The sequence below is a fragment of the Tasmannia lanceolata genome, unplaced genomic scaffold, assembly GCF_043159265.1.
Source record: "Tasmannia lanceolata isolate RefF3 unplaced genomic scaffold, GAP_Taslan_0.1 ptg000019l, whole genome shotgun sequence".
NCBI lineage: Eukaryota > Viridiplantae > Streptophyta > Magnoliopsida > Canellales > Winteraceae > Tasmannia > Tasmannia lanceolata.
The window spans coordinates 7,732,618-7,875,482 of NW_027518696.1; the positions used below are offsets into that span (position 1 = coordinate 7,732,618).

The following is a 142,865-nucleotide window of genomic DNA, read 5'->3' on the forward strand; positions in this document are numbered from 1 at the left end:
ATATATGTGGTTAAGTGATGTGGGTCCAAGGGGGTGTCCTTGCGGCTGAGTTATAGCAAGTGTGCCCTTCAGTTTAGCATTTCTCTATATATATAACACACCCACAAGAGCACCACATTAGATCCACATCATCCACCCACATTTATCATTCCTTTTAACTTTGCATTTTTCAGTTCCAACATAAATTTCGTTACAATATAGAAGGTTCAAGGTGTCCATGTTTTGTAACAAGTGAACAATTAAAGAGCTCATTTATGTTTGGAGAAAGTTCATACCTAATGGTACAACAGAAGTTAGCCCAACACAACAGAAGCAAAAGAAAACAGCACAAGATAACAGGGTGGCATGCTAGGTAGAGTTTACTTTGTAGCTGCGGGTGAGAGATTTCTCGAGACTCGGGTGCGTCCAGAACTCTGTGCAGAAGCGAGTTCAGCCGAAATGATGAAGGATGACTGGCCTGCTTCGGTGAGATAACGGACGTCTCCATTCATGAGCTGAAGAAGTTTCCTACATACGAGAAGGCTGATCCCTTCCTCTGTGATATCTCCACCTCCATCATTTTCAAACATCTGGGAGAGCAGTTCTTGTGGTATTCCCTTGCCCGAATGCCTGATCCTGTAGTATTTAACAAGGAACATTGGTCAGGAATGACATTTTGAATCGAAAAGAAAAGAATTAAGAACAGTACTCTCTCTCTCACTGAAGAAATTGGGGATTCATAATACTTAATTGAAGTTGCAAGGTAAAGAAAGTGAATCCATTTTTTTTTCTTTTTTCTTTGATGTGTAAGCTTGGATCAAGGTTGCGACTCGAAGTATCATTCAATTTGAGCTATGGTTTCGACCCTAGAAAGGGAATATACTTCATTTAATGGAATATACTAAAATGATTGTCAGCGAACCCAGTCATTTCCTCGATGGACCTAGGCTTAAAGCTCTCTATCATTGGTCACAGAAGATTAGCCATGTAATATTGATAAAGCCTACTTAAAAACAGCTTAAAGGCGGAGGTCCAAATTACAAGTTTCAAGGTCAAGAAACGAAATCCCTACTTATCATGCAGGGATTCCTTAGGATAGCTATTGAAAAGTAGATCCTTCCCTGAAAGCCTTGAGATTTCCTGATGGACCTATATTTAACACTCTGTCCGTGATTAAATGACAAAGAACAAACAGCTCAGAGTTGATTGATTGTATTAGGTGCTTCTTACCAGTAACAAGAGAAAAACAAACGATGGTATAACAGATTTTCGTTACAAAAAAGTCATAGTTTCTCTTTGCTAAAAATTCAAGCAGCGAACATGGTCTATTTTCATTTGCATAAGAAATTGTATGATCTCTCTTTGACTTGTCCTACAGCCCCAACTTCCCAAAACAGTAAGCTAGTGGTTCACTGCTATGAGAAATAGATGCATTTGAAATAAATATTGAAAAGCTCCCCAAATTTTATACCCCATTTAAACTCTAAAAACTCCCGAATAAATAAAAATTTCTTACCATTTAAATATGACGAAAGTGTTCCTGCGCAGGGAGCTTCCCTGCGCTTAAGTGGCTTAAAAAGCCTCCCATTGGTTCGTTTAGCGGGTCCACCTTTGCGGGTCCACAAAAAGTAACCAGAGCTTTATAAACCACTTAAGCGCAGGGAGCTCCCTGCGCAGGAACACTTTTCTCTTCAAATATATATATATATATATATATATATATATATATATATATAGAGAGAGAGAGAGAGAGAGAGAGAGAGGAAACTGTTGGTGAGCTTAAGCGCACCAAACTTATGGTGCGCTTAAGCTCCCCAATCACATGGTTCCCACATGTTCTGTGGTGATCCAAACCATTCATTTGCAAGGCCTTATCATAGATAGGGGGTGTACCAAAAATCAGCTCCATAGGATCATCCTAACCCCTCCATTTGTGGAGGACAAAAATGGGGCAGATTTGTGTCTGTCCATTTTTGTCCTCCACAAATGGAGGGGTTAGGATGATCCTATGGAGCTGATTTTTGGTACACCCCCCATCTATATAAGGGACTTTCAAATGAATGCTTTGGATCATCCTAAAAAAGTGGGCCCCCATGTGATTGGGCGCTTAAGCTCACCATAAGTTTGGTGAGCTTAAGCGCACCAACAGTTTCCTCATATATATATATATATATATATATATATATATATATATATATATATATATATATATATATATATATATATATATATAGAGAGAGAGAGAGAGAGAGAGAAAACGGTTCCTACACATATGTGTAGATAAGTTATCTACACACTAGCTTAAAATACAGTGGGGGCCACATTATTTGGGTGATCCAAACCATTCATTTTTAAGGCCCTCACATAGATAGGGTGTCCACAAAAAATTAGATCCATAGGATCATCCTAACCATTCGAACTGTGGAGGCAAAAAACGGACTAATTTGTAAAGGTTTAAAGACATCCATTTTACCTCCACAAATCGTAGGGTTGGGATGATCCTATGGATCTGATTTTTTGTAGACACCCTATCTATGTGAGGGCTTTAAAATGGATGGCTTGGATCACCCAAACAATGTGGGCCCCCACTGTATATATATATATATATATATATATATATATATATATATATATATATATATATATGAGAAAACGGTTCCTACACACTTGTGTAGATAAGTTATCTACACACTAGCTTAAAATACTGTGGGGGGCCACATTGTTTGAGTGATCCAAACCATTCATTTGAGAGGCCCTCACATAGATAGGGTGTCCATAAAAAATCAGATCCATAGGATCATCCCAACCCTATGATTTGTGGAGATAAAATGGACGTGTATAAACCTTCACAAATTGGTCCATTTTTTGCGTCCACAGTTCAAATGGTTAGGATGATCCTATGGATCTGATTTTTTGTGGATACCCTATCTATGTGAGGGCCTTTCAAATGAATGCTTTGGATCACCCAAACAATGTGGGCCCCACTGTATTTTAAGCTAGTGTGTAGATAACTTATCTACACAAGTGTGTAGGAACCGTTCTCTCTCTCTCTCTCTCTCTCTCTCTCTCTCTCTCTATATATATATATATATATATATATATATATATATATATATATATATATATATATATATATATATATAATTTTCTTGCATTTTTCAAATTAGATACGAGTTTTTTGCATTAAAACGAATGTGACCGATAATTTGTCAATTTCTCATACATTATTTGCAAATTCAGTGCAAAATTCAAAACTACTGAAAATGACAGAGAAAATTGAAGTCACATTTTAACCTAGCAAACAAGTACCGTTAACCATCCCTGCGTGCATTTTATTGCATCTTATTTAGAAAAATAAGTAGATATACGCGTTAAAATAGAAAGACAAATGCATTTTTTCTGAACTTTCATGAACTTCCCCGAAATTTTTGAACATTTGCCTCACAAAAGTAATCCTAAATCCAAACTTTGGAACTACGAATAGACCTAATGTCTTTTCATAGGGGTCATTTGGATACAACGAAAATTTTCTTGGAAGAGTTCTTTGGAAAACAAGGTTTCCACTATTTTCAATGGAAAACTTTTTCCCTTCGATGAAATATTCTTCAAAAAGCCTGGAGAAAGAGAAAACCCTGCTTCACCCAGGAATTGTATGACAGGAAAAGTTTCCAGTTACACTGTTAATCCCCCCCATCCTTTTGGTCCTCAATATGTTCATCTATCTATTGATGCGTTCCCACTTTTAGTTCTTTAACCCATTGCATATGGCTAACATGCACCTGATCCAAACAACCCCATAGGGTGTGAAAGACTCCGAAGAAATTTGATATAGAATGGTAATTACACAGAAACAGCAGAATTCTCTCATAGCCTAATCACATGAAACAACTAGTACAAATGTGTCTAAGAATTCATATGGGTGATGTTAAAAAAGTCATGATCACAAGCATGGTGGGGATCAGAATCATTCACAAGTCAAGCAAACATAGATAGAGCTACTCAAAAAAGAAAAGAAAAAGAAGAGGACAAGCAAAACATATATAGGGAAAAGAGTAACAGGAAGGCAAGTTAAGTTAGTAGTACCTGAGCTCCAAATGCAGAAGATGGACACTTTCACCCAGTCGATCTTTGATTAAGCTACCACTGATCTCAATCTGTCCTCCACTTGGAGTGAACTTCACAGAAATTAACAAGAAATCAGCCAGGATCTGCTGAAGCCTCAGATTGTCTCCATATATACTTTCATTCATGAATTCCTCAGAAGGATCACACACAATTTTGATTCCCTTTCCATTGCTCGAAATCATGACTTGACTTACAGCAGTAATCACCACATCTTTCAGAGTAAAATTGACAACTTCCAAATCCAAATAGCTGCCAGGCATTCAACAGAAAACACATAGTTCAGATTATTATGGCAAAACCCAATTGAATATCGGTTAACATAACACATCCTAAAGGTCATAAGTCGCTATATACTTGACGTATTTGCATAAGATGCTGACATACGAAGTAAACACATAAGAAAATCGTGGTTCCACTGAAAGCAATGAATTAAAGATATGGACATAGACTTGGAACTTAGTCAATTTAACTAGCTAGCCACAGATCATAGAACTCTCCCCAAGATTCAGTGTATTGCTTGGTTTCGATTGCCTAGACTTACTTTTTATAAAATCTATCAATGTTATGGAAGATGGAAACAAAGAGTTTACTTTTTTGCTGGAAGTTTTATTCAATTTCACATTGAATGGGATTGTGGGGGTGTTGGGAGTAATTAATTATTTAATGTTCCTTATCCATCCAAGAAACTTATATAAATTATTTTTACTCCATTTTCTGAACATCCTAGGTCCTCCCTAACACTAAATTTTAACTGACATCTACTGGTCACCCTTCTATAGATCATCTCTCGTAGTTTTTCCAAACCTTTCTTTTACTTTTCTCCCTTTTCTCTTTCCCAGTTTTAGTTTTAAATTTTTTCATTGTTTGATGGTGTCACTCAGCCAATTCACTGGAAAAAAAAAACGATTTAAAGAGATTGGTCAGAAGAGACGTACTGGTGGCAGAAACTGAACTGTCCAAACATAAAGAAATAGATGATAAAAAGGAAAAGAAATCCACATTCTATCACAAAATGCTTTTAGAATCAATATTTCGGCAGTTCCAGAGCATAATATAATAAAGTTAATGCATCACATGTGCAATTTTACTATTTTAGAGTACCCGTTAATGATATTCTCGAGATCAAAGTCCTCGAGAATCTTGTTTATCTGGTGTTGGCACTGTTTGCTGGTGTATAAAAGCCCTCTCTGTTCTTCGCACAAGTCAGTACCCTCTATCACTTTCCGAGAAAATATAATGCCAGATAGAGGATTCTTGATCTCCTGCCTTATGTAAGCCAACGCCTTCAATCTTTTGATTGCAGTTTGCTCCGACAATCGTTGTACGTGAAGTGCTTGTTGCAACTCTTGACTAGCAATATTCAAGAAGCAAAAAATACCTGTGACCATAGCATCTTCATCCACTTTCTTACTCATGGAAAGTAGACAGTCCACATATTTACCATTGCGGACGGAAAACCCAAATGGGATCTTATCAGTTTCCTGACCCATCATTGCATTATTGATTGCAATACCGAGATTTATGAATGCGTCTTGATTCTTCAGACGACAACATGCCATCTGGGTCCCGAAAACCTCACCCAATAGCATTTTATCAATAACGTCATCCCTCTCCCACCCTGTCAATTTCATCATTGCTGTGTTCCACTCAGTGCACCACCCAAATTCATCTGTGCCAAATATGGGAGGGATTAATGGGCTTAGATTCTGTACTATTGTTTTGTAATCTCCCTCAATCCGAGTGAACTTGTCCATCACCTTCTTATGACTCGTCATATCCTGTGCTACGAAGCACACTCCGACAACATTTTCATGAAGGTCCCTACTTGCACAAGCATTAACAATTAAAATCACAGGGCCGCTATCATCCCGAGAACGGTGAGTTTTCATCTCAAATTCAACATTTTGCTCTTCTTGGCCTGATCACAAATCAAAATACAAAAAGAACAAGCATGTCAAGCAGTTTAACAACTAACAGAAACTAAGAATCAGCTTCCTTTATCATGAGAGAGAGGATAGCAAAGTCGAATAAGCCAGTGTTCAGTTGATGCACTATCTATCGGATTCTAGTGGAAAGTAGGGCTTTTAGCCTAAAAAACAGAAATCCGGTCATTTTGTTGAGCCACTTTAGTGGCGTGGGAAAATGATGTGGAGGGAAAGTTGGGTGAATTTTCTCACTTTCAAATTCCTAAGAGAGGATTTTGGACTTGTGAAAAAGAAAATAACTTTCGGGCTTGGATTCCTTCCTTTTCTTGACAACAAAACGACCATCTTTTGTTCATTTTCCATTTGCAACAACTTTTTTGGGCTTGTACGCTTTTCTTTCTTTTTTACAACAAAACTAGCATTTTTTATTCATTTTCCATTTCTTTTTCTTTTTTTTTCTTTTTTGCCCCGCCATTTTCCTTTCCTTTCCCACCGAAGTCAAACAATTGGATGTGGCCTAAAGTAATAGAAAAGGAAGTCAAAACCAAGTTAAAGCAAGCCATACCTTTCAGTGCCAAGTAAAGCATCCTCTTAACAGTGTCAGCAGAGGAGTCTTCCACAAAGTTAAGCAAATGTTTTCCCATGACTTGATCAACTGACAAACCTGTTACTTCAGCAATCTTTTTATTCCACCCATTAATAAGCCCATCTACATCAACGGCCAAAATTGGTACCCTGGCTGTCTCAATCAATCGGACCATCTCGTTTGTCACTGCTTGCAATTCCACCACCCCTTCAAGCTTGAGGTCATTAAGCCGTGAATGAATCATGGTACCTGTGTCGACTTTCTCAGCTTCTTTGAGAGATCCCCTTAGGATAAGTTGCAAAGAATGAATGGCATCCATCTCATAATCAGCCCAAGGAGAACTCCTCGTCTTAACCACATCGAGGAATGCCTTGAATGATGACCTTGGGTGCATTTTCCTCCCATCATCCTTTTGATTTGGATCATGCTTTGCACCACCCCATCTGATTTCCGCAGCAGTATGCGATCTGAACCAGAAAAGTGTGTCCTTAGAATTTATTCTCACAGCTGCCATCCCACAAACTACATCACCAAGAGAGAGAGCCCCCGGATAGCCAGCATCGTGTAAGCTATCCGTACTCAAACCAGTAGAATCCATGTGATACTCAGAGAGCCATAGGGCGATATCAAGTATCTGGGACTCCGTTGGAGCTATACCAAGACGCCAAATCTTATTTTGGTATAGAAGGACAGCACCATCGCATTTTACAAGATCCAATATACTGGGGCTCTGTGTCACAATACCAAGAGGCGCAGCCCTCATAAGCATGTCACAAAGTAGTGTCTGCGTACGCAAAATGTTCTTTTCCTGTATCTGGTTCTCTAATTCCAACTCCTTATTAACATGGATAGCAAAAACTTGCGCCAGAAACTCACAGGCATATCTCAGAGGGAAAGGAACAAACCTCGGAGTCGTGTTATGGCAGACCACGAGCCCCCAGAGCCTCTTTCTCTTAGGCTGCTCCTGTTGTTGTTCAGACCCCGAGTTTTCATCTTTTTCTTCCCGTTCATTGATAACCACCGCCATAACCAACGAAGCAATAGAGCCCATGTTTTCCATATACTGTAAGTGACAGCTATGTGGTGCTCTCAAAGTCGAACCGCATAAGGTCAAATCAAATGTAAGCTTCTCATCTTGATAAACCTTCATGGGTTTTGCATTGCAATCACATATCATTCGAACCTTATTCTTCATAAATAAAAACCTAGCAGCCTGAGGGATATCTGTGGCAGGATAATGTAGACCCAGATAAGGTTCTAGGTCCGGCTTCGTAACCTCCGATATGACCTCCCCGTGATCGTCTTCATGGAACTTATAGGCCATCACCCTGTCATAGCCGGTAAGTTCAAAAACCCCTTGGACGACAGTATCAATCAACCTCTTTAGGCTTCCACCGGGTAACGATTGCAACCGAGAGATCGCCTTTGCCGCGAGCTTATAAGATTGAAGAGCCCCGGCAGCAGCCATTGGGGATTCATAAGGCTTTACTGGTTCAAAGTCGACGATAAGGCTCCCAGTCACCCTATGGATGATTGCATAGAACGGCTTGCCGGAAGTTTTACAGTGGACTAAAATGGGATTCAACAGTGAAACCTCGCCAAAACCTAAGGCCTTTTGCAATGCAGCAGCGCTAGGAGATGTAAAGATAGTCCTCACATCAGTACCAATGCCGAGAACCGGGTGGTCGCCAACACTTGGAACAGCATGGCTAACCATGGTTAGCATTTCAGGGGCATTTTCACTGTAGGCAATGACCGTAAAAGTTTTCTCATCTAGTGCTAACAAGCACCCAAATGGTTGAATCAGTTTTGCTTTCTGTATGTGTTGCAGGTATTCTGTTACTTTCCCTGACCTAGGTTGATCAGCAGAAACTGAGGCGTTTAGGGTTACTGATCGCGAGTAATCAAAGGAACTCCCAGATTCCTCGAATTCGGCATCGAGCTTTGCATCTACAGTGGTTTGAGCTATAATTCTAGCACTCTGTTTGGTTCTGCTAGAACTAGTAGATGATTGTGTGGGTCTTGAAGAAGACATGTTTACTAAAAACAGAAAAACAGTGAAACCCAAATCCTAAATCCTCTGATTGAAGAAGAAGAAGAAGAAGTACTATTCACCAAAAGTCCAGAAAACTCAATTTTCTCTGATAAAATATTCTCTCAGGACTCTAATTCATAAAGCTCTCTCTCTCTCTCTCTCTCTCTCTCTCTCTCGGAGGAACACCAGAAAATAGAAAGGAATAAAAAAAGAACCCAACAGTTAATCTGTATCCCACTACTTGTAGAAAATCATACAAAAATCAGCTTAAAATCCCTGATGTAGTTTTTCTAAGCTGCAAGCTCTAAAGCCCTTTGCCATTTCAGAAAAAAAAGAAAAGAAGCTCTAAAGCCCTAAAGCATGACTAGTCTCTTCAAGAAGCAATAAAGATAAAAATACAGACTTTCAACACTATCTACACTCTACTGGTTGGGAAAGGAAATGTTTCTTTATCTAAACCATACCCTGTAAATCCAAGATTTATAATAAAAAAGAAAGCACCTTTCACAAAGAGAGAATAAAGAAAAACAAACCCAACCCTAAATTCCAGAGCCGAAACCCACTTTTCTCAGGCCAATCCACTTTCACCAAAGCAAAAACAGATCCAAAACCTTCAAAACCAAAAACCCATCTCTATCCACAATTCCCAATTCCATAATCAGTTAAATAAACCCATCTCAAATCTCAAGTTCAGTAAGTTCAATAGATACAAAAGTTACAGGGACAAAGGAAAACAGGTATAATTTCAAAGCACTTTGGGATCATGATTTAAGACATACCTCAGCGAGATTGCAAAGAACATTCTCCAATATGTAAAATCCAGAGACCCAAAACTCTCAACAAGTCGTTAAGAAATTTACCCATCTGGGTTTTGACAATTTTGTCTTCAAATTTTGGGACTTGGCACTTGCTTATTGCGCCATTGACGTGATATAGTTTTTTATTGCCAAAGAAGGAAAAAATCAGCGTGGAGTGACATGGGTTTCCCATCTCAGTTACAAAAAAATAACTAAACAGACCCCATTTCGAGGTACCGGATGACAGCAGTTTGCCGAATACCAACAAAAACTGGCATTAAGAATTTCACGTGTACAGTTAAAGGGATGCCAGCTCCCTGTGTGTCACATTCCGGCAATCAAGGGAAGATTCCGGCGATCAATGAATCTGACCCACATCACCTCTTATTACCAGACTTCATACACTGTAACTCCGTATCTAATCTAATAATCTAATAATAATCTTGGACGAAGTAGGTGCGCAAAGTGACACACCTCAAAAAACGTAAAACTTGGATTGTAGAAAAAATCTCAACATACCCCCAGTTTTTAGCAAAATTGTTCCTATTACTCAATATCTCATGTATATTAGCAAAATTGTTTCTATTTATTGGAAGAAAAAATCTCCACTATATCCCATGATTTTAGCAAAATTGTTTCTATTTCTCAATATCCTAAGTATACTGGCAAAATTTTTGCGAATTATTTGTTTTTTGTCCCGTGCACGGGTTGTCCACTAATATATAAGTAAAACGGAATCTGACAAGCTGGGAGTGCACCATGTGGTAGCCCTATATATCCTGTTTTCAATTTTATTATGTGTTTCTAATTCTAATCAATACCAATAACGTCTAATGTTAGAGGGCAAGCGTTGGTAAGGTTGCTCCATTGTGACCTGGTGGTCACGAAAATAGCCTATCTGCAAAGTAGGCGTAAGGCTATGTACATCTAGCCCTCTCAAGACCCCACAATGGGGAGCCTCGTGCACTGGTCGCTGTTTTTATCAATAACGTCTAATATTCATTTGCCTATAAGCATACGACTTTGTTTTTACAATTCCCATATTCCATAGAACTCTTCTTTCTTTTCCCTTATAAAATTCCTTAGTTTATCTATCCCTAAAATCTCTAATTTCCTTAGTTTATCTATCCCTAAAATCTCTCATTTAAATGCACAAAGCGCATAAAATCTCTTCTTCCCTATAAAACTCCTCTCTTTCTCTCTCTTTTTCCCTTCGGGAACATCACAAGGTGAGCATAGAGTTCTTCTTTCTTATAATCAAGTTTAGTGACTTTTTCTTTTCTTTTTCCCCTTTTTCGCTCTATAACTACTCCCTCTTCAGCGTTTTGCTTTTCTACCCTATAAATTTACCTAGGTACTTAAATACATACCCGATCAAAATACAAATGAAGTAACAGATTAATCCTTTTCTCCCTTTTCATGTCTATGCTTTTGTGTTCTTGTTTACGTTGCTGTGTGGGTAACACCAGATTTAATTTTGTTTTTGTTGTTGTTGTTTTTCTTTGTTTTTTGTTCCCATGCAACGCACGAGTCTGCAACTAGTTGTCCGGTATTTTATTTTTCAAGAAGTATTGTATGGCTTACACCTTTGGATGATCCAAACCATTCATTTGATTGGCCGCAAGGTAAATAGGTTGTGTCCAAAACATCATTTTCACAGGATGATCCTAGCCCTCTGATCTATAAAGAAACTGCATATTTTGGAAACCTCTAGCCCCCTGATCTATAAAGGAACTGCATATTTTGGAAACCTCTATAGATCGGAGGGTTGTGATCATCCTATGGAAATGATTTTTGAGGTACAACATGTTTACATTGAACCCATCAAATGGACAGTTTGGATCATCTTATGGTGTAAGCCGCTATACGTCTATACGGGCATACACCATATAAAACTCATCACGACTTACAATTAGGAAAAATTATATTATGGGTGGCCGTACAATCCTGTATTTTTTTAAAAAAAGTACGGTACGGCACATTACATAGGATGATCCAAACTGTCAATTTGCTAGGCCACAACGCAAATAGGTTGGGCGCCAAAAATCATTTCCATAGGATGATCCTAACCCTCCAATCGATTGAAGTTTTTCATAATGTGCAGTCCCACAGATCTGAGTGTTAATATCATCCTACATAAATGATTTTTGGGGCATCACCTACTCAAGTTGTGGCCCAAAAAATGGATGGTTTGGATCATCCTGTGGAGTGTGCCCTAGCGTACTTTTTTGAAAAATAAGGTTTGGATCTTCCTACAAGTAGTTAGCTTAGGTGTACACCGAACGCTCAGAATATATGCTTTTCACATGGGGGCCTGCATTAGGTATGACCTCCTTAGGGCTCTGTTCACTTGCCTTCTTGAGAAAGGAAAGGAGAAGAAAGTAAGCCAAAATTTCCTGTGATTGGATATGATTTGACATTTTCCGCCGTTCACTTGTTTTCTCGGGAAAGCGGAATTACACAGGTGGAAAATATAAATAATGACGTGGAAAACCAACTTTCTTACACTTTCCCTCTAAATTTTCTCACCAAAAGGATGGGAAAATCACTTTCCTGAGAAAACCACTTTGCCTGCATACTTTCTTTTCCTTTCTCGGCTAAGTGAACAACGAAATTTTCTCATAGTTTCTTTTCCTTTCTTTTATTTTCTTTTCCTGCAGCTAGAAAACAAGTGAACAGAGCCCAGGGGAAGCACGTGGTAATATCTCTCCAAAGTTCATGTACCGAAGGTTCAGTATATTGTCTATGATCTGGAAAGCAGCTATACTTGCAAATCTATACATGTGGGGTCTATGGATGTTATCCGGAAGGGAAGAAATATATTCGGCCCTACTTATTACTTGGGACATCCCCCTCTACTGTATTTATGACTACTCTTTAACACCGGAGGTGGCTGTCCCAAATAAAAAAAAGGGGTGAATATATCATTTTCTTATCCACAACACTCATTTTGTTGGACCCATGTGACTACTTTTACCATAAAATCAACGAGTATTTGATGATCCAATAAAGAAGTAGAATGAATACTTGAATAGGGTCCTTTTTCTTTTTTGGATTTTTTAGGGAAATAGCTTTCCATTTCCAGCTTGGATAAAAGCTGATGATAATGTGTGGCCCACAAATGGGTAAAACAACAACACATGCATGGAAATTCATGGTTTCGTTTTTAATACGATAGTCATATTCAAACATGCACATGGAACACAAATATGTGCTCGTACATGCATATTCAAAAGAAAAACTTGCCCCTAGTCTAGACACCCACCATTTTCCCTTGGCCAGACCAATCGAGAAGGTAATGTACTCAACTCAACTCGACTAAGCGTTTGTCCCAAACTAGTTGGGGTCGGCTAATGAATCCTTTAGAAAATTTTCATGAAGAAAGGGAATATAAGACCCATAAATCCCAGGCTGTACATAATACCAGGATTTTTGGACGGACATCGCTTCAATCAAGGGATCAAACGCTACAATGACTATACCTAAATCATCCAACCCCAAGACAAAAATATCAAAAGAGTCGACCAAGAGAAAGATCAATGGTTGTCAAGAATCCCAACGATCATCAAGGCAATCTCTCTCTCTCTCTCTCTCTCTCTCTCTCTCTCTCTCTCTCTTCAAACACCTCAACACACAAACAACTATATTATGTTCATACAATGTATCCCCAAAAAACGAAAATCAACTCACGAGTTATTAAAGTGCAATGAGATTAATTATTTGAGACACCGATCGATCAAAATCATGAAAGGCATATTAGGAATTAAGCATATTACAATAGCCCCTAATTTAATTGTGTCTACTTTTTTAGGAAAGGGTTCCTACACACTTGTGTAGATAAGTTATCTACACACTATCTTAAAATACAGTGGGGACCCACATTGTTTGGGTGATCCAAACCATTCATTTGAAAAACCCTCACATAGATAGGGTATCCACAAAAAATCAGATCCATAGGATCATCCTAACCATTCGAACTGTGGAGGTACACGTCCATTTTACCTCCACAAATCATAGGGTTAGGATGATCCTATGGATCTGTTTTTTTGTGGACACCCTATCTATGTGAGGGCCTCTCAAATGAATGGTTTGGATGACCCAAACAATATGGGCCCCCACTGTATTTTGTTCACGTTTGAGTTGAATTGTCTTTATCTGGATCGAACCTACGACCTCACCGTGGAGAAACCAAGCCTCCACCATTGAGCTATAGGTCCACTCCGTCTATGCAAAAGGTTTTGAAGTTAAATATGATTATTTGCAGAATAATAATCATAAGCTTTAGAAATGTTGCAGTTAATGGGTTCCAGTGAGGCCTTAGTGCTCCACTTGCAAATAAAATTAATTTAAAATAATTTTAGCTGCAAAAAGAGGGCCGATTGCCGATGGCATCCAAAGAGGCCTCTAATTAAATATTATCTCTTCAATCAAGACAAAGAGATTTCTTAACAGCCTCTTTGACACTGCAAAATCTTTCATTATCTATAAGTATGATTATTTTAAGTTAATATACATTAAAGCCACTTTGGAAGCCATGAAATAATATATAGTTCTCTACACACTAGCTTAAAAAACAGTGGGGGCCCACATTGTTTGGGTGATCCAAGCCATCCATTTAAAAGGCCCTCACATAGATAGGGTGTCCACAACCTAACCATTCGAACTGTGGAGGCAAAAAATGGACTAATTTGTGAAGGTTTAAAGACATCCATTTTACCTCCACAAATCATGGGGTTGGGATATTTTTTGTAGACATCCTATCTATGTGAGGGCCTTTAAAAGGGATGGCTTGGATCACCCAAACAATGTGGGCCCCCACTGTTTTTTAAGCTAGTGTGTAGAGAACTCTCTACACATATGTGTAGGAACCGTTTTCTCTTATAAAAAACTATTTATTATAACCATCATTTGTACATAAAACTTTACGTAGATAAGATTAAATGCACGTAAGATTAGAGGTTGTTTCACCTCCGTTGCGATTAAATGCGTCTCCCAAAATCAGCCCACTCACTTTCTCGTGCATTGCAGAGTTTAGTCTAACTGAAAAATAGTTTTTTTTTTATTTATTTTAAATCTCAGTCATTCATGGTAAAAGTGAATTGGCTGATTTCCAGCGACACACTTAGCTTTGACAGAGGTGAAATCCACTCGTAAGGTTATAAGTAAATAACTTTTAGGGGCATCTCTAAAGATGCCCTGAGGGAATGATGTTGCAACCAACCCATGTCCTGTTATAAGACTCTTTAATTTCTATTAAGATAAATTAGTAGAAATGCGTGGGGCCAGTCATACATGAGTAAATAAAAATGGGAGATGAAAACAAATTAATATCAATTAAATTTACATTTTATTGGGACTAGAAAATAGGTATGCAACCTTCCAAAAAATAAGAAATAAGGTATGCACTCTGACCATGTTTGTTTCGAAGGGGAAAATTTTATGGAATTTTTTCCCATCATTTTTCATGAAACACTTTAAGTAGATAATTAGTGACTTTCTATGAACTATAGGTATTTCATCATTAGATATGGATACTTCAGTTATTTTATGAAATAAGAGGCACTTTGATTATCTTCCATTAGATATGGATGGTTTAGTCATTTTTCTTGAGATATGGATATTTTTGTCATTTTCTGGTTTTTTTTTTTTTCTATCCGATAAGGATATTTTTGTCACTTTTCATGAGATGTGTGTGTTTTTGTCACTTTTCATGAGATGGATAGTTTTATTATTTTTCATGGGAGAGGGGAACTTCGATCAATTTTTATGAGATATGGGTATTTTTGTCATTTTCTGAGAGAGTCTTAATCATTCTCTATGAAATATGGGTATTTTAGTCCCATTTTTATGAGATAGAGTTACACATTAATTTTTGTCGATGTCGTGTGCTAAAGTCAGACGCGTATGGTGGCTGGTCTAAATTTTAGGTCCTAAAAACTTTTACCCAAGAGAAATCTTTATTGCATTGGAAGAAAAACATTTATATGGAAAAAACAATTCGTTAGGCAAATGTCCTCTTTCCATGATTTAAAGGGAATTGATATGGTTATGGTTAAATTGGAATGATGTTATCATAAATTGAAGGTCCCTCCAAATAAAAATTAAATAGGGTTGATTGTTGATAAATATTTATTGGATTGCAAGAAAAAATTGGGGGAATTTCTTTTCCCCATGATTTAGAGGGAAATGATAGGATTAGTAAGGCCGTGTAGTGAAGTATTGTTTTTACATAAACAAGCAGGGGTCCCCGCCAAACCCCAACTTACCTATCAAAAAACAATTTCCATATGATCATTCCCATACCCTACAATCTATAGAGGAATGGTATATTTTGGAAACCTCTATAGATCATTGGGTTCGGATCATCCTATGGAAATGATTTTTCTCACACAATCTATGGTGTAAGTCCGTATAGTCAAGTATTTTTCAACAAGTACTGTACAACCTATACCATAGGATGATCCAAACCATCCATTTGATGGGCCACAATATATATCAATTGTTCCCAAAAAATCATTTCCATATGATGATCCTAGCCCTACAAACCTTGTCTTACAACCTATTTACATTGTGGCCCATCAAATGGATGGATCGGATAATCCTATGGTGTAAGACGTATAGAACTTGTGAGTGCCTACAAACATCTAGGTTTTGTGGCCCACAATATCTTAATTTCTCATTTATCCTCAGAAATTGTATGAAAGGTCGTATAAACACGTAAAGGTGGTACGACAGAGATGCCGCCCTTGATATTTGATCCAACAGTGAGCTTCCGTTGGATCAAATATCAAGGGTGGGATGATGGGTACGTCATACGTGTTCATGTGGCTTTTCATCATATAATTTCTCAAACGGATTTTTTAAGATTTTTTTTTGTATAGGAATTTGCTAGCCACCATCGCCGATGCCACTTGTCGGCTTGTCGCCCCGGGGCTAGCAATAAATCGAGCAAAAAATAATAATCATTACTGCTATGTGCAAAAAGATTGGTAGAATACTAAGTTTTAAATGAAAAATTACGGACAAATGGAAGCAGCGTAGAAAAATTATGGAAAAAATAAAAAAAGGTGGGTTTTTTGGTCGTATTATATAGTAGGGGTAAGAGGGTCACGGAAATGATGAAAAAACCATCGAAACCGAGGAGATTTACGAAAGAATAGCTACCAACAGGCGGGACATGAGGAGATTTTCAACGGGCCGAAAAATATAGAATTCTCCCTTTTACCACAGTACAGGGGTATTTTGGTTATTTTACCAGGTAATACGGTGCCTGAGCGAGAAGTACCCTGCTCGCATGGGACCCTAACGATGTCTACACGATCAACGGTCTCGATTATACAACCATGTCCCCGTGTGGGACCCAACACTTTCTCCTTACGTTGATCCTGACGGTGTCTCAGTCGGACCCATGACTATATAAGGTGTCGAACCTCCTCCAAATTGTCGTGTAGATGATATCTCCAGTGAGGCGATGCGGACAAAAAATTTCAGAAAGAGAACACTCGACGAAGCCAAAAACGCCGAATCCGAAGACGAGGAAGAAAGAAGGTTTGTTTTCTCTCCCTTAAATTCTAGGGTTTTGCAATTTGTTCCGTCCAATATATGGCTTTTTTCCCATCTCTGTAGATGAAATCTAGGATTTCTATTTGCTGGAATGCTTTGCAGACAAAATATAGGGTTTCTGCGTTGCTAGGTTCTTTGTAGATGAAATCTAGGGTTTCTGCGTTGCTAGGTTCTTTGTATATGAAATCTAGGGTTTCTGTTTGTTGGAATGCTTTGCAGACAAAATCTATGGTTTCTTCGTTGCTAGGTTCTTTGTAGATGTAATCTAGGGTTTCTGTTTGCTGGAATGCTTTGCAGACAAAATCTAGGGTTTCTGCGTTGCTAGGTTATTCGTAGATGAAATCTAGGGTTTCTGTTTGCTGGGATGCTTTGCAGACAAAATCTAGGGTTCCTGCGTTGCTTGGTTCTTTTTAGATGAAATCTAGGGTTTCTGTTTGCTTGAATGCTTTGCAGACAAAATCTAGGGTTTCGGTGTTTCTAGGTTCTTTGCACATGAAATCTAGGGTTTCTGTTTGCTGGAATGCTTTGCAGACAAAATTTAGGGTTTCTGCGTTTCTAGGTTCTTTGTTACGTGCCTAACAGGCCGTAACGGAAATAAACAAAATAAAAGAGAAATAGAGGGGGGTAATGGTTGATTCGAGGCAACCGGACCTCCTAGCGGCTCGATTCGAGAGGAGCCATGACTCTCCAAAACAAAGTCTCCTTTGCTGTAAATTATCTTCTCTTCTTTTCGCCTTTCATTAGATTACTACTACATAAATACAAGCAAGAGAGAGTGCCACATCACAAGCACACTTACCCACTAACAAGACGCATCACAAATAACTAACACCCACTACTTAACACATACACCATAACTAACACCCATAACTCTAAAAACACATTCCCACAACTAACATCCACACCATAATTATTATGCACATAACATTCTTTGTAGATGAAATCTAGGGTTTCTGTTTGCTGGAATGATTTGCTGACAAAATCTAGGGTTTCTGCGTTGCTAGGTTCTTTGTAGATGAAATCTAGGGTTTCTGTTTGCTGGAATGCTTTGCAGACAAAATCTAGGGTTTCTGCGTTGCCTGGTTCTTTTTAGATGAAATCTAGGGTTTCTGTTTACTTGAATGCTTTGCAGACAAAATCTAGGGTTTCTGCGTTTCTAGGTTCTTTGTAGATGAAATCTAGGGCTTCTGTTTGCTGGAATGATTTGCTGACAAAATCTAGGGTTTCCGCGTTTCTAGGTTCTTTGTAGATGAAATCTAGGGTTTCTGTTTCCTGGAATGCTTTGCTGACAAAATCTAGAGTTTCTAGTTATGTAAAATGAGATTATGGTCTTTTTAATTCTATAATTCTAGGTTTTATTGAACAATGTGGTTTTTACCTTGTCAGATTGGCATTGGAGGAGGTGAAATTATTACAAAAACAGAGGGAGAGGAAATCAGGAATAGCTGCAGTCCTGACTGTGCAAACTGTTGGCGTTGTTCCAAAACTGAGCGAGAAGAACGAAGGTGATGGAGAAAAGGAGGAGTTGGTCTTGCAAGATACGTTTGCTCAGGAAACTGCGGTTACGGTGGAAGACCCCAACATGTGAATTCTTTACTACTGATTAGCATTTGCTTCTGTTTTTTGGTTTCTGTCATTTCTCTATGCTAAAATGTTTCTGAATTTCTGATGGGTTTCCTTATTATATGATAATTTAATAGTTCGCTGCAATCCCAATTGCATATTTTAAAGTATGGGAATTGTAGGAGAGTGGTCATGGCTCATTTTATGTAAATTCGCAGGATTGTGAATTGTATGAATGTGTAATATTTTTAGCAGTTTTATGGCTAGCCTCCACTTTCTGATTTTTCATAAAAGTTATGCTAGGGACTGCAGAAGGAAATTAAAAAAAAAAGAACCAAGGAAGTTGACCTAACTTTTCCCACATGAATCTCTTATTTTTTGGACAAAAGATTAATCTTTATTCAAAATAAGAAGAAACAGAAAACAAAGATATCCTTGACCAGCAAAAGCCCAGAGAACAGTACATCTCTGGAAACCTCCGATTTAGCCAAGTTATTGGCCAAATCATTTGCGCCCCTAGAAATGAGTGAATATGATATGTCACCCTGTAACCAAATCCGCAATCCCATCAATGTACCTCCCATGCCTCCATGGCTGTATACTACGACCATCTGCGCAAGAAATTGCATTGGGAATAATTAAGGGTGCCATTTAGCAATAGTTTTCTTTTTAGGTATTTGACCTACCAACATATCGTGCCAATTATGAAGAATTTGTCCAATCAAATAACCCCAAAACTATCCCCTGCAATGCCTGTGAATCCACCAAGAACTTTGTCTGCCAAAAAACGAATGCAACGGAAGACCACTTATCCCCCCTCCCCCGTCGTCATGTTCAAAAGCACCGTTAAATGGATAATCTCCCTTAGCCTAATCCCTAAAGAACCCAATTGATCAAATGCCAACTTTCCAAAAGCTCGTGACCAAGACTGGAACAACCCAACTAACATTATTTGGGAAATTTGGAACCATATCGGGATTGTCGCCTTGGAGAAGAGGTGATCCGCTGATTCTTCCTCTTCGCAACACATGATACACATGTTTACCGTATGAAAATGCAACCTATCCACTGTATTGATCTTCTTCAGCAGTACAGTCCAAATGAATGCTTGGATTTTAGTTGATATGGAAGCTGACCAAACCCTGCTTGAAAGGGAAGCCCGCATCACCTACAGAAAATGGGCACAAAAAAAAGAGCTAACGAAGAATGAGTCCCTAGGATCTTGGGTCAAAACTCAACACTCTTCTAAAACAGGGAAATGAAACAATCCTTAAGCAAACAAAGAAGAAGGTGAACTAAAATGGGGTACCGCTTTATTTTAAATCCTCAAGAAGCACATTATGAGAGATCATTTCACAAACTTATGGTAATACTATATTCAATGTTTTAAAATGGGGTACCACTTTTATTTGTCAAATCTGGCTTCTCAAAAGTTATAGATTGTGGTGTAGCTAACTAGTTAGACAAGATAGGTGGCCTTTGGTTAAAGCCTCCAATCTGTCTTTGAGTGCACTATTGTTTAGTTTTCAGCCTCGGCTATTTTCCCAACCTGCTTTTGGTTTTTCTATTCAGTGTCTTCTTTGCTTCTTTTCGCATGCATTCGCTTCATGGTATTTTTAGCAAAATGAATCATTTCAAGAAGTGTTTGTTTCTTTTTGTCGATCTACCGTGTCTTAGTATGGAGCTTGCTTGGGATGAATGTGGGACTGCAGAAAAAGATCTTTGCTCTTTTATTCAATCGGTATAGGTTTACGATTTAGCCGACACTTTGAATTTTCAGCAGATACGCATGTTGGACACATGTCGGCACTCCTTTCGACACTTGTTAATGTTTTGACACTTGTAAATGTACTGCTAAAACTATCAGACTTAATGTGGGCACGTCGAGAAGTTATTGTCTCATGTTGAATGAAATACTATTTATTATCGAATACGGTGTTCTCGCCGTCTTTTATCATTAACTTTTATTTTATTATCAAATCTTCTTTTATGTTTTCTTTAACTAATATTTGTTGTTATCCCTCCTCTCCTTAACTTAAAACACTAAACAAACGCTCTTCCAATATTATATTCATTGTATTTTATTGTTCTATCTTCTTTGATGCATATTGGAGATTGAAGATAAGTAGATTGGATTGATGAATGCACTGTGATTTGATTATCTCAGGTTTCACTGTTATTTGATTATCTCATGTTTCTTTGAGACTTGTAGTTGCTTAATCCTAATACTTATTAGTTTTAGTCAATACTATTTGCAAGCTATGATTAGTCATCAGTAATTTTATATGTAAGTACACGTAAGTGCATAATTTTAAGTGTTGGACACCTTGTTTCCATGTCCACAGATCATAGGTTTAGATGGATTTGTGACCCTTCTCTCACCATCCAGATGATGAGATGGGTGTTGAGTATGATGATGATCTATTATTTGGGAAATACAGATTGTTGACCTAAAGATGGGGCTTTGGCTTGTTGGTTATCGGGTTCAAAAGCTTGGAAAGGGTTCATTTCCAATGATGATGTTGTCATTAAGGGGAATTTTTCTTTTGTACTTCATGAAAAAAGTAGGCCTATAAAGTTGTGAGTGTAGGAGATAACATCAACATCCTGATAAAGCTTGGAATTGGTTCGTGTCCAATGATGGTGTGGAAGTGTCTATATTGTATGTCCATTTTAAATCCCCACATCATGTTCGGATCATCCTATGGAGAAGTTTTTTGGGTCATAGCCTATCTACATTGGGGACAAAATGGTTTAGGTCAATTATGTGGGATCCATTGTTTTTTTTTTTTTTGTGGGGCAGGGGGGGGGGGGGGGGGGCTACACTCCCATGTCATACCAAGGTTTTAAATTTCAGTTTCGGGATGCGTTTCGGTCCTCACCAATATTTCAGCCAAAATTTCGAAATTCCGGCCGAAATCTATCGACATCAGTTGGCGAAATTTTGGCTGAAATTTCGGGATAATATTAAATATTAAACAAAATGCAGATTTTTTCGTGATATTACTAAAATTTCGACCGGGGGAAAACGAAATTTTGAAAATTTCGGTCGAAATTTGTTAACATTTCGACTTTATGCAATTTTGGTTTTGCTCCCGACCGAAACCCGAAATTTCGGATTTCGGTCAAAATTTAAAACCTTGTGTCATACTAAAGACCTTCATTGAAAGAAACAGCAAGAAGCACAACAAACCGAGGAGGTCTAGCCAAGAGCTTATGATGGATCAATATATTTTTTTTGAAGTAGGACATACATTGAGCTTGATTATAAAGGTTCGGTGTGGACTGGGCCCTCCTTGGAAGGTTAGGAAGTTGTTGGAAGAGATTACGCAATGTAATGCTATCGATAAATGAGTTGTGGTATCCATATCCTACATTCACTTGGAGGCTGATCTTATGGTGGGATCTCTCTGCAAATAAAAGGGATATATGATGACTGAGGTTCTTGTCTGTGGAATAGAACCTTCCGAACTTATATGTATAACACTTCATTGTTTCTTTATGTTGAAGACTTCAATGCTTTGATTATTTAAGATGCACTTTGGCATGAAAGTTTAGCTCCTTTTCTAACTTGGCAGGTTGAAGTATGTTGAACAAGAATTGGCAAAGAAAAGGGGCAAGAACATTGATGCTAACAATCAAGTTGAGAATGATTTAAAACGTGCAGAGGATGAATTGTACGCCATTCCTGAACATCTGAAGGTGAGCGCATCATTGTTTATATAAGTTATAACACTTTAAGGCTAGGTTTGATTTGCCATTGCTTTCCTTTGGCATGGATATATTTAGGTTGATTTCACAGGTCCTCAAGTGAGAGTAACAACCCCACAAGTCAATAGTTATCAATTTTATTTGTGATTAACATGCCTTGTCTGTTTTCTTTCTGTGAAACAAATAGATCTTTTTAAAAAAAATATATGTGTCCTGTTACTTTTTATTCACTTAAAACATTTCGGATTCAGCCTCCTTATACTTGTAATTCATTGATCATTATTCTCACTTGTAATCAGAGTGATATTCTCTCTAAAAAACTAAAGTCAGCCATAACCAGGGCTGCGATTGGGCTTGTTGCTTCTCCACCATCTAACTGTTACTGTGGAGCATCTCTAATTTGCTGCGAAGGGTGATTTTTCTTTAGATCCTCCTGCCATTTTTACCTTGGAAGACATCCCACTTTTCTGAGCTGCTTGCGGTGCCCATATATGAAGCTTAAACATGAAGCCACTACTGTTTCGGCGTTCAGAATGCTGGGTTGAATCTGGGATTCGATTATTTTGTTCTTAATATTATGTCTGAATATAATTTGTTGAAAATTGTTGAATTTGATACTATCTTCCAGGCATTGTATTCTTTTTGCTATGCTGCATGTATATATGGGCACCCCCTCGTATAGATAGGGTGTGCCAAAAAAATCAGCTTCATAGGATCATCCTAACCCTTCCATTTGTGGAGGTTAAATTGGATGGGTATAATCCTCCATAAATTTGCCCATTTTAACCTCCACAAATGGAAGGGGTTAGGATGATCCTATGAAGCTGATTTTTTGGGCACACCCTATCTATATGAGGGCTTATCAAATGAATGTTTTGGATCATCCAAAGAATGTGGCCCCCCTATGTTTGTGACCTCTCTCTCTCTCTCTCTCTCTATATATATATATATATATATATATATATATATATATATATGAGGAAAGTGTTGGTGAGCTTAAGCTCACCAAACTTATGGTGAGCTTAAGCGCCCCAATCACATGGGTCCCACATTTTCTGTGGTGATCCAAAGCATTCATTTGCAAGGCCCTATCATAGATGGGGTGTGTACCAAAAATCAGCTCCATAGGATCATCCTAACCCCTCCATTTGTGGAGGATATATATATATATATGAGGAAAGTGTTGGTGAGCTTAAGCGCTCAATCACATTGGGGCTACTTTGTTAGGATGATCCAAAGCATTCATTCGAAAGGCCCTTACATAGATGGGGTGTGTTCCAAAAATCAGCTCCATAGGATCATCCTAACCCATCCATTTGTGGAGGTAAAAATGGACAGACATTATTTGTCCACAAATCTGCCCATTTTTGTCCTCCACAAATTGAGGGGTTAGGATGATCCTATGGAGCTGATTTTTGGTACACACCCTATCTATGATAGGGCCTTGCAAATGAATGGTTTGGATCACCACAGAAAATGTGGGACCCATGTGATTGGGGTGCTTAAGCTCACCATAAGTTTGGTGAGCTTAAGCGCTCACTCACATTGGGGCTACTTTGTTAGGATGATCCAAAGCATTCATTCGAAAGGCCCTTACATAGATGGGGTGTGTACCATATGAGAAAACAGTTTCTACACCCAAGTGTAGATAAGTTATCTACACACGAGCTTAAAATACAGTGGAGGGCATATTGTTTGGGTAATCCAAACCATTCATTTGATTGGCCCTCACATAGATAGGGTGTCCACAAAAAATCAGCTCCATAGGATCATCCCAACCCTACGATTTGTGGAGGAAAATGGACGTGTATAAACCTTCACACATCTGTCCATTTTTTGCCTCCACGGTTCGAAGGGTTAAGATGATCCTATGAAGCTGATTTTTTGGGCACACCCTATCTATGTGAGGGCCCATCAAATGAATGCTTTGGATCACCCAAACAATGTGGGCTCCCACTGTATTTTAAGCTTGTGTGTAGATAACTTATCTACACTTGTGTAGAAACCATTTTCTCTCTCTCTCTCTCTCTCTGTCTCTCTCTCTCTCTCTCTCTCTCTCTATATATATATATATATATATATATATATATATATATATATATATATATATATATATATAGGAAAAGGTTCCTGAGCTCGAGCTCAGAATATATATCTGATACGTAATTTTGCTTTACTGGAGAGGTTGTGGACCTCTAAAGTCCCTTAAACAATTAGTTTTGGATTGTTCATTTTTTATATGAAACATCTATAAAAAACCTCTTCCTAATATTACGTTTGAATATAATTTTTTTGAATGGTTGAATATAATTTGTTGAAAATGAATGACCGAGATATTATCTTCCAGGCATTGTACTCTTTTAGCTATGCTACACGCTTTTTTTATATTGGATCTGATACACAAGCTGCATTATTGGAGAGGTTGGGGACCTCTAAAGTCCCACAAACAACTAGTTTTTTATTGTTCATTTTTTAAATGATGTATGTATATGAGGAATACTAAACTGAAGGGCACCCCTGCAAAAGCCCATCGGATCCATGTCACCAAATTACATTTATCATTCTTTTAATTTTGCATTTTTCTGTGCCTTATGAATGCAGTTGGGTGATGTGGATCCAATGGGGCGCCCGTGTACGGGGGTTTTTGGAATGTCGCCCTTCAGTTTAGGATTCCTCTATATATGTATATATCCAATGCATCTTGGATGAATAGTTACCATGCTTCCTAGCTATATCATGCACATGGACGTTCCATTGATTGATATGAACTACTCACGTGGTGGGGTTCACCTTGGATTGGTCACAGCCCTGTGACCAAAAATCAGTCATTTTAACCATGTCTTCAATGGCTTCATTGATAATTGATTCTGATGGTTGAGTGCTAATATTTTGTACTGATCTCCTCTCTTCTCCCATCTACGATTTTGAGGAAATCCAAGATTCTAAAATCTGCATGTCCAAATTGCCCCTTAAGGATCTTTATATAGCTAGGAACTTAGGATCATGTGATCGTAACAATTTTTGCATGAAACTGTCTAAGGTTATGTCTACCGCATGAATGGTTTAAATTAATCACGGCCAGCCCCATATATATGATTGAATTGACATGATGCATCCGGGCTGTGTGGGATTATTCTCCTATACTGTATTGTGAATTTCCAACTTGTTTTTTTCAGGTTAAGAGGAGGAACTCAGAAGAAAGTTCTACACAGTGGACAACTGGAATAGCAGAAGTTCAGCTCCCCATCGAGTATGTTGTTTCCTTTTCCATCTTTTCTTGTTATACGTGGTGCATTCTGTTGCCAGCTTGTTGGGATCAATTTTATCTGTTTGGTCTTTTGCATTTATGACATTGCAACCCTCCCTCATGAACCAAGAAATCATGAGCTTGGGAGATGGTCTACTGAGACGGAAGTGTGTTTCTCAGCTCATGCAATTTGTCAGTTATCTGTAGACTTCTTAATCGACTGAAACTCACAAAACATGTAGTTATTTTGCTAGAAACTAAGGCATCGGTAAGGTTCAGTTGAAGATTACAAAGTTGGTGATTATATTTCTTTAATGATATAATTTACTTTTTTGTTTTCCATATCTAACAAAAAAGACTTCTATATTAATGGACACTTCAAAGTAGCCACAGGTGGTGATCATTTCTCTTAATATTTTACGAAACTACATGGATTTTCTATAGAAGTCTTGTGCCTTCAATGGAAGAAGGCTTAGTCACTAACAAGTCTTTATGGACACAAATTGCTATGGATTGATGGGTTTGGATTCCAACTACCCATTGACTTTTGGAAGTAGCCATGGGAGTAGCCCTTTGGGAATAGCTGGTGAAACTACCCTATTTTTTATATAGGGATCACATGAGCCTCAATTGATTTAACTAATTTTAGTGCCCATAAACTGCTAATAGAACCATGTTTTTTGTTTAGATTACCAATTTATGTTATTTCATTGCAGATGTGCTTTTCCTATCCACAACCTTGGAAAATACACGTTGTTCCTTTTTCTTTCTTCTCTCTTTTTTTTCCCCCTATTTTGTAGGCAAGCTGTGACCAAACCTATGACCTCAAGGTTGGGGCACAAAGCCTTGACCAATTGTGCTTCAGGATCAACCCTCATGTGTTTTTAGTATTGAAAGTTACAGTCTCATGTCACTTAGTCACTCACCCAATATATTTCCAGAAATTTATTTTCATTCCATGGATGATCAATGTTTGATACATGGTTTTGGAAAGTTAGTATGCATGCTGCCTTTATCTCTTTTTTTTTTAAATTCTGATTACATGCTGTTTCTATGCATTCTAACTAGTGCAGATTTAAGTTAAGAAATATTGAAGAAACAGAGGCTGCCAAGAAGCTTTTGCAAGATAAGAGGCTTGTGGGCCGGACAAGACCAGAGCTGTCCATACCCTCAAGTTACAGTGCAGATTACTTTCAGCGTGGACGGGATTATGCGGAAAAGCTTCGAAGAGGTTGGCTAGGCTGTAGAATATAAGTTGTAATTTTTATGTGAGACACAATGAATCTAAATTTTTGTGGGACTAATACACCTACTTTTTCCCACAAATATTGCATTCCATATTTGGTTTTCTCTAACGTGTATAGAAGTGCCAAAAATTCCTAGACTGGTAGTAAAAAAGTTTTTTTTTTAAATTTTATTATTATTATTATTTTGAAATGGCTTAGTAAAAAAAGTTTTACGGACTTGAAGTGAAATGTTCGGGGCTTACGGTCAGTTTATTTGCCTGTAAAAATGAAATACGCTGCATATGTAGCAAGAAAGATATTTTCCATTTTGGATGTTGAGTATTCTTACTGGTTTAGAACTCTGAATGTTTTTTTTTTTTTTTCCCTCATTTCTAAAAAGCAGAAAGCCATACTAAATGTCCCTTTAACCACTGTGGATGGTTTTTCTACATTGCCTGTTGGCCATTCTTACTGGTACATTAGACTGGATGTTTTTTTCTACTCGCTTGTTCTCAATATCAGTTATTTTGCATGCAGAGCATCCTGAGCTGTACAAGGACAGAGTTGAACAAGATAATGGTGTGGGATCCAAATCAGCAGATACCACTAACACAGATGCAGCAGGAGGACGGAGGCAAGCTGCCACGGACGAGTTCATGCTTGAGCGTTTCCGGAAACGAGAACGCCACCGTGTCATGCGCAGATAACTCCACATGTAAGTCTATAATTGGATGACAGCCGCCGAAATGGAATTGGGTGGCTTTTTAAGTTATTTGTCACCCATTGCATTCCATCCTTTCTATGCGGTACTCGTGTTGCTAATTACCCGTTGGGTGGCACATGTGCAATACACATGTATGGGATACCTGTGGATTCTTGTTCATGTCCTTGTGAGTTTCATGTAAATCACTTTGCTAGGACACGGCAATCTTTACATAACCACATTTTCTATTCAGGATGTGTCCTATCAGGCTAATGCTGCTAATTGCATCATTCCAATATTATCCCTTACGAGTTTCATGCTAATGCAGTTAATGATTTAACTGCATTATTCCTTGATCTGAACCCTTGGTTTCAAGCTTTCACAACCCAATGGATGTGTTCATGGGGGCATGAATCACTTCACCCAGTACATCTTCATATTATCATTAGTGGGAGTGCAACTTGGGTCGTGCTCAATCTGAACCCGTTGAGTTCAACCCAATTTTGTTTCGGGTTGGGATTTGCCACAGTCGGGTCGGGTAGGGTTGGAAAATGGCAACCCAAGACAAAATCGGGTTGGGTTCGGGTTGAGAGGTTGGCCAACCCGAGCTGAAATGAACCCGAATTTTGAATACGTTATTCCGCTAATCCTTTTGTATTAGGTTAAAAAGAAAACCGAAAAACCCTACCATTGAAAAAAAAAAAAAAAAAAAAAACTGAAAAACCTCCCATCCCTAAAGAAAACTATGAACCCCTAATGCATCCTTAAAAAATAAAAAAATAAAAAAAACCTAATGTATTCTAAAGTATGAGGTAAAATGAAAACTTGAAACCCTAAAATCTTTTGCCTTCTCAAATGGTTAATGCTTGTTTTTTTTAGTTGGGATTTGCTAGCGTCCGTTGCAGAAGGCATTTCGCAGATGACCTGTTGCATCTGACTGCAGTAAAACCAGCTCACTTTTCAACAGGTTTTGTCGTCATTTATGATGTGTCTGCTGTCAGATGCAACAGGCCATCTGCGAAATGCCTTCTACGACGGACCCTAACAAATGCCTTTTTAGTTTTAGCTTGTCCTGTTGCCTTTTGATCTCTTATTTTTATGCTCTAACTATCCTCTAGAGATGGTCGGAACTTTGTATCATGCAATGTCAGCAGAGCAATGTAACTATTAAATCTGCAACCTTGGCACAAAACAAAAGATGTAAAAAAAAAGTAGTAATTTAGATTTAGTTGTGAGCTTCATGACCCATTGATATGGAAGGGAGGTGGTCATGCTTTCTATTTTGACTGAAAACAACCAAAATCATGTGATATTGCAGTTGGGATCATGAAAGGGAAAGGCTAAAACCTTACATTGAGAAGGTGAATTCTGATTCAAATTTACTTGCTCAATGAGATGATGACCATACAAATGTGAAATGTGATTACAAGTCTTACACGGAGAAGGTGAACTCTTATTCGGGTAGTTTTTGTTATCAAGGTGAAGACCATTAAATGTTAATATGATTGAAAGCCATAGATGGGTAGTTTTTGTTATCAAGGTGAAGACCATAAAATGTTAATATGATTGAAAGAATTAGATTAGATAGATCAAGCGAATTCTGGTTTGAGTTTCCTTTGTTAGCGAGGTAATGACCATAAAAATGTTAAATATGATTAAAATCCTTGGATGTAGAAGGCAAATTCTGACTCTGGTTTTCTATGTTAGTGATGCAATGGCCATAAAATCTGAAATATGATTAGCAAAGCCAGTGAAATATTATATTTTTTATGGTTGATGTGAATGCCAACTGTCTGAGAGGATACTTGGATAATAAGATTACCTGTTTACGGTACACAAGTTAGTAGTGGGTACACAAGTTTGCCCAAGCTAACAGCTTTGCTTCCTTATCGGAAGAGGTTTCCGATGGGAAGGATGTTTTGGCATGTCTCTCAAAAGAAGACCCTGGTAAGGGCATTGTCTCCTCTCCCTCCACATCTGAGAGAGGAAATTGGCAAACCATTTCAAAGAAGAAAGGAAAAGCTTTCCCCTCCCCGCCTTCTCTGCCGGGCCAAAGAACCCCCTTCAAAGGGCTCATCCCCGGATCTTACAAGTCCTAAGTGGGGTCTGGAACTCTTCTCTTGGGTGATTTTGGGTTCTTGTCCCCATTTGTTTGATGTTGGGCTTTGAATTTTTGTTTCCCTTAGTTGTTGCTTGCTTTTGCTCTTTTGTGGGGTTTTCTATGTTTTTGCTGTTTTCTTTTGTTGTTCTCGTGTTGTTGGTTTTTTTGCCGGTGTTCTTGGTTTGATTTTGTTCGGGCTGCTATGCTCTGGGCTTGTTTTTGTTTCCCGGTCGCTTGTGGCTTGGGTTTGCTCTTGCTCAATCTTTGTAATCTCCTTTTTATCAATATATCTGGTCGGGGTCTGCCTAACCCCAGCTTACCCATCAAAAAAAAAAAGAAGTTAGTAGTGGGTACTGGGACTTTTAGGCGGTATCTTCCTTTTCTTGCTGAAGGGGTTTCAATTTCCTATCAAAATAACCAGGAAGGAGTGAAAGAAAAAACTAGCAAGTATCTTATGCTTTCCTCTGTATAGGACAGATTCTAGTGTTACCTTGGCTGCTCAAAGGTGAAATTTATGTTGTAAAAAGTTAAGGCATCTGCTTATCCCCCTCCTTTGGAGCCCTGCAAGATTCCTTTCTAATCCCTCACAAAGGTTTAAAAGCAATGTGCTTTGGGTTACAACTTACAAGTCAGCTTCCACTATAAAAGAACAGAGCCCAAATCCAATAATTTAAGAATGAGTATAAAGTTACACAGAATAATCTCTTTTTTGGTGTATGAAAACCAGCTTTGTTTGCTAACTTCCTATATTCAAAACTAGAAATGCACACCAATCTTCTTTCCCTGGTGGAAACCATTAAAACCCGCCTGAGGACCATCCTCTTTGGTGGTTCAAGAAAAGCTTGTTCCACTGATGTACCAGAATTTCGCATTGACGTTGATAATTCTGAAGAGTGTGGTTTTCAAATGGAAGAATATTTGAAGAGAGATGTGATGGAGGAAAGATTGGATGGAAATGAAAGTGATTGTGTAGTGGATAAGCTGGGCGTTTTAGCAAGGAAGCTGGAGACAACTAAGTATAATGGTGATAGTGCTGAAGAAGAGATGTCTTTGCTGGCCGAGAGTTTGGCTGAGAGAGTGTGGAATTGCTATTTTGGAAGTTACTCAATGTGGCATTACAGCGTGGATGATTTGCAAGTGTAGTAAGTAGCTTGAAGAATACTACTAGTCGTTGGACATTTTTTGTTTGTTTTTGTTTTATTATATTCTTAAGCAAGGATTGGCTGTGTGTTGAACAATGTTGAACGTTGGGAGATGCTTGACTTGGATTGTATTCTTCAACCATCCACACTAGTGAAAGAACATCAATGCTCGATTATTTTCTTAGTTTTACTAGGTGGGCTAAGTTTGTACCTACCCACAACTCAAAGCAACTATGCCTCCACCATTTTAGAAAAGAAAAGGAGATTTCATTCAAATGGTTACAATTGGAATATAAAGAAGAAGAATAAGAATAAGAATAATAAAAAGGGTACAAGAATAAGAATAATCAAGAGGATAAGAAGAATATAACAGAGTAGTTTGGCAACTCAATAGTTTAAACAAAATTGCCTGGCAACATGAGAGTTTTGCCAAACTTAAATTTTCATGGCTTTTTTTTATCTTAAACAATTGCAATTGAGTTTAATCCTCTGTTTCGTTCAATGTAAAATGGGTGTAAAAGGGAAAAACTGGAAGTAATAATTTCTAAGTTGAAACTCCATTACTGTTGAAGTTTTGTCAAAGCATTTCCAGGAATCATAAGATGGCGAAAAGTCATAACAAATTAAAGAATTCTAGTCCCTTTCTCATTTAGTAATTTCACAGAGAACATCAAAGCAGAAAAATAGATGAAATCTTTAGGTTAAAAAAGGACCCTGAAGCTAAGAGACGCGCGAATCAAATCAAGGAAAGTGTCTTTCATTAATTTGTGGCCATTTCTTGGTAGGTAACCTGGGATGGAACCTCCGACCTCGTGGCAACAAAGCCTTGATCGATTGAGCTAGAGGCTCAATCATGGTTTTAAATTTCGACCGAAATCCGAAATTTCGGTGGGGACCGAAACCGAAATTTACCGAAATTTCGCCATTTACTGAATTTCGGGGGTAATTTAGGTCCGAAATTTCAATTAAATGCCATTATTATTATTATTTTTAAAAGTGTTACAAAATTTCGGCTGAAATTATGGAATTTCGAACCAAATTACCAAATTTCGGACCGGAATTTTGATTTTCGGTGGGGTCCAAAATGGTAACCGAAACCGAAATTTTAAACCATGGGCTCAATCCCATTTTGCCTACTATTAGTTTGCCATTTCTATGGTTCTTTATCTTATATAAGGGATTTTTGTTGGACATAGACCAAAATCTTGTGTCGCCTCAGAATATTTTATAAGATCAATGATGTTGATTGCACTTATATTTCCCTGTGTGGGACCCTGGAATTGATCGTGAGCATTGATTCAAATGAAGATGATACTGCCTCCCTGGTCATTCTCTTTAGTAAATATCAAATATACCGCTGATTTAGTACACTTGGCAATATTATAGTGATTGTTTGGATGTCATACCTCTAATTGATCTGGACCGTCCATTTGATAGGCCTTAACATCCAATTACGTGTAATTTTTTGTTGTTGTTGAAAATGGACGATTAAAACCCATGTATAAGCAATGGTTGACATTAAGCGAGAGATACTACTCATTATTAGATGCTATTAGATCATGGTCACTTTTGGGCCATAGGAGATTTAAAGCTAGTGCTATCAAATGAACGGTTTATATCAACAGGAACAGTTGGTGGGCCCAACAGAAACCGTTGGTGGAATGGTGGGCCCATCTTTGAACAACGTAGGCCCCGCCCATACCACACCATAGGATAATCCAAACCGTCCATTTGATGGGCCATAAACGTAAATAGGTTGCGTCCCAAAATATCATTTCTATAGGTTGATCCTAGCCCTCCGATAAAAACAGAAACTATATCTTATGCAACCTCTAAGATTGTAGGGTTGTGATCATCCTATGGAAATGATTTTTGGGGCACAACCTATTTACATTGTGGCCCATCAAATGAATGGTTTGGATCATCCTATGGAGTTGGTTGTAAAGTAACATTAAGGCGCGTCCACAACATAGGATGATCCAAGCCGTCCATGGTTTGGATAATCCTATGGAGTTGGTCGTACAGTAACATTAAGGCGCAATCGTAGGCCCCACAAATATTTTTCAAATTGAAGCCTACCGTCCCCAACATAGGATGATCCAAGCCGTCCATGGTTTGGATCATCCTATGGTGTGGTTCGTACAGTAACATTAAGGCCCAATTTAGGCCCCACCCATATTTTTTAAAATGAAGCCCGTCCAGACCATAGGATGAGCCGACCCGTCCATCTGATGGGCCATAACGTGAATGGGTTGTGCCCCAAAAATCATTTGCATAGGATGATCACAACCCTCCAATCTATAGAGGTTTCCATAATAAGCAATTTCTCTTTATATATATATATATATATATATGAGGGCTAGGATCATCATATGGAAATGGTTTTTTGGGACACAACCTATTTACGATGTGGCCTATCAAATGGACTGCTTGGATCATCCTATGGTCTGGGCGGTACACTGTCATAGTGGGTTGGATTTGGGCACGAAGGAGGAGAATTTTGGGAGCCCATCAATTGTTCCTGTTGTGGAGAGAGAGAGAGAGAGAGAGAGAGAGAGAGAGAGAGAGGGGTGGGAAACGTGCACTAAATGATTCAAGGGGGTGGGGACACTACGTCATAAAAAAGAAGAAGAAAAGAAACAAAAAGGGAATAGCCGTTGAAGCCTAACGTTTAAAGTTGCCAGCCGTCAAGGCGGGGGAAAATAGCCTACGAGGGGGGGATATCAGCCTCCTGCTACCATTGCAAGAATTTCCTGGATAAGCTTGTAAAAGAAAGACATTTCCATTCTTTTTTTAATTTTTCCATTGTTTAACTACAAATGAAAAATTAACTTGAGTCACAGCGGTTCAAGTTTTATTTAGAGAGACCTTGAATTTATAATGATATCCCTCTAAATAAGCAATAATATATCACTTTTTCTCAAGAAAAAAAAATCCACAAAAAGCATTATCCCTGCAATTCAAACAAGCCTACTAGGGCCTTTAGCTAGGGTTGCAACTCGGGTCGGGTGGGTCTGGTTTTCCAAAACCCTACCCTACGCGAGAAATTGTCTCAAGTCAGGTCGAGTTTAATTTCCTTTGAGAAAACCCTAGATTCCTAAATCTGACCTTTACCCAAGATAGTTTCAGGGGTTGGTTTGGGTTTTTATTACTAAGCATAAGATAACTAATTTCAAAAATTGTAGAAAACAACAATCTTTTTTTTTGTTGAAAATCTCTAAATTTATATCATCAAGTGCATAGATTTAAGAAGGAAACTTTTTTTCCAATTCACAAACATGATCAGTCCAATGAAAACAATTATATCAATATATTAGAATATAAGAGTCAGGTAGGGTTTCAGGTTTCGGTTTTTTTTTTCTTTAAGCCAAACCCGACCCGACCCGGCCCAACCCAAGATTAGGTGGGGTTTTTCAAACTAAAACCAAAAGACCCAAGACCCATGATTTCTAAACCCGGCCCTGTTAACTAACCAACTTCTCCAAAAGCTTTTGGAGAAAGGCGTTATTTAATCTTTTATACTGTAACACTCCCCCGCCGTGTGGCCCACTTGGCAAATACGTGGCACATGTGGTCCCACTTTGGGCTGACCATCGCATGTGGATTTTTCCTATCCGGGAGGTTTGAACTCGAGACCTTTGGCTCTGATACCATGTTAACCAACTTCTCCAAAAAAATCCACATGCTATAGTTAGCCAAAAGTGGGACCACATGTGCCACGTGTTTGCCATGTGGGCCACACGTGCGGGGGAGTGTTAAAGTATAAAAGAAAAATAACGCCTTCCTCTAATAGCTTAGCTTAAGCTATTGGAGAAGTTTGGTTAGTTAACATGGTATCAAAGCCAAAGGTCTCGAGTTCAAACCTCCAAGATAGCAAATATCCACATGCGATGGTCGGCCAAAAGTGGAACCACATGTGCCACGTGTTTGCCAAGTGGGTCACACGTGCAGAGGAGTGTTGAAGTATAAAATATAAATAACGCCTTTCTCCAACAGTTGAAGCTGAGAAGTTGGTAAACAGGCGCAGTTATTTTCGGGTCTTCTATCTGTCTGTCTTTCTCTCTCCAGGGTTCAGACGAGATTTGTTAGCTTTTGGGATTGTTTGAAGGGGAGAGGGGAAAAGAGAATGGCAACATCAACATCATCAGCCTACCCTCCACCACCTCCTTACTACAGACTCTACAAGGACTACCTCCAAAACCCTAATTCTGCTCCCCAACCTCCCCCTCCAATTCAAGGCAGCTACACCCTTTACGGCGCCAATTACACAGTCTCTCCTTCTCCTTACATTCTTTTCCATTCTATTCAGTTTCTAGGGTTTTTATTTTCTCATTTGAGAAAGCTTTTGTTACTGAATTTTGAATCTATTGTTGTTGTAGACTGATGATATACTCCCAAGTTTAGAAGATCAAGGAGTTCGTCAGCTCTATCCCAAAGGCCCAAATGTTGGTATGTGTCTTTATTCTTGTATGTTTTTCTGGCTTCTTTTTTTTCTTCTTTTGCTTCTCTTCATGATTAGGGTAGGTTTTTCTGGGTTTTTTTTTTTCGCTCTGGTTAGGTTTGTTAATTTCAATCTTGAGGTGCCCATATTCGAATTTTTATCAAGTTGGTTTCTAGGGTTACTAGAATCATGGAGTCTGTGACGGAAAAAGAGGCCCAAATGTCAGTATGTGTCTTTGTTCTTCTAGGTTTTTCTGGGTCCTTTTTTTCTTCTTCTTTGGCTTGTAGTTTTCTTTATGGTTAGGGTAGGTTTTTCTGGGTTTTTTTTTCTTCTTCTTTTGGATCTGCCTTTCTTTATAGTTAGGGTAGTTAGTGTCGATCATGAGGAGCCCACATTCGACTTTTTATGAAGTGGGTTTCTAGGGTTACTAGAATCATGGACTCTGAGACGAAAAAAGCGGGAGCAAATGCTCTTTATCTATACGTCTGCAATTTTTAACCTGCCCTTAAGTATAGAGAGCGATTCCATGGAATTTTTTTTTTTTTTTTTTTCAATTCTTTTCTGGATTCCACTTCCAGAGGTTGACATTTGCTATGTTTTGAGTTCTATCAATCCGAAAAAATAAGTTTTTTACTTGGAAATAATACATTCAATTTATGTAAGTGATTATGCTTCCCATTATAGAACCAATTAAAACCCTATTATTATATGAAGGAAAAAAAATTAGATCTCTCAATTAGTTAGAATATATTTTCGAACCCATCAGAAGCATATTATGCGTACCATTTTACTTCGTAAATTGGTCCTTTATGAAGTAACCCAATAACCAGGATAGTTGAGATGGATCAAATTGCACAAAGCTACGTTACCATCTTTACACATTATACAATTGTTGTATTTCTATTCTTGAATGTTTTTTTTTTCTGATAATGGATCACCTTTTTCAATAATGATGGCATTTTAAATAAAATAGGTTTTGTGTGCTTATTAGTGAATAGATAATTTCTGATTATATTCCATTTGGACAGACTATTTTTGTGAAGTTGTTTCTCTTTTTTGTTGAATTCACATCTCATGTGATATTGTTGCTTATTTGGGTATCAGAATTAATCCCCAGTAAATTACTGTTTTATCCAGATTTTAAAAAGGAATTGAGATCACTGAACAAGGAGTTGCAACTACACATATTGGAGCTTGCAGATGTTCTTGTCGAGAGGCCATCTCAGTATGCACGAAGAGTAGAAGACATCTCTCTTATATTTAGGAACTTGCACCATCTCCTCAATTCTTTGCGTCCTCACCAGGTAAATTTTTTCTGTTGATATGTCAAACTTCCATTGTTTTCTACTGCTTTTGTAGTGGCATTGTTTTCAACTGTTTCTCACTATCAAATGGATTATTATGTTCTCTCAGGCCAGAGCTACACTAATTCACATACTAGGACTTCAGATCCAGCGTCGTAAACAAGCAGTGGAGGATATTAAACGGTATGGGAATGACTTGTCTTGATTGCATATGAAATGGTAAAATTGTTTGGATCTGTATCCCTCCAGTCACAATATGGTGATGATTTTAGTGAAAAACATAACATGTTTTTGGCCCTCATCCGTGTGAGTGCGTGTATATTCATTTCATTGCCTCACATCCTTTTTTATTTATTTTAATATTCATTATGTTAATCACAGCTTCTTATTACTATCTTTCTATATTCTCTTGTTAGGGATTTCCATCATTTTCTTACATTGATATGGATGTTTATCTGGTAATTGGTTCTTCAGTAAATGATTCCCTGTGAGTACTGTATTTATTTATTGACAAGAACTGAATCATATGACTTTACATCATTTCCAATTATTCTCAAAGTCATAGGTAGGGGTGCAACTCGGGCGGGTCGGGTTCGCGTTGGCCTCAACCCGACCTGAGCAACCGTGTACTCAACCCAAACCCGACCCGACCCGACCCGAGTTGCAACCCGACGAGGTTCAACCCGACCCGAATAGCCTTTTTTGCCAACCCGAACCCGACCCAACCCGAAATTTTAAGCTTAAAAATTAAAAAAAATTATTAAAAATTTCGGGTTGAACTCGGGTTGCCCAAGCCCTCAACCCCAACCCGACTTGAACTCTACCCAACCCGAGTTTTTCCCGGGTTGAACCCGCCGGGTTCGGGTTGAGCCCGCCCGAGTTGCACCCCTATCATAGGTAGGGTTTCATGCGGTGTTTTTTGCGAATAAATGGTAAGAGGACATCAGGCTGCAAACTTCCTGTGGGACTGAAGTTTTATTGGCAACCAAAGTGAATTTTTTTTACATGTCTAATAGCCTTGACTAAGTGCTATGCTTCCCATGTATCATGTTCTTCTCCCTATATTTATTTACTCTTGTATGAAGGAGTCATCAGTAACCTGTACTTGTCGCAGCTGTCAAACTTGTGTTATTTCCCACATTTTGTTCCCATGTCGTTTTATCGTCAATTCATTTCATCTTTTGAGTGGTCTATAGTTTCACTCTTTTATTCTTCTAAACAGCTGTTATCCTTTTCACCATTTAAAAAAGGGTTTTCCGAACGAGTGCCCTAAGGGCACTTGTTAAGGTGCTTTGGGAACTTAATTTTACACGTTTTCCGATGTCTTTATCAAAACAAGAGTAAAAGTTTGAAATTACTTGTAAAATGATTGCAAAATTAAGTTCCCAAAGCACCTTAACAGGTGCCCTTAGGGCACTCGTTAGCAAAACCCTTTAAAAAAAACAGCTGTTATCCTTTTTCACTGTTTAATTTTTCCTGCTCTGTTTTCTCCGCTGCCTCTCATTGCTATCTCTCCTATCATATCTATTGTAGTACCTATATGTTGTAAAAGAACAAAACAATAAATAAAAAGAATGGTTATCAACATTCCTTATTTCCATTTTTTCTTGATCTGCTAATAATTCACTGGTGATGCTGACAATTTCTTTTCCCCCTTTTCCATTTTATCTCGCTGTTGGTGCTCAATGTTCTCTTCTCCTGCTCCCTCAACTTGTAGTTGTAGCTATCCAGCTTGCAACAATAATTTGATCCTTTGAAAAAGAATATTTGTCCCCATTGTACTAGCCCCGAAATGCCATTATGTTTAGGACTCTAGGCCCTCTCATGTACCTGCGTTTTAGAGCTCTATCAGTGAGGCAGCTTTGATTGGCAAAAGCAGTTTTTGCCTTCTGGCCAGCAGTTGGCCTTACTAATAGGGCTAATCATTTTAGGTTAATAGGCTATTCTTCCTCGCCTTTCTATCCTGGCAACAAAAAGGTCGAAATAGGATCATTTCTTGAAAGAAAAAGATGCTTGCTTTCCATACTCATAGGAGCCTTATTAATAGAGGGAAGCAGGAGAAACTCAAAGAGTGAAGAAAGGCCGGTCGCAGAATGAAGAGAAAGCACTATTCAAAATTTTTATTAGTGGCTAGCCCTTAGCATGATATGGCTTGCCTGACTTTGCTTTAGTAATTGGAATTCTTTTTCATGTTCTTTCAGTGCCTTACTAATAGAGAGGGGCTTGGTCGGGGACGGGGGTGAGGGGATAGCATGATAAATGTTTCGAACCAAGAACAAAGAGCTCCCAAGCCAATCCTTAATATAGAATATTGGAACATTCCATTTCAAAAAAAAAATAAAAAAATATTGGAACATGTTTGTGGTTTATGTCCGTTTAGGTTTAGGTAAGGAAAATTGTTGAGGTTTTGGGTGTAGATGCGGTTAAGGTATTAAGTCTCTTAATCACTCGCCAGCTTATATGATGTCTTGACTACTCTGAACTATGTCCTTGGCTGGGCCAGTGCCATTGGATTCTATCAACATAGTCTATCCTGTTAGAAAAAACAACTCAAGAGATGATGCAGCCAAATAGAGAATAAGTAAAATCGACAGAAAAGGGAAGTAAACAAAATGAGAACAACTAAACTTTGCCGCAGAGGTGCAGACAGTAATAGCTAAAAGAAATTATTGAAATTTCATTCAATAAGTCTCCTAAAATTTGTCTCAATATATCACGTATTTATACTATATAGAATCCGGTCATGTATGACTTCTCAAACTCAAACTTGTTTCCATCTAACTAACTAGGACTCCTGTCTCAATATATCACGTTGTTATACTAATCTGCATCACTGTTTCCTTGCTTGTTTAGGAGGAGAGAGGAAGCACGAAAACTGCTTAAGGAGTCATTGGCAGCCTTAGACGGCCACGGGCTTTGAATTTTATTGCTGTCTGAAGAATTTAGTTTTCAATAGCATGTGAGTTACTGATTTTGTTGTTTGTAACCTCATCACATCTTTTCTATTGCTTAACACACCCAAATGTTCTGTTCTTCCTGTGATATTTGCTCGACAAATGACAAATCTACTAAACTAACATCATATATATAAACCAATGTCATCCATCAAGCATAGTATATTGTTGAACCATCACACTGGTCAGTACTGTTAACTGTAGTTTAAAGTAGCAACTCTGGTCTATGAATTGCTAATTTGTAAAGTATTTCCAATTAGTTATTGAGAATTATGAAATGCCCAAAAGTTCAACTTTTCAGAAATTATTTCTAACGAGTCTTTATTATTATTTGATGAATCACTTCTTTTTCTGCCAAAAAATTTATAGCCGCGTTTCTCATACTAAAACCGATTGAAATTTTTGTTGGGAGTACGAAAAAATTTGGGGCAAAAAAACAAATTGCTATGAGAGCTGCTAAGATGTAATGTTTGCAAAAAAGAGGTTTATCTTCTCATGATAAAAACAGTTGGTTAATGTCAATGTTGCATGCACATGTGGTGTGTGCCAGGGGACAGGGACCTGATGGGGACCTCCTGACATGGGTTTGGGTTTGGGTTTGGGTTCGGTTTGGGTTCGTGGTGGCTAGCTCTCTTTATAATATATCTCTAGCATTTGGGATTCAATTGAAAATATTTTTAAAAATAAAATTTTTGGCCTTTTGAATACTAATTGGAATATTTTATATACATATATCTATTGTCTTTGATGAAGTCTCCTTGGTTGTTCTGTTAAGATGCATTACTAGAGGTTGCGCTGATCTTAGGTGGATGAAGTCTCCTGTCCATTGTTAAATTTTCATGAAACTTTTCTTGATTTTATTGTGGCTACAGTACATACTGTCTGACTCGAGTTTTTTATGAACTTATTGTTTTTGGGTTCCATCATTCACGCTCTGATATCTGCATGGCATTGTTTTGATAATGGGACGAACTCACCTTATTTTTTCTATTTTTTCTATTTTTAACCGCCTGTCAAAAGCTATTTCAATTTTCAAAAGGCCTTTGACCACAGGTTGAAGAAGGGAAAACAAAGTGAATTGTCCCATTATCAAAGCATGGTTGCCTGTCTATCACCCCTCAAAAGCAATGGTCTACATTAACTGCTATATGATCAAACTATTAGAAATTTTAGAAAGGAATGATTTTCTCTTGTGTAGTATCTACATGTTCGGGGCTCTTATAGGGTATGATAAGCTCTCTTGTAGGCGGTCTTCCTTTGAAAGGGAAATGGTGATGTGATAAGCTTTAAATTTTGAGTTCATCCCCATGACATTAGCATGATATGGAACCTTCATTTTCTAGGCCCTATCAAGAGGTTATGCAAATAAAAACTCATATCAAATGACGTCTACTATTTGATCCGAAAAATGGATAGGTATGGAAAAATGAGCAGTAGTGATTTCCACCTTTTGAAAATTTTCTAAAGGATTCATTAGCCGACCCCAACTAGTTTGGGACAAAGGCTTAGTTGAGTTGAGTTGAGTTGAGTTGAGTCCGCCCAACTAGTTTGGGACAAAGGCTTAGTTGAGTTGAGTTGAGTTGAGTTGAGCGATTTCCACTTTATGTCATCCATTAGCTGGGAGCCCTTGGATAAAGGATCTGGATCAATCTAACATCATGTGGGCAAGGTTCATTTCAAGCTTCTCTTTTGCACTTACTATAAGCTTCTCGAGGACTGAGAATTGATACTAAAAGAAGCGCTTTTTTTTTCATAAGTGCATGAGAAGCTTGTCATGGGTTCACACACATGGTGTCATCATGATCCAAATCCTTCATTAGATGTCCCTGAATGCGAAAATCACTTTTCTAATACTTCTAACCAATCTACCATAGAACTTTATATGGAGGCTGTTCTTCCGTTAGTGGTTTAGGCTTTTCAAATGACCTCGACCGTCCAGCAGATTCTTTGGATCCGATTATTAGACATGAACGTGCAACGGGATTCATCGGATTCAAATCAGAGGGTTTGAAATCAAGTTAGATTGGCCCTAGACTAGATGTAAATTCTGTCGGTTTATCCCATGTGATTATAATGTAATAATAGAGTCCAATTAAGATCCTACTGATTAGGGTCCGAAGCAATTGCGATCTAGATATGGGTTGATCTGATCCGAATGGAATCCAATGATGGTTTGATGGGCCTACATAACAGTCCATTTGCAAGCCACTGGCCAAATAAGTAGGGTCGACCAGAAGTACAATTTGCCCTATAGGTAGGGGTGCAACTCGAGTCAGGTTGAGGCCGACCCGACCCGAGGAGCCCTTTTTTCCAACCCGAACGACCCGACTTGAGTTCAACTCGACCCAACCTGAATTTTTAAGCGTACAGAAAAAAAAATTTCATAAAAAATGTTGGGTTGAACTCAGGTCGGGTTGCCCGAACTCTCAACCCGAACTCCCCTGAACCCGCTTTTTTGGTGGCACCCGGCCCACGTTGCACCCTTACCTATAGGCTACCAAATGATGGGTCCATGTCATGGCCTAATGAGCCTATGGCAGAGAGGAATAGATAAGGGCGGATCATGCTAACAGCATGTTTGGGTCCAGTTTGAGCTTAAAAAAATAAAGCCTCTGCTTCTAACAATAAAGCCTCTTAGTTAAAAAGAGAAAAGTACGGAAAGGGGGCTGTTGTTTAGCGAAATTATGGATTGCGGGCACCTTTTAAACAAGAACCAAAAAGGGCTAATCTTCAAAATCGGGTGGGAAAAAGACCCTGATACCCTTCTGACATCAACAAAAATGTCATTCAGCTTCCTTTTCCATTACTGCCTATTAAATTGGCGTGTTACACGAGGCTTCTTTTGGTTCGTTTGAATGTGTATTTGAACCGACAGAACTTTGGGTTCGTTTCTATCTTGGCCGTAGGAAATAACTAGAAATAGATGGATGCTTGACACGTGTTGGAAAACTATTTGGAACGCTGACAACCCAAAGTCAATCATTATCTTTTCTGACTTCTCTTTTAGCTTAGAACGGTAACGTTATTGAATACGTCTCTTTTGGCTTAGAACGGCGACGTTATTAAATATTTTATTATTTCTCATGTCTTTTTGGCTGAGAATGCCATCGGATTTTAGAGTACACCGCCGGAAATAGGGTGTAAGCGAAACTAGGGTGTAAGCCGGCGGAAACAATAGGTACGCCGGCGTAAATAATGAGGACCAAAAGAGAAGGGAAAAGATTCTAAGGCAAAAGTGGGTACGTTGGCGGAAATAATGGGTACGCCGGCAGAGTAAATAATGAGGACCAAAAGAGAAAGGAAAAGATTCTAAGCTAAAAGTGGGTACGCCAGCGGCGTAAATAATGAGGACCAAAAGAGAAGAGAAACGATTCTAAGCCGAAAGTGAGTACGCCGGCATACCCAAGCGTACCCACTTTTGGGTATGCCGGCGGAAATGATTGGTACGCCAGCGTAAATAATGAGGAATAAAAGAGAATGGAAAAGATTCTAAGCCAAAAGTGGGTACGCTGGCGGAAATAATAGGTATGCCCAAAAGTAGATACGCCGGCAGCGTAAATAATGAGGACCAAAAGATAAGGGAAAAGATTCTAAGCCAAGAGAGACGTATTCAATAACGTTACTAAGAGAAGTGAGAAAAGATAACGACAGCGTTCCAAAAAGTATTCAATAACGTCAGCGTTCCAAAAAGTTTTCCAAAACATGTCAAGCATCCATCCGTCTCTAGTTATTTCCGACGGCCAAGATAGAAACAAACCCAAGGTTCTGTCGGTACAAATTCATATTCAAACGAACCAAAAGAAGCCTCGTGAAGCGCGCCAATTTAATAGGTAGTAATGAAAAAGGAGGACTATGTCGATGTCAGAAGGGTATCAGGGTCTTTTTCCAACCCGATTTTGAAGATTAGCCCCGTTTTTATTCTTGTTTTAAAAGGTGCCTGCGTAATTTCGCCAAACATTAGCCCACAGTCCGTACTTTTCTCTAGTAAAAATAGAGGGGTGGAATATCAGGATGCCCAAATATCAGATCCCAAACGTCATAACCAGGGACTAATATAACACAGATTCGATCGTTACCCATATCCAGTTGTGGATAGCATTCCTACTTAAACTACCGACTGTTGCCAGAGTAGCAATTCCGGGCACAGATGGGTGTTAGAATTCCCTGTAACTGGTCTTTCTGCACTTCTATCTGTCACAAACCGCTTGTTTTTCACCAGCCCTTACGGGCTAGAAACCCGGAATCTGTATATAACCCGTCTGTTATCCGTTCTACGAAAGCAGAGGTTCAAACTCCAGCCGGGCCCACGAGCTCCTCTCCTTCAAATGGCCAAGTTCAGACTCACAAAGTCACTGTTCATGACCGAAAGCGAGGGGTCGTTCATCAGTTCTTCGTTCCCGAGGTAACAACAATTCAATCTCTCTTATTAGGGTTTTACAGTCCCTCTTTTATTTTTGTGTTTCCTCTTTGGACATTATTTTTAAATTTTTTTTTTAAGTGTAATTCGATGGTTTTGGTTGCCTTGGAGTTTACTCCCAAATCACAATTTGGGTCCTGTTGGGTCTTTTCTCAATTCATTATATGTGTCTAAACTGTCATCTGAATTCTGAAAATACCCAAGTTGCAATTTGGGTGCGTTTGTAAATTGAAATCTGAATAAGGCCCTTATATGTATCTAAACTGCCATATGAAAATGCCCAAGTTGCATTTTGATTGTGTTTCTAAATTGAAATCTGAATCAGCCTCAAATCTCGGGTTTCATGTACACTCAACATACCTTTTTTACAATAATTTGGTTATAATTTGTTTCTTCAACGTTGTGACTGATTTAAGCACTGATCTTCCTCATAATGTTCTTATATCCAAGCATTAATTTCATTTTTATGTGATACCTTTCACTGATCTTCCTCATAATGTTCTTATATCCATGCATTAATTTCATTTTTATGTGATACCTTTCACTGATCTTCCTCATAATGTTCTTATATCCATGCATTAATTTCATTTTTATGTGATACCTTTTTTATTTGATTGCAGGACCAGTATATCTTACACACAGCAGAATCACAGAACATATCTCTGCCATTTGCTTGCAGGCACGGTATTGTCCTATTCTTCTTAAACTTATAATTTGTAGATAATGTGAATCTGAACTGTTTCCGATGAAACTTATATTACGTGAATTCTCTTTTGATTTTGTCACTTCTTTGAATCCTTTTGCTTCCACAGACTTCCCTTAAAGTTCCATTTCTCTGGAATGATATTAACCTTCTCATTTATTATAAATGGAAGGCACTGATAGCAGAAACATTTCACTGAACAGGTTGCTGTACCAGCTGTGCTGTTCGAGTAAAATCTGGACAACTAAGACAGCCTGAGGCCCTTGGAATATCTGCTGAACTGAAGTCTAAGGTTGTTACAGTTTCAACTTCTATTGGGAGACATTTGAGTATGAATACGTAATTATTTGACATTTTCATTCTTACCATCTGTTGTTGGAATCACTCAAAGCTCAATGAAAATCTCAATGAAAATCATTGATTTTTTTCATTGAGATTTTCTCTTGAATTTGGAATGATTTGAGTGGTTCTCATAGTCGGTGGTCCACTTTCCTTGGCTACATAGAATTTTGTGCATCTCGAGTTGTGTGCTAGTCATTTCACTCTATGCGCTCGAATGCTTATGTAAGGCCTTGGTAGGAAGTGCAAAGACACACCAAACTCATCTGAGTTCAGGCAGTTCTATTAGATTTAAGTGAGTTATGTTAGAGTGAGTGTAAGACAAGTGGGTAAACATGCATGTAAGACCAAGACTAGTGTTTTTAATTAAAACACTTTTCTTTTTTGCCAGAGCACACTTCACTGGTTACATTGTTGAAGTTAATCATTTGAGTAGATCAAAATCCTCACTGCTCAAACTGCCAATTTTCTGCTTTAGACAACCTGACTTTCAATGGAAGGTGTTAGCCATTGGTTGAATCTTTAATGTTTACGGCTTCGATTAAACTAAGTTGATTTGATCTATGACGTATCGTTGCAAGTGCCCTGACGATGATCTTAACCTCCGATCAACTTCCTATTTGTAGGTTTGTCAATATCAGATTGTCTCATACTGATTTAGGATTACCTAATTAGTAAGATAGTGTTAAAGAGATATCACTTTCGGTCTCTACGTTACATGTGAATCTAAAGTGAGACTCGTCAAATTTTAAAGATATTCAGATAAAGGAGACTCAAGTTCACTAATCCCGAGTGGTAGTGTAAACCAAATCGAGGGTGCAAGTTGAGTCTAGCTTGGTTGAATCACAAATATAGTGTTCCCTAAATCTGTTGCACAATTAGGAGACTCCAACTATCTTTAAGTAGCGGCGTTTAGTGGTGCACCTGTAAGTTAAGATCCAAGGGCAGAGTTAGTAGTGTGCAAGCATTATTTAATAGAAAGTTACCAGTTATGCCGTTAACTAATACCATGATTTGAAGCTCCAACACCCAAAACACTTTTTTAGCATTGAATTTGCATAATACTGTTGAAAACATTTTTTTACCGTTGTACTTGCATAATACTGTTGAGCGTGACAACATGACAATGTAATACAATTAGATGTGAACTTGCCAACTTCATTACTTCAAATTTCCATTCATTTTCCATAACCTAAGCACAAAAAGAGTTTCTTTAAAGTATTTATAAACATTTATCAGCAGTAAATTAGCTTACTAGCTCTGCAAGTTGCCATTCTAAGTTGTGGCACTCTTGAGCATTGGGTGGTGCGTAGGGACTCTTTGGATACCTCTAAAATTTATTTGCATTTAACCTTAGGGAAATTAATTTTCACCCTATTTTCAGCTTTTCCACGCTTTCTTTTCCTGAAAATAAAATCATTTCCAAGAAAAGATGAACAAAATGGGCAGAAATATGGTCTCTTTTAGGAATGGGCAAACAAAAGGGGGTGTAAATGCTCAGAAAAGGGATATCATTCAAAAGAAAATGCTGGGAAAGGGGTGGAGATTTCGTTTCCTTTAATCTTTTATGCAAATAGTTTTGAAGTTAGAAATGACTATTTACAAATAATGTTTATAATTGTTTTTACAAACGAAATAATTTATGGCTTTCAAAGAGACCTTAATATCCCATTTGCAATTAAGATTAGATCAAAATATTCTTTATTTGCAAATAAGGACTCATTTTGGTAGCAGCCCCGTTAACTTACCAACTTCTCCAAAAGCTTAAGCTTTTGGAGAAGTTGGTAAGTTAACATGGCATCAGAGCCAAAGGTCTCGAGTTCAAAACCTCCCGGATCCACATGCGATGGTCGTCCCAAAGTGGGACCACATGTGCCACGTGTTTGCCAAGTGGGCTACACGTGCGGGGGAGTGTTAAAGTATAAAAGATAAATAATGCTTTTCTCCAATAGCTTAAGCTTTTGGAGAAGTTGGTAAGTTAACACAACCAAAGAGTCTCTTAGTTATAAAAAGTAGAGCATCTTGAAGTGTAATAGTCGTTTGGCATTCTAATCTTTTTTGGTTCAGGGGTACGCGTTGCTCTGCGTGGGCTTCCCATCTTCTGACATTGAAGTTGAAACTCAAGATGAGGATGAGGTAAATCCAAATTGCAAATCACCCATATTCCTTAAATTAAACATAGAGAAAGTGAAATACAGAAATTCTTCTTTGTCTTAATTGATCTTTCACGTTATTATATTTGGTAACCGGAATGTAAACTCCCTAATGTGCAGGTATATTGGCTTCAATTTGGACGGTATTTTGCCCGAGGGCCTATTGTAAGTTTCACAGGCCTAGTCTTTTGAACGATAGATTTTTCCTTAATCAAAAGAAAATGTTTCTATCTACACAAGTGCACCGGAAAGCAGTGGCCATCTTCTTACTGTGCTATTACTTCGTGGCTTCTTTCTGGTTGTTAATTTTTCGAAGGTTTCTTAGTGCTATCAATTTCGTTTTCCAAGTCTACTTTTGGTGCTTGAAATTGTTTTTCATGTTGTCTACTACTCTGCCACAAAGTTTCTGCCATTGCTGCTACTATGTCCAAAATCAAACAGCAATAAATTTCACAGTTTTTTTTATCTATTTGCTTATAGGAAAGGGACGACTATGCCCTGGAGCTTGCATTGGGTGATGAGTAATACCGGAGTGGCAGATCTCCAGTGCAATTGTAAGAGAAGAAGCTTTGCTTGAGCATTTTTTGTATGATTATAATTCGCAATTATCCTTTTACCTATTATATGTATAATGCTCGTCATTCGAATTGTTTATCATCCAGTGCCTGCGGAATCAATTCTGTTTTGTATGATTTAGTATGCATGGAACCACAAAATATTCAGTAAGTAAACTAAAACAGATGACAGGGAAAGAGCAGCTGATTCCCCTCCAACCATGCTTTTAAATTTCTACCGAAACCGACACGAAACAAGCGAAATAGTTCCATTTATATCCTCACCGAAACTGAAACGTATATCGAAATCAAAATTGTAAGTGCATTAGTGGTATGGTATGTTAGTATATTTTAGATAAATTATAATTGTATGAATTGCATGTAAAATGTGGTGTATGTACTATGCATCCCATGTTTATATGAATTATATATGACATGGTATGCATTGAATTATTAGGCATGCACAACAACGCATGTCATTAGGTGTTTGATGTTATTAAACCATTGTTAGTAGTTGTCTAAGTATGTATTTGTATTTATTCTAGCATTTCTTGAAGCTTTGTCTTAAAAGTATATCATTTCCATATGTTTGCATACGTTTCCGTAATTTACAGGATTTCCACCAAACTTTCCAACCAAAACCAAAGCGTTTCCGTTTCTGCGGTGACCAAAACCGAAATCGAAATTTAAAACCTTGCCTCCAATGATTCTCCAGCTCTGTAATTTCTTCATATCCTTTTGAATGGGCTTCTTTAAGCTCTGATCTGGTTAATAATTCCTTTACCTTGGATCACTTGTAGGTTCTAATCCAGTGTTTGGCTGCATCCATCCCTGAGAATCCCAACAGCCATCTTTCAAATTTGGTGTTTTTTCAATTGAACCAGCTTGATTTCATTCAGCCAGTGATCATTTTCATCTATAGGAGCTGGAACTGAGGACAACATCTTGTAAACTTCATATCTTTCAAAAAGAAACATCTTATATGTGATTTAATTTTACACTTACAAATTATGGTTGCACAAATTTTCTACTCAAGGTGTTACTCTGCTTCAAAATCATGCAATTTCTAGATGCTTGGAAGCATAAAAATAGCTCATCTTTTAGTTTTTTTTCCGTGCTTATTCAGCTTCTCTTCATCTGGTTTCAAGCTTGTAATGAATGATTTGTCTCAAACAGTCACTGCTTTTTCCTCAGACAACTTCAGGGGAGTGACATCTCTGTAATATGTAGATTTGAAATTTGGCAAATCTCAAATTTCAAACCTCTTACAGTGTGGTTACTTTCTGTGTGGTTCCAAATCTCTTACAGTGTGGTTACTTTCGTCCTATGGAAACCCCAGGGATACCCCCCCTTTCACCCACTTTTCCTAGTGTATCGCACTTTCGACCCCGAAGAGAGGTAAATGCAAAATTTTAAGGAGAAATCTCGAGAAGGCCCTCGTATTTTGATAATGACTCTCCTCCCAAACTGTTGTTTTAATTATCACACTCCCTTCGTTTTCCTTGAAGTCTTTAGTCTTTACAACCAAACATGTGTTTTCCTCTGTAGTTCACTTTTCCTCCAAGGAAAGCATCCTTTTTGTTCTAGAAATAGTTACTGTTGTTTCAAATATGAGTGAGAGGACAACCTGTTTTGTCCCTATGATGTGATTTTCATGGGTGAAAGACTTTGCCATTAAGGGATTAGCAAATTTTCTTCAAATATCTATCGACAGAGAGGCAACAGGGTTGAGTAGTTGAGTGTAGTCCAGATATGTACGAGAACCCATAGTTCCATTCTGGGCTCTGCTATCCGCAAAACCATCAGCCTCGTATTGTTTTGGAGTTTAGAATCACGTTTGAGTCCAAAATTGGGCGTTGGGTTCACAGCTGTAGAATCAATTTTGGACTCAAATATTCTGTATCCCAGCAAAAATGCACATATTGCGATGGATGTAAATCAAGGTGAGTCCAAAATCGATTCTGTGCGGTGAACCAATCGCCTCATTTCGCCAAGATTGATTCTCAAAAACAAACATGGCCTAATCAAAATGATCTACATAAGTTGCAACAGAACCATATTCAAAATCGAAGGGGTTCCCTTCCCATTTTTGTTTTAACCCTAAGGGGCCATTTGGATATCAATATTTTAAAATCTTGGATGTCCTCAAAACCCTGGTGGGAGATGGGAGATGAAAGAAGGAGACCGTCCGTCGTTTTTTGATTTCTCTCCGCTCTTTTTGTCGAGTGAGAGAGTAGGAGATCGTCCGTTGTTTTTTTATTTCTCTCCACTCTTTTTGTCTAGCGAGAGAGTAGGAGATCGTCCTGTGTTTCCAGGGTTTAGAAATCTCAGGATTGGGGAGAGATTTCTAAAACCTGGATTTCTTACTTAAAATGTTTATAAGCTATATTAGTTTATAAGCTGTTGGAGGTAGCCCATATATAATTTTTAGGGAATTGCTGGCGTCCCTAGCAAAAGGCATTTCGCGGCTGGTCTGTTGCATGTCAGACCACCCACCTCGTGAATGGACACAAAAGCTGTTGTCTTCATGCTCGACGTGGCTGGTCTGACATGCAACGGACCAGCCGCGAAATGCCTTTTGCAATGGATCCTAGCAGATCCCTAATTTTTATACCTAGGAGAAAGTTTATAAGCTGTTTTTCGGAGGAAGTTACTTGTGATATTGTATGTTTCCTCTTTTGGGTTCCAGGAGCATGCTCCTGGTCTATCATACTATGAGTCATGATCAAGCTTGCTCCTGCGTTGCACTACTTTCAACCCTCTACTGATGAGTCATGATCAAGCTACAATGGTTGTTTTGAATTGCTTTTACTACCACCTCTAAGTCTCCTATATGCAGAATGTTAGTATTAAAATTAGATTTTATATGGTGCCCGAGCGTGAAGTCCAGCGAGAACTTCACGCCCTTGATATTTGATCCAACAGCAATGAGCTGCTGTAGGATCAAATATCAAGGGCGGTACTTTTCTCATACCGTCTACACTGGACTTAATGGGCTGCTGTTGGATCAAATATGTCCCTTTCTCATACTGTCTCCACCTCTAAGTCTCCATAGAAGCATGCCCCTTTGTCACTTGGTCATCTTCTCGTGTCAATGTAAAAATTCTCTTTCTTTCTATGTTAATATGTGTGGAAAATCTAGATAAAAACAAACTTGTCCATTTCCTAAATGGGTCTACTGTTAGCTAAATTGAGCCAGCTGCATTTGGTTCACCTCAGGAGTTGATGTGTGCATTCTGAAGCAGATATTGAGCATTATGCAGACGAGCACTGGCCTCTTCGTTTGATGCATCCAGCGCTCTCAGCTCCTTAATCTCTTCTTCCCATTTCTCAACATGCTCTCGATGTATTCTGCCAAGAAAATAGGGGGAAATCAATCTTGTTCTACTCAACACCGGCCCAAGAAGTTAAAGACCATGGGATGAGAATAGAGCGGTGTGTACTTCCCATATGTAATACAAATTGAAGGAAACAACACAAATAATAGTGTCCATCATGGTGTGATTATAAATAAATTACACTTACCTAAACATGCGCTCTTCAAATTCACCACTCAGATCCCTAAACAGCGTTTTCCCTGTTTCCAGCAGCTCTGATACCTACACGAGACCAATGAAAGGTTGAGTCTCTGCTTGGATTGCAGGAATTTCATGGAAAAGTTTATACAGGAATAATATTCAGAAAGTTCCTACTTTTTTTTTTACATATGAGAAAAGATAACTCCAACCAATCCTATTCAATTTTTACTTAGAGGGAGCTTCAGTTTATGATAAAATCTTTCCGAATTAACGATAATCATATCATTTGCCGTGGAAAGAAAAAATTTAGTCGGATAGTTTTTCTTGCAATCCAAACAGGGTATTAAGGTAAAGGGGAGAGTATGAACCCGGAAATGATTAAAAAATCTATGGTAAACTTCAGAGAAATGTGGTCCTGAAAAAACAAAAATATGGAATTTAGTTTCTACAACTAGAACTCCAAACCCAAAACCTGGTCATTTGTATTAAGCATTTTCTCATGGAAAGTTGGTAATAATAATAGGAGATCGATATCAGCGTGACCATGTTTTGATAACGGGACAAATGCACTTTGTTTTACATGTTTTAATTAGCAGCTAAGAGTTTTTTTTTTTTTTTTTTGAAATTGTAATTGCAATTGACAGTTGGTTAAAACATGTAAAACAAGGTGAGTTCGTTCCATTATCAAAACATGGTTGCGGATCAGTAGCCTACAAATATATAATACAGATAAAAAGGGTGTTTAAAGAAAGGGACCTTTTTAGCTTTGTGCATGATGCTTAATAAAAATGATGATCCAGTTTATACTTACAAATTACACTTGCACATGAGAAGCTCTATCTGGGCTCACACACATGATGTTAAAATTATTCCCTTAGGCCCTCTTCGTTTTGGATTTGGAGCCCAAAACTGTTTTTTGAACTCAAAGTTGTGACTCACTATGAGTCCAATAATCAGTTTTCCAAAACTGATTCCCTCATAGTTTCATAATTGTTCTATGGGTTTTGCTAACGAGTGCCCTTAGGGCATTGTTAAGGAGCATTTAAAGCACCTATTTTCATGTACCCACACTTTTATCCTCAAAACACATTTATTATTAGAGAACCGTTTCCCACAATTTCATTTCTATTACGAGAAAATAACAAGAATACCCCTATGTCATAAAAGATAATAGCCAAAGTAGGTTAACCCATTTTCCATGAGATTGAAATATTTTATTATTTTATATGAGATAAGTTTATTTTTGTCATTTTCATGAGATAGTGTATTTTGTCATTTTTATGAGATAGTGTATTTTGTTCATAGGATCGATGATCCTAACCTTCCAATCTATGCATTTTTTTTTATTGTGGTGCCCATTTTAAACTTCCTCAAATCAAAGGGTTAAGATCATTCTATGGAGAAGATTTTACGGGCCCAGACTATCTACATTAGGGCCCAACAAATGAATGATTGGATCACCCACCCAAACAATGTCGGCACACGTATTTTTTTCATATGTTGGGGGTGTGCCCAGAAAATATTTTTCAATCCTAACCCCGATCTATGTAGTTTTTTTATATTGCGGTGTCCATTTTAAACCTTCTCAAATCAAAGGGTTAAGATCATTCTATGGAGAAGATTTTATTAGAGAATAAAATTAGATCTGAATTAGAGAATAAAATCAGGGCCCAACAAAATGAATGGTTGGATCACCAAAAAAAATGCGGCCACCAGTATTTTTTTCGGGTTGCACGTAAGTGCAGAGCCGTCCACCATGTAAATTGTCTTGCATTAGATAGGTCTTTTTTATTATTTTCTATGAGATATAAGTGTATTGGTCATTTTTTATGAGTGAGTGGTACTTTGATCATTTTTTATGAGATAGGGTCTTTTTATTTTCCATGATATATGAGTTTTTTTTTTTTTTTTTCCCGAAGAGATAGGTGTATTTAACACTTTCTATGAGATATAAGTATTTTTGTCATTTTTCATGAGATTTAAGTAGGGATATTTTCGTTATCTTTTATGAGATAAGGGTATTCTTGTTATTTTGTCATGGTGGGGGTATTTTTGTAAAAACCAAACTCAAGCCTCTTTTGTTGAAATTGTAATTAAGGAAATAAAATCTCGACTCCAATCGTTGCTCCAGTAATAAATGTGTTTTGAGGATATATGCGTGGGGGTGCATGAAAATAGGTGCTTTAAATGCTCCTTAACCCTTGTTCTATTTAGGTGAGAAGCATACCTGTTCAGTGAAGCGATCGATCGTTTGGAGAATGCGACTGATGTTCATTTCCACCTCTTCTGATCCTGCAAAATTTGTTTCCGTCTCTTCTTCCACCACCTCTCCTTGCCCTGCTTTTGCTTCAGTTCCCTCCTTTAACCAAAAAATAAAAATAAAAAGATCAAATGGAAACAGAAGAAGTGCAAAAATGGAGTTGGTAATATCGGTGGAACTAAATTAATGGATCGCAATAGTATGAAAAACTAAGAATAAAAAACAGACCATTACTGTCTTCTTCCGTTTTCTCATGGCTTCAACTCTTTCATCATCCATCTCTTCTGTGCGTCCTTATTTTCCTGCACGATCATGTAACGATTTCCCATTGTGAAACCAGAGATCCATGTAGCAGATTACACTGAGAGTGGAGGAAACATCTACGTCTTTGAATTTAGTTTGAAAACAATGCGAGTCTAGTAAAATCTTAGCAGGTGAGATCTCTCCAATTGCTGTAGAAATAGAAGAGCAAAACATATTACAGAGTAAAAGCATGGAATCAGATAGAATTAGCCATGAATGCAAAGACGGTGATATCTATTGGTTTTCTTAGGGTTTTTCTTCACGAATTCTCTAATCGAAGCTACAGAAAGTAGTTCAATGTCAAATCCCCTTGTAACAATCCATAGAAAATAGGTATCATTTGTAAAACATGATGAAGACCAAAAAAAAAAAAACGTATGATTGTTCCAAATATGTAGATCTATGCAGATCACCCGAAGAAGTTGATTTTTTTATTTTTTTTTATTTTGGATCTTAGAGTTTAGTTTAAAATAGGTTAATGTTCACGGCAGATCAGATCACTGCAGATACTATGAAAATGACATAGGAAAACCTAAAACAAATAAAAACCACAAATTAGCTGCGGCTTCAAATAGATCATAGATAGATGATAGATCTACTGGTTTTATGAGGATTTTTCTCTGCTTTCTACTGTCTGAGCTACAAAATGTAGTGTGATGTCAAATATTTTTGAAGAAACTATGCAGATCAATGTTAGGGTTTTAGATCGGATCTTCTTCGATCCAGCTGATGCAGGGATCTGAAGTGAAATCCTTCAATTATTTCGCAGAAAAAACTTGCAGACGGTTCAAGAAAATGTAATTACGCAAATCTCCGGGATCGATCTATGCAAGAAACGAAAGAAAACATGAGGAGAATGATGGAAGAAAAAGAGTTACCTTCAAATTTAGCGATCTGAATTCGAACGAGTGAAATTTTAGGGTTTCACACCGGAGCTTCTCAGATCGAGCTGATGCAGGGATTTGAAGTGAAATTCTTCAATAATTTCGCAGAAAAAAAGTTGCAGAATGTTCAAGAAAACGTAATTACTAATCTCCAGGAGCAGCTAGGAAAGAAATGAAAAGCAAAAATGCGGAAATTGATGAAAGGAAAAGGAGTTACCGCGAGAAATTTCTTGAAAAAAAGCAGTAGGTTGAGGTGGGGGCAAAGGGAAATTCAAGGTTGATCGTTTTAAATCCACCTCTCAAGCTTCAGGAAAGCTATGAAATGACCAAATTGCCACAACCTACCCTTTAAAAACCAATGAAATTGGTACAAGGATTGGAGTGGGAAACTCTTGGGAATTAAACCGGGTCGAACTCAACTCACCCCCTAAAAGCTAGCCCTAAGAGGGTGGGTGCCCATTCCCATTTAACCCATCCCCATCCATTTCACTTATCGGATGATCCGCCACTTCATTAGCTGACTTCCATATCATAATTTTTCCACACCATAGCTGAACGGAGCATGTATGAGAATTGAGGTCGGATGATCCTTTAACAATCCTAGATTTCCAAAAACGATGTTTGCCAATTTCCACGGTCCGGGTGCCGAATTATTCACCCAAGCAATAACATTAGAGGAGTCACCTTCCACTATCAAGGGGAGTGATAGATGCTCCGAGAACCACTTAAGCCCCCACAACAAGGCTTTGGCTGTTGAGAGTCATCACCGACTCGTCTACACGGTGCCGGAGGGGACGGGCAGATGAGGTGCGGTGCAGCCCGTTACAGGCCAACATGGTTGAGTCCTAGTCGAACTAAGAATTCTAGGTTGCTAGGTAGTTGAATTATAATAGGATTCTTTGTTTGGATTAATTATAGTTAGAGTAGGATAGTGAGAGTAATGTTTTAATGGGAATTTGAGTCCTAGAAGGTTTTTTTTTTTTATTGCTTATAAATATTAGAGAGAGCAAAACGGCAGACATTTGGCAGAGACTGAATAACGTTTTGCACAGAGAGAGTGAGCAGGAGAGACTAGAGAAATACAAAAAAATGAGCAAAGAGATGAATAGGTTGCACGTCAGAGAAGAGAAAAACACAGTATGTTAGACCGAAAATCGGTAACATGTACGATAGTGACGTAAGAGCTGAGCTAGGTGACCAGAGTAAAGTGGAGTGAAGGGACTGAGTCCTGTTGAGAGAGCTAAGTCCTGCACAAAGACAAGCGAGGTCAGAAGACCGACCCGGGTTTTACTCTGGACAGGCCCTTCGACACTCAAGTCAGTATGAGCAGGAGTGCAGAGCTAGTCTTAAGAGTTTTGAGTGGAGAGAAGATTTTTCATTACCCATGGTTTGAGCTTTGAACCCCCTTTTATATAAGGAAACTCGATGACGTGTCCAGGACAGGTGGCAGCCCGTGATAGGCTGGAGTTCACCTACTCCAGGACAGGTGGTGGCCTACTACAAGCTGGAGTTTACCTACTCCAGGACAGGTGTCGGCCTGCTACAGGCTGGAGTTTTTACACCCCATCAGTTGCCCCCCAGTTTTCCAAGTCATTGTAGTGACTTGGGGAAGTGTGGTGAATTACATTCTTGAATTTGCTGGAAATGAGTCCGGAAATGAGTCTGGAAATTCGTTAGTTCGGCTGGAAATGAGTCCGGAAATTCCGTCCAGAAATGAGTCCGGAAATTCGTCAGTTCAGCTGGAAATTAGTCCGAAAATTCGTCAGTCCGGCTGGAAATGAGTCCGGAAATTTGTCAGTTCGGCTGGAAATGAGTCCGGAAATGAATCCGGAAATTCGTCAGTTCGGCTGGAAATGAGTCCGGAAATGAGTCCGAAAATTCGTCAGTTCGACTGGAAATGAGTCCGGAAATTCATCAGTCCGGCTTGGGCCGGACTGACTTTTGTCGTTTAGCGAGACGCGTCATATCCAGTCCGGCTTGGGCTGGACTGACTTTTGTCGTTTAGCGAGACGCGTCATATCCAGTCCGGCTTGGGCCGGACTGACTTTTGTCGTTTAGCGAGACGCGTCATATCCATCCAGCTTGGGCCGGACTGACTTTTGTCGTTTAGCGAGACGCGTCACATCCAGTGCGGCCTGGAAAATCAGTCCGGCCTGGAAAGTCAGTGCGGCCATGCCGTCAGTCCGGCCTGGAAAATCAGTTCGGCCAAGCCGTCAGTCCGGCCTGAAAAGTCAGTGCGGCTCGAGATGACCTGAATTTTGTCCTGTAGCGCTTTGCGCTATATCCAGTTCGGCTTGAGATGAACTGAATTTTGTCCTGTTGCGCTTTGCGCTATATCCAGTTCGGCTTGAGATGGACTGAATTTTGTCCTGTAGCGCTTTGCGCTATATCCAGTTCGGCTTGAGATTGACTGAATTTTGTCCTGTAGCGCTTTGCGCTATATCCAGTTCTGCTTGAGATGGACTGAATTTTGTCCTGTAGCGCTTCGCGCTATATCCAGTTCAGCTTGAGATGGACTGAATTTTGTCCTGTAGCGCTTCGCGCTATATCCAGTTCGGCTTGAGATGGACTGAATATAGCGCAATATGCTAAAAAACGAAATTGAATTTTGTCTTATAGCGAATCACACCGAGTCCTGGTCAGCTTGAGATGAACTGAATTTTGTCCTGTAGCGCTTTGCGCGATATCCAGTTCGGCTTGAGATGGACTGAATTTTGTCCTGTAGCGCTTTGCGCTATATCCAGTTTAGCTTGAGATGGACTGAATTTTGTCTTGTAGCGCTTTGCGCTATATCCAGTTTGGCTTAAGATGGACTGAATATAGCGCAATCTGCTAAAAGACAAAATTGAATTTTGTCTTGTAGCGAATCACACCGAGTCCTAGTCGGCTTGAGATGAACTGAATTTTGTCTTGTAGCGCTTTGCGCTATATCCAGTTCGGCTTGAGATGAGCTGAATTTTGTCCTTTAGCGCTTTGCGCTATATCCAGTTCGAAATTTGTCAGTCCGGAATTTGTCAGTCCGGCCTGGGAATCAGTCCGAAATTTGTCAGTCCGGCCTGAGAATCAGTCTGGAATTTGTCAGTCCGGCTTGAGAATAAGTCTGGCTGGACACAATTTTGAAAATTGTTAAAGAGGGTTGATAACCCCCTTTTGAGAGTTTGATAACCCCGTTTAGAGGGTTGATAACCCCCATTTCGTCCCTCTCTAACAATTTTTCAAAACTTAGTACCCTGTTAGCAATTCTCTTATTTTGATGTCCCCCATTGGCAATTTTTCCAAGAATGTAAAGGGCTGTCAAAAGGTTGTTACAGTTTCCAAAAAGCTCTCGCAGGCCCTTTAAATCCTTATGCTGTATATAAAAGGTGAATCATGGGTTAAATTCTTCCTCACTTTAGCCTAAATCCCAACTATATCCCATTTCTATTCTGCCTCTCCTTTAAGATAAAGCTTTATGAAATTTCGCACTTCCTTTAGGGCATTTTTGCCATTTTGGCAACAAATATTCTTTGCAAGCGTCCAAAAAAAATGCCAGCTGCTACTACTGCTTCTTCGCAGCCCTTCCGTTGTGGCAGACCTTTAATTCTTTTCTGTCATTTGCAAATGCCCTTTTTCAAGGGTGTTTTTCCTTCCACCTTTTTTCCTACTTGGCTCCAACATGGCCTACTTCAAAACTTGGCCGGGTTCATTTCAGGGCTGAAATATGTTTTCTTTGTTGCATTAGAAAGAAAAGAGAGACTCTGTTTTGGTACAAAATTTATTATTTTACACCTGATGATTGAGTAAAATTTAACCAATTTCAAGTTGTTTTGATGCAAAGATACCTACATTCTCTTTAGAGTGAAAACATACTCTGAAAATTTTCAAACTTAACCTCACCTAAATTTGCCTTAAAAAAACTACTAGATTTAGATGACCTTGATGTTTTAAACCATTGTTTAAAAACCCTCCCGAGTCAATCACTGACCCCGCTGAGTCGATTTCCTCTAATCATGCAAAGTATATATTTGAGTTAGTTTTTTTCCCTTATTAAGTCTATTAAAATTGACCTACTTTACTAAATATTAAAAAAAATTAACTTCATCAATCATTATCTCGTCTGAGCAGACCTAGTTTTACCTTAATTGTGTTTCCGTCCTACTAAGAGATTTTAAAGTGTTTTAGACAAAAGGGAAGAAAATAGTGGCTTCTGTGAAAGGTCTGTTTGTTTTCTTGCTTTTTTCTTGCAGAAGATTCATTTTGCCAATTAATACATGTAATCACATTGAGATACGAAACTCCGTAGTTGACATCTATTGAAAGAAAAATTGTTTTTTACTTAATAGTTTTTTCCCTGATTTTCTACCAAAAAGCAAATAAAATTATTTTTGCTATTATATAAAGGGTGATGATAAATTCGCACCTTTTGCAGGATGATTCGCACCCCTTTTAATGTGATTTGACGTCAAAACGCGTTAAAGTTTTCCACAATTCATTATATAAGGGGTGCGAATTATCCTACAAGGGGTGTGAATTTATAATCTCCCTATATAAATAGAGTCCCTAATTTCTATTGAATTTGTATTTTCTGCATCTATTTGTTTAAACTCTATGGTGTGCCATATTGGCTAGATTCTGCATTTTTGGGGAGGGGGGGGGGGGGGAATTCCTTCTCTTCTAGTGAGAATTCCTATGTGTTTCTTCGATATATGGCATTTTTGTTCAATTTGTATGTAATTACATTTATTTGTCATGTGGTTGGATCTCTAGATTTGCATCATCATGGCCAGCAACAAAAGCTTCTATGGTACCATAAGAAGGTATGCATTTAGTTTTCTATGCTCTAAATATTCTGCTTCGTCTAACCTGAACAGTCAAATATGTAGCATCAGTTCAAATAATCATGATTGACAAATATAAAAAAACTGATTTGAAATTAATTTTATCATCCAAGCTTGTAAAAGTACAATCCTTAACCCGACACATGATGAGCTATTGGCTCACCGTCCCGAGTTGCTCATATGATACTTTGACACTAAGAAGCTCAAGTAATCTAGCAATCATGGAGGCTACAAGCATCTTTTAATCTCTCTTGGATCATTTAATATGCTTCACATTGAAGGTCTGCAGTGCCTTAGAACCGATTAACTACAAAATGGAATTTAACCGAAATATTTTTTTGTGCAACGGATACTGGACATGTGGATGATTCAATAATTGATCTGCTCCATCAAACCCGAATCTGAACATGGTTCACGAACCTCGTCGTAGAAATATTTGCTTGCACGGTTTGTCAAAAAAAAAACATACAAACCCAAGTACTTCTTCTATTTTGTTTCTTCATTTATAGAGGAATAAATCTTAACAATCAAGTATTTCATAACGACCTGTTTATTTTTTTTAATTTTTGAATGAATGGTCTGTACTGTATATAAGATTCCAAAATCTTATCTATGTGTAATTCTTAACTCGGTTTGGTCATGCCATTGAAAATGTATATATTTGCTATCCAATCAATAAGTATCAACATGCATTTTTATACAACTTTAATGACTGAAACTGACATATTTATCATTTAATGAAATATGGCTTTTATAGTTTAATGTTCTAAACTATAAAATACTTCACAAACGTCTTGGACACCTCAGCCACAGACGTTTTACCTTTCGTTTCCATCTCAGGTTTCGGTTATGGGGCTAAATTCTTTCGAATGGCGCAGGCCAACCCACAACAGGTGAGGGCTCTAAAAAGACCATAAAAAAACATCTGAAATCTCAAAACTGCCATCAAATTCAAAAATATAGTAGAAGAATATTTTAATAAAAACCTTACTTTATTTTTAAGTTCTCTTTCATTTACAAAATACCAAACCCCAAAAGTAAAAGTACAAGTTTCCTCAAATAGCTCATGCTACTTATTTTTCATATGACTAAGTAAACTTGTAGGATACTTATGCATGGTTTGGGTCCACCACAACATGCGTCTCCCTAACCCCTCCAGGGAGAGTCAGGAGATTGAATGGAATTTGGGCCACTTGGAACAAGCCTTTTGATTTTATAATTTCTCTCGGAGGCAAAATAGAGAGGATCTCTGGGATTATATAAAGGATTCGGGCTATTTAGAGCTTGTCTTTTGATCTCAAAATCTCTTTCGGAAGCGAAATGGAGAGGAGGAATGTCAGAATGATGTAAAGGATTTGGGCCAGTCGGAACAATAGTCTTGATCTCAAAATCTCTTCCGGAAGCAACAGGGAAAGGCGGAACGAAATGATGTAAAGGATTTGGGCCAGTCGGACCATTCTTCTTGATCTCAAAATCTCTTCTGGAAGCAACAGGGAAAGGCGAAACGAAATGATGTAAAGGATTTGGGCCAGTCGGAACATTCTTCTTGATCTCAAAATCTCTTCCGGAAGCAACAGGGAAAGGCGGAACGAAATGATGTAAAGGATTTGGGCCAGTCGGAACATTCTTCTTGATCTCAAAATCTCTTCCGGAAGCATAAGGGAAAGGTGGAACGAAATGATGTAAAGGATTTGGGCCAGTCGGAATATTCTTCTTGATCTCAAAATCTCTTCCGGAAGCAACAGGAAAAGGCGGAACGAAATGATGTAAAGGATTTGGGCCAGTCGGAACATTCTTCTTGATCTCAAAATCTCTTTCGGAAGCAACAGGAAAAGGCGGAACGAAATGATGTAAAGGATTTGGGCCAGTCGGAACATTCTTCTTGATCTCAAAATCTCTTCCAGAAGCAAAAGGGAAAGGCAAAACGAAATGATGTAAAGGATTTGGGCTAGTCGGAACATCAGTCTTGATCTCAAAATCTCTTCTAGAAATGAAATGGAGAGGAGGAAAATCCGAATTATGTATAGGATCTGAGCCAGTCAGAACTTACACCTTGAGACTAGTCTCTTGCTCCATAACCACCTTCAATATAAAACATTGCCAAGAAAACCAGTGCTACCATAGTCATCTTTAATGCCTCCATTACTTCTCGAGAGTAGTGGAAGATAAGTATCAAAAGAAATAAAAAAAACAAGTTGATGAATTATAGTGAGATGGGAGTAGTGGCTCTCTGTTGGGAGGTAAGAAAATGAGACTGGTGTGTGGAAAATAAAGTAGATGAGAGGGTATTTATGGAGAGGAAAACCCACAACAAGGGGGGATTGGTTTGAATGGATTTGCATGGAAATTTATTAAAATGCCATAGAAAGAAGATTTCAAATAGCAGGCTGGTAGAGGCCTAAAATGGAATGAATAGTGGGTTCAAATAGGAAGGTAAGTAATGTCCCGTGGGATTTTCTGAAATGATTTATTTTACAACAAGAGGGGATTGGATTGAATGGATTTGCATGGAAACTTATTAAAATGCCATACAAATCAGATTTCAAATAGAAGGCTGATAGAGGCCTAGCCTGGAAGGGATGGTGGGTTCAAATAGGAAGGTAAGTAATGTCCTGTGAGATTTTCTGAAATGATTTATTTTACAACAACAAGGGGGGATTGGATTGAATGGATTTGCATGGAATTTTTTTAAAATGCCATACAAATCAGATTTCAAATAGAAGGCTGATAGAGGCCTAAACTGGAAGGGATGGTGGGTTCAAATAGGAAGGTAAGTAATGTCCGGCGGGATTTTCTGAAATGACTTATTTTACAACAATAAGAGGGGATTGGATTGAATGAATTTGCATGGAAACTTATTAAAATGCCATACAAATCAGATTTCAAATAGAAGGCTGGTAGAGGCCTAACCTGGAAGGGACGGTGGGTTCAAATAGGAAGGTAAGTAATTGTGGACCCCGATCCAAGAAAATGCTGAGGAACAAGTCCCCAACAGTCTGTGGACCTCTACATGTAGGAGAGCTCTACAAATGAACTCTCGAAACGGTGCCACCCTCATAGCACATCACGAGTGGCGATATAAAAAGAAAGAGATACGTCTTGATCAGGAGCCAAGGCTCAAAACCAAGACGTACCTAAAATAAATTCAGAGTCGTCATCCATGGATAGGCCATGGAACCCCAAAATCAAATCCTTTGTGCAATGGATAACCAGAAATATATATGGCATCGTGCCTGATTACGAATGGAGAAAGTCCGAAGAGCACCCCCAATTCGTCCGAGTGCAAGCACTTGGTCTCTTATGGCATTTATTATTAACTCTAAAGAAGTTTGGACAAAATCATGTGAAATGGGAACAAATATCCCCGAGTGAACGTCTACCTAATCATGCATGACTCGGGGATGAAATAATAAGCACACACAAAATAAAATAAAAGATGTGTCACCTAAGCACAGCTAGGTTATGAGTGTCATGCCTGAGTGTCATGTCTAATGGATGTCTAAGTTTTGGTGGACAAACACATGCATGCTACAGCTAAATGTATAAGGTCTGAACATGAAAGTAAGAAAACACAATAAAACATACAACATGACAGCACAACAAATCCTAAAACTCTAAACAATTTAGCCCGAGTCTTCAGATGGTCTGATGTTCATCCATAGAAGCCTACGTATCCCCGCCTCCACAAAAATCAGAGTCACGTAGTTCTTCGCACCTATTCTAAACTATGATGCCTAAGACATCTAGACCTCTATCCTAGACTCGATCTAAAAGACTGGACTAGTTATTAAAGCTTCTTGTGCGATTATTTAAATTCCAATAGATTGTGGATTTTAGGACACCCTATATGCCCTAACTAAATGCAGATGGTTCCTATAACCTATGTGTAACTAGGCTGTGTTTCCTAAAGAAAACAAAGGGCGGACTAGCACATCCTATTTTAGTCATCAATCGGCGATGTGGATCGCCAACTGACCGGACGGAGGCGTTCCTATAACTCTAAGATAAACCCCTAACTCTAAAATAAGCACAAACAAGCACACAACAAAACAAAGACCAAATCCTAACTCTAAAACTCTCTATCTAGGACAAAGTCCTAACTCTAGAGAAAGATCTTTTCAAAAATAAAGTTCAAAAGATTTTTATGTTTTCAAAAGGTTTGAAAAGCTTTTTTTATTTACAAAGTTTGGCTGGACCTGGGATAATGATCCCAAGCTGCACTACGTACCTCATGGAAGAGGATTAAGCCAACGTAGTTCAAAACGAACTTTCCTAATACGCTCCTAAAACTCAACACTTCAGATATTTTAAGGTTTTTGATGTTTTCAAATGTTTTTGATATTTTTGAGTTTTCAAATATTCCAATGTTTTTTGGATTTTAAAGCTTTTCCAATATTTTTGGATTTTTAAAATGCTTTAGATATTTTTTGGATTTTTAAATATTTTCACCCTTTTGGTCAAAGACCTAAGGGAATACACAAAGTAACACCCTAGGGCTAATAGGGGGAACCCCTAAACCAGATAAATTAATGTCAAAGACAAGGAAATGATCTAAGATCTCGAAAGGTAAAGTTCTAATGAGACTGCTAGTCTCTAAAGAAGAGTGATAACAACACTAAGGAGAAACTCTTAACCGATAATACGAAGGAGATGAGCAAACAAGTCACAGACTATCTAGTAATGCTACAAGAAGGACGAATGTGTTAAGGATTCTCTAATAATACCACCTAAAAAATGAATGAGTCAAAGACTCTCTAATAATACTACCAAAATAGGGGCTAATGAGACTAAGCAAATCTCGTGGACACAAAAGTGGACTCCAAGTATCCTTATCATTGCCCTTACAATGATAAACAGGGATGAGGCAACTAACAGACCAAGTTGGTCTCCAACTAGTAAGGGTACAAGTTAGGATACAACTTGAAGAAGATTTTACAAACAAGGCAAGGTCCTGCCTCCTATGAGTTTACCTTCTACAAAACTAAGATAGGCTCCCTAAGGAATATGTTCTAAACAACAAGGCTTGTCTCCAAAGGAGAAGTGCCTTAATGAGACATAGTGTGTCTCCTAGTGGGGCTCTAGAACATTAGTCTAATAGGGTTTCTAACCAAAACAAAAGGGAAAGGGGTTCGGTCAAAATGGGGTGTCTACAGTAATGTCCTGCGGGATTTTCTGAAATGATTTATTTTACAGCAACAAGGGGGGATTGGATTGAATGGATTTGCATGGAAATTTATTAAAATGCCATACAAATCAGATTTCAAATAGAAGGCTGGTAGAAGCCTAACCTGGAAGGGTGGTGGATTCAAATAGGAAGGTAAGTGATGTCCCGCAGGATTTTCTGAAATGATTTATTTTACAACAACAAGGGGGGATTGGATTGAATAGATTTGCATGAAAATTTATTAAAATGCCATACAAATCAGATTTCAAATCGAAGGCCGGTAGAGGCCTAACCTGGAAGGGATGGTGGGTACAAAGAGGAAGGGAAGTAATGTCCTACAAGATTTTCTGAAATGATTTATTTTACAACAACATGGGGGGATTTGATTGAATGGATTTGCATGGAAATTTATTAAAATGCCATACAAATCAGATTTCAAATAGAAGGCTGGTAGAGGCCTAAACTGGAAGGGATGGTGGGTTCAAATAGGAAGATAAGTAATGTCCCGCGAGATTTTTCGAAATGATTTATTTTACCCACGGGATTATATGAAATGATTTATTTTACCAAAATGCCGCTCATGTTTTAAATCACAAAACCACCATTATAGTAGGTTGAAATTTGAAAAAAAGTAACCCATATATTTTCTCCCTTTAAAAAAAAAAAAAAAAAAAACTTGGAACAGCCCCTTCTAGCACTAAATAGACAAGAAATTGAGCGGAAATATCAAAATATTAGAGCCCTGATATCATTTCCCATCTCGAAATGGGTGATGTATTTGATGTTGCAGTACCTATAGACTTGGAAAAACTTTTCCGCATTTTCATTGTTTGATACTACTCTGATTCACCTTTTGCCTATACACGGAACCGAAAAATTTCCTAATAAAAAATTTTCCACTAAGAAATGTTTTTCCTGCAATCCAAACAAAGGAATATAATAATAAAAAATGTTGATTTTCCGTACCAACGGGTCCATATACACACACTCATCAGACGATTCTAGCCCTTCGATCAAAGGTATTGGAAGATAAATCCCACATAGCATTAGCACCTTTGATTCTTTTACTTCAGCAATGGGATGTGGACCCCAATTGGTAGGCCCTAATCATATCAAAGAAAGAAAAAAAAGGTATGCCACGTGTACGGTCCGATCTCATCTTTGTATGTACGAAACTTTTCCAATTCTCTCTCCTGTTTTTCCTCCTCTCACTTTCCAGACCTCGATTCTTGTAAAAACCAAAGAGAAATCGAATTTCACAGCTCTACATAGATCTCTGCCTCTAGAGAAGAAAAAAAGAAAAAAAAAAGATGAAAATCACAGCTCTTTTGGTTCTGAAATGCGTTTCAGAATCATCAGATCCGATCGTTCTTGCCAATGCCTCAGATGTTAGCCAATTCGGATATTTTCAAAGGACTGGTGCCAAAGAATTCATTCTCTTTGTTGGCCGTACCGTTGCCCAAAGAACACCTCCAGGACAACGTTATTCAGTCCAGCACGAAGGTTAAAGATCTTTCTAGGGTTTCATTTTTCTTATTTAGTCTCTGATCTCTCCTAGGGTTTCATTTTTCTTGTTCTCGTTGTTCAGTTTCTTTGAATTACAATTTGCCAGCAATTTTTAATGGTCTGCAGTTTCTTTTGTTCAGTTTCTCTTAATTACAATTAGCGATCGAAAAAAAAAAAAAATCCTTTTTTGTTGCATTCCGTTAATTTGAGAATTGGGTATTTTATTTGATCATCTGTTGAATTATAGCTGTTTTTTTATTGGTTGTTAGATGGTTTTTGTTTAGGTTAGAATACACAAACGTAATTAGATGAGAGAAATCTGTACAAATATGTACAAATGTTGTCAGGGTTGAACATCTGATGAAATTTAAATTAGGCATTTTTCTTTTAAGTTTATTGGGTTTGGATTTTTTAGTATTTTCAGGTGATGGAGTTGTTTTTTTATTTGATTTAATTGATTCACTCCTTACACATAGTATACCCTACATAAGAAGATCACTGAACAGCTACCTATTCACCTTCACACGTTCTCTTTTTCGTATTTGGTTTTGCTTTTTTTCATTTTCCGTTGATTTCACTTGCTGAATAGAATTCAAGTTGCTATTAGACGTCATCAATTTTATCCTTGATGCATTACTCTGTAATCTATATTTCCTTCCTTGTACAAATGATTGTTGGGTTTGGTTAACTATTTTTTTTTTCTGGGTTTGTTTTAATGTTTTAGTTAAGAGGGTCAAGCAAGGAGGATGGTGTAAAATCTTTTTCTTTCAAATTTTTTTTTTTTCAGAATACAAGGTGCATGCTTACAACAGAAATGGTCTCTGTGCTTTGGCTTTTATGGATGACCATTATCCTGTGCGAAGTGCATTCTCTCTTCTCAACAAGGTAATTCGGGTTCCAGTTGCATTGAATTTTCACTATTTCATATATTATGGAATCTGCAGCTGTATTGCCACTGTGAAGTGTAGGTGGCAGTTGTGTGCTTTTATAAATTGCGGCATTAGATTCCTGTTTTCTTTATCTGCTAGCATTTGCATCTTCAAAAATTGGATTTTTTTTTTTTAGTTTGCACTGATCCAGTGACCCCTACTTTTCGGCTATGGATCTTGTGAGTGCTTCTTTGGAATCCTGCAAATGTTACTGTGCCGTATCTTCTTTTAACTTCCACTAAAGACTAGCATTGTTACCATGCACATCTACTTATGACCTGATTAATGTTTTTATTGTTGTTTTCTTGTTTCTGAAAAGAGGCTGGCTCTAGTATTGTGCCTGTGTTCCTAAGCCAAATCCGAAATTGTAGTGCACCCAGTTATATCTTGTTACAGAAGTCAAATCCAACATTATAGTGCACCCAGCTATACGGTGTTATAGTTGGAACCAGTGCCTGTACAAGGAGGTCAGTTGTTTTTTCATGGAGTCAAATTTGCTCCAATCAATGGGATCAAGCACGCTGTAATTTGTGTTTTATGTTCTTTCTCTCAAACATATTCATTCTTGAGAAATATGATGTCATTTGTGTAATATAAATGAATGCCTGAAATAATTTTTTAATACCCTTCTTAGGACAATCCCATTCTAAACTATCTCAAGAATTGCTACCTCCCTCACTCTTGAACTCAGTCCTACTCCTTCCACTTCATGAAACTATTCACCAATTCACATGCATATTTTGGGCATGCGTCTAATAGAAAAGTAGTTACACAGAGTTTGCATGTTGGTTGGGGCTTTTAAGGAAGATCTTGGGTTGGTTTGAATCTCAAACATACACTTATGAGATAGAGGAACATGTGCACATATTTCTGTTGTATTGGAATATATATTCCTTATGTAGAATCTATTATTCTTTGAGGCAACTCAACTCAACTCAACTCAACTCAACTCAACTCAACTAAGCCTTTGTCCCAAACTAGTTGGGGTCAGCTAATGAATCCTTTAGAAAATTTTCATGAAGAAGGTGAAAGGATCTACCAGGCTCAAATTGACTAAGTCTAATCCTGACACTAGTTGGATTCGTCTACATGGATCATTTTCTTCCATTCTCTCCTATGCAAGGTCATGTTCTTTGTTATAATTGACTAAGTCTAGAATCTATTATTCTTTGAGGCATCATGAGTGAAAATTCCTAGTCGCTGAACTTTGTGTTTGGATGGGTTTGGAAGCGAGACTATCAGGAGTTTGGATCTGAACCGCATCTTGCTCATAAGTTTACCGCAATAAGAGACTCGCCATATCGTATTTTTATTAACATTGGAACCTTTTTATTAGTGTTTATCTACAGAATGTAATCTGGGTTTCATTGCATTGGATTTTCTCTTTTTCTATATAGTATTGAATCTGCAGATGTAATTTTAGTTAGCTGCTGAACTGTGTTTACCTTTATGTATTTGGCATTGGATTCCTGTTTTATTTTTAATGCCAAAATTGGCATCTTTGACAGATTGGCTTTGCTTTACCGGGCACCAAATACTACTAGTTGGAGTCTTGTCCAAGTTGTCTTTCCTTCTCCGAAATCCTTGCTAGAACTCCTTCTTTGGCTCTAATTTTTACCACTTGCTACCCTTGCTATCACTCTACAAGTATTACCTTAAGTTAGTGTTTTGTTAATTGTTGTTTTCAAATGAGTGCTTTTAATAGTGTTCCTCTATTTCAAAGTCAAATATGAAATTATACTGCATCCATTCCATCCCTTGGTGTTATACCTGGAACAAAGCTAAAAGGCGGTCCTTTATTATTCATTTATTTGAAGGGACTACATCTGCTCCAATGAACGGGATCATACTACTGTTTGCATTCTACTTGCTTTTCCCCTCTGGATTGTAATTATTGTTGAGTAATTTGATTTCTTTTGATTAGGACATGGGAGATACGTGGGTCCATTATCCATTTGGTGAGACCCACCTTGGATCTCCGACATGAATGAATGTCTGAAATGAAAGTGGACAGCATTTCTCATTCAACGTCATTGGTTGCAAAGTTGGCATCCTCTAATTGACGAGCTTTTTGTGGGATATCCACAATGGGGCTCATCAATTGGTAAGGTCTTTTAATGTAGGAAAACTCATAGGGGATGAATCAAGAACCTTAGGAGAAGACTGCTAGACTTAGGTAACGAAAAGAAAAGAAATCTCTTTGAAACGAACAACAAACATCTCCTATGAATAAAATTTCAATTCTGTTTATATAGAAATATGACACCAATGACTCACCCAAATGCCTAAAAGCCCTCCCAATTACATTAAAAAATAAAACCTCAAAATGACAAATATAACCCTATTAAATAAAATAACAATTATACCCCTACGAGTAAGGGTGTCAATTTTGGCTCGGGCTCAGAAGCTCGCTCGATCTCGGCTCGAAAAAAGCTCGGCTCAAATCCTTAACGAGCCGAGCCCGATTTAGGCCACGCTCGGCTCGTTAAGAATTTAATATATTTAAATATATATATTATATATTAATATATACACTAAAAGGGTTGTCCATGGAGTGAAAGGGGGAGGCAAAATATGTCACTTCATTTTTGGAACCCCATTTGTTACTTGGACCACCCCCCATAGTGTAAAAAAAGTAGTCAAATTACACTAGATAGGGCTGTCCAGGGAAGATGAGGGGTGTGAACTTAATATAACCCGAGCTCGGTAAGGCTCGCGAGCTTGGCCGAGCCTGACCGAGCCAAGCCGAGCCCGAGCCAAGCTTTTGAGCTTAACGAACCGAGCCGAGCCTGGCCAAGCTCGGCTCGGCTCGGCTCGTTTACACCCCTACCTACGAGTAATTAAAAAAATCCTATAGCATTCCTTTTGGACCCCATCATATCTTAGCCACTCTTCGTTTTCCTTTGATGCCGATACTCATCATCCGGTTGCTTGAACATTTGGCTTGTGGACGGAAGTATGCCTAGAAGTGTGCGGTCTGTAGCCAAAATTATGTTTCTAGCATGGTTTAAAATTTCGGTTTCGGCTAAAATTTCGAAGTTATGCGAAAACGAAATTTCAGCCGAAATCCCGAAATTTCGGGCAAAATTTGGTATTGGCCCACGAAATCCCGGTAATTTCGTTCCAAATCAGTTAACGGAATAAAAATTATTATTTAATAAATTTCCGAAATTTCGAACGAAATTTGGTAAATTTCCGAAATTTCGGTTTCAGTACCATTTCGTTTCGGTCTTCACTGAAATCCGAAATTTCGGATTTCGGTCGAAATTTAAAACCATGGTTCCTAGGACCAATGTTCAACGACTCAAACTTGGTTAAGAACTTGTCAATGGAAAAACGAGTCTACTAGGTTGAGTCAAATGATTTTATAATGTGTCTGTGATTTTTCCATTAACATGATTACATTTTTGATGTATGTGTAAAAAGCTAAAAACTTTAGCTCTCTCCTCTGTTCTCTACATGGCCCATTAATTGTTTCATGATTTTCCTAAATATTAGAAGGCCTTAAACTTTAAGCTAAGAGTTAAGGTATCAAACATGTGATTTTTTTTCCTTGGAAAATCTCTCTCTTTTACCCTTATTCTCTATATTTCGAGAGTCATATTTTGCATTAGTAACCCTTCTTCATATGAGATCTCTATCTTTACCATATTTCCAAAGTCATTTCCCAAGTAGATCCCTATCTGTATGTGTAGATTAGTATTGGTGTATTATTATTTGAAATTTTTAATATTCATCTACTAATGACACTTAATATTTTGTGAAGCTTACATTGTATTGCGTAAATTGTGTTATTTAACACATACTTATACTGTTCTTTATTTTCTTCATATGTTTCTAGACATCTAGATCTAGTTGTAGTTGTGGATTAAGTTAAATATATAGACAAATGGACCACCAGCATTCCCAGAGGCCTGAGAAGCTCGCCAAACATTAAAAATTACATTAAATGACAAAAATAGGTATTATTGGAGAAATATGCAAAAGATTAAAATTAGGCACGTAGGAAACTGTGGTCCAAAAAATAATCATCGCTCTATTGTCTGGGTTCATGTGACTCAACTCAACTCGACTCGACTCGACTCGACTCAACTCAACTCAACTCAACTCAACTCAACTCAACTAAGCCTTTACCCCAAACTAGTTTGGGTCGGCTAATGAATCCTTTAGAAAATTTTCTGGGTTCATGTGACCAAAAATGGGAAAAAATCGACTCAGGTATATGTGGTATGTGTCAGCTAATAGATACCTTGGAGAACGGATCGATATACCGGAACTTTGCTCCTGGAATTCATTTCTTGTATAGTTAGTAGAGCAGTTGTAGTTTCTGTATTGACATCATAACTATCTTAATTGGGCCACCCGACCCCGAGCTTTGTATATTTTTTTATCGATTATATCTTGTCTCTTTTCATTCAGAATAAAATAAAATAATTTAGATCTATACCATTCTGGAGGTCGATATGGACATTCGGAACCTTTGTTAGGAATAGTTTTTAGGTGTGGCTTATGTGATGTTATGTTCTCCAACTTCCTGCATTCATATCAAACACTCATTGGGGTTTTGTGGGAACAAATTTATTAGCTATGACCAAGGTTTTAAATTTCGACACCAAAACCGAAACGTTCTGAAACCAAAATTCCCAAAACGTACCAAATTTTGGTCGAAATTTCTATATAATATTATTATTTTATTCCTGGAATTTCAGCCGAAATTACCGAAATTTCGGGAGAAAAATCCGTAGTTTGGATAACTTCTATTGAATTTCAACCGACTGAAATTTCGGTTTCGGTGAATCCCGAAATTATAGCCGAAACCGAAATTTAAAACCTTGGCTATGACATGTTTTTACCATGCATGTTTACGGTGGTTTTCCTAATAGTAGAAGTGGATCATTTTTTCCATGACCTTGGGCACTATGATTTAGAGAGCGACTACCATTGCTTGGTGTTGACCTTTAACCGGCATATTGTTTCTTGCAATCCACTGATGGTTATCAATAAATTCTGTTTGGCTTGTGTTCTTTTCCCTAGCATGCATAGTTGCAATCTGATCCACTTCCATTGTGTTTTATGCTTTAAATTTATCATGCTCTAGTGGAAATCAGGTGCTGAATAACACCCTATAAATCATCTGGTATAAAATCGTTCATAAGATATCTATCAACTAATTGTATGGACATACACCCTTTAAATCCTCTGATGTAAAATTGCGCACAAGAAATTCATCAACTAATTGCATGGAAGGCTAATTTAGCTAAAATGTTTTGGCAGGTACTTGATGAGTATCAGAAGAATTTTGGGGAATCTTGGAGAACAGTCCAGGAAGATGCCACACAACCATGGCCTTATTTGAATGAAGCTCTCACAAAATTTCAGGTATATTCCTTGTTTTGGTTTCTAGATGCACAGGTTACAGCTGTAGATGGGAGTACAGTTAGAAATCAGTTGTCCATTTTACTTTTACATTTCATCACATTATACTTTTGTTTTGGGTGAAAGCTGTTTCAAATATAACTTACATTTTCAAAAAAAATCAACAAGAAAAACACTTATCTAATTTTTCCTTTCAGGACCCTGCAGAGGCTGATAAGTTGTTGAAAATTCAGAGGGATCTGGATGAAACGAAAATTATTATTGTGAGTGGAATTATAGTTCACTTGAGCTTAACTTTTTTCTTTATTCTTTGCCCTTTCTGTGTGACTTGCTTTCATGTAAACCTATACTTTTATGTAGCTGCATTTAGATTCTCTTCTACTTTTGTCTTGCTGCATTTGTTTTGAACAACCATAACTAAGAAGTTATAGGTCTTGAATATCTCTCCAAGATAGCTATACTACGCAATAATGAAAAATAAATTGTCGTTCACTTCTTTCCAACCATATGAAATGTCTCCTATCATTCTTGAAAAGAAGCCCAAATTTTTAGATTTGATTTACCAATTTTCAAGAAAGGTAATTTCATACTAGATGCTTATAAAGGGGATGTTGATAGAACACCATTCTTGCTACCCAACTCATACTTCTCGATTCATTTCTATATTCTACAACTGACGACAATTTTCTTCCTTCAACTGTAATTTGTCCACTATGTGCCTTGAAGCAATGTTTTCATTAGTGTCTCATCTATTATAAGATTTGGAAGTTTTCCTCCCATGGTACACCTACCTTGTTTGCAGTATTTTTTTTAACCTCCGTTGACATGTCTTCAGCTTGTCCTTGATGCAATTGTTGAAAATCTCACATATTCTTTTTGTTGCTTCAAAGCATGGTCTACTTTGTCTTTTTTAGATGTGAATTGTTTATAAACATTTGTTGAGATTTCCTTTTCTTCGACCATAATTTCCATGACCTCAATTTCATCAAATGAAATAGAAGCAACTCTTGGGATCGATGTTGCTCTTATGCTAGATTTCTTTCATGTTTACTGTAAAACTTACTCAAAGTAAGGACTTTTATACATACCAAAAAAAAAAAAAACTCCCTAAATGTAATCCAGAGTCTAATTTTACTCAAAAATAGAAACTTCATGCATGAAACTAGGCTTATCTTAGCTTGGGACTTCTAAAATCTACCAAAATTCAATGTGAAAGTTCAATGAAAAATTTAAGAAGGGAGATGATTTTTTCACCCCGCCTGTAGGATTATGTGCCCCCTTTTAACGTGATTTGACATCAAAAAGCGTTGAAGTCTGCCACAATTCACTTTAAAAGTGAGGCGCATAATCCTACAGGGAGGGTTGAAAAAATCATCTCCCTTTAAAAATCCCAATAAATATGAGGCAACATTTTTCCCTGAGTTTTTAGTCCATCTGAAGTATTCGAGCCATCCCTTGCTAATGTCGACATGATGATCTTTTGACACCATCTCTACAGAGTACAGCAACGGTCAGTTTCGACCCCGTTTCTGGCTTTCTAAGCTGAAACTTCTGTTTTTGTTCCTGGTTTTGATTGCTTTGGAATGCATCAAACAAAAGCATGAATATGGATGCAAGCAAAGTTCATGAACCCATCCATATTTCAGCTAAAGATGATTCAAGGGAAGAGGGTTGACCAAGATTCAAAAGTAGGTTAGAGGGGAATGAAAACATCTTGCCAACTTGAATACTGTGTTCTACAAAGCTCACTTCATCACACAAATAGACAAACATAGTTATGATAATTTATGAAGATTTATAGTAGTTATGTTAATTTATGAAGATTTATAATGATTTGGGCAAACTTTAAGTAGGTTTTGGTGGACTTGTGTAATGAAAACATGAATAGTGTTTTTAAGACATTACTTAGTACACTTTTTTTTGTTGGTCTGCTCTAAAATAGAAATATGGCTTTATTTATTTGGTCGAAGGGCTGAAATTGATTTATTGTCTATTTTGTGGCCTATATTTATGCGTGTGTGTGAAGTTTTGGTGCACTTAAGATATCACAGAATTATTACGAGTTTTCCCTTTTGGATTTTGAGTTTTTCCCTTTTTTGACCATGTTATACTCAAATCTATTGTCAATTTATCTTTCTCAAGCATTGTTTGTGAAGATCTATTGCTTTTTTTGTGTGATTATTCAATTCTCTAGTAAGTTCTATACTTTTGATGTATTTCTAATAGGTTCACTTGCAATATGAGCCAAAGATTACTTAGGGTCTGTTCAGTTGCAACTAGGAAACGGAAACGGAAACGGAAAAGAAAATAGCCCTCGTTTCCGTGGAAAGTGCCTAAATGTGCCATTTTGTTGCCAAGAAACGGAAAGCGCTGACTCCTATGTGGAATCCCACTTATCCGTCGTGTCATCTTATTTTCTCCAACTCAATCTTTTTGGGTCTGTTCAGTTGCACAGCGGAAACAGAAAAGAAACGGAAATGAAGTGGTAGTAGGAAAAGGAAAGGAAAAGAAACAGCCAAGAAAGCAGCAGGAGTGTGTATTCAGTTGTCAGGAAATGGAAAAGAAACAACTAAGAAAGCAACATGAATGTGCATTCAGTTGCTAGGAAACGGAAAAGAAACAGCACATAATATGTTGTTTATCACATATAAAGTAAGCTACGCCCTCATAGGCCCTACCAGCTAGTCCATTGACACATATAGACACTAAAAAACTTAAGAAGCAAATTTTAAAAGTAGTAAAATGGAACCAACAACGGCCAACGAGACCCATGGTAGCACCGATGCCACCGCCTGTAGCACATCCTCTACCCTTTCCTTTGGCATCTCATCAACCCTTTCCTTTGGCGCTTCCTCAATCCTTTCGCTTCTCCGATATTTGGCTCTCTCCAAATATGCGTCTAACTCTGATTGAGCCTCCGCCAACGTCCCATACGAACGAAAGCATGCTCCGCTAAATCTGTCAATCTGCTCATGGCACTCTCGCCAAGGATAGTAAATCCCTGGTTGTCTACCATTAAAGACGACATAATACTTTTGCTTTTCCATACTTAACTGACAAAACGACAACATATCACATTCAAAGTAATAAGATACGAATATATCACAATAAAAGTGAATTGCTACCATCAAAAGTCAACTACAACCATCAAAAGTGGTTAACTACCATTAACATATCAAAAGTTAACTGCCACCATCAAAAGTAGTTAAGTATCATTACATATTAACTAAGCTATCAAATGTTTACTCATAATATAGCAAGTTACCTACCACCACAAAAAGCTAATTATCATTACATATAAAATAAAGGTACCACCAAAAGTTTATGCCACCATAACACCCATATCAAAAGTGCTATAAAAAAAGTAAAGTTCAGTGCAATGAAAAGATAAAAGAAATGTCCCCCATCACCATCTTCTCTTCATAGGTTCATGCACCAATCTCCTGTCGTATGAAACACGTTATCTTCCTACAGATGTATGACCTTCTTTCGTCATTGTCGTACAAGATGAAAAGATGAGCTTCAGATGAATTTTTGGTAAGATACTCCGTGGTCCTCAGCAAGATCTCCTGGGTAAAACTACCAACCCCTCTAACAGCTTCGCGAAGCTTCACGAGATAACCAAGGGCACTCGTAAGCTCATCGGCAACCTTATCCCTGTAAGCGCATCAACAACCTTGTCCATACTCGCTGAAAGTCGCTACATGCTGTCCGGTACTACCCCAGTCTGGCGACTTCTTTGTCGTCTGCTACCAACCTGCTACATGATGAAACGCAAAATCTTTGAAGATGAGTTCGCAAAAGAGGTGCCCTTAGGACGCATTTGAATCTAAACAGAGAACCTTCATAGCCAGTAAGTCTTGATGATATTGGGGAGAACTTCGTGGATGAGCAAACCCCCACGTCTTAACGCCCACCATCTTCGACAGAAGATCCCATTGTTGGTGGTAGTGAGACATCTCTACTAAGGCGGGGTTAGTAGCAGACGACAGATTGATGAAACACAATCTTTGGAGAGGAGTTCACAAAAATGGCGTCCTCTAGGACTCATTTGAATCCAAACAGAGAAGTTTGCAGCCAGTAAGTTTTGATGAAATTGGGGAGAACTTCGTGGGTGAGCAAACCCCCACCTCTCAACGCCTACCATTTCCGACAGAAGATCCCATTAATGGTGGTAGTGAGACATCTCCACTAAGGCGGGTTGGTAGCAGACAACAGAAAAGTCGCCAGATTGGGGTAATAGTGAACATCATGTCGCGACCTTCAACGAGCAGGGACAAGGTTGCCGATGCACTTACAGGTACGAGTGTCCCTGGTTATCTTGTGTTGCTTCGCGAAGCTGTTAGAGGGGTTAGTGGTTTTACCCATGAGATCTTGCTGAGGACCATGGAGTATCTTATAAAAAATCCGTCTGAAGCGCATCTTTTCATCTTGTACAACAATGACGAGATGTCGTATATCTGTAGGAAGATGGGGCGTTTCATAAGGCAGGAGATAGGTGCATGAGCCTATTGAGAGAAGATGGTGATGAGAGATATTTCTTCTATTTTTTCATTGCACTGAACTTTACTTTTTTTATAGCACTTTTGATATGGGTGTTATGGTGGCATAAACTTTTGGTGGTACCTTTATTTTATATGTAATGATAATTAGCTTTTTGTGGTGGTAGGTAACTGCTTGATGGTGGTAGTTAACTTGTTATGGTAGGAGTAAACATTTGATAGCTTAGTTAATATGTAATGATACTTAACTACTTTGAATGGTAGTAGTTAAGTTTTGATGGTGGCAGTTAACTTTTGATATGTAATGGTAGTTAACTACTTTTGATGGTTGTAGTTAACTTTTGATGGTAGCAGTTAACTTTTATTGTGACTTATTCTTATCTTATCAATTTGGATGTGATATGTTGTCGTTTTGTCAGGTGAGTATGAGAAAGCAAAAGTCTTATGTCGTCTCTAATGATAGATGGCCAGAGATTTACTATCTTTGGCAAAAGTGCCATGAGCTGGTTGACAGATATAACGGAGTATGCTTTCGTTCGTATGGGACGTTGGCGGAGGTTCAATCAGAGCTAGACGCATATTTGGAGAGAGCTAAATATTGGAGAAGCGAAAGGGTTGAGGAAGGGCCAAAGGAAAGGGTAGAAGAGGTGCCAAAGGAAAGGGTAGAGGAGATGCCATAAGCGGCGGCATCGGTGTTATCATGAGTCTCGTTGGCTGTTGTTGGTTCCATTTTACTACTTTTAAAATTTGCTTAAGTTTTTTATTGTCAATATGTGTCAGTGGACTAGTTGGTAGGGCCTATGAGGGCGTAACTTACTTTATATGTGCTAAATAACATATTATGTGCTGTTTCTTTTCCGTTTTCCGGTAACTGAATGCACATTCCTGCTACTTTTTTAGTTGTTTCTTTTTCGTTTCCTGGAAACTTAATGCGCACTCCCGCTGCTTTCTTAGCTGTTTCTTCTCCTTTCCTTTTCCTACTGCCACGTCATTCCGTTTCTTTTCTGTTGCCGATGTGCAACTGAACAGACCCTTAGCTAATTAGAAATACATCATCAAGGAGAAATAAGGAGATTTTACCAGTTTTATAGATTCTTATCCTATCCTCATATTGGATAATCAATCGTCATATTATTGTTTCTATTTTTTTGTCCTTGTCGAGTACCGATTGTCACTGCCTTTTCTATCATTCTTTCTCTTCAATAAATTATCTAATATTTTTCAAAATAAAAAAGACATAATTTTTGTATAATTGTCGATATCCAGCCTTTAGATGGGCTATCTGACCCATCGTTTTAAATTTCGACTGTAATCCAAAATTTCGGGTTTTGGGGGAGACCGGAAGCGAAATCCCTAATACCCAAAACGTTACTTTATTTCGACCGAAATTTTGTTTCCCCTAAATTTCGGTCTGAATTTTCGTTTCCCCTAAATTTTGGTCTGAAATTTAAGGAAGATCACCAAAAAATATGGGATTTATTCATTATTTAATATTTTCCCGAAATTTTGTCCGAGATAAAATATTACTTTATTTGATTTTGTTGGATTTCGTCCGAAATTTTGAAATTTTTGCCGAAATTTCGGTTTCGGTGAGGACCGAAACGCATTCTGAAACCGAAATTTGAAACTATGATTTGACCTAAATCCTTAACATTTTAAAGTTCAAAATGCACCCTGATTGTCTCCATGCGTGGTTTATCTTAGTTGATGAAACCTGTATAATTAAAGGAGAAAGTTCTCTGGTGAGCTTTTACCCTTGTCTTGGGCTGTATGTTCCGTCATTTGCCAATTGCATCCTGGTTACTCTGATGACTAAGTTGCCAGTTTCTTCTTGCACTCAATTTAGCATTTGGCATTTGCTTTAATGTTTGAAAATGTCTGCTTTATATATTGAACAGTTTTTTTTTTTTTTTTTTTTAAATGTGTGTTTGACTCTTATTTTCTAATAACTTTTATGCATTGTTATGAATTTCCGTCAAAACCACCACGAAACGATTGAAATCTTTCCGTTTTTATCCCCAACGAAATGCAGACCGAAAACGCAATGCATACCGAAACCATAACTGTAAGTATATAGTGATATATATCCATGGTTTTAAATTTCAGTTTCGGAATGCATTTCGGTCCTCACCAAAATAGAAATTTAGGCTGAAATGGGGTACACCATTGAAAAATAATATTTTATTTAATATTTCCGAAATTTCGGCCTGGAAAAATGCTATATAATTAAAAAAATTTGAGATTTTGGGTTGAATTTCTCCAAAATTTGGACGAAATATTAAAGAAATTTCGAAATTTTGGCCGAAATTTTGTTCCACCTCGGGTGTTGGTGATTTCGGTTTCGGTGTTGACCGAAATCTGAAATTTCAGGCTGAAATTTCGGATTTCGGTTGAAATTTAAAACCATGACTATATCAACATAATTGTATTTTTATAAATTGCATGCGTAATATGGTTATGTATTATGTATAAATATTTATATGAATTACTTGTGAAATGTGTGTGTACTGAATTATTACATTATGTGCGACAGTACATGTAACTAGGTGTGCGATTTTGCTAAACCATTTTGGAGACTTTCTTGCTTATATGTTGGTTTTTATGTGCGTGTTTATGCTGATTCTAGCATTTCTTGATGCTTTGTATCGACGAGATTGAACTTCTCAGTTCCATTTGGATCCAACTAAATAAAAAAAACAAAGACTAGGACTGCACTAGCCACCTAGCCTCAACCAAAGGCTATAAGAAGGGACCGACCCTTTACCGAAGATCCCATTTTGCTTTTCCTTGGACCCTTCGCACCATACCCTCTCTCTCTTTCGATTGATAAAGGTTGGCTCTGCCTCTGATCTCTTCAGCTTCGACCAAACGACTACTTCATTGATCGCTAAGTCAGTCATTCAGTAGGTACAACACTCACTTTGGTCAGACACAAACGTGAGGCGACCGGAGGAAGGAGGATGGGCATGGCAGCTTATTGCGCTTCTTTCGGCACCCACCCCGCTTGTCGTGCTTATGGCTCATCCTTTTGCTTTCAGGACTAGGAAGCGTAGTAGGTCGGATCTAGAATGGTCGTAGTCTTCCTCTGCTAGATTGCATTCCTACACTTGTTAACGATGAAATTCACCACTTACTATTCTATTATTCCCACAGAGATGGAGATTTGGAAAGCCATTCAGTCTTTGGATCCTGATAGTATTATGTGTATATGTTTCATACATTTATGCGATTTAACGAGTTTTCTACTTAAATTTCAACTGAAACCAAAACATTTCTGTTAACTTACCAACTTCTCCAAAAGCTTAATCTATTGGAGAAAGGCGTTATTTATCTTTTATACTTTAACACTCTCCCGCACGTGTGGCCCACTTGGCAAACACGTGGCACATGTGGTCCCACTTTGGGCTGACCATCGCATGTGGATTTTTGATATCCGGGAGGTTTGAACTCGAGACCTTTGGCTCTTATACCATGTTAACTTGCCAACTTCTCCAAAAGCTTAAGCTGTTGGAGAAAGGAGTTATTTATCTTTTATACTTTAACAGTTTTCGTTTCCATGGCGACCAAAATGAAAATGAAAATCGAAACCCAAATTTAGAACCTTGCTTTTATGAAAACTAATATTTGCAATCTTTGTTTATTTAAAATTTTCTTAGGGCCCGTTTGGATACCTGATGCATTTGTATTTTGATTTGGATTTGAGTTTTGGATACAAAACACATCAATCATCTTCATGATCATGTTTTAAGAGAGAGAAAGAGAGAGAGGGACGGATGTCTCGCTGCTGCTGGAGCAACGTCGAGGAGCAGCGATGGTGACGGAAGTTGCCACAAATATTGATTTCCAAATAATGTCTCGCATAAAAGATTTGAAAATCGAAATTTTTTGCACTGTTGTAGCTGATTTGGAAATCTAAGGATCTGATCCAGTTCAAAATATCAACTAAATCCAAATCTAAATCTTGCTGGTATCAAACGTGGCCTTATTGGATGTTACAATTCTCAACTAGCTGACAGCCAATCAAAGAAGTTTGAAGAGATGGGTACAAATACCAAAACGATGGGTGTGAATATCAGCTCCCATTTTTATTTTTATTTTTATTTTTAATGTGATTTATGTCTTTAAAAGAACTGACCATTTGTAAATATACAGGGAATTGACTGTCAGATATGTTACAATACATGTCAGATAATTATAAAATAGAAGAAAGAAGAAAATGATAGTGTTGTTTGTTTCAGTCCCCTTGGAGGTTTATGTATTCTTATTTACTTATTTCTTGTTGATTGGGTAAAGAAAGTTTAATACTTTTTTTGGTGCAGCATAATACCATTGATAGTGTGCTTGCACGAGGCGAAAAGTTGGATAGCTTAGTTGAGAAGAGTTCTGATCTTAGTGCAGCCTCTCAGGTATTTATATATGCATTTGCACCCATGTCCCCTTCCATCCATTCACCTATCAATCCATGCAGATTCATTTACATGCGTAAGAAGTACATATATGCCTGCATGTACATGTGTTTTCTTTAAATATAGGATTCAAAAGTATTAAATTGATCTAATAGGGGTTATGTTGATACCAGTGCAAATAACTAAAAACACATTACATAGAAGTATGACTAGATTAGCGACTACAAGGGGGGAAAATTATTTCCGATTCAAAGTTCCAATCGGTCTTTGTCTTCCCTTACCGAAGTGTCCTCTACATCAGCTGCGCTTCCTGAGATATGCCTAAAAGAGGGTACCAACTTTCTACTAAGATCAATGATTTATATTACACCATTAAACTTACTTCCATCGGCCCAGGCTTCGAATTAGAAGAGACAACTTCCACCAACAAATGATTTTCTTCTCTTAAATTGCTTTATAGCTTCACGGAGCTCCAATATTGTCCCCTGATTTCCTCATATCCTATGTAAGTTTCACTTAGGCTACCCTGGAAAACTGAAGACTGACACGATCTAGTAAAATAAAAGGATGTTGATGCTGTATGAATAGTATATAAATGACACCAAAGAACAAGGATAAGCGTTATACAAAGTCGTTTTCTTAATTGCCATATTAACTTGCCCTGGTACGCATGTTCTTACATTTGTCCGAAATGAAATTTCATATGTTGCTATTGTATTCTAAATGCATCTCTATTTAATCTTAATGTAAATTTTTTATATGTTAGATGCTTTATGCTTAAGTTTTATATACTATATGTACTTTTAGAATGGCTGTTCGGTATTGACATGTCAGTTTGGAATTTTGGATTGTTCTCATATTTATGACAGATATACACGTGCCCTATGTATAGGTTACATCAATGCAAATTCAAATATAAGCGTTTCACAGACCCTATTTACAGCATTTCCACCCCTTTGTTTGATTTTTCCTGAAAATGACTTTTTCCAGGAAAAGGCAAAAAAAAGGAGTGGAAATGCACCAATTTTCAAGAATGCCCTGTTTCTTTCAACATAAAATGGGTGTAAAAATAATTTTACACCTTTTTTAGTTGAAAAAATCATTTTACGTCAAAAGATGTGGAGCTGAAAAGACAAACAAAATGTCGTGGAAATGCTGGGAAAGGGAGTGTGAATATAATTTTCTTTTACTTATCATGTCATCTTGCATCTACCTGTGCATTTTACAGAGCATACTCTGCTCATACATTTGCAGGCGACCAAACCGATGGTTAGAACAAACAATTGGTGCAATTTTTGGCTATGGCCTGTACACTAGGAGCCACAAATTATTGATATTAATAATCCTATACGTCCTTTTTAGAAGATTAATGATGCTATGCACAATGCCTACTTTTTAATATTGAGTGTGTATTCTTAAAAAAAAACATATATGTTTGATTTTTTTAGTCATGCCAACTCTTACTGATAAAGGGACCTGTTTCTTGAACAGATGTTTTACAAGCAAGCCAAAAAAACCAACCAGTGCTGTACCATATTATAGATTGCTTGGGGGGAGCAATGCTTCTTTGGAGAAATTTCTTGTTAATACTGCTCTGTGTCTTATTATCATATGATGACGACGATGACAACGAAATTGGTTGTAATCTCAAATTCTCAATATCATTTATTTTTAGTGTGGGCTTGCTGGAATTCTTCTGCTTCACTCAGACTCTATCTTCCTTTGGCTCTCTGCCTTCTGTTTCTTTTCCCAAATGGGTACACAGGTAATTGATTACTTCTTCTGTAATGCAAATGCTTATTTGATCTTTCTAACAAAGAGTTGGCACCGACAGTGTGAATTATTCATGTACACATTGATGGGGGCCTTTTTGGATGCCTTCAAAATTTGTCCATATTTGATAATGGGACATTTTCGAGCCACTTGGGAAACAATTAAATACGGTAATCCAATATTTGCATATAAAATTAGTGGAATGCTAAACTGAAGGGCATCATTGCAAAAAACCAGCAAGCAAGGACACACTCATTGGATCCACCTCACCCAACTGCATTTATCATACCTTTAATTTTGCATTTTACAGTGCCCTTATAAATACAATTGGGTGACGTGGATCCAAGGGGGCGCCCTTCGAGGTGGGTTTTTCAAGGGCACCCCTCACTTTAGCTTTCTCATAACCTTCAATGCAAATAAGACTCATTGCATATAAGATTAGATGTATTAGATGGTAATGGCTTTGAACTTGAATATGATTAGACCCACTTCAAGTCGAGTTCCAAGTTTTTAAACTAAGCTTGAGTGAAAGCTTCTCTTGCACTTCTAATACAATCCCCATAACAAATATACTGTTACTTATCTATCAAAGCACATCCGACCTGGTTCTACGTATTTAAGTTCAACTAGCAAGAAACTAACTGTACTTTGTCACTTACTAGCTCAACCATATGTCCCATATATTTTCACTACCATTAATCTCTAGGCGTTAAACCTCACACATGTCGAGGCTTCTGGTTCTACTGGAGATATATGACAGATTGTTTAAAAAAAGAAGAGGTTCTCCTACATCATATACCACCATCTATAGAAACTTCCCACCTTTTACTGATCAGGGCATTCTTACTCCTCCATACTTATTGAGGTCTGATAGTTTGTGAGACTGTTGAGAAATGATGTCGGCTGTTGAAGGGTATTCAGCCATGATAACTTCATACCCATCTCTCATGTTATCCATCTCTTGGTCTAGGAGTTGCCAGAAAAGCCCACCACCACATGGGCCCCCGCTTCTCGCAGAGGTGTAGATCGTGTCGTATATGGCCCCAAAGAAGCTGTCCCTTTGGCTTACGGTGTACCCTGAAACACTAGAGGACTTGCCGAATTCGGTGACAAGGAGTGGCATTCTAAGGATTCCATTTGAGTCTTGGATATGGGCTTGTAGCCAGTTCTGTAGGAATGTATATTGGGCCTGGTCACTGGAGCCCGCTAACCTGTGAGTAAAATAAAATTCAGGCAAAAGAAAATAAAAACATCCACTAATTTGATGGAACAAATGAATACAATTATGTCTGATTTTACAGTAAAATCTACACCCACATAGCTAAAAATAAAGAAGCATTAAGAAACAAGACGATTACAAAATTTTATTTGGATTGAACTAAACCTATATCAATGTGAAAACATTTCTTAGGAATCTTTCTAAACCCTCTTACTCCCACTCTCATTTCCGACGAGAGACACATTCTCACCTCTCAACGTATAATTCCCATTAGATTTACAATAACATTGGCTTGTTTCTCAACCACATTGGAGATCTTATGCTGGCTTCTCCCCTATCTCCTATTACCCAAAACATCTATTAGCCTTTTCGACCATCAACTATTGACACTATCAATTCAACTTAGTCGACCCTTCACCTGACTAGATTGACATAACCAATGCATAAGTAGAGCTTTGGCCTAATTCAAGTTGGAGGGTGACTTTGACCTTTTCCTCAAATTGTAGGATTTAACACGTTACCATTGTCTGTAACTTGCAAATCTAATAATCTATCATTGTTCTGTCCGTTCCAACTGTAGAAGAGACCCTCTTATGATTCCATATACCTTGTTCCATCCGTAGGTTGTGGTCTTAGGAAAACATTTAAACACTATGTTTCCCATTAGACGATACAAACCAAAATTATGCCTATAGAACACATAACTAATCGACGGTTTAGGAGTACCGATCAGTGAATCATCACTGACTTTGAGTGTTGATCACTGACTTTTACCTTAGCTGAGTTCTTGTTCGACTCTGAGTTTTGCCCTACAAGTCAATCAAAACTCTTTCGACTTTGGGGTTGAGCCTCTAGTTCAATTGGTAAAGGCTATGTTCTTCGGCTCTTCGTGTGAGGGCACTCCACTTGAAAAATGGCACAATGTGAATGTCAACTTAAGCATAGGCCATTAGAACATCTCCGACCACTCTAGGATAGAATTTGAATGTGAGCCATTGCTGATTTTTTTATTAACCGTCCATTTGCAGGCTGTTGATTCCAGGGATAAGATCGTTAAATAAGTGTGATTTTTCTAATAGTGCCATCTAACAAATGAAGATTCCTGATTAGGCTAATGAATTTTGTGAGGGCCCTGATAAGGCTTCCCATAGTATAGTAACTATAGTTCCAATTATTTTAAATATTCTTGTTAGTTGTTACAAGTTACAAGTTACAAGTGAGCTATAAGGGCTAATGAAAAGAGCTGAAAATAAAGAGAGAGGCTCATAATTTTTTTGACATTTCAAAAAAAATAATCATAAAGTGGGCCTAAGATAAACATTGGAGATGATATTGGCACTCCCTTGTTTTGATATCCACACTCTGCTCTATGTCCTAAACTTCATTGGTAAAAAGCCAATGAGAAAATAAAAAATAAAAAATAAAAAATAAAAAGTAATAGTACCAGGACATGGGGTTGGCAGACTAATCTCCCATAGATAAGCCTGGGTTATTGAACTTGTTTATTAAATAAATAGGTCATTTTCTTATCAAACATTAAAAAGGATGAAAAACTTCTTAAAGAAAGGGATTTTTACTTTTATTTTTATTTGTTTATTAAATAGCTTGATCATCTTCTTATCAAACTCTACGAAGAATTTAAAAAAACTTATAAAATAAAGAATTTTTTATTTTATTTTTTCATTTCTTTATGGTTGCATGGTCAGAGTTTTGATTTCCTTTCTACTTATAAACATACCATTGATCTGGGTATGCATGGATAGTTGCGAAATCGATCCCGGCTATCTGATTATTGTATATAAAATCCGTTCCAACTTGGTAACCAGGATTAAATTGCTTCTTTTCCGGCAATGATTCCCCGTAAAATCCTTCAAGCCCAACTTCTAGCAAATGGTTATTGTCTATGGATTTAACGTGAGCTGCCATTTCAGTAATCCAATCCTTCAAAAAAAAAAAAAAATATTGCAAATGATGAGTATCAATATAAGTACTGATAAAGTATAAATGATTAAATAACACCAACTCTAACAGCTTAAGTTTTTGGAGTGATTGGTTGTTTCACATGGTATCAGAGCTATTGCCTATGGCAGATCCTGGGTTCAAAACCCAATAATTTCTTGATATTAAAAATTCACGTGTACATCCACCTCAAAAAAGAGGGGCCACACATGAGGAGTTAAGTATTAATGATTAGATAAGACCGAGGAGTAATGAGGTATTATTGATTAGATAAGAACAAGTAATTGGTTGCTTCACATGGTATTAGAGCTATTGCCTATGGCAGGTCCTGGGTTCAAAACCCAACAATTTCTTGATATTAAAAATTCACGTGTACATCCACCTCAAAAAAGAGGGGCCACACATGAGGAGTTAAGTATTAATGATTAGATAAGACCGAGGAGTAATGAAGTATTATTGATTAGATAAGACCAAGTAATTGGTTGTTTCACAAGTACAGATTTAGAATCCCTCTGAACATATAGCGGTTATGTAGAAAAATGAACTGTAAAAGAATGATTATCCTTTTTCTAACCTGTATGGTTTTTCCAGAGAGGTCGCTCTCACAGCGCGGCTCGTTCATGAGCTCCCATGCAAAAATGGTGGGATCATCCTTGTAAACTACTCCTGTAATCGAGTTGGTTCTTGTAAGAACAGTCTGCACAAAATAAAATATAGACATAATTAATTAAATGAATATAAGACTGAGATTTTACTAAAAGGAAATGTTTAGCTGACCCAATTGTTAGAATCTCAAATCTTGTAATTAAAATTATATTTAATCGCCAGACTGCGCTAGGAAAATTTAAATTTTATGCAACTTTTTGCAAGAAAAATTATTAGGGAAATGATATTTCCACCCCTTTCCCAGCATTTCCTCCTCCTTTTGTTTGTCATGGAAATGTTTTGGGTTTTCTCAAAATATTTTGCACTGGGTTAGGCACAGTAACAAAAAGAGGAGAAAAGCAGCGACATTTTTGCCCCCTCTAATGGATATTTCCCCCCTTTAACAGAAATCGGTAGCTTTAAAGCCTTTTGGAGTTAATGGTGGCTCCTTCACCCGACGATATCTGTTAAAGGGGGGGAAAATATCCATCAGAGGGTCTTGGGGGGGGGGGGGGGGGGGGGAGGATATCACTACCCTAAAAAAACAATAATAAAGTTTGAAAATGGAAGAGTGAAATAAGCAACAAAGAGAGAAGAAAGAAAGTAGGGTGACAGAATGATAAGAAGACCTTATTGAAAACTAATGATTATTTTTACACTAAAAGACCAACTAGCCCAAACAATACATAGAATTTGACTCTTGCATTGACAAGGAGAAAAACCCATTTCAGATATCAGTCCTTGGGTGCTGTGGAAAAGGTGTGGTTTACAAAAAAGGGAGAAGAAGCTGATGATGATATATGGTTACACATTGCAAAAGAATACAAATGGATGAAATTATAGAGATAAAAGACTAAAAATTTCTCAAAAAGCGTTTCATTCTTATGTTTTGCTCTTCTTTCTTCACCCATTGCCTTTGTCCAATTTTCATTTTATTGGTTCAAGACTCTTCTGCTTCTGAATCTCCGTTAAAAACTGCTTATGTTCATTTTGATGAATCTCTAGTCTAGTCACAGAAAAGTGACAAAAAGGAATGCTAAACTAAAAAAATATGTTTACCCATTGCAAAGGAAAACGAATGGATGAAATTATTGAGATAAAAGACTTAAAATTCCTCAAAAAGCCAAGCGAGCAGAGGATTAATCTCTAGTCTAGTCACAGAAAAGTGACAAAAAATGGATGCTAAAGTGCTAAACTAAAAATATATGGTTACCCATTGCAAAGGAAAACGAATGGATGAAATTATTGAGATAAAAGACTTAAAATTCCTCAAAAAGCCAAGCAAGTAAAGGATCAATCTTTAGTCTAGTCACAGAAAAGTGACAAAAAGGAATGCTAAACTAAAAAATATGGTTACTCATTGCAAAGGAAAACCAATGGAACTTAAAAAAAATAAAAAAAATAAAAAAAATGGAAAACCAATGTATGAAATTATTGAGATAAAAAACTTAAAATCCCTAAAAAAAACCAAGCAAGTAAAGGCTCAAAATCAAGCAAGTAAAGGATCAATCTCTAGTCTGGTCAGCAAGTAAAGGATCAATCTCTAGTCTAGTCACTGAAAAATGACAAAAAATGAGTGCTAAACTAAAAAAAATATGGTTCCTCATTGCAAAGGAAAACCAATGGATGAAATTATTGAGATAAAAGACTTCAAATCCCTTAAAAAACCAAGCAAGTAAAGGATTAATCTCTAGTCTAGTCACAGAAAAGTGACAAAAATGAAAACTAAAAAAATATATGATTAAGGCTTACTTGCTTAATAGAAAAGAGGAAAAAGGAAAAACCATAATATCTGTAATTCATCAAAGGCATTAAATGTAGGAAAGGAAAGCATGAATTCAATTTTCTAATACCATGATATGGTTCTTGTAGTAGCCTTTGACAACTGGATCCCTATAGAAGTCATCATCAGAGCTCAAGTAGTGGCCCTGATCTCTTGCCCACTGAACATATTGTTTTCTTCCCCCAAAATTCTCATAATAATTCACAAAGCTCAGAATCAGATAAACCCCATACTTTCTAGCCTCAGATATAACAAAGTCCAACCCCTGTAGGAAAGAAACAAAAAAACCATTAAAAATGTTGACCCCTCTTCCTTTCATTTTCCATGGATAGATTTGATTTGTAAGAAGAATATAGATTTGTTTGTATGTCTGATATTTCTATACCTTAAACATATCCTCATTGTAATAACCTGGCTTAATTTGTAAGGGACTGTAATCACCATCACTGAAAGCCCAAGTTCTTGCCACAGTCATTCCATAAGCTGAGGCTTGCTGGAACACAGAGGTCACCTTCCCACTCTCTGAAGAGTCAGATGCCATGTACATCAACCAGTAAGCATTAAAACCATTCAAGTAGAAAGGCCTCCCATTCACGACAAAGTTAATTCCACTGGTCTTCATGAAACCGCCATCGGCTCTTACCTGGGTTTCACTTTGCTGTTGGAATGCCATAAAAGCCAGGAAAACAAAGCTGTAAATTGCCCTCCCCCACAACATTTTTTATCCAAAACCAGATACCCAGATGAAAAACAAAGAACCAGGTATGACTTTTGATAATGTGGTTTACCAAAACCTTATGGAAATGTTTTGGTTGTGTGGCAGGTTTGAGACTTTTGGCTTTACTTGATAAACAGAGATCAGTTGTTCCACAGACTTTTAAAATAACAGTATTCTTTCCTAGAATATTTAATCTTATAGAGGCATGTATTAAGAATAATATTGATAAAGAAAGAGTTTTGATCAAATATTTTCATTTGGGGTGCTTCATGGGAGAAATGCTAGGTATTTTCTTTCTATTATTTTAGTATAATTGTGACTAACTACCAACCAAGCATAAAAGTAAGAGAAAATAAAATGTAGAAGGAAAGAAAGAAGCAAAATGCCAGAATTTTAGCTTTTCTATATTTAAGGTACTTGGTCCCATGAATTTTCAATTGGGTCGTACTTAATTTTGGTTAAAGATCCCCAATCTATGGAGATTTCATAAAGAAATCTTTTTCTGCTATGCTCCTTATTTTATAAAATACTTGTTGCTATCGTTTTCCAATTTTGTACTACGTTATCTATTGAATTGGGGACATTTTCATGGAGATGCGGTTTGTTGAGCTTTTCCTCCAAAGTCTTTTGAGTAGAATACCCAATACTCCCTGTGGCCCCGATGTCACCATCCCAACTCTCTACCCTTTCATAGTATAGCCCTGTTTGTTCTGGATTTTGAGAACCGATTGTGAGTCCAGAACTGATTGTTGGGCCCCAAATAATAAGGCTCTGTTTGTTTTGAATTTTGAGAATGGATTTTGAGTTGAAAACTGATTATTGGACTCAAAATTGTTTTGGATTTTGGGACAAAAATCTAAACCAAGAAAAAGAAAACTATCATAGAATGAGATATCACCTAGGTTTGTCCTCTCGGAACACGTTGTTAAAATTAGGTACCTTACCAAAAGCTCCAGAGCTGATGGAACGCATTAGGCAAGGCCCTTTATACCTGTCACATACCAGGCTGGGTCCCACCCGGTCCCATACCTAGGCGAGCCCCCACTCAGGACCGTAACATATCACCATGCTTTCGCATCCGCCATCTTCGGCGGCCCACTCTGTGACGGTTTTCACTCTGTCCTTTTTTCCAGATAGCCCTTTCCACAGGTCGTCCCTTTCATGACTCGAACACGAGATGCGGTGGCTGCTCTGATAGCAAATGTTAGGTACCTTACCAATACGCCAAAAGCTCCATAGCTAATAGAACGTATTAAGCAAGGCCCTTTAAAAATGTCACATATCAGGCTAGGTCCCACCTAATCCCATACCTAAGCGGGCCTCCACTCACGACCGCAACACTAACACACATTGAATCAATTCGGACTCGAATCGGATCCATTCAGACATGTCCCTTCGGACTTCAGTATATCTGAATGGATACAGTAAGTTCTAGTCAGATCGGGATAGAGTCCGAATTGATTTGAGGTAATTTGTCAAAATCATGTTGTTATTTATTCTGGATCTCATGGTAGATCTATACTTGTTTCTTTCTAAAAAAAACCAAGTTAATTTTTAAGAAAAGGCAAACAATAGGAAGTGGAAATGATGTTACTTTTAGGAAGAGAAGAGACAAACAAGGAGGGGTACTATTGCAAAAGGGGAAGGACATAATATAGTCATCACTCATCATTCTTTTCTCTATTGATTTCCACTTTCATTTCAACCGTAAGAATTTTAAATGGAAGTGCTTAATTAAAATAAGAAGAGAGGGTGGAAGTGACCAAAAAGAAGGGTGATAAGTAAGTATCATAAAAGCTTCTAGCCCGTGAACTTTGATTCGAAAAAAAGAGACCTGAAGAAACCAGAGGCATGCACGTGAATAGGAAACGACAATCGTGGGAAAGGGAGAAGCTTCCTTTTATGAAGAAAGCCAGAAAGGTGTCACAAGATGAAAGTAAATGGGAAACTCGGGAGAAGGCTCAATCCACATAATGTCAAAATAATCAAACCCATATGTAACCTTCCCTATTCTCATGACTTCATCATTGGAAAGGCAGAAACAGTTTTTTGAAGAGTAGCAATTGAAATAATAGATTCATGGTCTTTCACCTAATTAAAAATATTTGTTTTCTCTAACCTGCTACTTACGGGAATTGGTGGGATTATATTTGGAAAGCAAAGTATTTTACCTCTACACACTGTAGAACCACATGAATAGGAGACAACCAGGATCTTCTCTAGTTAGAGTAGCACTATGTGATAGGACATGATAAACAGATGTTGTCCTGATTGGTGAGAACATAGCCTGGGCCCTACTTATGTTCATTAAGGACTAATGCCATGTCGGTTGCCTCGTGATGTTCTACAAAATCAACGATATGATCATGATCTTGAACTGTCAATTTCATTAAACTCAATGTCAACTAAAGTGGGAGCAACCAGTAAAATTTTTGTCCTAGGAAGTTTTAGTAAAATTTTGGTCCCATCCCATGTTTGGTTGCCTTTTAGCACTAGAATTCTTTTAATCCCACTCTTGTAATGATTGCCTTTTCATCCCATCCCAAAATAATCCCAGGAACCAAAAATAAGCTTGAGAAGAATTTTTTTTCTTCCCAACAGTTCAAGCAACCAAATAAAGTTTTTTTTTTTTTTTTTCCCACCATAGTCCGGTCAACCAAACATGGGATTTTTATTTTACCGGGATATTTCTAGGACTTTTTTTCCCACGAATCTCCTTGGATATTTTTTCTCCCACATAAATCCCAGGAACCAAAAAAAACACGGCAACCAAACAGAGTGTTTTGTTTTGTTTTAGAGATAGTGTTTAGGGAGGAGTTATAATTATCTAGGACTTCTAGCTATTGGTTAGTTATTTATTTGATTTATATCAATTTCTAATTGTAGTGTTAGCTAGAGGTATAGTCGGTGAAGGAGTTTATCTCTTCATTATCTTGTATTTCTATTCTGTATATGAAAAGGAGAGAGTAAAACGTGCAGAGTTCTTTTAACGTTTTTGCACATCTCCTGTTGTTTAGTTTTATCTCTCTTGTTTCCAATATTATTTTCTTCTTCTAAAATTATCAAAGGAAGTTTACAAGTGGTATCAAAGCAAGGTGTTCGATCCGAATACCGATTTGTTCTTGGGTTTGCTTCAAGAGATATCAAAGTGGAAATACTAGTTTGTTCTTTGGTTGCTTCGAGGTGATATCGAGGTTGGAAGAAGAGATGGCGGAAAGTGTTGGTATGCTGGTGGGAATCAATAAGCTCAACAATACCAATTACATATATTGGAAGTCGTGCTTGGAGTCGTATCTTCAAGGCCAGGATCTATGGGAGATAGTGAATGGCAACGACACCGAGGCACCAGAAGAGGGAGCGGATACGTTACGGAAGTAGAAGATCCGTGCCGGAAAAGTGTTGTACGTATTGAAGGCATTGATACAGATGGAGATGATTGAGCATATTAGAGATGCAAAAACACCGAAAGAAGCGTGGGAGGCACTCTCATCTCTCTTTTCACGGGCGAACGATGCACAGTTGCAGTTCTTAGAGAACGAGATCGGTTAATTAACACAAGGTAATTTATCCGTTTCTGATTATTTTATGAAAGCTAAAAACTTGTGTAATGAAATATCTCAATTAGATGATGAATCTAAGATTAGTGAAAGCCGGATGCGGAGAATGATTATCCGCGGCTCGAGGCCCGAGTTTAGCGGTTTTATCACTGCTATTCGTGGTTGGCCAACACAACCGTCTCTCCTGGAGTTGGAGAATCTCTTAATTAATCAAGAGATGTTGGCAAGGCAGATGACTGGATTGTTTGTGAAAAAGAGTGAGGAAGCGCTTGCGGTGAATAGCAAGCGGAAGTGGTAGAAAAATAAGAAGCCAAAGGATAGCTATAAGAGAGATGATCGGGCTAATAACAATGAAAAATCACAAGAAAAATGTGACTTTTATTGTTATCGTTGTGGCAAGCTTGGTCATATTAGAAGAAATTGTCGAGCTAGGATTGAGACCGATCATGGGAATATTATCGTCGAATCCAAAGACAAGGATGATGATGATGATGATGGTGAATGAGATATGCAAGCTTTTTTTGCTTGTGATGTGGTAGTGGAAGAGACTGCTACAGAATTTGGCTTTGAGGGGGAGATTTCTTTTGCACTCAATATTGCAGAATCTCCTACTACGAAAAGTCAAGTGTGTGCAACAAGCTCTTGTGGAAAGAAGACTATTGACTATGAGAATGATTGGTTGATTGATTCTAGATGTTCGCATCACATGACTGGAAACCGAAACAAGTTTATGTGGTTGCGGAAATATAACGAAAATCATGCGGTTGTCACGGTGGATAATTCTATCCATGCTGTGAAGGATGTGGGTGATGTTACGGTTACCTCATGGTGTGGTGGGGGAAATAGTGTCCTCAAAGATGTGTATCACGTACCGGATATGGCGAATAATCTAGTATTGATAGCGCATATCACATCAACGGGCACGTTTGTGCTATTTGGACCGGAAGATGTAAAGGTGTTCGAGAAAGTGGAAGTTTCTGGCAATCCGATCATGCGTGGGAAACGGATGGAGACGATGTACGTATTATCAGCAGGAACAACTTATGTTGATAAAGCTCGCCGTAATGAAACTCTAGAGTTGTGGCATGCGCGCCTTGCTCATGTCGCATATGATAAGTTAAAAATTATGGCGAAGCGAAACCTTATCAGAGGTGGAAATCATTATTTTCTTATATTCGTTGATAATTTTTCGAGATATGTTTGAGTGTATTTTCAATAAGAGAAATTTGAAGTCTTTGAAAAGATCAAAGATTTCCGTGCACGTGTAGAAGCTGAAACAAGATTTAAGATCAGTTATTTGAGAACCGATAATGGTGGAGAAATACACTTCCCAATTTCTTTCTAGCTATCTAAGAGATCATAAGATCAAAAGGCAATTCACATGTCCTGAAACTCCACAGCAGAACAGAGTTGTGAAAAGAAAGAACAAACACTCAGTTGAGGCGTGCCGGAGTATATTACATGGGAGGAATGTTCGTCCTCAATATTGGGCGGAGTGTATACGCGCGGCCGTATATGTAACTAATCGTCTTCTCCAACAACGACTTGGTTATAAGTCGCCTTACCAAAAGCTCACCGGAAAAGGCCGTCAGTTAGACACTTTAAAGTGTTTGGTTGTGTTTGCTATGTGCTTGTGCCAAAGCAAATGAGAACAAAGATGGAGAAAGCGGCGGTTCGAGCTAGGCTCGTTGGTTATAATGAACAAAGGAAATGGTGGAGATGCTTGGATCCATGTACGAAAAAGGTCTATGTGTCAAGAGATGTGGTATTCGATGAAGCGTCGTCATGGTGGTTCGTGGAAAACATCGCAATGCCGGATTCAACAGATTTGATTGGCAGTTTGAAAGAGAGATTGGATTCGATTGTGCTACCACATGAAAATTATGGTGTAGCAAATCCGGATTCGATCCAAAGGGTGAAAAGCATGGTTGATCTCTCACAGTTGGATGAAGATGTGTTAGAGTCAGAACGGGAGGCGCCACGTCAAAGTTCGACGGCAACTCCACAAATGGCAGTTCGACGAGCAAGAGCTCTAGTCCATGAAAAACTTGAAAAAAGTCCGTCGTGTGAAAAAGATGTTCTGACTTCACCAGAAGAGTTGCGACTATCGCAACTTGAAGATTTTGAAGAGCGTGAGTTTAGTGCATCTAAGCCACGAAATGGACACGTATTCCAAAGACGAATCCGAAGTGTGCGTATTTGGCTTGTTTTTGTAAGGTGGAGGATGTAACATTTTTTGAAGATACAGAAGGTGTCAAGGAGTGGTGAATTAATAGATCGCAAAAATTTTCTCGAAAGGAACTTAGTGTGGCTTGTGAAGAGTTAACGCTGAAGGGAAGTGCTAGAGTTACTGATGTCTCGTGCATGGCGTCGGAGAGCCCGGGCCGACGGGGTTGAGTCATAGTTGATGAATATGAGTCAGTGTTGAGGGGGAGAATTGTGAACGTGTCAGTCACCACCAACTCTTAGAGTCCATATGATTTGTTTTGTTTTGGAGACAGTTATTAGGGAGGAGTTATAATTATCTAGGACTTCTAGCTATTGGTTAGTTATTTACTGCATTTATATCAATTTTAAATTGCAGTGTATAGTTTGGACTCATAAGTTTAGCTAGAGGTATAGTTGGAGAAGGAGTTTATCTCTTATCTTCATTTTCTTGTACTTCTATGTATGAAAAGGAGAAAGAGTAAAACGTGCAGAGTGCTTTTAACGTTTTTGCACATCTCCAGTTGTTTAGTTTTATCTCTCTTGTTTCCAATATTATTTTCTTCTTCTAAAATTATCAAAGGAAGTTTACAGTTCCCTCGGCAACCCAAGCATAACAAGTATTGGTGGCGTTTTTAGGAATTATTGGAGTGAGATTATCTACTCTTTTTCAGGACCTATCGGAACTGTTGATTCCTTAGAAGGTTTTGTTCAAGCTCTCCATTGAGGATTGTTCATCTTCATAGATGGAAGCGTGGTTGGAAGTGAAAAATGATTCATCCAACATTATGTTATGGGTCAAAGGGATTAGGTGTTATCTCTTTTTCTCTCATCCTTAATTAGAAGGCCTTGCCAAATTGGGAGCTTCTAGCGCTAACTTGTTTCTGCCCTTAAAGTGCACATGTAATAATCTGTTGTACAGTAAAGCTAGAATAACTTGTTTCTGCCCTTAAAGTGCACATGTAATAATCTGTTGTACAGTAAAGCTAGTATTCTGGCCGATGCTATGGATGGGTGTAAAATGATAGGCCCTACACCATCAACAACATTAGGGGAAATGATAAATGCGCCCCTTTTCATTACTTGGGACACCCAGCTACATTGTATCTATGACTGCAAAGGGGCTAATGTACTTCACATTTGAACGATTAGAGTGACCTGACTGCCATGTACAATGCAGCTGGGTGTCCCAAGTGATTAAAAGGGGTGCATTTATCATTTCCCTCACATTAGAGGTAAATTTGTGGGGCCCACCCTATACATAGGTTTGGGTAGAGATGGTGGGCCCCACCCACCAAAATCTGAAGTGTAAAACGTTGGCACCATCCCACCAATAACATGAGATGCAAAATGGTAGGCCCCATCCTATGCATGGGTTTGGTTGGAGATAGTGGGCCCACCACATCAAAACATGAGGTGTAATTAATGGTGGGGTCATAGCCAGAGGTGTAACATAGTGGGTCCACCAGATAAGTATAAAATGGTGGCCCCCATCCATGCTATGCTTGGGTATAAAGTGTTCGGCCTCACCCTAACAAAAACAAAACATGTGGCAAAAAGGTTGTTTTGCCGGGATTGAAGCTCTAACAAATCTTATTTAGCATTAACTTTCTTCTCAAATTTGCAAGTATGAAGCCCCCATTCCCAACTATGTCATTATTTTTCGCACAAATGAGAAGAAACTAAAGCTGTATTTGATAGTCTCCCCAAGTTACACCGGATTCAAAGAGAATGATATTATACCAGTTTTTGTGGCAGCAGAGGTGAACCGGCATTCTGATGTTTAGTTTTAGCTTTCATATTCAACGCCTCTCAGTTTAACATTATGAAAACTGATTGCGAATGCTACGCCGATTATTGGACTCAAATTTAAACATAATTTTCAGTCCAATAACAGGCTTGGCACTAACAACCGGTTGCCATAATCTAAAACGAACAGGGCCTAGATTTTGGCAACCGATTGTGAGTCCAAAACTAAATGCCAGTTGTACGTACATACAGTTGATCTTGTCCGTTGATCTGGTCGGCTACCAAAAGTTTAGTCTAATTACATGCGTCCACCTGATCGGGAGATCAAAGTCTCTTGATCCATCTAGGATTTTGCCAACCAGGGTTTAATCGAGAATTATAAAGCACTGGATCTATCTTTTGAGATCTTCATTTAGCGCGGGATTGTGGATTCACATTGTTTAATGGTGGTGGCCATGAAACAACGATTCCGATCAATAAATGGGAATCCAAATGTTTTGATCAACGAATAATCCCTCCTTCTCAGGTCCTCTCTCACAATTGGGCACATGAATATTCAATAGAATGGCCAAATGGAGGATCCTAAGCCCTTGATTTTTATAGTCTTCATGTCTTGAGCATGAGATGTACCTTTGGGATAAGACCGAGACCATGCATGCTGCCTCAAATGTTCTGAGAGATCAACAGTCATAATTCGTATACATACCCCGTATGCCTGCTTCGTAGAGGAACCAAAAATTTGCCTTTTATCATTGTCGTTCTTTATTGTAAATCTTATGATAATTTAAAATTTATTGAGAAGAACATTGATCAAATAAACATCCACTTCACCATCCTTGATCCTTCTATCATTCTCTGCTTCATGTTGTGTCATTATAGCTGGGTATTCTCAATTGGTAGATTCTCTCCAGCTGCTTTGGTTGGGGCAACTACCAGTATTGGTGCATTAATGCATGTATTCTTACACATTATATATATGGGGCTTTAAAGAAGCCGTAGCTTGCTTCCAGAAATGAAGTGACATATTTTGCCTCCCCCTTTCACTCTCTGGACAACCCTTTTAGTGTATATATTAATATATAATATATATATTAAAATTTTAACGAGCCGAGCCTGGCCTAAATCGGGCTCGGCTCGTTAAGGATTCGAGCCGAGCTCGAGCAGAGCTTTTTTCGAGCCGAGCTCGAGCGAGCCCGAGCCAAAATTGACACCCTTAATTAGTATGACATGGAACTTTAAATATATGTATATACCAATTCCTTACTTTTGCATTAATTTTTCCTAAAAAAATGAAATTATATTTCCACCCCTCTTGTCTGTGTTTTCTTAAAAACATAGATGCGTTCCATCTCCATTTGCTTGTCATTCTCAGGAAGAGAAAAATGAAAGGGGTGGAAATATCATTACTCTATGGCGTATTCGATAATTTAAGACCATAAACGGGTGCATTCTCCTAAAACTCAGGGAGACAGAGAGCCTATAAATACCTCTCCCACTGCATTTCCACCTAGACATAAAAATGAGTCGTTGAGAGTCGAGACGAATTCCCGCTAAATTTAGCAGCGTTTTTGTAGGAGAATTTCGCGTTTGACTTCTTCCCTGTTTCTATTTTAGAGGTAAGAATGTAAGATAACTCTCTCTTTCTTTCTCTCTCTCCTTGGAGGAAAGGGATTCCCACGCCTTTGAGGATCCATATTTCTGTATGATTTGATTGTAAATGGGGGTGGATTTTCTTACATAATCTTCTTTTGGGTTTGATTTATTTGCTCAGAAAATGGCAACAAATGGTACCATAACCAATGTGTGCCCCGCGCCGATGAAGGCGACGTCGAATGGGGCATTTCAAGGGGACAATCCCCTTGATTTCGCGCTTCCTTTGGCGATTTTACAGATTGTTTTGGTCATAATTTTTACGAGATCCCTTGCTTTCCTTCTCAGACCTCTCAGGCAGCCTAGAGTCATTGCGGAGATCATTGTAAGCTCTCTCTCTCTCTCTCTCTATCCATTTGTTCATTTCGCGTTTTGGGTTTCTGTTTTTTTTTATTTTTTTGAATGGCGAAAAGATTTCATTACAATAAAAGAGAGCAAAGGAAAAAAGAAAAAAGAACAAGGAAATCAAAAATTACGGAGGGAGATAATTAAAAAGCTTTACACTCTCTCTTGAAACTCTGTGTCTTGCCAATCGAGGTTTCTGCTTTTTTTGTTCTATTTCTCTAATTCAGGAGGATTTTACTCATACTTTCATGACGGTCATCTTTTCATGATTCTCCATTTTATCAATTTCTCATCATAGGCAAAAATAAAACTTCAAGGAATAACAAACATAATAAACTCTCTTATAATGGCCGGTTCAACTTAGGGTGCAACACATCGTTTCCTAATTATTTGTATTAGACAGACAGAACTACAGAAGGATATGAATCTCCAAAACATGTGTAAGAGACAGGGTCTCAAAGGTTTTCAATGGCTTTTTCCTTACGAATTACCAATAATCTTAGATAGGGAAGTAGGACTTGTTCTTGGAAGATTTGAAATTTGGTGTAGAAAATTCTGTATCAATCCTCTAAAGATATTTCACATAACCTAATGATAATTGCATTTGGATATGTTATAGTTCATCTCATTTCGATTCTTATAGAATTTAATATTAGCTTTAAAAAATGTTACCTGCAATATTTTCTTAAGCGGGTCCTGTCATTCATCCAAGATGAAGAAAATCTTTGAAACATCCATTCTCTTATGTAGTACACTGTTGAGAAAAAAAATATTCCATTTTTTCTAAGAATTAAAATACCTTAAGGGCCCGTTTGGATGCCGATAAGATTTTGATTTGGAATTCTCACATTTGCAATTCAAATCATTGAATTTCCAATTCAGCGATTGACAGTGAAAAAAATCAGATTTCCAAATAAGCTATGGGAATAAGAAATTAGAAATCCACAGATTTGACAGTTGCCTTCACCCTCTTAGCTCCTCAACCTCTCTCCTGCAGCAGGAATTACCCCTTTACCTCTCTTTCTCCCTCAACATGAGCTGGTAGATCTATTCATTTTGTACTGAAAACTCAATTCCAATTCCAAATACAAAATATGAGGTATCCGAACAGGCCCCTTATATTAAACACGGTTTTTTGACCAACTTTACAACTTTACCTTAGCTATATATTTTGCATTTTAACGTGTTTCCATATGTTTGACCATTTTATTTACTACCCTTTATTTTTTTAACCACCGCCATATTAAACTCATTTTCTCCCGTCAATCACGTTTTTCTAGCTATGGTCACACCCATACAAACATCTAAAAAGGAAGGGCCCGTGAATGTCACATGTAAACATCTGTATCCTTTAAACGGGTGGCAATCACAAGTATCGCCCATTAATATTGCATGTGGCCACCGAAATTGGATTGATTATAGATCAAATTAGACTTTTCAGAAACTCTTCAAAAGAAGCTAAGCCGTTGATTCATTGGGATCCATGTAATTAATGTTCTTGATTATACATGCATGCCTCATCAGACCCAAGGTTGATCTTTAAGTTAATTCATATCTTAAAGTGATTGTTTGGATTGTGAAATCATGAATTCATCCTCTCTACTCTTATCATCTCTATCTTTACCTCATTATTACTTTATGAGGCACTGGCACACGCAGTTGTGTAGTTATAAAAATAGTGGGCCCACTCCATTTGATGATCAAAACCATTCATGCCCTGAAAATCATCTCAATATGATGATCCTAACCCTCCAATCGTTGTACAATATGTCGTCCCACTGTATTTTTCCATAAAAATATGTGCATTTATGTGCACAAACTATATAAAAAGGCTACAGATATTTGTGCTTCCATGTTTTGATAAAGAGACAAACTCACCCTGTCTTTTCCTTTGTAATTGGCTTTTAAGAGCATTTTGGGAATTGCAATAGATTATGACAGACAAGGTGAGTTCGTCTCGTTATCAAAACATGGTGGCGAGAATATTAGTTGCCAATAAAAACCCTTTCAACTTAGTCATAAAAGTCAAAAGTGTGCCTCGTTCCACTCGAATCATGTTCTCCAATAACTAATACTCTTGAAACTTAGCCATAAAAACAGACATGGTGAGTTCGTCTCGTTATCAACAATCTGGATTTTAAATACATGACCCCACTAATGCCCTGTCAAAGAAGGGAAGTGATATATTCACCCCATTTTCTTTAGGGCAAGGGTAAATTCGCATCCTTTAAAGGAGGGCATGTGGTAGACTTTAACGTTTTTTTTAACGTAGGTGCGAATTATCCTACTGAGGGGCGAATTTATCCCTTTCTTTATTTGGAACTGCCCACTCTAGTGTATTTATGAATATTAACATGCATGAGTTTATGACCGTGGTCAGGGCGGTATACTGCTAGGCCCATCAGCCCTAGGCAGAAGCGAGCGCTTCCTTCACACGGTCTTCCCTTCCCGGAGCTTAACAGTCCTTGACACTTTAGCCAACATTGGCCTCCTCTTCTTCCTCTTCCTCGTCGGTCTCGAGCTAGACATCAGTGCCATTCGCCGGACCGGCAAGAAAGCCCTCGGCATCGCCCTCGCTGGCATCACCCTCCCCTTCATCCTCGGCATCGGAACTTCCGTTGTCCTCCGAAAAACAATCGCCAAAGGAGTCGCCTCGGGCCCCTTTCTCGTCTTCATGGGCGTCTCTCTCTCCATCACCGCCTTCCCTGTCCTCGCACGAATCCTCGCCGAGCTCAAACTCCTCACCACCGATGTCGGCCGGATCGCTATGTCAGCAGCCGCAGTCAATGACGTGGCCGCATGGATACTCCTTGCCCTCGCCATCGCCCTCTCAGGTAGCAAAACTCCATTTTAAACAGCGTTTCTTTGTTTTAAAAAAAACCACGTTTTATTGGTTTGTGGTTTAATACTCCATTTAAAACTTTTTAAAACTTTTACAGTAAAAAAAACTAAAGTCCTTTTAGGAAAACATTTTAAGAGGAATAATAGAATGAAGGGTGCCCTTGTAAAAATCAACTTCAAGGGCTCCTCCACTGGTTGGTATAAAAAAAAGTGCATTTATGGTGGCGCTGATGGCAAAGAAAAATGTGGAAACAGCTTTGACTTTGTTGATATCAACCAATTAGGGGCGCCCTGTTAGAAGTAATTAGGTCAAGCAAGAGGTTGCTTGATGCATTACACCCAAGGTATCTAGTTTGGAATACCAAGTTTATTGCCTCCAGCCCTTATATATAGAGATACACTAGGGTTAATGATTGGTTAATGGACTCTAGCCCATGTAGGCCTACTATACCGGTCCATTATTTTATTGGGCTTATATTAGAACATACATGAGTTATATCATATACCCAACACGCCCTTCATTCTATCAATCCTGACATTTTAAACTCGTATTAAACACGCTTTTTCTTGCCAAATTTCCAAAAGAAAATGTATTAAACAGGTTTTTTTTACCAATTTCCAGCTTTATCCCCACTATATTTTTTAAATGGCGGAATTTTAAACACATTTTTTTGTGGAGAAATTATATGGTGCCCGCCCCTGAAGTCACATCACATGTGGGGTGGCATGACAAAAGTACCACCCATGATGTTTGATCTAACAACAACCTCTTAAAAGTGGGTTGTTGTTGGATCAAATATCAAGGCCGGTACAGACCATACAGGACTTCATACTTGGCCACCGTATAAAAGATCTTTTTTTGTGTTTCCCATTTTAAACTATTTTTTTTCAACCAATACTGTGTTAAACTCGAATTTTTCCCGTCCTGTTTTCCATTCACATTTTGCTAACTATGACCAGGATCCGGCCACTCCCCTCTCATCTCCATCTGGGTCCTTCTCTCCGGCATCGGCTTTGTCCTATTCGCAATCTTCGTTCTCCGCCCATTTCTCGCTTTAATGTCACGCCGATCTTTCGACGGAGAGCCCGTCAAAGAGCTCTATATTTGTGCCACCCTGGCCACCGTCCTTGCCGCCGGTTTCATCACCGATACCATCGGCATACACGCTCTCTTCGGGGCCTTTATTGTCGGCATTATCATGCCGAAAGACGGGCCCTTTGCCGGTGTGCTAATTGAGAAGATTGAAGATATAGTGTCTGGCCTTTTCTTGCCACTATACTTTGTTTCGAGCGGTCTAAAGACTAATGTTGCCACTATCAGAGGTGGGCAATCGTGGGGTTTGCTTGTCCTTGTTATTACTACTGCGTGTTTGGGAAAGATCGCCGGAACCATCATCGTGGCAGCCATATTCAAGGTGCAATGCCGGGAGGCTTTGGCCCTCGGCTTCCTCATGAACACCAAAGGGTTGGTAGAACTTATCGTCCTCAATATTGGCAAGGACAGAAAGGTATGCCAAATAGTTTAAAAACTCTGATAAATCAACTAGGATAAGTTTAGTGTTGATTAGACGAGTTTTACTACTCTGCAAAATTAGTCTTCTACTTTGCTCTATTTGGAGAAAAGAGTTTTCAAGTTTGACAATTTGCAAATCGAGTCGTCACATTTGGGTGAATTTTACAAATCCGGTCGTACAGTGATTACCCGTAGTAGTTTTGTTTGACTAGTAAAAAGACCAAAATGTAAAAAGACGAAAAATTACCTCGTAAAAAAGGAAAGTCGCTGTGTGACACTCACTCAAACCATGAATAGGTGGGGCCCACCATTTAAACCCCACGTTATGATGGGTTGGGGTCACCATTTTTAGACTTCATGTTTTGATGGGGTTTGACATAGATAGTGGGTCTAACCAACTAAACTGAAACCCATGCATATGGTGGGGCCACCATTTTTCCTCATGTGTTAATGGGGTAGGTCCCACAGTATCCACTCGAGCCAATGCATAGTTGGAGCCTACTATTTTACACCTCATACTTTAATGGGAGTATAGCAGCTATTTTAATCTTTTTACAAGTTAATTTTCATCTTTTCGCAATTAGGTCTTTTTTGCTCCCCAAAGACGAGAGTTCGAATCCCCTGGGCTTACCCGATGCGCGTGGTCTACGGGTATTTGCGCGCATCCAGAGGGAATTAGTCCCACTTTACAAAGTGAGGTGGGACACCCTACGTCATCAAAAAAAAAAAAAAAAAGGGTCTTTTTTGAGTTAAAAAATAAAAAATAAAAAATCCACCATGGGTATTTGGTCACAAACTTATACCTTGCCATCACCTAGTTTGCAAAATTCTCTCAATCACCTATTTTGCAAATAAAGCAAAGTAGAATACTTCTTTTGCCAAACCCCCATATCTGAATTCAAACAACAATTACAGGTATTAAACGATGAGACATTCGCTGTGTTAGTGGTAATGGCATTGTTCACAACCTTCATCACAACCCCACTAGTGACAGCCGTCTACAAACCCGCCCGCAAATCCGCCCCTTACAAGCACCGAACCATCCAACGGAGCAACCCCGACACAGAGCTCCGAATCCTCGCTTGCTTCCATAGCACCCGCAACATCCCCACTATGATCAACCTCATCGAATCCTCCCGTGGGACCCGCCGCCGAGGCATCACAGTCTATGCCATGCACCTAATGGAGCTCTCAGAACGCTCCTCCGCCATCTCCATGGTCCACAAAGCTCGCCGGAATGGCCTCCCGTTCTGGAACAAAAATCGCTCCGAGGGAAACCACATGGTCATCGCCTTTGAAGCCTATGAACAGCTGAGTAGCGTATCCATCCGTCCGATGACTGCAATTTCCCAACTCTCCACTATGCATGAAGATATTGTTACAAGTGCTCACCAAAAACGGACTGCTCTCCTCCTCATCCCATTCCATAAATACCAACGTTTAGATGGTGGGATGGAATCACTCGGAAACGGATTCCGGCATGTTAACGACCGGGTCCTTCAGCATGCGCCGTGCTCTGTCGGAATCCTTGTAGACCGTGGCCTCGGTGGTGCGAAGCAGATCTCTGCTAGTGATGTTTCTTTCTCCGCAGTCACTCTCTTTTTTGGAGGTAGTGTGAAACAACCAATTACTCCAAAAGCTTAAGCTGTTAGAGATGATGTTATTTAATTAAGAGGAGTGCGAGAGAGAGAGGTGGCAGTCTCCATTTATGATCACACAGAAAAGTTATGATCATAACTGTCATAAATGGATATTGACCAACGGGGCGCCCTTTCACCCCAATTTTTGGAAGGGCATATGTGAGTCCAGCATTCCTCTTTCATCATATGGAGGGGTCATATGGCACATGTGGCACCTCTTTTGGGCCGGGCATACACATGTAATTTTAATATCAAAGAGTTATTGGGTTTTAAACCCATGACCTATCTTGAGGCAATAGCTCTGATACCATGTGAAACAACAAATTACTCCAGAAGCTTAAGCTGTTAGAGATGGTGTTATTTAATCATTTATACTTCAACAGGTAGGGACGATCGGGAGGCTCTAGCTTACGGCGCTCGCATTGCGGAACACCCCGGGATCGCATTCACCGTCTTACGTTTTGTCCCAGAGGCAGGTAAGTCACTTGGGAATGAAAGCGTGGGTGTAGGTATCGAAGCCGACGAGAAATCCGCAGACGATGAGTTCATCAAGGGTTTCAGAAAAGACGTCTCTGTAGGAGAAAATTCGTCGATTTCTTATGAGGAAAAGGTGGTGGGGAGCAAAGAGGAAATCATCAGTGTTTTGAGAGGGATGAACCGGTGCAATCTCTTCCTTGTGGGGCGGAAGCCGCTGACCGCTACTTTGTCCACCAATAAGAGCAACGAATGCCCGGAATTAGGTCCAGTTGGGAGCTTCATGGCATCTTCAGAATTCTCAACCACGGCATCAGTGTTAGTGATTCAGCAATACGATTCTAATGCGGTTCACGTTGTGCCGATGCTAGAAGAGGTGGCCGGGATACATGACCTACAGGACACACCAAGACACCCAGACCAAAGCTAGTTGATGAATGACCTTTTGCCAATGTTGGGAAGACTATTTTTTGGCAAATCCATTGACCCCGATCAAATGTAGGAAAATGATATTTCAACTCCTATTGTTTCTTTTTATGAAAATGCCTGTATTTCCCCCCTCTTTTATTTGTCTTTTCCGGAAATATAGGGGAAAGACAAAAAGGGGGGTTGAAATAAAGGGAAAGGGGGTTAAAATGTCAATTTCCTTTATTAAAACATACGTACATGAGTCACGAGTCACGAGTCACGAGTCATCACTCGTCAGTATATAAATATATGTATAATTGTTCCGTTTCTTTGTTGGCACTCCTCCTACGAGTAAGTTTCATGATGTATCTAACCTTGCATATGTACCAAAGAAAATTATTTTGTAGATTGTTATAGTGTTCTTGTGTGGAAAAGAAGTGGGAGTTAGAAATCAAGCACCTAGTGTAAGGGCTACGACCCATCATCAAGCAGTCGATAGAAATCACAAGAGATGCCAAAGCAATCACGACGCCCAATCAGGGCAACAAACTTAAGTCAGAAACACAAATCAGGACAACATACCAATAGATAAAGGGAAATGTTTTCAGCACTACTGTATTTTGATGAGGGAACTCCTCACTTTATTAAAAGTACGGTATGGGCCGCACCATAGGATGATCCAAGCCGTCCATTAGATGGGCCACAGCCTAAATAGGTTGTGCCCCAAAAATTATTTCCGTAGATTGATCCTAACCCTCCGATCTATAGAGGGTTATGATCAACCCTCTAACATTCAGATCGGAGAGTTAGGATCAACCTATGGAAATGATTTTTGGGGCACAACCTATTTAGGTCGTGGCCCATCTAATGGACAGTTCAGATCATCCTATGGTGTGGGCCATACCTTACTTTTAATAAAGTGAAGAGTGCCCTCATCAAAATACAGTAGTGCTGATAACATCTTTCTTTCTTTGTTACTTCTTAGCCTACACAAGTGCCACGCCCAGTTGATGGAAAAGACCCCCGATATTGTTCAACTCCAAATTAGCCGATCCTGGCTTGAAAATAAGTGGGGCTCTACATCATTTAGTATTTCTTCGCAGACCACATGTAAAAACCTGAGAATCCGATCCCACCTCCACTCACCTAAGTAGATGAGATCGATCTTGACTTTCTGCTTCAAATCAATCCAAACCCTATTAATTGTGTGCTCTATTAGAGGATTGCTTCTAAGCCAGAGATCTCACTCAAATTCAATTAATCTTTAATTTTCTTTCTGAAAAGTAGGACTCAGGTGACTCCTTCAATGTCATTAGAGTTCATGGATGAGATTCTTGATCGTGTGGAAGGCCACATAATTCATTTCAGTCATGTGAGGAGGTCAGCAAATCGACAGGCAGACTGACTACCTTGTGCGCAAGTATCTAGATTGGAATTAGAGTTTTTTTTTTACCTTCGCATGTGACCATCTTATATAGTAGTGGCTTTGCATATCTAATAAAATACTTTCGTACAAAAAACGATCGATAAAAGAAGAAAAGGAGAAGAGAACAAATTGAAAAGGGAATTAACCAATAAAAATGTACTAAAATTGTCAAAGAAGGGGAAATTTTCAGCATTTCCAGATGCTTCTTCCAAGGAGATACATGACCTCATCCCACCTGTTGCTCAAGTGCTCTATGAAGAAAACAATGAAATTTGAACAGGTGCTTCAAAGTTTTCAATAAAAAAATAAACTTGTTGTGCGTACATTATGGCATAAAAAATATATGATGATTTTGAAGACCTTAACTGATGCAGATGAAAACTACCAAGAACGTACGATGTATAACAAGTCTAGCCACCAGCTTTTCAGGCATCAAATCTTGTCTGTTTTGTATGATTTTGGTATCTTTAAAAAGGTTTTTCGATCGATCTGGACATAATTTGAAGAAGTTATGATAGATTTAGGTTATTGTAATAAGATTTTAGCTTTTATTTAAGTTACTTTAGGTGGATACCTTAGATTTGTTGCTTAGGTTTTAAGTAAGCTTTTAGGGTTTTTTTTATTGTAAATAAATATTATCAAAGTATTTTAATAAGCTTCTTTGAATTATTAAATGACACTTGGCCTTTAGGCTTTTGACTTTTTTGAGAACTTTCGATTATTTCCTGTTCCATTATGAGAAACTCTACTTTGACAAGATCGACGTAAATTTCTTCCCCTTCGATAATGATCGAAGTATTCTATTCCCTACGACTGTGGTCGAAGGGCCCTTTTTATTTTTTATTTTATCCTTGTGCCTTTGCTGCTGCGCAATGAAGAACCTTCAAGTTTTTGGACTACATAAGTTATGTTTAGATGCAGATAGTTTACGTTGTAAATTAGCGGTATAAGTAGTCAATAGGGAAGAGACATACATTTGATCTACGTAGGACTTTTCTGGTAGAATGATTAGTAGTGTTTGGTTGCCAACCTCGTAATGTAATGGGAGGGGGTTACCAAAAAGGCTTTGTTTGGTTGACACTAATCGAAGTATTCTATTCCCTACGACAGTGATCTACTTAGGACTTTTAGGCATCAACCTGCATGGGTTCTGTTTGGTAGTCTCAGGGATTTGGATGCTAAATTGGCAATCCAACGCCATAAAGTAACCAAAAAGTTCATTTTTTTTAACTTGGGTAATCCTTGAGGATGTTTGATGTGGCAATCCAACGCCATAAAGTTACCAAAAAGTTCATTTTTTTTAACTTGGGTAATCCTTGAGGATGTTTGATGTGGCAACCACACAGTCCCTAACTAATGAACTTGATATATTTTCAAGAATATAAAATTAGAAGGAAAAAAAGAATGTATGTGAGCAGTTCAAGCACACAGCCCCCTCATGATTCACAGCTCTGCCTCTAAGTCCTTATTTAAGGCTCTCTTTGGATTCCAAGAGTTTGCTGGAAAAGTTTTTTCTAAAATTTCATACTTTTTTACGCATTAAAAAACATAACTTGTGCCTATTCCATTTTAATTTGGAAGGGACCTTCAGTTGATGATGATATCCCTTTGTTAGGCCATGTTTAGATCTTCGACGACCCAAAATCACCTCAATATCCAATCTTAACATCCAATAATGTGTGACTTTTGTTTGATATACGCTGCTGCCTATATGTTGTTTCTTAACCATCCATGTTCAAATAAAAAAATTACAAATTCTTAGATATTAGGATTGAAATATTTTGTGAATTTTAATCCAATGCGATCCAAACCAAGGTCTATCAAATGAATGGTTCCGATCAATCAAAGGTAGGACTCACTCTGCTACAAAGGTAGGACTCAAGAAATAAGGTTTTTACCGGTGTACATATACCAGAGGTCAATATAATATTCCCTAATTAGATGCATATGCCGGCGGTCTTAACTGACCCACTAGTGTATGATTTTTGTTAGTTCGCCGCCGAAAAGTACTGGCAAATGATTTCATGGTGGTGCATCAATTTTGTTGGGACAGAGTTGCATTCATGAATAAGGTAAATGATAAATTTGCCACCTTTATTTCACTCAGGACAGCCACTTCTAGTGTACTTATGAGTAGGGTTGCAACTTGGGTCGGGTTTTGCCCGACCTGCGTCGACCCAACCCGAAAATAACATGGATCGGGTTTGGAAATTATGGGTCTTGCGTAGGGTTGGGTTTTAAATTGGAAAACCCTACTCAATCTTGGGTAGGGCCGGGTTTAAAGAAAAAAAAAACCTGAAACCCGACTCGACTCGTATGGGTGCACTGTGACTTTCTTAAATATCTCTCGAAATAACATTGAAAATTATTTTCTAATTTATTGATAGAATTGTTTTGATTGAGGTGATCATGTCGGTTATGTGAAAATATAGTGTCCTTAAAGTTAGACCTGGCAAACGGGTGGGTTGGGTTGGGTCGACCCGCGGGTCATGCGGGTGGGGGTCACGCGGGTTGCTGGTCAAAATGACCCGCATTCCTACGGGTCAGCAACCAGGTGACCCGTACCCAATGCGGGTGGGTCAGGTCGGCCCGCGGGTTACCCCCAAGTTTTTCCAAAACAGAGTTTTTATTGGGCGGTGATAAATTCACCCCCTTCTATGTATGAATTCACCTCCTAATTTTCAAAATGGACGGTACAGCCTACACCATATGATGATCCAAGCCGTCCATTTGATGGGCCACAACGTAAATAGACCGTGCCCCAAAAATCATTGCCATAGGACGATCTCAACCGTTCGATCTATAGAAGTTTCCATATTGTCAGTCCCTCTTTAGATCGGAGGGTTAGAATCATCCTATGCTAATGATTTTTTGGGCCCAACCTATTTACATTATGTCCCATCAAATGCACGGTCTGGATCATCCTATGGTGTGGGCTGTACCTTCCAATCGTCCATTTTGAAAAATAGGGAGTGTATTCATGCATAGTAAATTAGTAATGCCCATGAGCTACCGGAAGTTGGGAGTCCTCAAAAAGTTAGATGTTGTTAGAAGGGCTGATGTCCAAACACAAGTGCACTAATCCAGCTCAAAAAGTGAGATGCTCTTAGCCCTTGATCTCATTTTCTATTTTAAAATAAAAAATGTAAAAAAAAAATCAAAAAAATCACAGGTGCCCATGGTTGACCCGACCCGACCCGTGTTTTTGCGGGTTGGGTCACCCGCGCCCGTACCCGCAAATTTGCGGGTGGGTTGGGTAGACCTGCGGGCACGGGTCGCGTTTTTTTCTACAATCTTTAAAATTAATCACTATCCTTCGCTAAAAAAAATGAAAACTCGACCCAACCCGAGAAACTATCTTGGGTAGGGTCGGGTTTAGGAATCTCGGGTTTTCCTGTAAAAAATTAGACCCGACCCGACCCGAGATAATTCTCGGGTAGGGTAGGGTTTTGGAAAACCCGACCCGAGTTGCACCCATGAATACTCAAGCATAACCCGTACGGGGTATGGCTCTTTGGATTAAAGTCACGGATAATGCTCCTAGTGATGAGAGTTCGAATCCCTTCGGGCTTATCCAATGCACGTGGTTTAGGGGTGATTGCGCGCTTCCGTAGGGAATAGTCCCCGCCCTAAAAATTAGGGTTAGGATAACCTATGTCATTAAAAAAAAAAAAAAAAAAAAAAAAAGCTCTGAAGCATGGTGTGGGACAAGGACATTGTTTATCTTTCTGTTGCTAACTATTTTCGTCAAAGTCAAATATTTCTAGTATCTTGCAAAGAAAATTTGTTTTGGTTCTCATGAACAATTTAGTATAATATTATCTCTTGATTAAACCGTTGTGCCAAATTTCAACTTTTGGGATAGCTCTCCGGAAATTTCGAAAACAATGTTTCCCAAAATCTTGTTGGGAGTGTGAACCAAACAAACACGACCCAACCCGGACGCGTTTTCCTCACCTTATAACAAAATATAAAACAGGTCAGCATCTTCTCTGAGACGTTGTCGAGTTTTCCTGGCGGCTCGGACGAGAAAAACACTGTGGTGAAATGACGAGAACGTCCCTGTTTTTTCTTTTCCTTGACGAAAAAGTATGCACGCCATCTAGAAAGGCGAAAAAAAAAAAAAGGGATTTGCTAGGAACCATAGTAGAGGGCATTTCGAGGTTGGACTGTTGCATGTGAGAGCAGCCATCCACGGCTTAGAATTTTTCTTATTCTTTTACTCACCTGAGGTGGCTTCTCTCGCATGCAACAGCCCAACCGCGAAAATTCCTTCTGCGATGGTCCCTAGCAAACCCCAAAAAATAGAAGAGAAAAGAAGGCTACTGATATTTGGCACTATAATGTTTTAATAATTGCACTAACTTCTCTTGCCTTTTACTGTCTAAACAGTTGTCAGTGGTTATTACAATTTACAAATTCCAAAAAGCTTTCCGTAGCCCATAAAAACAGAAAAGACAAGCTGTATTTGTGCACTTATTAAAACATGGTAGTAACAATGTCCCTAAAAATAAAAAGTACAAAAAGGGTTGTCATTAACTCCATCGGTCCTTCCACAAAGTAGAATATTGATCCCTGAGGCCTGTGAGAGCAGCCATAATAAAGGGCATATTTTAAGAATTTTGAGCATATTTGCTATGGACCGTCGCAGAAGGTATTTCTCAGAGGGGCTGTTGCCTGAGAGTGCAGCCACTTCAGATGAATTAAATGAATAAGACAATATCTGAGCCTATGTGGCTGTCATCTCAGGCAACCGCCCATCCCAAGAAATTCCTTCTGCCATGGTCCCTAGCAAATCCCATTTTAGAATTTGACTTTTAAAGGAGAATCCAGAATCCAGACCCAACCAGATGAGAATTGTTGACATTTTTCAAAATGGAAATGATATCAGCACAACCTTGTTTGTATAATTTCACCAACCCATCTTGTCCTCTATCATTTTTTAAAAGAGCCATCAAGGGTTATTAAAGTTCCCAAACAGAACTTAAAACCAATTAAAAAGGAAAAGACAAGCTACATCTGTGCAATTATTAAAGAATTGGTTGTGCTGATATCATTTCCCTTTTCAAAGGATGCATAGAAAAAGATAAGGGCATTCTAGTCTCTAAAAAACAATAGTTTTTTCTTTTTGCCTTTTCTTTTCTTCTTCTCAATCCCATTATATTGCTTTGAACCGTTCCTTTGCCCAATGTTCTGAGCATTCTTCATCATCTCTCCACCTACAAACCCTAAAATATCCTCTCGATTCCTCTCATCTCCCACTTTTTAATTTCATTTGAAGGGTTATTGATACGTATATCAGTGTGGTTTGACTCTTGTTGAAGATTTCTCAAGCATTTCTACAAAAGGTAACATCTCTTTCTGCCCTAACCTTTTCAAGTTCTTATCCCAAAAATTGTTGGTTTTACTTATTCTGTTTTGTTCTTGATGAATTCCTGCTCAAAATTACTTTGATTCATGTTTTGTACTTAAGTCTGCAGATGGGTTTGATTTATTTCCTTTTATATCTTTTTTCTTCTTCTTCTTTTGTTCTTGGAAATCTAGTACGGTTCGATTTCTTTGTGAATAGAGATCTTTTTGTTATCTGAATTTATCAATCCATGGAATTTTTGAAAATTTATTCGGGTGAAAAGTTAATAGGTTGTTGAATTTGATCTTTCAAGAAACTAGAGAATAAAATGATTAGGTTTTAAGGAGATGGAATTGGGTTTTGTTAGAAGGGATTATTTCATTCCTATGCAGATGGAGTTCTCACAGATAAGTATGGCCATTTTCTTGTTTCTTTGAGTTCTTTTTCCTGGGAAATAGCAACTGATTACAGGGCAGTTTTGGCTTGGTTGTACATAATTCAAGGTCTCAATAAGATTTTTTCATTAGGTTAATAGCCCCAGCTTTGGATCTTGAGTCTAATCATGGGCATAATTTGATTCTTTTTGGTTCGAGCTTGTGGTTATGCGAGAATTCCTTCATATCAAACTCATTGCTTAGCCTGGCCTTCAACTTGTGTATTTCAAATACTTTTATCCTCTATTAGCATGCCATCAACAAGAGTTTGAAGCGCTTCGGTTGCGTTTCTTTGCTAAACACAATCTTTGTCTGCCCAAGTTTGATGTATATAACTCAGAACCTGTGATGTTGAGTGTATGAGGTGGACGTAGAGAATGCGAAAGCAGCCTCGAACTATGTGCAATTTCATGACCGTCTAATGACTTCTCATGATGTTGATGAAGCCAGTGGTTCTTATGGAGGAGTAAATAAAGGCTTATAGAGTTGCAGATTGATACTTGTAGTTGGGTGAATAAATGGAAATTGTCAGCAACCAATGAACCTAGGATCTCTGTGTACATTTTGTTTATTGTAATTTGTTCTAGTTGATGGATGCTTGAAGGGCCTCGTTTAAGTATAGATAATTGATATTATAGAAATGATTAAAAATCAGAGGCGGGCAAAATACGACAGGCTAAATTAGAAGCCTAAATCCCCCAGGTGTGCTAGATGACTGTATCTCAACTGGGTTTGCAATATTAAAGAAGGGTTCCAGACCTCCTTCTTTACATGGGGGTGGAGTGTGTGTGTGTGTGTGTGTGTGTGTGTTGGGGGGGGGGGGGGGGGGGACGGGGGACTATGCGTATCACTATCCCACTTACTAATTACAATATAATAACGATGAGGCATAACCTTAAAATTTTTAATGACAAGGAAAACTGTGTGTTTGCTCTCTCAACCATATACTTCAACTCAAAATAAATGGATCTCAACCTCTCCTCTCCTATTGGTCCTTAATTTTTTTGGTGTCTTTTAAATTCGTAATTGTCTATCTCTAATGTTGCTCTATTAGCTGACCTCTTCTGATTACAGGAAAGATAAAATAACTATTCGTAAGATATACTGGTTCAACTGATTGGGTCCAATAGATTAGATATGGAAGACAGCTTTGATGTTTTGAGTGAATATTACTTTATTGGAACCTTTCTCTCATACCAGGAAACTCCTTTGTGTAACTGAGTATCACCTGTATGGTCTTCTCAATAATGCCAAGAAAACGCTTTATTGCACCAGGGGTTACCTATAAGGACCTCTTGAGATGTTTAAAAATGGAACATCGAGTGATGACAGTGTGTATCCAAACAATTTTTAGACCTTTAATGATAGATTAAAAATGTCCTGATTCCTTTTGTTTTCCCTTCATTCTCTACAATGTTTGTCATGGGATGAACCCTCCAACTGCCATTTAACATGAGTATACAGCTAAGCAATTGTCGGCATGCTTTTTACCACTTGAGGATTGGTTGGAAGCTCTTGCGGGCTCTGATACCAGTAGAATTGTTTACTGTGCTAATACATTTTGTTGAAAGTGATCACGTAAGACTTACCACTTGTTGTAACTTAGTATTACGTAGGTGTCATCCATTGTGTTGCTTGAATCCAAGTTGGTAAAGAGGACTAATCCAGGGGATTGGGTTTATAGGCTAAAAATATTGATTCAGAAAAGGACGGTGCCATTTGCCCCATGGATATGTAGAAGACTAATCTGGGGAAATTGAGCTTTTTGCGAAAAATATTGATTTAGGTTAGAAGTTAGAACGATGCCATTTGCTCCATGGATTTGTAGAAATATGAAGCTAGTCTTCCCAGGCTGTGTATCTTTTTTAATTATGGGAAAAGTGGTTAAAATGCTGATGCTCATAAAATCAACAACCAAATGGAAGAAGAGAGCCCTAAGGGAGTTTGTGACCTCTCCCAATCAGATCTGAAACCCAGTGGAAAGAATGAGCAGTCTGATCAACCATGATTCATCATCCTCTTGAAATGCAAAAGTGACCTCCAATTGTTGAATCCCCTCTATTTGACATAGGACAGCCCAGGCAATGAGTATCAGTCACAGCTAGGTAGGGCTATAAGGGTAATAATGCAGGTATTAAAGATAGGTAAACAGGGGTGAATGTGGACTGTTATAGCAGATTTAGGTAATATTCTTAGTTCTGGACAGATCTGTAGGTATAGTAACAATCTGGTTTTCATGACATCTCTGGGTATATACTGTAAAAGTTCTTGGGTGATGGGTAGGGCAATAGGTTTCTGGTCTAGGGACTGGTGTACATTTATTGGGAACTGATCATTGTGTTAAAGTTCATGGAATTTCCCAGGTATAATTAACTGCAAGTCTAGGTAAAGTTTCTTGAACCTGGACTGGATTAGAAGGAAGCGGTAGAGATTAAGGTTCAAACTGGTCGATGGGTTTATGGTAGCAGGTACGAAGGCTTACAAATTATAGAACTTCTCACCCCACGGAAATCTAAAGGGAGTAGAGGTAGAACTCTAATTCTACTTGCACGTTTCAACAAAAAACTCATAGAAAAATATCACATGACATTGACTCATTCAAACTCCAAACACCTAGCATCCTCATATAACTAGGACTCCTATAACAAGTTTCCTAACTTAACATAGAAATTAACACGCACCAAGCCCCATGAAAATTTCAAAGTGAATGTTGTAGCCCCCCTTGGTCACTTAAGTGACATAGTGTCACCTTATTATATCTGTGGACCTCTTTTGATCACTAAATAATTAAGCAATATGTTGTCACCTTAAGTCATCCTTTATAATTAAAGACCCATTCCAATGATAATGACACTCCATAAATGTGGCACCCCCTGACTAACATGTTGACCCTTGTGATATATCCAATACGATCCATAGGCTCTGGTCTATTCTGCTCACATAACTTAGGTTAGAATGTCCTTATATGAAAGTAGGGTTTCTATGGGAGGCATTTTGGAGGATCAACATGTTCATCTTTTGATCAAGATGTCAAGGCAAATGAATCAATTGGATTGTCAAATTAAGCTTCTTCTTAACAGGAAGGAAAGTGAAGTTTCAAGAACAACTCAAGATAGCTTGGAAATCTGGGTCCGGCAGGTATTGGAGGCGTTTTAAGAAACAGCTCTGGTGAGGTAGTGTGGGCCTTTGCTGGTCCCATCGGGATCGCAGATGCAACGGAGGCCGAAGTGAAAGCGGCTCATCAAGGATTGAAGTTGTTAGCCTGAGATGGGATGCAAAATGTAATAATAGGAGACTCTGTGAATGTCATCAGGTGGCTGAAGAAATCCCAAAAACCGCCTTGGCGGTTCAATCCTCTTTGATGAATGTACGATTGGATGGCTCGATTCTCCTGGTCTTTCTCTCATATTCGTTGCTCTGCCCAACCAAGTGGTTGATCGTCTTGCGAGAGAGGGAGTTTCTAAGGATGTGCTAGCTCTTTATGACTCTTCTCCCTTAATCCTGTATCTTTGCTTATGTGCTTTCTTTTACTATTTGGTTTTTTTCGTTGTACCTTGAGTACCTCAGTCGTTTATCAATAATTTGGCTACCATTTTCAATTCAAAAAAAAAAAAAAAAAAACTCAAGATATCTTTATGGCATGAGAATCTCCGCGATTTAGTTGCCATTGTGGGATTGTTATCATCCTAATCCGATGTCTATTGTACGATTCTTGGGTGGGACTTCATGGAATGGTTACTTCAAGTTCACACAAGTCATACAAATCCTTCGAAGTCGTATTGTCTAACCATGCTTATGATAAAGAAGTAGGCCGGGCAACTATGTTGCCTACGTTCTTACTGGCAATTCAAGTACAATGCATACACATATGGCTCAATACTTTTCAAGAAAGTGTTGTGACCAAGAGGAATACTATCCTCTACTTTTTTTTTCCAAAAGACTCCTGTGATGGAGAGGTTTAAGAGGAATTGTGATTATATGACTGGTGAAAGGTAGTGGATTTCTGTAGAGACTTCACTTTGACTTTATAGAGGTGTTGGGCTTTGGCCGAAGATTCCCACTGGTGGAATTTTCTCTCCTCTACTGGGTAGAATTTGTCCCCTTCTGTTGAGTGAAAATTCTCACACGGTTTCCCTATAAGAAGTGAAAAAGAAAGAGCACAAAGCAAGACAGCAGATCAGTTAAATAACTTCCGTTCTAACCATGGGGTTTTGTGATGCTGGAACGAATTGCTTCTTTTTAACTTCCTATATGGAACCCGAATTAGAAGTCTTACATTAGAAAGAGAACAGAGCAAGACAGCAGATAAGTTAGATAACTTCCGTTCTAACCATGGGGTTTTGTGATGCTGGAATGAATTGCTTCTTTTTAACTTCCTATATGGAACCTGAATTAGAAGTCTTACATTAGAAAGCATATTGAATAAGAGATGAAGAGTGACAGAGCGTAAACAAGGACTGCCAAATTGAGGGGTGGAGCTAGCAGCAGTGTGACAGATGTTGGGTCTAGGCAGGAAACAGTTGAAAAATACAAAGAATACATCTTGAGGATGGAGGACAGGAGCTGCTCAGTTCTGTTGTGCCAATATTTGTGTGTGCCAAAAATTCCAAATACAACGAGGGATTCAATTACTGTTTGAGGTCAAGGTATGGTCTAATGGTTTTAGCACAGGATGGAGAGAGCTAAGTGTTAACGAAAAGAACTCCATACAAAGGCGAAGTCTTATACATTTCCTCTTTTTACCATTAAAAAAAAAAACAAAAACAAAGGCAAAGTCCTATGCAAAATTGTTTGCTGATTTTTTTGCTTGGTCATCTACGGACGATCATTGCTCAATTCGTGATTTAAACAGTAAGAAAAGAAAAATAACTACAAAAAAAGGAGTCAAATTACTAATGACCTTCATTTAATGATAATATGCCCCATACATCGTACATTCACTAATAATTAGTGAAGTTTGTGCCATGGGATACAAAACTTGGACATGTTTATGGGGTAGTGGACAGGCTTGTATTCCATTTTCTCTGTCATGCCACATCATCATAAATTCAGGTGAAAGAACTCAATAAATTTTGAGCTATTTTTTGACAAACCTCAAAATAATCAATGCTTATTTATTGTAAGATTGTTGCATCTAGACTTAGAAATTGGAAGTCGAGCTACTTCATTCTTAATATGTGAGAAATTTGTGTAACAAGCTTTATGTTTCCATGTATATAATAATGTGATTTTACCGTTCACATATTTGAATCACCTGTGCTGCTAACATGTCCTTCTTTTTTTAAATATTGAAGATCACTTTTAAATTAATATCCTGACTTTAGACTCTAGGGCTTGTTATTTTGTCCATGCTGCTTGTTCTTTTGATTGCAGTTCTGATAACTTTTGTAAATGGTAGATTATTTGAGACTCAAAGATGTTAAATATATCTGAGGACTTTGGAAAGCGTGGTGTGAACTCTGACCAACACATGAGGGGAGATAGTGAGTCTGTGAGGCTGGTTATACCAAGTGAGCCAAGGATTACTGAAGTTGATATCTTACAACCTCAAGCAAGTGGAAACTATAAATCTTTCATCTGGTGGATAAAGGCCTTGTTGTGGTGCTTGGTTTTGATAGCTTCTCTTCTCATCTTTTTGAAATGGGGAGTTCCATTTGTTTTTGAGAAGGTATTTCTTATCAGTGTTGTTGCACACTATTCATAGGTCACCTACTATTGCCTTTTAGTTATTTGCTTTTTGAAAATTCTTCCCTCTAATGTCGTGGTAAATCTTTATGTATCTAAGTTATTTGCTTTTTGATAACTTAGACACGAACACGGTGGTAGACACTGACAAGAGGTGCAAGACACAATGACCTCATAAAACCTTTAACTTCAATGCAAACATACTGTTAAATGAAGATGTTGGAGGAAATTTTCTCTATAAATATGAATAAAAGTATGAACAATAGAATAGTGTACCTCGCCAAACATAAACACAGAAGACAAGATAAATAGTATAGGAAAACAAGAAAGACGATAAGGTAATGTTTTTTTCTCCTAATAGTCATACTAATGTGTCTGAAAGTTCCAAACTTGCTGATTGATTCTGAACTCAGCCTAGTCAGCTTAGTTTGGTTAGACTTTGGGAGCTGACGCAAGCTTCCATCTTATAGAAACCAGTCAATTTTATGATCATCTTGGTGGGTTATTATAGATTCTGAGAATTTTAAATTGGTGTGACTGGGACCCTTACAAACCTACTATTGCATCTATATAGGAAACAACAAAAATGATAAGGTGATGTTTCTCAGTTTTTGTCCTAGTAGCTGTACAGCTATCAATGTGTGTCTAAATGTATGTCCTAATGTTCCAAACTAGCTGTTTGCCTCTGGAATAAGGCGAGTCAGCTCAGTTTGGTTAGGCATTGAGAGCTGAGTCAAACTTCTATTCTATAGAAACTAGTCAAGTTTATGTGAATCAGAGTGTTTTAAATGAGAGCAACTTTTTGAATGATCATCCTTTTTATTAAGGAAAACAATCATTGTACGGCATAATCTACTGCCACACGTATGACAAGCTGGTCAATGAATATTGTTGTCCATCACAAGTCCGTCTTATTGCCCTTTGTCTGACCCTCATCGATGATTTTAGACATTTGATTGAGTATGGTGAAAAAGAAATCCTTTAAGATCTCTTTATGCCATTAATTTTTTGCAGAGTCTATTTACGTTGGGACCCAACAAATGAATTGTTTGGATCTTCGAACAAGTTGGGCCTCACTTTTTCCTTTTAAAATACACACACTTATGTGCGGACACCATATAAAAATTCATATTAAGGACACCGCACAATACAAAAAATATGCTCATCAGATCAGACACATGTTGGAGGCCATAGTGACCCGAAGCCAGAAGTATGGATGGGGTCAAGATCCCTGAAACAAGTTTCCAATTTGAACTTAGTTTGAAGTCGTTTTCTTACAGAGGATCATAACTGCATACATCATATTAACAAGAACCATAAAATATATGTACAATGAAAGTTGTAGGTGTATTATTATACTTTAATGCGATTGTCCTGTACTTTGATGCTAACTTCAAGTTTCCAACTCCTACTTTGACTTTATTTATTTATTTTCATTTTTTATTTTTGAAATGGTGCCCCTACTTTGACCTTATTCTATGTTCCAAACTAAATAAATTCATTCATCGTATCGGATTATTCTCAACTATTTGTCAGGTCTTAGAAAATCAAGATAGGTAAATGTAAAATATTTAAAGTTCACACAATTAAATTGAGTTGTTGCCTACATATATAAATTCATTCATCAAGTTTTAATCTCAATCATTCTATGTTCCAAAAAACTACTAATAGTTGAAAATCGAAAAAGTTTCTAGTTTTTACTATTTATCGAATTTCTTAATTGTTGTTCTTATTTAGTTCCTTTTAGTCCCTCTTAGCATCTTTTGTAACAAGCTCCTCAAATATGTCATATCCTATAAAATCACATATCTTAATCGTATATATGTGTTATAAATAGATGTGGCATCACTTAGCATATGTGCTTATCAATATAGCACATGAGCTTATACATTCTTGTTGCAGAATACGCAATAAAACCACATAACTACATCTTTTCTCTGCCAACGTGAGTCCAAAAAAACTTACCTACTCTATTATAGTTGTCATCTTAGAGTTTTTATATGGTGTAAGCTCTTATATTCCCGTATTTTTCTAAAAATACTGTACGGACCAAACTATAGGATGATCCAAATTGTCCATGTGATGGGCCACAACGTAAATAGGTTGTGCCCCAAAAATCATTTCTATATGATGATCCCAACCCTCCGATCTATAGAGGAACTGCATATTATGGAAACTTCTATAGACCGGAAGGCTAGAATCATCCTATGGAAATGATTTTTGGGGCACAATCTATTTACAATGTGGTCCATCACATGGACGGTTTGGATCATCCTATGATGTTGTCCGTACAGTACTTTTAGAAAAATACGGTACTTTAAGGGCTTACACCATATAAAATCTCGTCATCTTACTATGTGGTTATGTCAGTATAATAATGCTATCATTATAATTTATTCATAGAAAAGCTTTTAAAGAATTATAAAATTAAGAAGGTGGTGAAGAAAAAAAAGGGGGAAATAGGAAAGCATTTTCTTGAAATATAGCAACAAGCCTATGTTGTTAAATTTCAATCCCCTAATATTGCTGATTTCATTATGTGAGTGTGCATGACCTCTTATCTTCTGGTGTAGATTCTCCTGCCAATCATGAAATGGGAAGCAACTGCTTTTGGACGGCCTGTTCTTGCCGTCGTGCTTGTTGCCTCTTTGGCTTTGTTCCCCATGCTCTTAATTCTTTCCGGACCCTCCATGTGGCTGGCGGGAATGATTTTTGGATATGTTCTTGGTTTTGTGATCATAATGGTAGGAACTACCATTGGCATGGCATTGCCTTATTGGATCGGGACGCTGTTTCGTGACCGTATTCATGTAAGGCATCTGATATTAATGTGATTTGTGTTGATAATTATTTTTCTCATCTGATTTCCCTTCTCTTCTTCCTTATGCTTAAAATATGCAGACATGGTTGAAAAGATGGCCCCAGAAAGCAGCTGTAGTGAGGCTGGCTGGGCAAGGGAGCTGGTTCCATCAGTTTCGAGTGGTTGCACTCTTCAGAGTCTCACCATTCCCATACACAATTTTCAACTATGCTATAGTGGTAACAGATATGAAATTTTGGCCATATATATGGGGGTCAATTGCTGGAATGATACCTGAAGCTTTCATCTACATCTACAGGTCAGTAGTCTCTGAATTTCATATGATAATATTTTCCGGCTTTCTTTTACGAAAATAATGTCAGAAAGAGAGTTTCTGGTCATTTGATTGGTAGGCAAAGGAACGTGAGAAGTATATACAATACAATTAGGTTGGAGACACATCTTTTAGATCACCAAAGTCTATTTTCTTTCTTGTTCTTTGGTATTATTTAGCCCCATTCACTTAAATCACCTTTGTTCAATTCTGTTACAATAGTTTGTCTTCTTAAGTCTCCTCTCACACCAACATTCTTTTATAAGTTTCAATGTCTGAATTACATAATAAAAAAGAGAGCCTCATTCACTTAAAGCACCTTATATCAGTTATATTACAAATATCCCTTCAGATTTCTTGCATATTAGTTGTTTCTTAGACAGTTTTACTTTTGTGCAGTGGACGGTTAATAAGGACATTGGCGGACATGAAATACGGTAATCATCACTTGACAACTGTAGAAATAGTTTACAACGTCATCTCTTTCGTCATTGCGATCATCACCACAGTTGCCTTCACAGTCTATGCCAAGAGAGCGCTAAATGACCTTGAGAACAGGGGAGGCAGCGGCGAAGAAGAAATGGTTAATGGTGCCGGCTTTGAGATGGATAAGCTTCCACTTGAAAGACCCAAGCAACTGGGCATCTCATCTTTCTCTCTATAACATTCAATTTTGTGAAATTTATCTATTCAAGGCAAGAAGAAGTGTTCGAGTTTGTGTGGAATCCCATCTTGCTTTTGTAAATAACATACCAGAAATGAGAATTATTGATAACACTACAATCAATATTAGCAAGTATGGGAAAGTGGCGGCTTCTGTAGTGTAGCAGTGGCAGTATATTTTAACTTTCCCTAAAGCACAACCGTTTGTAAATGAGGTTCAAAATTTTAATAGAAACATGAGACATGGGATACCTTTTACAATGCCAATGGCCAAATTGCAGGATCAACCTCCGAAGTTTGAACCATTGTGCATGTAAACAAGAGCAAGTTGCAGGATCAAGGATTTTTTTCAATTCTGATGTCTGCTTCACCTTTTTAAGTATATGCAGGATCCAGAGCAGGAAAGAAATCTAACAAGAGAGACCAGCTTACAACCATGTAGTATCTCTAGGGTCTACGCTAGACAAGCAGGGTAGTCAATCACTGGGGTCTATTCAAGATAAAACAATCCAAGTAGGGTAGCCAATCACGGGTGTCTTCAAGATAAAACAATCCAATCAGGGTAGCCAATCCCAGGAACAGCTAATCCAAGGATCTCTAACCCGGTCGAGAACGGAAAGGCCCCAATGAGGCGGCCTCAAATGGACAATTAACATGATCAACACCGTTGAAGGAAGGAAAGGGTTAGGGGCCATTTAGATATGAATATTTTAGAATCTAGGATTTCTTCAAAATTGTAGATAAAAGACGAGTAGAAGTGAACCAGCTGTCGTTTTCTGACTTCTCGCCCTTCTTTCTGTCAACAAGGGAGTAGCTGATCATCCTATGTTTCCAGGTTTTAGAAATCTCAGGATGCAAGAGAGATTTCTAAAACCTGGATTTCTCACTTAAAATCCAAGAAACGCTGTCAGGACAGCATATAGCAGCAAGCTTGATCATGAACCCTCTTTTACACTGCTTTCAAACTACAAACCTAGATTCTAAAATCTGTTTATCCAAATGGCCCCTTAGGGTCTTCCTTGATGGATTCTTCCAAGGTCATTTCTTGGGTTCAAGGTACGAGCATTGGTCCTTGAAGATTAGCTATTGTAAGCCGACCCCAACTAGTTTGGGACAAAGGCGTAGTTGAGTTTGAGTTGAGTTAGGTACGGGCATTGGTCCATGAAGATTAGCGAAGTTTTTGGATGAGATTAGTGCTGTGATTAACGGCAGTGTCCTTTCTTTCTTTTGTTAATGTCATTGGCTAAATCTGGTGCTATGAGACTCAGTTTACCACGGGTTCTCTCTCCCCACTGATGTGAATCTATAATATTTTTCTGCTTTGAATATAATTATCTTTCTTCAAGAATAATCTTAATTAAATGGTGCTTAAATAAGATGAGATGCACCCAACTTCAAATTCAGGATATGACTTATCTTTCAAGGACAGATACCAGGCATTTACATCCACCATTTACACTGCAAGTGTCTTGATGAGTGATTAATACTCTCAACATTTTATTAGTGCAAGTTTAAAGGAAATAAAGTCTTCCCTCATCTACTTCAAACAGTATATCATCTTGCTGGAAACTAAAGAAGTCAATCCAGCAACCTTAACGCAGACATGCATTATATGAAATGCAATTTGCAGCTAGTGAAGCCAAAAATCATTCTAAGATTTAAACAAATTCATTCAATGATAAACACATATGGTTCTAGTTCAAACCCATTTGCCTTGCATTGATCCAGTTCAATTGATCTGAGAAAGTTCCTTCTGACTTCTTGATTTGATATATTACAGTTTTATCTGCGTAAGTTCAGGGTTTTTCGAGCATGTTACATGATTTTGATCCTTCTGTGTATATATCTAAATTTTCATCTAAGGAGACACAGAGATAGCATTAATAAGGGCAATGATGTAATGAGCTAAGCATACACCCTGCACAAAGGAAAAAAAAGGAAGAGAATGCAGTTGGATCTGATTAAAACACCTGATATCATGTGGGTAGACTCATGTGGGCGTGGTGCGTATCCGATCATTGCCATTTGAGATAAGTCAATCTTCGGGGAAACTTGCCATACTTAATCCAGATAAACAAATATCACTATCTTTGCAGTATTCTATAATTCATAAGATCATGTGATCCCAAGATTTCTCTGAAATGCTGAAAGTTTTTTCATTGAAATGCTTTTGTAAATCTATCAGCAAGTTTATTTTTCTGAGCTGAACATGGAAATCACTATAACTGATGCAGCTATGCAAGGAGAAAATAGAAGCACAGGCTTTTGAATAATAAAGATGTCAAAATTGCCTCTAATGTCCCTTCCAAATCCAGATGTTAACTTCCTCGCAAGTTTGATTTGTTTTTACATTCTTGATATAAGATCCAACAATAAACCTTGATTACTTAAATAATTAGATCCACGTTTTCGAATGATGCCATCATATCAAATCAGAGGTGTTTTTCCAATAAAGAAGCCAATTGGTGGGAGTGAAATGAGAGTTTTGATCCAGTTCATACCAGATTGGTGGTGGTTCAAGCTAAAGTTCAGTGGAAGCACAGGCCCCAGGGGAACTATTTTTATGATTTTTGCAGAAAAGGCCAACTTAAGAACAAGTTTCACAGTTTTGATTCTTCCACAAGAGGAGTCCCCTGGCGTTAGCCATCAATTGAATTATCAGGAAAGCTCACTTCTGTGCTTGATTATCTCAACCACGAACACCAACATCAGGAAAATCCTAGACACTCGTCAAAAGAAAATATCACTGATACTTAAGGAAATCAACCTGTTCATCCCTGGATCAATTAGGACATTATAATAATAAATAAGAAAAACTATGAATTCTTTACCTACAATAACCTGTCTCGAGGAATGATGTCAGAGGAGCATACAATCGCAAGATAAAGTTGTTCAGGCCAATCCTAAAGTATTAACCCCCAGGAACATTGATGCCAGCTTTCCTTGCTGCATTGCTGTATAAAAAAACTGTGGGAGAGCAATTGGAATATGAGATTTTGTGCATAACTTTATCTTTCGAATCCCCTTCCACTTACTCAAGAAGCCTCCTCTATGCCTGATTTTGATGATATTCGTGTTTAGAGACCTGCTTCCAATGGTGTCTTCAGCCTATCCACTGCTTGGAATTCTGCTAGATCATCATATGTAACCTTCAAATGGTACTCTACTGTTTGGTTCAACGGGCACGTTCCAAAAAAGTCTCTCAATCTTGGCAAGCTCTCCATACTAAAATTAATACTGCTGACTGTTTAACTATGAAGGGTGAGCAGGCTGATCCTCACTATGTAGAACAGAGTTGGAAACCATTGGCCACATTCCAATGCTCCTACTCAGCTTGTGTATGGAGAGAACGATCTTGTGGAGGTTTTTTTACATGAGAAACCCTTTTGTTCTCTCCATTTAGAAATGAATGCCATGCACGTGGGTCTTTACAACCTTCCAACATCAATATGTGTAGTATCTAGGTGGAATCTGACTCGAGCCTTGCAGTGGACATCATAAATGGGCGATGTATATGGCATTGGAAAGCTCTGCCCCTGGGTTCCAAAATCAGGAAGTACCTCCATAGTTTTGCCTCTTGGAATGTGACCCACACATGAATAGAAGCAAATTCATTTGCAGACTACTTATCAAAATCCTGTAAGGCCACGTTTGGATACCTCATGTTTTTGTATTTGGATTTGGATTTGAGTTTTGGATACAAAATACAGTGATCATCCTCATGCTCATGTTGTACGAAAGCGGGATGGAGGGACATCTTGCTGTTGCTGCAGCAAGGTCGTGGATCAGCGAGGGTGAAGGTAATTGCCACAAATATTGACTTCCAAATAATGTCTTGCAGAAAAGATTTGAAAATCAGACCTTTTTTCACTGTTGTAGCTGATTTGGAAATCGAAGGATCCGATCCAGTTCTAAATCTCAACTGCAAATGTGAGAAATCCAAATCTAAATCTTGTGGGTATCCAAACGTGGCCTAAAGGATTGGATATCCATCCCCGACGCTTCCTGCTGATCATGTTTCTCTCATATTGAGGACTTTTTGGGTAGAGAGTAAGGAAGATTGTAATCCTTTCTTTTATTTCTTCTAAAGTTCTGGTGGGGGTCTTCCTAACCCCTGCTTGCATACCCAAAAAAAAAGAAAGAACACAAGAATAATGCAGGAGACAAATTTCAAGGATAAGTACCAATATTGAATGGGTGAATGGGTAAAGTCACTGTAATTATGAAACCTTGGATAAAACAGGTCAGCTTTCAGGTAAAATATTTGATATAAGAACTACCTCTATGTAAGAACATGGAACTAATGGAAGATGAATATTGCACCTGCCATAATGGTATATGGCTTTGCAAGATTCTAGAATATCTGGATAGAAATTAAAGAGCCTAGATGCATCATCAATCAGCCAGGCATTCTATGCTGATTTTTTAACCCGGAATTTATTTAGGAACCCAGGCTGGCACCTCATATTTTATTGATATAAGAAAAATGTACAAGAGGGGGGCATGCCTCCTTGCCTGAAATAAAGAAAAAAATAAAAAAATAACTGATCTTACATTGAATACTTGGTATACCCCAAGGCATTCTATGCAGATAGCAATATTATTTATAGATATTTCTCACATCCTACAGCTGGACCTACTACCTATGTTTGAAAAAATCTTCTTTTCGGAGTGCCACACGGACTTTGTAATCTTACAAGACTAGAGGCTCTGAGTCCTAAAATATCTTTGTTTCTACTTTAAATTGCCTATCCGTCAGCAACTTCTCTAATTTCTTGCCGCTTCTGGTGACTGAGCTACTACCTACAATTCTCATTGCATCCCCTTCCTGAAATAATCATATAAGCTCCTTTCTACACCCTGAATCTTGTCCTACAATTCACATTGCATCCCCTTCCTAAAATAATCATATAAGCTCGTTTATACACCTTGAATCTTGTCCCTCTACTTATATATCTATTGTTGTTTATGTTTCCAGATACACAATGAAGCAAAAGTTTATGTTGTCAATTTCAAAACGTATGCACATTGACCTCATCCTTAGGACCCATAATTGGTTTACATAATCAAACTCACAAATTCAATGATAGTGTCTCATGGTACATCTTTACTAAAGAGGCATCAGAACACTTTCTCAACGAGATACCATTCCCCCCCCCCACCCCGCCCAAAAAAAAAAAACACACACTTTCTCAATGAGTCTCATGTCTAGACTAGAAATATGAAAACTAAATGCTGCTTTCTGTTCCATCTAAACCAGGCAAAGGTAAGAGAATGAATTGTACATGTACATCGAAGTTAGATAAAAGGAAGACACGGAAAGAAAGAATGAATCTGAATTCAATAGACACAAATTTAATTATATACAGAATGAAAATAAGAATATATAAAATGTAGGAAGTTGCTAACAAAACAAGAGTTCATTCATCGGACTGTTCCAGAGCATCAATCCTCATTTTGTCACTCCTCTTTTTCCGTTTCTTCACATATATTTGAATTCCCAATCAAAAACAACTAATTAAGCATTTGCTTTCTCTTCTCCTTGGTATTCAAATTCAACCTGCAGCCTCTATCCCAGAATTTTCATCCCGACCAGACCTTTCAAATGGCAGTAAATATCAATTGGTTTGACGATTGTTGAAGAGAATTAGATTTAACTAATCTCTACATAGTTTCATTTGTCTAAAGGACTCTATGCTTCTTAAACTAATCAGAGTTGGTTCTGTTGCCTACAATTAAGTAACAATCTTCAACACAATACAAAATTCCTATCTTCTAATATTCACATGACCAAAACTCTTCCACACCCATGTGGTGAATTTAAAACCAGTAGATGGCCAAATCTTGGAAATATATATGTAATCCGCCAACACCCAATTTCTATAATTAAGCATACAATGTCTCAAATTCAAAAACTGCCAAATTGCATTTACCAATTCATTAAAAACAAAGGAAAATTTAATGGTCTGTGTTTTGTATCAGGGCATATTACACACGTACATGTACATTGCATTCCTCTGAATAAAAATCATTGCTCTCTACCAATGATTTCAAGAACACATTAGAAAAATCTGGACTATCTGGGTCGCTTGTCTGAGATCTAATAGGAGAATCTGAAGGAATGGGGTGCATAAAACAAAAGTAGCAACACTTACCTGGATTTTTAGAATATCTTTTCTCGAATTTTTTGAATGGAAACAAGACCATCTGTTTTGCCTTTCTAATCTTCTTCCTATAATACCCTTTTTGCTTCTTCCCATCCTCTTCAGGTTTCTCCTTATCAGACATGAAAAGAACTCAGAAATTCCCAAGAAAATAAGATGAAAATTGGTTGAGAAGGAGAAATCGAAGAACCCATCTGAGTTTTATATTGAATGAGTTTCAGTTTTACCGATTTCGTTGTCAAATTCCGTGGAGAACTAGAAGAACTAATTAATTTTGAGGTATTTGCGTCTGATTAAAGTATTCTACAAATGACACGTGGCTATGTTTCGAAGAATCCAGAGACTGAAGTTTGGGTTCATTGTTTTTGCCTTTCCAGAATAAGCTACCCTACATTGAAGAAAGAAGAAACAGCCATTATACACTGCTGTCAGTAAGCCGAAAAAAAGGTCGGGTCGGGTTCGGGTGGACTTTTCCCAGCTCGAGTGAAATCCAACATTTTTTATAATTTTTTATTTTTTTCAGCTTAAAAACTCCGATCGGGTCGGGTTGAAGTTGGGTCAGGTTACATCATTGGGTTGGGAATGGGGTCAACCCTAACCCAACCCAACCCAGCCCGAGCCTCGAGTCAGGAGGGTTAAACCTAACTCAACCCTCCTCCGGATCTCTTAACATTAACCTACCCAACCCAAGCCTCAAGTCGAGAGGGTTGAGTTCGAGCAAAAATAGATAAAATACATATAAAAAAATAAAAAAGAGAAAAGAAAACATAACCAAACTATTTTGAAAATCATGAAAAAATTAGAGGACATAGCAGAGTTGTGGGTCGGGGCTGCCTATGACCTCAACCCTAAAGAAACCCAAAATCAAATCATTTTGGTTTTTCCCAACCCAACCTGAGCCAAAATTGGGTTGAACCCGATTCGGATTGACCCCGGCCCAATTTGAACCCGTATCCATTATACAATACAATCATGGCTTTGGGTCTTGGCCGATAAGACAAATATTTATGTGAGGATGACTATGCAGGACTATAATGATCAACGTTCTAACTTTCTAGGCAGAACCTTGAAACGAGGCTTGATGGATCAAGAGCCTAGGAATGTCCGATCAAGATTTTCACAGCGGCATCTTGTCAAACTTATGATTGCCGTTCTGATCAATGGATTTGATTGGGGTACAAAGAGGCATAAGTAGGACTAATAAATATGCAATTTCGTGAAAGCAATCTTACAGCCCCAATTTTTCATTAGAGAAGTGCCACCTAGGGAATTAATTAAGCTTATTAAATGAAAAAACTTTTAAGTCAGCTATGAGGTGGCATTTCTATTTCTATTTTGAAAATCGGGGTGCAACTTGGGTCGATTTTTGAGAATTCAGGTTGAGCTTTTTTACCTTAAAATCAGGTCGGGTTCAGGTTGATTCCTATTCATTTTTTACCAAAAGCTCAACCCGACCAAACCCAATTTGCATCCCTATTTGAAAACGAGGGTTTACAAAAAATTAATTAGAAGGCGGACCGGCTGTTGCATGAAAGAGCAGCCACGTAGGCTCAAAAGACAAACAGGGTTAGTCTTATTAATTTACTTCATCTGATGTCGCTGCATTCTCATGCGACAGCTGGTCCGCAAAATGCCTTCTGTGATGGTCCATAGCAAATCCCTTTTAACAAAGAATAGTGGGGCCTACTTTATAGGGTGATCCAAACCATTCATTTGTTGGGCGACAATGTAAACAGGCTATGCACCGAAAGTCATTTCCACTGACGATCCTAACCCTCCAATCTGTAGAGGGAACTCGGAGGGATAGAATCATCCTATGGAGATGATGTAAGTGGTACAAACTATTTAAGGAACCAGGTTCCATGACAACACCACGCACCCATGGCTCAACCGCACTGGCACGCAAGGCTGAGAATCCAAACAATCACCTGTACAATCAAGACGCAGAGCAGCTAAAGGGGTAACAGTAAGTTTGACACAAAGTCACAAACGCCCCCTGGCTGAGGACGTTTGAGTGGCCCAACAAAATGAACGATTTGGATCATCTTTTGCAAAATGTACATTTTGCAAAAATATCATTTCAGCCACATTCAACACTGTACATAGGCATGTGAATATCATTTCCAGAAACGAATGGTTGAAATTGAAATGGCCGAGAGCTCACATTCAACACTCTATCAAGCAACAAAATGGTGGGATATATCTGCTAAGGAGAAAAAATGAATTTTTTCTGTTATTCTTACAAGCCATCCATCATGAAACACTAGATAATTTTCTACCTAGAAAGACTGCACTCTTTCTTGAAGCATGAGGCCTGAGAAAGAACTGGGAGTCCCCATTGGGAAGAGAAGATGATGGTAGGATAAACGCCCTCCAAGTTCATCTTGTTTACTATTTCAGCATAAATCCCAGCAACCCTTCTTGGCACTATAATCATAGAAAATCCTCTCCAATTCAGTCTCTTGCTTGTTGTTAGCCGGAAACCAACTGATTTCCCATTCATCTTCTTCACCCTTTGCTTTCTCAGCCTCTTAGTCTCGTCGTCTTGATGACTTTTTAGCTTCTGGTACTTATTTCGCCAACGCCCTCCAATCATTTCTTGAAAACCCATTTGAAAGAATGCTAAGAAACCTCTATTCTCTATTTGTGAGAACAGAGATATGGGGTGGATTGGTTTTTTTTAGGTGTTGAATATGGAGATATATAGAGGAAGGGAGATGGGTGGAGTTTAGTGAGGTGTGTAGGAGCACATGGAAGAATTAATCTATTTCTGGTATTGATTCAAACATTAACAGTGTTAGGAAGAGACAACGTCTGCCTACGTTTTTATTCCTTTGAACATGCCTACCCTCTTCAGATATTTAACCTACTCTCTCTCTCTCTCTCTCTCTCTCTCTCTCTCTCTTGAAATTGAACTGCAATACTAACCAACTCGAACAAAGTAAAAGAGTCCACTCGGGTGGGTCAAGTCTCTCTCTCTCTCTGATTATTGGAATCTTTTTTTTTTTGAAAAGGGCAACAGAATATATATATATATATATATATATATATATATATATATATATATATATATATGTAAAAACAGAACCGAGGTGGTCCTGAAGGAACAAAGATAATACAAAGATAGCAGTACAATAATTCAAGGAGGTAGATAGTCAAAGCACTCAAACGCGGCCCGAAAGACTCCTTTCTTGGCAAGGGTGTCTGCTTCCGCATTGGCTGATCTCCTGACATGGCGAAAAACTATTGAGGAGCCCTTAGCCCTGTCCTCTATTTCCTCTAAGAGAGGCAAAAATCGCCAAGGGGGAGAAGCGTTACCCGAAAGCCAGCGAATAACATTTAAGGAATCCCCTTCGACGATAATTTTGTCGCACTCTAGACGAGGCATCAAGAGAAGCCCGCTATGAACGGCTCGGACCTCTGCCTCGTTTGAGTCTGCCACTCCGATAGGCCCCGAGTAGGCCCAGAGGACTTCCCCTTTGTGGTTTCTACATAACCCCCCTACTCCTGCCATTCCTGGATTGCCGATAGACGATCCGTCAAAGTTAAGTTTCAGGGACTCCGGAGGAGGAGGAATCTTATCCTAACTAGTGTTTCAAAACCCGAGGCCCCCAGGTATACGAAGTATTCTTAGAGTTGAGAAGAGCATCACAAAGTGGGCCTTTCCAGGCCTGATAGGAGTTAATGATTCTAATGAAGCAGAAGTGAGAACAATCCTTCGGAGCATTAGATAGATGTCGTAAATAGAAATGGACAATCTTATAGTGGCTGGTGATTCCCTATATGTCATCGGGTGGTTGAAGTCCAATCTCCTCACCCTTGGATATTTTCAGAGTTCTTTGACAAGATCCTGATTGGATTGTGGGTCATTTGGTTAGCTAGCAACACGCAAGGAGGTCAACGAATGGAGAGGCAGACAGTCTTGCTCGAGAAGGAGTGGCTAGATCGGAGTTAGGGTTTTTCAATTTTCTCCCCCCTGTAGGATTCTTTATATTTGTTCCTTTTTCCTTTTCTTGTTCTGTATGGCTTCATGATCGCCTTGGTCATGGCCGCTTATCTTAATAAAGATTCAACATTTCAAAAAAAAAAAAAAAAAAAAAACAGTGTTTCAAAACTAGGACTTGGACGAGAACTCAAACAAGTAAAAAAGTCCACTCAAGTGAGTCCCAATTTTGTTTTGGTGCCAATACAAGTCAAATGAGTTTTGATTTATTTGGTTAGGCAAAACTCGGACTTGACCAATACTCAGGCCAAAGTGAAAGCGAGTAGACCTAGACCTAAACTCAATCAAAAGACGGACACCATAATTTATTAACCCCTTCTCTATTTGGCTGTCGAGAGCTTTTTAAGAAATCTAGCAGCACTTAGAGCTAAGTAGAAGTGTGAAATATATGAGCTCCTGTGTTTTGATAAACGTGCGCTCCACTTGTTTGTCTTGTAGTATTTAAAGGGATGTCAAAGGATATTACAGTTCTCAAAAAGCTCTTTAAACCCTTTAAATACTACACGACAAACAAGTGAGCGCATGTTTATCAAAACATTGGGGCGCTAAAATCATTTCCCTAAAGAGTGGAGTGCCATTATTGAAGCAAGGTGGTGCAGATATTATTTCCCCCTTTTTTATGTAAAAAAATCAAAGTGATTAAAAAAGCAATGAAAACATGTGCAGTCATTATTCAGCATGTTAGGAGATGTAAAATATAGAGTATACAGAGCCATATAAATCATATCCAATGATTTGTTGAGAACATATTGAATATTTAACATGAATTAATTTTTTGTTAACTGTAGTATGAATCAGGTCAATTTTGTCTCATGCGAACTATCCAATGCATATAGATTTTAAGGGTTTTTACAATGTGGGGTTCTGCATGGGCTTCTCTTTTAATCATGTTATGTCATTTATTTATGCTGTGTTATTGAGCACCTTTAAATGAGGGCAAATTTTAGAAAGGAAAATAATAGAAGTGGACCCAACTCTTCTTTCAAATATTAGATCTAGGGCTGCAACTTGAGCCGGGTTTTACCCGACCCGCATCGACCCGACCCGAAAATAACCTGGGTCGGGTTGATGTTTCTTGGGTCTTGGGTCGAGCCGGGTTTAGAAACACAAAGCCCGCATGAATCTCGGGTCGAGCCGGGTTTGAAGGGGCCCGACCCGACCCGAGATACTTAAGCTTTATAATATGTAAAAGCCAAAAACAGGACTCTTTCCAAACCAGGGCCTCTTTCCATCTTCGTTTTATCTTTTCCCACTTTGGTACTAGGGTTTCATTGTTTCAAGAGTAGAGAATCAAGGATGGAGCTTCACACGATCGAGCCTCACTCTTCTTTCACCTTGTTTCTGATCTCTTTTCTCTCAATGATTTTGATTTCTTCACCATTGATCTACTGTCTTTGATTTCATTTCTATCTTTGATAGATCGATCTACAAGTGCTAAGGATGCCATGATGTGGGCACTCTCACATGTGATTAACAAGGGAGATCTCCTTACTCTTCTTCACATCATTCCACCTCACAAATCTCAAAGAAACCCCCTCTCCTCTGACTCTTCACCTCACCTTGCCAACTCTCTTGGATCTCTTTGCAAGGCCTTCAAACCAGAGGTAATGTAAACAGAATGGAAAACACAAGGGGATACTGGATTTTTTTCTTTTTTTTGGGCCATCTTCTACTTTCTTACTAGATTCTCTTTTTGTTCAAAAAAAAAATGCCCACATTTTCCAGATGGGTTTTTGTATTCTCATTTTGTGTTCTGGTTTAAGGACTAGTAAGAACCACATTTCTAATCAATTTCTCCTAGATCTCTTGTCTTGAAAGGTTTTCCTTCTTATCACATCAAAAAATTGATAAGTTCATTGACCCTTTACTATTATTCTATTCCCATTTTGATAACTTTGTTTACTTCCTGTGTGGGTTTTTTAATCCACCAGGTGGAAGTTGAAGCTCTGGTTATCCAAGGACCCACATTAACCATTGTCATCAGCCAAGTCAAGAAACTTGAAGCTTCTGTTTTGGTCTTGGGTCAGAAGAAGCCTTCTCTAATCAATTGGTAAAAGCCTTTGTTTCACTTTTCATTATAATTAGATCTTGATCTGTGGCTTCTCTGTCCATCCACCCATAAATAGAAGGGAAAGATTGTAGTTTTTGGGTTACTTATCTGAGATCTTATTGAAGCATTTTAGATCAAATGTTGTTGAGATTTTCTTGTTGTTTTGCAGTTTCTTCAAGAGCAGCAATGAGGATTTCGTGGAGCAATGCATCAATAATGCAGAATGTCTGACATTGGGTGTTAGAAAACAGAGCAGGGGCATTGGTGGATACCTCATCAGCACTTGATGGCAGAAGAACTTCTGGCTCCTTGCTTAGTAGACGGTATAACATTTGACAAAAGACCCACATTTCAGCATGCAACCTTTGTACAAAAAGTTTAGATCTTTGCTCAGAAAAATTGAATCAAGAGTTGATATCTTGGTTACTATGTCATCTCTCAAATCCAATTCCTAACATAGTTTCTTATTCAGTATTAAATTATGATGTTGGCATGCTATGTGAAAATTCTGATAAATATCTACCAATCAAAATGTCATGGCAAAGAACCTTTCAACTAATCAAATGGAAGGAAATAGAAAGCAATCCTCAGCTCAAATGCTTTCCCTATATTAGAAGAGCAGTTCCATTACATTAGCTCACTCTTTACAACAATTAAAACCATATTATTGTGCCTTTAAACCTTAATCATCTAATTTAACATTTACAAGCGGGAGCATCTCCATCCGTTTTCGAGGGGTTCCTGGCAGTTTCTGAGAGAGATTGTGCCTCACGTATCCGTAGATAGTACAGCCGAGGAGTGTCACTCCACATCCGAAAGCATTTAAAATCGGAATTGGGTTTCTAAAAATCAGCCATGATACTATGACAGCGACTGAGTCAAGACATCTAGTATGTTTAATTTCATTGCATAGCCTGCAATTTCGTTCATTTTTTGTTTTTTATGGTCATCTTCTTTGTGTCATTGAAGAATAGACTCATTATTAATCTCTTATCTTTGCCCAACTTTCCATAACTCATTGTTGATTTTTCCTCAATGTGAGCCCGTAAAAGAAATATTTCATGTTTAATTTTTAATTTCTTTTGGTGAAAATGATTGCTTGCCCATTCTAGAAAGGAAGTTGCCTTGCCAAACAAGAGTTTTCCTTAAAAAATTGCGTCAACGTGAAAAAACCCGACCCGACCCGACCCGAGATTTATCATGGGTAGGGCCGGGTTTGGGTCTCGTGGGTTTTCCGGAAAAAAACCCGACCCGACCCGACCCGAGATATTTCTCGGGTTGGGTTGGGTTCTTCAAAACCCGACCCGCCCGACCCGAGTTGCAGCCCTAATTAGATCCCTTTCCAAATTCTAGGGCCTTATGCTGTTAAATACTCTTTCTAAAAGTTTCATGTTCAAGTGAGGTTGAATAGTTAGCCAAACGGTCACTTCAGCCAGCAATCTCATTGCATTTTGGGTGGAATTTTTGTGTGCACTACAATCTAAAATCCTTTAAATGACAGATAGAGACAGCTTGTGTGGAAAATTGAAGAGAAGATGAAGAACAATTTGGTGGAGAAATGGAGAGAAAAACTGCTTTAAGGCGCATTACTAAGGACCCTTTCCAACAATATCATATTAATGACTATTATTCATGAAAATAATAGCCAATCCCAGAACAAGACTGTTTTAATTTTTTGGAGATAAAATTTTTCTTTGATTTCTTATGGAAACATCCAAGCTGGGCTTAATTTTAAAACTTTGTGAATTTTTAGTCAATTCAAGTGATTTTAAAGCTTAAAAACACATACAAATCACATTTTTGTAATGAAATTTCCAATTTTACCGTAAGTTTTATAGAGATATAGATTAATAAGAGGGGCTGAGGCTTCTCCTAATTTCAGCTAGTTCATGTTATGTTTCTTTATAGGATGTATGAAATTGTTAATGACCAATTCAATCATGAGTTGTGATGAAGGTGGTTGAGTTGGGTGTCTTGAATTTAACCTGATTGGGGTCCGAAATATTGTGTGCGACCCAGATGCAGCTCGTTTCTAGGCAGGCCGCTTGGCCTGGCCCGTTTTTAAGTGATTTCATCCCGATAAGACTAAGTTTGGGCCTGCCTTATATAAAAGGGTTTTAGAGCTATTTTTGCATTCTTGTCTTTTAGAAGAGGAATGAGAACTCAAAAGGGGAAAAATTAGTGTGCTAGGGTTTCGAGGGGGTTTGGTGAAAGACAGTGCTTGTAATCACTTATTCTTTAAGTGGATTTTCTCATTGCCTCTGCCGTGGACGTAGGCTTTGCCGAACCACATAAATCTTTGTGTCTTTGTGCGTTTGCTTGTGTTTGTTCTTTCGTTTTGCTTTGCCATTAAAATCGAATATTGCTATTTGGGGTTTATCATAACAAAGGTTTTTGTAAGCTGCATCCTGCATTCTAGATGTTTGCTTTTTGCCTAAAACTTATAAATACTATCCTTTTAGGCCCTTTTTGTTTTGAATTTTGAGAATCTATTTTGAGCCTAAACTCAAAATTACGTTTAGGTGGGAGAGGGACAAACTTGAGAGATGAGAGGTGGGAGTGGAGAGAAGCATGAAATGCTCCCAAAAACCAGGAAAACAAAATGCCAATTTTAAGTAGGTATTAGTTTTTCACTATTTCACTCATGCTCTCTCCACTCTAAACAACTCAAATTTCTCCCTCTTCCTCCTCTGCCACTCACACTTGGCCCCATGATTATTCCATGGAATAATTTTTCATGGTTGCCAAACATGGCGTCAATTTTGAGCCCAATAATCAATTCAAAATCATATCTCAAAATCTAAATGAAAAAGACATGTACCCCCGTCACTTGTTTGATGATCAAGATATTTTTCGCCACCAATTGCCCCTGGTCCACATCAGATCGATGACTCAGATCACGGTCATTAGAGGATTATTAGCGGAAACCTAGATGTAATGAAAGGCTACTGATATTCACACTACCAAGTTTTGATAATTGCACTAACTCATTCAACTTTTCGTAACTGTTTTTTTTTTTTTTTTTGAATGGCAGAAAGCTTCATTAAAATGTAAAAGTAATAAAAAGGCTGAGAAAATCAATACATGGGAAAAGGAGAGAACAAAGAAAAGAAAAATATGCGGAACTTTATGTAACTATATTCTTTTTTTTCAATGGGTAAGTTGGGGTTTGGCGGGCCAGGGAGTTGGGGACCCCTACCAGTTTATTTGATAAAGAGAAAGATGATACAATAATAACCACAAACCAACCCTAAACTCGGAACATGAGAGAGAGGGAGAAACCAAAGCTCAGGACATATGAGCAACGAACACATGCTCAATAGTACTCATAACTATATTCTACTATTAGTTTAAAGTTCCTATGAAAAAAAAAAAAAAAACGCTTACGTTGATGAATGAGCGTTCAACCAGATAGTTTTGGCCGCATCCTAAGCATAAGAGGCCGGAAATACAACAAAATTTAACGGTTTTATTTATTTATTTATTTATTGGTGGAATCCTAAGCAGATCTGTATGTTTTAATGGATAAAAGTGTGTTTGGCTTCTAAAGCGCTTTCTAAGAAAAAAATTTCCATGAAAAAATTAGATAGATCCAAACATGCCCAAAATACTCTTATCTCATTGAAAAGTGACCAATATATCTATCTCATGAAAAATGACTGAAATACACAGTAATCAAAATGCACATGTCTTATTAGAAAAATGACAAGCACTCCTATCTCTTGTTGACAATAATCAAAACACTGTAGAAAAATGAGAAAGTACCCCTATCTCATGGAAAATGACTAAGATACTCCATAACATGACCAGAGCTGCTATCTCCTGGAAAATGACAACAGATCCATATATATCTTATGAGAAATTATGAAAGTACCCAATATAATATAAATTGAATAAATTACCCCTATCTTATGAAATTTATGAAAATATCCTTATCAGAAAAATGACCAAAGTATCATCAAATGAAAATGACCAAAATACCCATATATCGTAGAAAATGACAAAAATATTCATATCTCATGATAAATTATTAAAGTGCTACGTCATATGAGAAATGTCCAAAGTACTCATATCTCATAAAAATGAAAATGCTTTTATCCCGTGAATTTATATGATGTGTGTATGTATGCGAAGAATGGGCATAGGACAAAAGTGTTGGCCCCTTGATATTTGATCTAAAAGCGGCCTCTTATAAAGTCCGTTGTTGTTTGATCAATTATAGAGGGTGGCACCTCGATTACGAGCAGGTACTCCCGGACAAAACACCCTTATCTCATAGAAAATGACCAAATTACCATGAGAGAGAGAGAGAGAGAGAGAGAGAGAACACTGTTGGTGAGCTTAAGCGCACCATTTCTTTGGTGCGCTTAAGTTGTTATAACGCCTCCCATTGGTGCACTTAAGCGGGACCAGAGGGATCCAAACATTTAAACGAATGGGAGGTGTTATAACAACTTAAGTGCACCAAAAAAATGGTGAGCTCAAGCGCACCAACGGTTTTCTCATATTTATATATATCATAGAAAATGACCATGATATCTATTATCTCTTAGAAAAGTACAAGAATATTTGGGCTCTCATGAAAAATCATCAAATTACCAGTTTTTTATGAAAAATAACCAAGATACCACTGTCATGAATAATGACCAAATACCCTTATCTTTTAAAATCACCAAATCATAGAAAATGACCAAAATACTCCTATCTCATCAAAAAATAACAGAAATATCCATATATCTTGAGAAATTATCAAAGTATACCTAATAAAATCTCAATAAATAAATGTTTTGTTTTTTAGTTTGGATATGTCCCGAGTAAGTTCGTATCTGGGGTTTCCTTTTTTCTATTCTGCTAATGCTGAAGTTTCTTGGATTGATTTTTTGGACTTTCAAGCTAGTTATGAAAACTTACCCATGCTATATTTTGTAAAGGACAAAATTGATGGGCCTTCTCTTTCACATCTATTTTTTCTCAAATTACTTAAATCATCATTTCTTCTCTTATTTTGTTCATGGAATCTCACCTGCTCTTCCTGTACATGTCATTAAGTTTGTATTTTTGAGTGACTAGTAGTATAGATAGGAGATGTAAGCTCATGTTCTTCATGCAGTCCCGCATGCCGTCCATAGACGTGGCCCATTTAATATTTTAAGAAGGTCGGTGGTTGTTATAAGACATCGACTAATTAAAAAAGGAAAAAGATTTAGTCACCCACTTTTCTTCCTTGGCCCACCCTTTGTAGTGTAAAAAGTGTAGTCATAAATACACTATATATATAGGTTGGCCTGAGGGAAAATGAGGGTGAATATATCACTTCCCTTAAAAAAATATTACTCTTCCCCATTGGATTGCTAATTTAGAAGAGAGATTGTTCTAATTTTAAAAAAGAAGGGTCTAACAAATCATCTAGACCCATTGACAACCTTACCCGTTGAATTGGAAGAGTTGTAAAAAAGTGAAAACGAGTATGCTTTTAGAAAATAAGGTCACATCAAAGTATCAAACACTTGAGCTGGAAAAGAGAGGTTCCTCTCGGAAACATAAAAAGAGAAAACGGGTAGTAAGTAAGGAGTGCCATTATCATCTCTATATTGAATAAAGGAGAGACCCACGGTTAAATTTTTCCGCGTGCCATGGTTACAACTTTCAACATGACAGATAACATGAATGTGATTGTTCTGTTTATTATTGCCATTTGATTAGTATTTGAATGTAGACTTTCTTAATATGGATTTGGAAATCATTGATTGGACATTGGGAATAATCTAATAAGAGTTTTTGGGATTTTGATAGGCCATTTTGCGGCTGAGTTTTGCTTGAGGGAACAGTCACAAGGGCTCACTTTTTAGCAAGTTCTGTCTTATTCATTTAATTCGTCTTATAGGGTTGTTATCCCATGCAAAAGTCAGTAGCTAAATGCCTTTCCATGAAATTCCCTAGCAAATCCCCTTGACTTAGGCTTCTCATGTTTGTCTAATATAGCTTATCAGGTGTCCTTTGCACTAGAAGATAATGATGATATTAGATTTCATGTCCTCTAATAATCATGTAGGGCAGCTATGAACGTTTTTTCCCCTTCCATGAAAAATCACTTTATATATGTGTGTGTATATATATATATATATATATATATATATATATATATACATATATATATATATACATATATATATATATACATATATATATATATATATATATGTATATATATATATATATATATATATATATATAGAGAGAGAGAGAGAGAGAGAGAGAGAGAGAGAGAGACCCTGTTTAACGATTTTACGTCAAACGACTTTACGTCAAAAAGCGTTGAAGTCCGCCACAATTCACGTTATAAGGGGTGTGAATTATCCTACAAGGGTGCGAATTACTTTAATTTCTTTTTTTCCAATGCAGTTTACTAGAATTGTCCATTATAACCTAGGACGCTCCATAGGATTTTATAGCTATGTCTAGGTTACGATCCAAAATAATTTCAGACCTTAGGATATGAATCAAATCTGATGGACATAGTTACGCTCAGTTGTCGTGCGTGCCCAAATCCTGTCCATTAAAATTCGAATCTTTATCTTTTTGATCCATTGGACCATCTAGATCCATTGACACCTCTAATCCTAGGACTGCCCTGCACCATGCACATGAGCCACACAACTTGATGCCCCCTTCCCCTTGCGTCCTCAAATATTTTCTTAATTACTTTTCTACCCTACCATTGCTTCTTTAACATTTCATAACATCAAGCATACCCTAAGAAAAAAAAATACACTTCTTGGGTTACTTGTGGTGTTTGTTTGCCAAAGTAATACGCAAACCCTTAAAGATTACCACACAAGAAACATGAGTTATAATTACATGTCCGGTAATGGGATCACTATCATTTACATATGAAATATCGCAAAAAATAAGGGATTTTTGGGTAACTCTCTCTCTCTCTCTCTCTCTCTCTCTCTCTCTCTCAACTTGCATCCAAACCATGGTTTTAAATTTCGGTTTTGGATTCAGCTGAAATACTGAAATTTAGGCCGAAATTCAGTAAAAAGTTACAAAATTTCATTTTTTTTTTGGGCCGAAATTCGATAAGCAAATTAAAAAATAGCATATCAACGAAATTTTATCCGAAAATTCTGAAATTCCATCCGTAATTTGGTAAATTTCAGAAATTTCGGTTTCAGTTGGTTTTGGTTTCGGTCTTGCCTGAAATCCAAAATTTCAGTTGAAATTTGGAACAAGCTTTAAGAAATTTTGGTTTCGGTTGATTTCGGTTTCGGCCTTGACAGAAATCCGGTCGTGATTTAAAACCATAATCCAAACAGAGAGAAGCTCATGGTTTTCCCAAGCTTTACATTACATGACATCCAACATCTATTAAACTACCAATTACTCCAAAAGCTTAAGCTATTGGAGAAAGGCGTTATTTATCTTTTACACTTTAACACTCCCCCGCACATGTGGCTCACTTGGCAAACACGTTGCACATGTGGTCCCACTTTGGGCCGACCATCGCATGTGGATTTTTGCTATCCGGGAGGTTTGAACTCGAGACCTTTGGCTTTGATAAAATGTTAAACTACTAGTTACTCCAAAAGCATAAGCTATTGGAGAAAGGCATTATTTATTTTTTAGCGTTATTTATCTTTTATGCTTTACAAAATCCTACCCCCCTCGATAGTCTTTACTTTGTTTTTCCTTAGTTTGATAACTTGGACACTTAACTGGAAAACTAGGACATATACTGTGCACCAAGTGGGGTGACCTGTCCATTCAAACGTTATTTATCTACTTTTCGGAAGACTTTTCAAGAAGGGAAGAGAGAAGGCTAGACAGTCAGAGAGAAACCTGTATATCCTATAAGCTTCAATAAAGCTTCAATATATCCTATGAGGCAATTATACAAAAATAAAAACATAATTAAACACACACAGACAGCATACTGTCCGCGTTCCTACCTTGAGATCGCCCTTGTACAAAACTTACATGCTAGACTATTTATTACTCACATTACGATGCTTTCCCATCTAGTCCCACATACATACTTTCCATGCAAGCCCCTACGCGAACAAAAAGAAACAAACTAACTTCGACTCTCATCCTCACCCAAGTCTGATGGCCGTCGATCTAAAACAGAAAATGTTCAGGCCATCACATCTCTGTCCTCTAATAGGCCGACTAGGCCCGTCTGGGTATTTCCCTCAGCAGGCGAATGAGAGGGCTTTTGGTTGACGGATAATCAAAGATGCA

General features: G+C 38.1%; 10 protein-coding genes across 14 annotated transcripts; 7 read left to right on the top strand and 3 right to left on the bottom strand.

The window, feature by feature from the left end:
- Positions 1-220: 220 nt before the first annotated feature.
- LOC143853521 (phytochrome A1-like) lies at positions 221-9,837 on the bottom strand. The gene is made up of 5 exons (XM_077363319.1): positions 9,430-9,837; positions 6,595-8,655; positions 5,206-6,022; positions 4,063-4,353; positions 221-615 (listed from the first exon to the last, which is right to left on the bottom strand). The coding sequence occupies exons 2-5, from the start codon at positions 8,648-8,650 to the stop codon at positions 360-362; spliced, it is 3,420 nt and encodes a 1,139-aa protein (XP_077219434.1). The 5' UTR covers positions 8,651-8,655; positions 9,430-9,837; the 3' UTR covers positions 221-359.
- A 7,006-nt stretch (positions 9,838-16,843) lies between these two features.
- LOC143852900 (integrator complex subunit-like protein) lies at positions 16,844-27,715 on the top strand. The gene is made up of 6 exons (XM_077362548.1): positions 16,844-16,995; positions 18,397-18,594; positions 22,152-22,275; positions 25,461-25,534; positions 26,605-26,762; positions 27,295-27,715. The coding sequence occupies exons 1-6, from the start codon at positions 16,919-16,921 to the stop codon at positions 27,462-27,464; spliced, it is 801 nt and encodes a 266-aa protein (XP_077218663.1). The 5' UTR covers positions 16,844-16,918; the 3' UTR covers positions 27,465-27,715.
- Positions 27,716-34,713: 6,998 nt separating this feature from the next.
- LOC143852818 (mediator of RNA polymerase II transcription subunit 7a-like) lies at positions 34,714-39,581 on the top strand. The gene is made up of 5 exons (XM_077362431.1): positions 34,714-34,973; positions 35,083-35,152; positions 36,282-36,448; positions 36,558-36,631; positions 39,302-39,581. The coding sequence occupies exons 1-5, from the start codon at positions 34,830-34,832 to the stop codon at positions 39,366-39,368; spliced, it is 522 nt and encodes a 173-aa protein (XP_077218546.1). The 5' UTR covers positions 34,714-34,829; the 3' UTR covers positions 39,369-39,581.
- Positions 39,582-43,418: 3,837 nt separating this feature from the next.
- On the top strand, positions 43,419-48,576 carry FDC2 (2Fe-2S ferredoxin-like superfamily protein). 2 transcript variants are annotated; one of them, XM_077363123.1, is made up of 7 exons: positions 43,419-43,804; positions 44,440-44,503; positions 44,726-44,814; positions 46,929-46,997; positions 47,135-47,179; positions 47,495-47,568; positions 48,369-48,576. In XM_077363123.1, the coding sequence occupies exons 1-6, from the start codon at positions 43,550-43,552 to the stop codon at positions 47,537-47,539; spliced, it is 567 nt and encodes a 188-aa protein (XP_077219238.1). In that variant the 5' UTR covers positions 43,419-43,549; the 3' UTR covers positions 47,540-47,568; positions 48,369-48,576. The 2 variants fall into 2 exon arrangements, with proteins under 2 accessions (XP_077219238.1, XP_077219237.1); XM_077363122.1 differs by lacking the exon at positions 48,369-48,576 and having other exon boundaries at positions 43,420-43,804; positions 47,495-47,713.
- A 2,083-nt stretch (positions 48,577-50,659) lies between these two features.
- On the bottom strand, positions 50,660-54,833 carry LOC143853470 (knotted 1-binding protein). 4 transcript variants are annotated; one of them, XM_077363252.1, is made up of 6 exons: positions 54,751-54,833; positions 54,528-54,598; positions 53,575-53,648; positions 53,314-53,445; positions 51,094-51,167; positions 50,660-50,919 (listed from the first exon to the last, which is right to left on the bottom strand). In XM_077363252.1, the coding sequence occupies exons 3-6, from the start codon at positions 53,623-53,625 to the stop codon at positions 50,784-50,786; spliced, it is 393 nt and encodes a 130-aa protein (XP_077219367.1). In that variant the 5' UTR covers positions 53,626-53,648; positions 54,528-54,598; positions 54,751-54,833; the 3' UTR covers positions 50,660-50,783. The 4 variants fall into 4 exon arrangements, with proteins under 4 accessions (XP_077219367.1, XP_077219369.1, XP_077219370.1 ...); XM_077363254.1 differs by having other exon boundaries at positions 54,528-54,624; positions 54,751-54,791; XM_077363255.1 differs by lacking the exon at positions 54,528-54,598 and having other exon boundaries at positions 54,751-54,832.
- A 10,881-nt stretch (positions 54,834-65,714) lies between these two features.
- Positions 65,715-83,066, top strand: LOC143852992 (VAMP-like protein YKT61). The gene is made up of 6 exons (XM_077362685.1): positions 65,715-66,017; positions 66,808-66,905; positions 72,224-72,328; positions 72,523-72,588; positions 81,147-81,233; positions 82,725-83,066. The coding sequence occupies exons 1-6, from the start codon at positions 65,825-65,827 to the stop codon at positions 82,773-82,775; spliced, it is 600 nt and encodes a 199-aa protein (XP_077218800.1). The 5' UTR covers positions 65,715-65,824; the 3' UTR covers positions 82,776-83,066.
- Positions 83,067-83,548: 482 nt separating this feature from the next.
- On the bottom strand, positions 83,549-89,573 carry LOC143852991 (putative mannan endo-1,4-beta-mannosidase 9). Its single transcript, XM_077362684.1, has 5 exons — positions 88,998-89,573; positions 88,683-88,877; positions 86,759-86,881; positions 85,964-86,166; positions 83,549-84,217 (listed from the first exon to the last, which is right to left on the bottom strand). The coding sequence occupies exons 1-5, from the start codon at positions 89,328-89,330 to the stop codon at positions 83,839-83,841; spliced, it is 1,233 nt and encodes a 410-aa protein (XP_077218799.1). The 5' UTR covers positions 89,331-89,573; the 3' UTR covers positions 83,549-83,838.
- An 8,793-nt stretch (positions 89,574-98,366) lies between these two features.
- On the top strand, positions 98,367-106,118 carry CHX19 (cation/H+ exchanger 19). The gene is made up of 6 exons (XM_077362383.1): positions 98,367-98,457; positions 98,613-98,816; positions 101,217-101,670; positions 102,638-103,185; positions 104,106-104,799; positions 105,214-106,118. The coding sequence occupies exons 2-6, from the start codon at positions 98,616-98,618 to the stop codon at positions 105,732-105,734; spliced, it is 2,418 nt and encodes an 805-aa protein (XP_077218498.1). The 5' UTR covers positions 98,367-98,457; positions 98,613-98,615; the 3' UTR covers positions 105,735-106,118.
- A 6,154-nt stretch (positions 106,119-112,272) lies between these two features.
- Positions 112,273-122,665, top strand: LOC143852964 (uncharacterized). The gene is made up of 5 exons (XM_077362646.1): positions 112,273-112,486; positions 118,321-118,590; positions 121,181-121,417; positions 121,509-121,726; positions 122,141-122,665. The coding sequence occupies exons 2-5, from the start codon at positions 118,339-118,341 to the stop codon at positions 122,403-122,405; spliced, it is 972 nt and encodes a 323-aa protein (XP_077218761.1). The 5' UTR covers positions 112,273-112,486; positions 118,321-118,338; the 3' UTR covers positions 122,406-122,665.
- An 11,016-nt stretch (positions 122,666-133,681) lies between these two features.
- On the top strand, positions 133,682-135,127 carry LOC143852945 (uncharacterized). The gene is made up of 3 exons (XM_077362616.1): positions 133,682-134,175; positions 134,503-134,621; positions 134,791-135,127. Exons 1-3 carry the CDS (start codon positions 134,017-134,019, stop codon positions 134,906-134,908), a joined length of 396 nt encoding a protein of 131 aa, XP_077218731.1. The 5' UTR covers positions 133,682-134,016; the 3' UTR covers positions 134,909-135,127.
- The last annotated feature ends 7,738 nt before the right edge of the window (positions 135,128-142,865 follow it).

Bases quoted from the DNA above. Each gene is read 5' to 3' on its own strand.
- LOC143852964 (XM_077362646.1), top strand. From the start codon at position 118,339: ATGTTAAATATATCTGAGGACTTTGGAAAGCGTGGTGTGAACTCTGAC. The intron at 118,591-121,180 runs GTATTTCTTATC...CTTCTGGTGTAG, and splicing joins TTCCATTTGTTTTTGAGAAG to ATTCTCCTGCCAATCATGAA. The intron at 121,418-121,508 runs GTAAGGCATCTG...TAAAATATGCAG, and splicing joins TGTTTCGTGACCGTATTCAT to ACATGGTTGAAAAGATGGCC.
- CHX19 (XM_077362383.1), top strand. From the start codon at position 98,616: ATGGCAACAAATGGTACCATAACCAATGTGTGCCCCGCGCCGATGAAG. The intron at 101,671-102,637 runs GTAGCAAAACTC...AACTATGACCAG, and splicing joins CCTCGCCATCGCCCTCTCAG to GATCCGGCCACTCCCCTCTC. The intron at 103,186-104,105 runs GTATGCCAAATA...CAACAATTACAG, and splicing joins ATATTGGCAAGGACAGAAAG to GTATTAAACGATGAGACATT.
- LOC143852900 (XM_077362548.1), top strand. From the start codon at position 16,919: ATGCGGACAAAAAATTTCAGAAAGAGAACACTCGACGAAGCCAAAAAC. The intron at 16,996-18,396 runs GTTTGTTTTCTC...TTACCTTGTCAG, and splicing joins GAAGACGAGGAAGAAAGAAG to ATTGGCATTGGAGGAGGTGA. The intron at 22,276-25,460 runs GTGAGCGCATCA...TGTTTTTTTCAG, and splicing joins CCATTCCTGAACATCTGAAG to GTTAAGAGGAGGAACTCAGA.
- LOC143852991 (XM_077362684.1), bottom strand. From the start codon at position 89,330: ATGTTGTGGGGGAGGGCAATTTACAGCTTTGTTTTCCTGGCTTTTATG. The intron at 88,878-88,997 runs GTATAGAAATAT...TCTTTCCTACAG, and splicing joins ACAATGAGGATATGTTTAAG to GGGTTGGACTTTGTTATATC. The intron at 84,218-85,963 runs GTATGTTTATAA...TTTTACTCACAG, and splicing joins CATGCATACCCAGATCAATG to GTTAGCGGGCTCCAGTGACC.
- FDC2 (XM_077363123.1), top strand. From the start codon at position 43,550: ATGGGTGTTAGAATTCCCTGTAACTGGTCTTTCTGCACTTCTATCTGT. The intron at 44,504-44,725 runs GTATTGTCCTAT...TTCACTGAACAG, and splicing joins GCCATTTGCTTGCAGGCACG to GTTGCTGTACCAGCTGTGCT. The intron at 46,998-47,134 runs GTAAATCCAAAT...CCTAATGTGCAG, and splicing joins AAACTCAAGATGAGGATGAG to GTATATTGGCTTCAATTTGG.
- LOC143853521 (XM_077363319.1), bottom strand. From the start codon at position 8,650: ATGTCTTCTTCAAGACCCACACAATCATCTACTAGTTCTAGCAGAACC. The intron at 6,023-6,594 runs GTATGGCTTGCT...ATTTGTGATCAG, and splicing joins GCTTTACTTGGCACTGAAAG to GCCAAGAAGAGCAAAATGTT. The intron at 616-4,062 runs GTACTACTAACT...TAAATACTACAG, and splicing joins CTTCTGCATTTGGAGCTCAG to GATCAGGCATTCGGGCAAGG.
- LOC143853470 (XM_077363252.1), bottom strand. From the start codon at position 53,625: ATGGATGATGAAAGAGTTGAAGCCATGAGAAAACGGAAGAAGACAGTA. The intron at 53,446-53,574 runs GTCTGTTTTTTA...TTTTGGTTAAAG, and splicing joins AACGGAAGAAGACAGTAATG to GAGGGAACTGAAGCAAAAGC. The intron at 51,168-53,313 runs GTATGCTTCTCA...GGTCTCGTGTAG, and splicing joins TCGATCGCTTCACTGAACAG to GTATCAGAGCTGCTGGAAAC.
- LOC143852945 (XM_077362616.1), top strand. From the start codon at position 134,017: ATGATGTGGGCACTCTCACATGTGATTAACAAGGGAGATCTCCTTACT. The intron at 134,176-134,502 runs GTAATGTAAACA...TTAATCCACCAG, and splicing joins GCAAGGCCTTCAAACCAGAG to GTGGAAGTTGAAGCTCTGGT. The intron at 134,622-134,790 runs GTAAAAGCCTTT...GTTGTTTTGCAG, and splicing joins AAGCCTTCTCTAATCAATTG to TTTCTTCAAGAGCAGCAATG.
- LOC143852818 (XM_077362431.1), top strand. From the start codon at position 34,830: ATGGCAACATCAACATCATCAGCCTACCCTCCACCACCTCCTTACTAC. The intron at 34,974-35,082 runs GTCTCTCCTTCT...TTGTTGTTGTAG, and splicing joins TTTACGGCGCCAATTACACA to ACTGATGATATACTCCCAAG. The intron at 35,153-36,281 runs GTATGTGTCTTT...TGTTTTATCCAG, and splicing joins TCCCAAAGGCCCAAATGTTG to ATTTTAAAAAGGAATTGAGA.
- LOC143852992 (XM_077362685.1), top strand. From the start codon at position 65,825: ATGAAAATCACAGCTCTTTTGGTTCTGAAATGCGTTTCAGAATCATCA. The intron at 66,018-66,807 runs GTTAAAGATCTT...TTTTTTTTTCAG, and splicing joins TTATTCAGTCCAGCACGAAG to AATACAAGGTGCATGCTTAC. The intron at 72,329-72,522 runs GTATATTCCTTG...TTTTCCTTTCAG, and splicing joins AAGCTCTCACAAAATTTCAG to GACCCTGCAGAGGCTGATAA.